Consider the following 118,198-nt stretch of genomic DNA (forward strand, 5'->3'; position numbering starts at 1 on the left):
TCTGATTCTGCCTGTGCAGTGCAACAGAGAAAGGTGGGAAACAGGGATGAGACCACATGGCTGGGGTCAGAAACTTGGCATCTGGAATGAGATGTATAGGGACCTCAAGGAAGCAGGCTACACTGGAACAGGAGACCCTGGCAATGGGTTCTTCATTGTTTTGACCTGCTAGGAAATTGCACAGGCTCTGAATCAGACATACTTGGGATTAAGTAACTTACTGGCTCTGTGGCCTTGGGCAGATCATTTTGTCTTTCTGAGTTTTACTTTACTCATGGAAACAATGGGGATAATAATGAGATTTAAGTGAAAGGGCTTTGAACAGCGTGTGATATGTAGAACATGCTCAATAAATCCTAAATTATCTTTCCTTCCTTCTTTTTCTTCCAGTCCTTCCTTCCCTCTCTCCTTCCCTCCTTCCTTCCTTTTTTTTTCCTTTTCTTCCTTCCTTTCTTCTTTCCTTCCTTTCTCCCTCCCTCTTTTTTTTCCTTTTCTTCCTTCCTTTCTTCTTTCCTTCCTGTACTTCTTATATCTCTTATGTCTGGTCCCATGAAACCCTTTATTTGGAGTTGGGGACCTAATCTCCCCTACTAATCTGCAAGTCCCAAACCCTGAGAATTGGCATTTGATTCCAGATCCAGAAACTGAAATGCAAGATCCAAACTAACCCAATACAATGGGTGTCCACTGAGATCTCACTGAGGCCTTGGGGAAGGAGCACTTTCTGGTTGGCTTTGTGGGAAGTGTGTGAGGATAAGCACAGGCTGGGGGAGGAACTGTGGCTATGGCCCCTACACCTAGAAGGGGAAACGGAGGGTATCAGAAAGTTTGGATAATTTTCTGGGGCTTTAAATCCTGGCACAAAGTAGGCACCCAATAATATTTGTTGAATGAATGAATGGCCCTGTCACTTACTAGTTGTGCAACTTTGGTCAGGTTTCTTAACCATAAAGGCCATGCTTTACTCATGAGCATAACAAGGATTATTGTTAAGAATAAATGATCTAATGTTTGTCCAGGGGATAGCAAGGACTGCTACGCAGTAAATGTTAAACAGTAGCTAACTAAGGAAAGAAGGAGAGGAAAAGGAGAAAGAGAAGGTCAAGTAGGCCCAGAGTCCCAAAGGGAAGCAGACAGGGGTGCCCTCAGGCTTTGTGCTGGCCAGAGACTCTAGGGAAGGCTCAGGAAGCCAAGGCACGTCTTTTGGGGCCAGTCTCTTTTGCTAGGTGTTCAGCTGAGCAAGCTATGAGAGGCCTGGACTCAAGAGCTTTTTTAAAAAAGGCTCCCCATGGTAACCAGGCTAGAAGAGAGAGAGGTAGCTTGCATTTCTCTGTCTCATGTCTCTAAGGTTCTTGGAGGCTTTCTAATTTATCCTGGTAGGGGACATGTGACTTAGAAACTGGCTTAGGACTCTGCCATGAGGCGGGGTCTGGTAAGTAAATCTGGCAGGGGAAGGAGAGACACAGTCCAGCTTTCCCAGATGCAGGTTGCACATGCTGTCTTTTTCTCTGACTATACGTTGGAGGCAGTGAGTCCTGGTGTGTGTAGAAAGCCGCATGTTGGGCACTGTGTGGACAGACAGGCAGGGAGATAGCCTCTTTATTCAGATCACTCAAAACCCAGTGATGAGGTTAAAAAGAGAAAGAAGACTCACAAATAAATGCATGCACAATGCACATGGTAGAAATGAGCGTAAAAGGGCCTGGCTTTAGTACAGAAATAGCTACAGAAAAGCTACGGATGTGTGTGTTGGGGGTTGGGATCAATTGTGGAGCTAGACAAGGGGGATAGCAGGTGTGTGGCTGGGGGTCTGCAGTAACCAAGCAGTTTTTCTGGAGTCTGTGGACACCAAAGAGGCATTTGGAAAGAGGATGATCTGGCTTGGAATTGAGGGCTGGGGATGACATACCTAAGGTGATGTGTCTTGGAGAGTCAGCATGGGTAGTTATGGGGTGAAAGAGTGTACTGTAGGTGTCCAGCTGGAGAAGGGTTCTTGAAACTCATGAACATCTGTCCCAATTCGACAAATAACTCATATCAAGTTTGAATTCTGTGCAAGACACTACAAGAAATGCAACCATGATTAAGGCAGTAGCTGGACTCAGGGATATCCACTCTTGAATGCTCTTGGAAGGAAGAGAGTTGAGACAAGTAGACTAGGTGGGCGAAGGTCAATGTATAAAGACCACACAGTTAGGGAAGAATTCCTCTTGGCTATGGGAATCCGGGAAAGCCTCCCGGAGAAAGTGGTACAGCCACTTTCTTTTTCTTCCAGTCCTTCCTTCCTTCCTTCCTTCCTTCCTTCCTTCCTTCCTTCCTTCCTTCCTTCCTCCCTCCCTCCCTCCTCTCACTAGATAGGGAGTGGGTCTTGAGGATTGGAAAGATTTCAACAGAAGGAGAAAGGGGCTGGGGAAGACATTTCTTTTGGAGGGAGCATGCTGAGTGAAGGCAAGGGAGCGCGGAAGCGTGAGGACGTGATGGGAAGCAGCTAGCAGCCCATCTGGCAGAAATAATGATAGTAATAATAGCGACTAACACTACTGAGCCCTAAGTACCAGGAGGCACTGGGCAGGGATGTGTATGGAGTGTGGTGCCAGGTTGTAGGAGGGCTTGAATGCCAGGAAAGGCTTTTGGGAGGCTAAGTTAACAAGCGCAGAGGGGCTGGATCTGCCTGCCGAGGGACAACTGGGACAAGGAAAGGGGCTGAAGTAAGAAGTCCCACGCTGAATATGTCGGTAGCAACAGATAGTGAGTCCCAAGCTGTGCCTGAGGGGGAAGAGAGTAGAATCTACGGTTTGAAGTTCACCGCCAGCATGGCCGAGCCCTCCTAGGCCACTGTGGGCTCTTGCTTCCAATCAGACATGACTCCACCTCTGGGGCTGCCTCAATTTCTCCTTCTCTGGATTCTTGGGGTTTCTTAGGATTCCGGGAGATGGAATGGGATCAGGGGAAGCCGCTCCTTGGCTTGCAATGGTGGCGCCTCACGCTGCAGAGAGCCTAGTGTTCCTGCGTGGTGGACCTCCCCTTCCTAGGAGCAGCTCCAGATTGCTGGAGGCAGACACGCTGACTCGCTAGCCCAGGAAGCACAATGGCGAGGTCCTTAGCCCCTGACCCCTGACCCCGGAATCTGACCTTCTCTCCAGCTAAAAGTGGAGAGAGAGGCAGGGAGGGCCACTGCCTAAAGCTGGCCCTGAGCTGAGTTTATTAGCTGAGGGAGGGCTGGAGGCGGCTGCATTCCGACTCACAGACTGGAACATTTCTGTGATCCGCTGTAATGCACTGGGGGACACTGGGCACATTGCTGAAGTTTGACTCATAGGGACCGGGAGGGGGAAAGAGGGGGGTTGTGGAGGGAGAGGAATGGGAGGAAGAGAGGAAGAGGAGAGGAGGGAAGGAAATCCCTTGAGAAATTTCTTTAAAAAAAGAAAACTTTCAAAATCTGCACCACCCCCACACCCTTTTTCTTTTAATAGGAACAGGCTGGACCCTTCCGTTCCCTTCAGCAGGCATGGTGTGTGTGTGGGGGTGCCAGTGGGGGAGGGCTGGGCAGTGATTCAAATCAGATCCTGGAACTTTCCTGAGGCAAGTCGTGCTTATGTGTGTGTGTGTGTGTGGTGGGGGGTGTCCGTCTGGGATTCCTTGTATGGGGCATGGGACTCCACGCGTGTCCCACTGTGCCCGCGTGTGGCTGCGTGCTTGTGGTCTGTACGGGTATGTAGTGTGTGCACGGGGGTCCACCCCGAAGCCCCAGTGTGTGCCGTGTAAATGATTCTGCCCCTCGTAAACATGGATGCGTGCTCGTGTACGCTGTGTATGCGAGGGTGCGTGCGCCCAGGTAGCTGGGTTTCCGGGAATTGTGTACTGCTCGGAGCGCCTCGCGGCGGCTGGGGCTCAGAGCCGCGGCCGGCGTTCCGGGTTCGGCGCTGCCTCCCCAGCAGTGCGCCGCGCCCCGCCGCGATCCGGCCGCGCGCGGTGTCTGCGGCCGGCCTGTGCGCCGCGCGGTGCAGTGTCTGCCGGGGTGGTGTGTCCCAGGGCCGCGAGCGCCTGCCCCCTCCCTCCCCTCCCCCTTGGCCCGCTCTCAGACTCAGATAAAGCATTTCCTTCCATTGTCATCCTACCCGGCCGGCCGGGCTGCCAGGGCCCTCCCCCTCCCGGCCCCCTCCCTTCCTCTCGCCGTCTCACAGTCGCTCTGCAGCCTCCGGCGACTGGGGGGGATGTGAGGCCGGCGCCCCAGCCCCCCGCCCCGCCATGAGCCCCCCGCTCTGAGGGCCCCGGCCCCTGGATGCACAGCCCCGGCGCTGGTGAGTACTGGGCGGCCACCCCCCGCCCCGCCCTGCGCGCGGCACCCAGCGCCGCCCGCCCAGGCTCGGCCTCCGGCCCCGGCTCCGGCTCCGGCTCCGGCTTGGGCTCCGGCCGGCCCCGCGGGCCCAGCCCGGCTTGCGCCCCCCCCGACCGCACCCGTCCCGCCCGGCTCCGCGGGGCTCTGGCAGGCTCCGGGTCGGGGCTGGTTCCGGGGGCCGGAGGGCTCGGGCCTCCCGCGGGGCGCCCACATCCGCCCGCCCCGGGGCAGCTACAGGCCCAAGGGAGGGAGTTGGAGGCCCCGGCCGCCGGTGTGCGGGCCCCACGTCCCATCACCCCTGTTCCCGGGGAGGACGAGCCGAGGGACCGGGGAGGGAGGGACGGCCGCGATGGCCCGGCGAGGGGGCGGTGCTCCGGGGCGGAAGGTTTGGAAGCGCGAGGGCAAAGGGCAGGACCCACTGAGTTGGGGCTGGGCTTTGTGGGGCTGGACATCAGCGCCCCCATCCCGTGGAGCCGGGCAGGGCCCTACTCAGATCCTTCGGCGGGGAAAGAGGTCCCTTGGAGGGGTCTCTGGCTGGGAGGTTTCTCTGAGCATTGCCCCCCATCCTTGCTCACCCATCAGGGTGAAGAGACACCTGTGCCCTGGTGAGCTGTGGAGGTCAATGCCGGCAGCGGCGCGGGAAGGGGGACGCCGCAGGCTGTGTGAGGGGTGGGGGACAGGATATGCATCCCCCAGGCCTGGGGTCTGTTGGTGTTGGGGAGTGTGAGAGCAGGCGGCAAATCTGGCGGATGGGCTGGGTCCCCACGACCAGAGTTTCTAGGCCTGTGGGCTAGGAGAGAGCCCTCTGAGGCCCGCAGGCCACCCAGTGCCCCCACCCCCATTGCTTCCCGCTGTGGCTGCCCGTTTGGGTCTGACCTCCCCAGCCACGGCTGCTCCTCACTCCTCCTCCCCGCTGGCTGTCTTGCACACCCAAAGGCCTCCCCCTGCATCTGGACACTGGCTGTCTCGCTGCCAGCGCTCCCTGCCCACTCCCCTAGGCGACATCTGCCTGAGGCCCAGCTCTGCCTGCCGCTTTCTACGGTGAGAATGGGGCATTGGCCCTCAGCGGCCCTGCTGGGAGCTCAAGATCAACTTCTCAGCCTGTTCCCTGGACTTGCATCTGGACCTGTGGGACCTTCCTCAGGACCCCTATTCAGCTATAGGGCTGGAAGGAGACTGTGACTCAGGTCCCTGCCCTCTAATGAGGCGCTTTGGCGGCCCTTTCGCCCTCCCAGGACTCCATAGGCTGCTAGGCTGCCGCTACCCATGAGTTATTAAGTGATTTTCTTCTTCTCTGCAGTCATTTCGGAGGGAAACTAAGGCACAGAGTAGTCCCACTGAGTGGTACCCAGCCCAGTGAACCTAGACTGGAACCAGGTCTTGGACCTATTGGGACTGGTCCTCTGCCTTTAGTCCCCTGATGTCCCTCCTTGCCCAGCAGAGCCAGGCTCAGAGGCAAGCTCAGAGCTGCCTCCTGATGTTGCACCTGGAGTGGTCCTGGTGCAGTGTTCTCCAGAGGCCTCTGTGTCCCTTATTTGGCGGGTGTCTCTGTGGCCACCAGGTCTTACAGTGGGTTCTGGGGCAGGGAAGTTTGCATGTCTAAGCTGTTCACTCCACTTTGACACTGAAGTTCAGTTTCCCCATCAGTAAAATGGGGAGAAAATTCCAAGCACACTTCTCAGAGCAGAGCAGAAGAGGTTGACTATGGAGAGGAGAATGAAGGTACAGTGCTGTTATCCCCCCCCCTCCAGTTTGCTTAGGGATAATGGACCTCAGCTTTAGTCCTTGGTGGCCTCTTGGCATGGAAGCTGGAACTTTCTCAATTCTGATATAAAACACTTGAGCAAGAGAGAAACTCATGTGTGACGGGGTAGGGAGTGGGGACCCTCTGGTAGCTGTGGGCATGCTTGCCCAAGGACTTGGAAGACAGAAGCCTGTGGAACCCCATCTCCTCTTTGCCTTCTTTCTCCTGGCCTTTCATTAAGGGCTGGTAATTTTGAAGTTGGCAGGGGCCTGAGAGAAGGTGAGCTAATGCAAGGCCCAGGGTCACTCAGCCAGGGAATGGCAGGCAGAGGGGGCCAGAACCAGGCCTTCTCACTCTGCCAGTGCCCATTCTGCTGGCCCACCCTCCACAGCTTGGCTCTCCCTGGCCTGCCCTCAGTTAGACTTGGGACTGGGGCCTCCAGTAGGGTGTGGGGTATTGCTGGAAGCAGGGCCCGAATAAAGCCTGGGGCTAGGGGGAGGGCATCTGTCCTCCCGGAGGCTCCCAGGACCGTGCGTTTGTGTGTGTTGGATTTGTTCACTAGATGGGGCACTTCCTCTGGGGCAGGAAGCTTTGATTTCCTGTGGTGATGGTGAGGAGGGGTTGGTAAGGATTAGGAGTGGGGGGCTCAGCTCTGGGCCATCCTCGATGTTGTTGTTTGGGACCACGGAGGGGCAGAGTTTCTGCTTAAGACTGCTTCTCCCAGCTCTGGGGAGGCAGGAAGGAGAGCCTTGGTGAGGAGGCCCAGTCCAAGGCTGGAGAAGGAGGCTGTGAGAGCAGTGAGCTGGGGGTGGGCAACACAGCAGGAAGCCCGGTCAGCAGGTGACCCTGCCGGGTATTGTGTTTCCTTGTAATATTTTCCCCCTGTTTCTGTGGTAACCTTCCCTGGAGGCCCCAGGCCTTAGGGCTACAGGAAGGTGCCCCCAGACAGCCCTTTCCTTAGAGGCCTGAGTATTAGGAGGAGTGTCTAATTAGGAGTCCCTAACCATTTTGGCTCCCTAGGATTAGGGGCCTGGGAATCTAGGCGAGTGGCCTGAGTGAGCATGGACTCGGGAGCTGGGGGAAGGCCCTTTGGCATCTTTTGGGGGGAAGGGAGAGGGAAAGAGGGGAGGTGGACGCCCAGAAGGGCCCAGAGCAGCTTGAGTCGCTGGCCTAGCCTCTCGTCTCCTCCCAACCCATCCCCACTGCCCTCCTCCAGTCTCCCTCCTCCTACAAGGGAGAGGTGGGTAGCATGCTGCCTGGGGCAGGGGGCAGGGGTGGGGGTGGCAGAGGCGGGAGGGATGTTTTCATCAGCAGAGCATAGCTCCTTTGGTCCTGTACCAGTTCCCAGAGGCAAAATAAATTCAGGACAGCGTCCGTTTAGTGTGAGTCTGCATGAGATGTGTGTGAGCACACACGGGGTGTGTGGTGTGGGTATCTGTGTGTGTACCCCTCCCCCCCGACCCTGTGTATGCTGATGTGCTGGTTCCTGGCAATTTGTGATCTATGTGGTGGTTCTGTGTTGGGTGTTTTGGGAATATGCACACATAAAAGACAGATGTGCATCATCCGTATTGTGCACACCTTTGCAGGTTATGGCCCTGTGTGGGGTAAACATGTCCATATGTATGGACATGTTTTTTGGGGGTATATATCTGGGCAGGAGTGGCTTTTTAATAGAAGTCCAGATGTTGGCTTGTAAAACACCATCTCATTTGGGATTCTCAAATGGGGGTTCCTGGACCATTTGCTTCAGAGTCACCTGGGGAACGTGTTAAAGATAAAGATCCTGGGCCGGGCGCGGTGACTTAACGCCTGTAATCCCAGCACTTTGGGAGGCCGAGGCAGGTGGATCACCTGAGGTCAGGAGTTCGAGACCAGCCTGGCCAATGTGGCGAAACCCTGTCTCTACTAAAAATATAAAACATTAGCCAGGTGTGGTGTGCGTGCCTGTAATCCCAGCTACTTGGGAGGCTGAGGCAGGAGAACTGCTTAAATCCAGAAGGCGGAGGTTGCAGTGAGCTAAGATCATGCCATTGCACTCCAGCCTGGGCGACAGCAAGACTCTGTTAAAAAAAAAAAAAATTCCTGGCTGGACGCGGTGGCTTTGGGAAGCTGAAACAGGCAGATCACTTGAAGGCAGGAGTTCGAGACAAGCCTGGCTAACAAGGCAAAACCCCATCTCTACTAAAAATACAAATTTAGCCGGGCATGGTGGCGCAGGCCTGTAGTCCCAGCTATTTGGGAAGCTGAGGCAGAAGAATTGCTTGAGCCCAGGAGGTGGAGGTTGCAGTGAGCTGAGATTGTGCCACCACACTCCAGCCTGGGCAATAGAGTGAGACTGTCACAAAATTAAAAACGTTAAGATCATCAGGCCCATTCCAGATTGACTAGTCAGAATCTGAGGGGTGGGGCCTGGGAATCCGGATTTTAACAGGTGCTTCAGGTGATCCTGGGGCAAGGCTGTGTTTGAGGACCACTGCCCTGGGCCAACCTCTTCATTTTTTCTTTTGAGGAAACACACCCACAGAAGGTATATAGTTTCTCTAAGGTGACAGGGCCATTAAGAGGAAGAACCAAGAGAAAACTCAAGGCTTCTAAGACCTGTCCAGGACTTTGTGCTCACCCATGTACCCCCTGTGTGTGTGTGTGTGCATGTGTGCTCATAACTACACTTTGTGATGACGGGGACCCGCTTGGGCTGGTGCTACTCGGGGCTGATCTTTCCTCTGAGGTCCTGGCTTTCTTGTTTTCTGACCTTGTTCTTCCTGCTACATTCTGCTGCCTCCTTTTTGGAGAAATCCTGGAACTGTTGAGTGTCATCCCTAAAGGTCAGTGTTGGCAACCAGGGAACCATGTTGCCAAGCCAGTCATTCAGCAATTCATCCATTCACTGGATCCTAGCTGAGCCTTGCAATGTTCCAGGCACTGGGTACAGATATGCAGTGAACACACATGCACAACATCTGACCTCAGGGAACTTCCACTGTCGTGGAGAAGACAAACAGAACAAGTAGGCAAGTAAAGGAATGAGTATGTGTGACTAGTTACACACTGTGATAAGCCCTAAGAAGGAAATGAACTGGGCATGGCAATAGAGAATAACAAGGTGGGACTTCCTTTGATAGGGTGGCCAGGGGAGGACTGCCTAAGAAGGTGACATTGATGCCATCTCCCACCTCCCCAGGTGGGAAGTGAGCCATCAGAGCCTCTGGAGCTGTGCTTGGGAACTCCCTGGATCCAGGAGGAGGCCCTGGGCTGAGCAATGGCTAAGGGTTGGAGCTGAATTGCCAGCCTCTCACTTGGCATGGAAGATAGCAGTCTCCTCCCCTTAAGCAGCCCCAAAGGTTGGCAGAGGGGACAGCAGAAGGGGGAGCTGCACAAGGCCAAGACCAAGGCCACTCCCTTGCTTGGGGAGCACCCTTTTTCTTCCATGGGGCTGAGTCCAGGGCCCTGTGGCCATACCGAATGTTGAGAAGGAGGCAGTATCTCCCCAGGAGCTCTCCTGTTTCACCTTCCTCCCACCTCCTTCCCTTCTCCGCCATCTCCTCAGTTGGGGAACTACTGTGCCAAGTCCCTCCCCTCTGGTCTAGCCTGCTGCCTCTGTGGCCACTTTACTTTACTTGGCTCAGGAATCATCAAAGAGAGGGGGTCAAGGCCTAGAGGGGACCTGGGCCCTGGAAGAGAGGACAGAACCAGAAAGGAGGGCTGGGGTTGGGACCAGAGAGGACAGGGCTCAAGGGAGGATGGAGGCTGGGACAGGAGAGGCCCATGGGGAAAACCTGAGCCCAGGTGGCCCTTTGGCTGGGCTCTCCAGAGTCTCTCCTGGGCCCTTGGAATGTGCTGCCCAAACTGGGGGAGACTCTGAGACCAGAGGGCCAGATGGGGCTGATTCAAGCCACCGGCTCTACATCAGCTGGGAGGAAATGGCCCTGTCTGCTCCACCTGCAGCTCTGCGCTTCACTCCTCTCAGGAGGTTAACTTTCACATCAGCAACTTGGGCGTCAGGTTCCGGCTCTAGGCCAGCAGGCCTCAGCCCCTCTCACTTCCAACCTTTTCTCCCAGGAAGGTTTTTCTGGGGACCCAGAGCTTCAGGCTGCAGGAAGGTGTTGCCTGGCCCTTTCCTTAGATTCTTGAGTGTCAAAGGAGCCCTGACGCCAGGTCCGCTTTCCCCCCTGCACACTGCCAAGGCTGCCTTCCACCCTGGGCCTCTCGGGAGGCTGCTCAGTGCTCTTCCCGACTCCCAGGCCTTCCCCGCCCAAGCTCCACAGCCCCCACAGCAGGATGGGGAGGGGACTTCTCCTCCTCAGGTGGGCCCCGGGCTAAGCTCACCATCCCCACCCTGTCTCCGCACCACTTCCTTTTTCCTCCATGTTGCCTGCAGGGATTGTAAACCCTGGTGGTCAGAAGCTTTGGGCCTATAGGGTCAGCCTCTCACCCTGGGGATCCGTAGGGGAAATCCAGTCCCCTTCAGTTCAGCTTCCTCCCTGCAGGGCTCGTTCCAAGGAGCCTGGCTCTGGCTCCTGAGGTGACCCCAGCCCAGAAGTCCCATTCCCCTCTACCCCAACCCCCAGAATGGCAGGAGGAGCAGGGCAGTCTGGGAGTGACAGGTTCGGAAAGAGTCTGGGGTGGGGGAATTCGGCGATTGGGCTGCAACCGTCTTGTTTTGCTTGCCCCACAAACCTGCACGTCCGGGGCGTCCGCTGCGCCCTCCCAAGCGCGTTCAGGTTATAGAACTGCTCTCAGAATGACAGGCTGGTGGCACCCGGCTGGGGCGGGGGGTGGGGAGGTGAAGGGGGGAGCCCCAGGCAAGGGGGAGCTGGAGGGTTAAAAATAGCAGCAGCCTTGTTTCGGTTAGCAAATGTGGAGGCGGGGAGCTGGAGGCGGGGCGGGCGGCGGACGATGTTTGCCCGCAGCGCAGGGCTGTGCTTCCCCCTGGGTCCCGGGAGTGAGTCACGGCGGAGACGCTGAGGAGGTGCTGGCGCAGTACCCCACCCCCACCGGGCGAGGGGCTGAGCGCAGGCCTCGCCCCCCGAATTCCAGCGCTAAAGGAGGTGTGACTCTCCCTTCCAGGCAGCCGGGGCCGCCTTGAGAGTGAGCCAGGGGCATCGTGTGATAATGGGGAAGAAATGCGCCATTCTAACGCCAGAGACCTGGGTTTGAATCTTAGTCGCAAGGTGTGGGATCTTGAGTAAGGATGCTGATGGCTCTGAGACTCGATTTCCTAGTTTCAAGTGGGGCTTTTCTCTGTGCCCCACTTGGTGCTTAAAGCACTCCACAGATGTTAATTATCGCGTTAGACCCTACTGTATATATGGCAAAGCCTGGCAGGAGAGCTTCCTGTAAGGACGCAGAGGGAGGAATGGGATGGCCTTGGCTGAGTCTCGGTTTCTCCTGCAAGTGTGATTATGGGCACATTTTGCTCTGTGCCTCCACTTCTTCATCTGTAATGTGAAAATAATTACAGTTTCAACTTTATGGAGTTGCTATGAAGATTAAAGGAGATAATGTAAATAAAGTTAGCTCCGTGCCTGGTATGAAGTCAGTGCTCACTGAATATTCATCATCATTATTAATGTTATTGTTCATATTTTTTGAAGGTCAGGGATAGGGAATGTTGCAGACACGAAGAACAGAAACTGGGCCTAGCCCCAGTTCACAGAAAAAACCAGGCCAAATCCCTGTTCCAGATTCCTCCACCCATCGGGGCCTGGAACAGCCAGAGCTGTAGCCAGAAGTCATAGGGTGGACCCCTGCTTCTCTTGTTCACTCCTCCCCCAGCCTCTCCCAGTGAGGCAGGGCGAGGAGGGACCCCAGGGCCTTGAAGCCAGCTGGCCCTGGAGAGGGGCTGCCGTGCCAGCCTGGGGAGGGTCTGGGATGGGGCTGCCCCGATGGCCCTGATGTGGAGTACCTTGCCAGCATCTGCTGGGGTGACCTTTATTTTAGCCCTTCCCTTGTTGCTCTTATGAAGAACAGAGGAGGGGTGGGCAGGTCAGTGACGTCAGCAGCGAGTATTCCCAGCACAGCGGCTCTGGAAGAGGCATGAGGCATTTCTTTCAGGAAATGATCAGTATTCAGCCAGAAGGCATTCATTAAGTAAGTCCTGACTTTGTGCCCAGCTCTGTGCTAGGCCCTTGGCGAGATTCAGGAGAGGCAGAGGACGCTAGGTTGTAGATAACACGGAACCTCAGAGGATATATGGTCTAAGAAGACACGGGGGCGGTGAAAGCCCTGTGGACCAATGCTCACGGGAGCTCGAGGTCACACTTTGACTTTGCTACCATGGGCTGTGTCTGTGTACGTATATATGCTGCGTCATTATTACAGAGGCAGTGCATGTGCATTGTGGATACTCAGGACAGACCAGCAAAAAATAAAAAATGAAAAACATCACAGACCCGTCAGTCAGAGATCACTGCACATCTTTCCATGTCCTTGTGTGTCTTTATGTGTTGTAAGTTTTATGAAAATGAGATTACTCTGCATATACTGTTTTTTCAGTCAGTGATTTCCACCTTCCATTACGGTAAATTTTCATCTTACTGAATTCCCAGTGGGCCAGAAATTGTCCTTACAGCTGGTTTGTCCAAATCAGTACCCAGGACCATGCATCTGTCTGTTGAGTGACCTGAAGGCTGTGTAAGCACCCCCCTAGCTGGATTTGTGATCTGGAAAAACCCCTTCAACCAAGTCTCAAGAGCAGCCTGGCTGCAAAAGGGAATCAGGTCACCTGGAGAATCTGCCCACTAGACTTCTGCTGTCTTCCAAAATAATAGGCAAAAGGAGGGGGATTCTAGGGCACCACTGGGATGGGACCTCTAGGGTATTTACTGTCATTAATGTTAATGTGGCATCCCTGTGAGTGTCCGGATTCACAGCTTGTGGCTATTCACATCGGAGATGCCTCAGTTCGGTTTTCCTGGTTCTTACTGAGTGCAGACCAGGGTCTCCAGTGTGGCTTCTGCCTTCCTCTGCCCCAGATCCAGGGATGCTGATAGCCACGCGGCTGTGTTCCTAGTCCCCAGAAAACGGCCCTGGAGGTAGGTGCTCCCTTTTGCACTTGTGGGTGCTTCCAGCACTTCCACCTGCCCAAGGCCTGCCCATGAGTGACAGACAGAGATAGAGATAGAGAGGGAGGGGGAGAGAGAGAGAGAGAGAGACCTTTTCCTCCCAAAGGAATTTACCCCCAGTACCCACTCTGAGGGTGACTTGCTCTGGTTATGCAACCCGCATTTTGTAGAGGGCTTGACAGTTTCCAGAGAGCTCATGCAGCGTTTGATCCTCTGTGGCAGCCCTGGGAGGTTTGCTTGTTTAGTTATACCTTGCTGGAGGCAGCTAACGGGAAACACTGTAAAGTGTTTAAATGGTACGCTTTAAAATGGTAAAATGTACATTTAAAAAGCAAGGGAAATAGAAGATGAAAAAGGAATTGAGGATGGCAGGGGTGGAACACAGCACGCTTTGTGGGAACAGGCTGGCACTGGGAGCATACCCTAGGGCCTCACTGTGTCTTGCATCCCCTTGTCCCCTTGGTGGCCTCACCTCAGCCGCTACTAGGAGGCAGGCAGAGTAAGCAGTCCACGCCAGTGTACCGACGCTAAGCTTAGGTTCTGGAGTCCCAGCAGCTCCACATACCATCTGTGTGACCTCAGCAAGTTTCTGAACCTCTCTTAGCCTCAGTTTCCTCATTTGCAAAATGAGAATAATAACAGTATATAGGCCGGGCCCAGTGGTTCACGCCTGTAATCCCAGCACTTTGGGAGGCCAGGGTGGGTGGATTCAGTGAGTTCAGGAGTTTGAGACCAGCCTGGCCAACACAGTGAAACACCGTCTCTACCAAAATACAAAATTTAGCTGGGCATGGTGGCTCGCACCCGTAATCCCAGCTACTTGGGAGGCTGAGGCAGGAGAATCACTTGAATCCGGGAGGTAGAGGCTGCAGTCAGCTGAGATCATGCCATTGCACTCCAGTCTGGGTGACAGAGTGAAACTCTGTCTCAAAAACAAAACAAAACAAAACAAACAAACACACAAAACAACAGTATCTGCCTTACAGAGTTGTGAGGACCTACTTGCATTAGTACAATTAAAATGCTTAGTGGGGGCCTGGCGTGGTGGCACACGCCTGTAATCCCAGCACTTTGGGAGGCAGAGGTGGGTGGATCACTTGAGGTTGGGAGTTCGAGACCAGACTAATCAACAGGGTGAAACCCCGTCTCTACTAAATATACAAAAATTAGCCAGGCGTGTTGGCGCACGCCTGTAATCCCAGCTACTTAGGAGGCTGAGGCAGGAGAATCACTTGAACCTGGGAGGCAGAGGTTGAAGTGAGCCGAGATCGTGCCACTGTACTCCAGCCTGGGTGACAGTGAGACTCCATCTCAAAATAAATAAATAAATAAATAAAAAATGCTTAGTGGGAGGAGGTTGCCCTCCCCCCGCCAAAAATGCCTAGGATAATAGCCAGCACACAGTAAGCATTAACACGATTGTTGATCATTATTAATATTATTAATTAATTAAAATAATATAACTATTGTTGGTATTGTAACTTAAACATTACCCTGGCAGTCTTGGGAATGGGCTGCGTGGCCTTGTGGGTGGCACAGGTGAGAAGAGTGAGGAAGGCACATCTCGCTCGGCCTGCAGCTGGGAGAGGCAGAACCAGTGGGCAAAGCAGGAGTAGGGTACCCAGAGGGGCAGGGTCTGCCTGAGGAGGGCCCAGGAGCTGGGGTGACAAGGACAGCAAGGGAATGAGTGTGACACCTCAGAGGGGAGAAGGAGCCACACCTAGAGGCAGCCTGGGGCGGTGACTGTGCTTCCTGTTGGGGCAAACACTGGCCCTTGAGAAAGACTGGCTCACACTGGCTGCTAAGAGGGGGCAACTGGTCTAAGTGGGGCACCAGAGGGGTAAAGGAGAAGGGGAGAGATGAAGGCAGAAACTGGCCGACTTATCCCCATGTTACAGATAGGGCCTCAAATCTTGCCTGCTCAGGATGTTTTGCTTATGATAGGAAAGATGGTGGTTAGACATCGTGGTGAACTTCCTATCTCAGGGACTGGAGATACTGGAGCAGAGGAGTGAGGATGAGTGTGGAACTTATGTCTTTGAGGGCCTTTTGGAACTGAGAAATCTTAGGGTAGTGGGACTAGGGGAGCCCACTGGCTCAGGAATTCCCTAAGTGGGCAGAGCAGTGCAGGGGCAGGCCAGGCTATAAGCCGAAGGCCATGGGTAATAGGAAGTAGATGCAGGCCCTCCAGGCCTGCCACCCCAGGAAGTAGCTATGCCCTCCCCTTCACAATGGACTTGCAGGGAAGGCTGAGTGGTGGCCCGAGAGGTCCCGGGAGGTGGACAGGGCTGGGAGGACCCCTGTTTTTCTCTGTCAGAGGACAGCAAGGGTCTCCAGAGAGTGCCAGACCCAGAAACCGACAGCCATACGCAACTCAGAATGGCCCAGCTCCCTGGCCTCAGGTTCTGCCAGGTCTCCATCCTTGAGGAGAGGCCACAGGGTGGAGCTGGGGATCTGGGGTGGGGGACAAAGAACCAGGGAGGATGCTTTCCCACCCCCAGGGAGCTCAAGCCGCTGCTGCCATGGTTACATCTGCTTCCTGTTTGATTCATCTCAAACAGCAGAAGTGGAGGTGGGGTGGGGGGCGATGCTGGCTCCCAGCTCAGGCCACCGCTGCGTGGGGCTGTTTACAACAGCCGCGTGTGGGATTCCCAGAAAGAGACTCCAAACCGGACATCCTGCGGCTGCAAAATACCCAGGTGTCAAGAGCTAAAAATAGCTGCCTCAGGGCCCCAGCTGCCCCGAGGTGGCGGAGAAAGAGGCGTGCTCACTGTTGCCGCCCTTACATCCAGCCTCCTGTTGGTGTGCAGGAGCTTCTCTGTCCTCTTGCCTCGGACTGACGGAGGCCTTCGTCTGGGTAGGCAGCCATCCCGGCTGGCTCACCTGGCAGCTGAGCCTCTGCCCTGATGGGCAGCCGGCTCCTCTGCCTATACAGAGAAATGGTGCCGCTTGCTTTGCAACGCTAATGGGAGAGTCCTAGAGGGACTTGGGAGCTTCTAGAGAAGGGATATGGCAGGGCACTGAGAGCAGGGGAGTTGGAGCTGAGGGTCCTCTAAGACCCCAACCCATTGCCAGCCCCCCGTTTCCAGCACATAGCCCCAAATCATTGCTTGGTTTCTACAAAGTCAACAGTTACTCCAGATGATTCTTTGGGATTGTCTTCATGGGCACCCAAAGATGACATAGCTTCTGCCCTCTCACCTGCGCAGGGCTGGGGATTGCTGCTGGCACGGGTCTCTATGGGGCTCTGTGATTTTGTTTCCATCTTTCTGCATGCCCATCTAGGTCCTGCATGTGTCCTGTGCCGGCTGGCCTGTGGCGAGTGGGAATGCTGGGGAGGAGGGGTGGAGTGTACTGGTTGAGAGCGTGGCGTCTGAAGCCCAATTGCCTGGGCTCAAGTCCCAGCTCAACCTCTGCCACTTGTCTGTGACCTCGGACAAGTTATCTAATACTGCTGGGCCTCAGCGTACTCATTTATCTAATGGGGATAGAACAGTAAATACCTCACGGGTTTGTCATGAGGACTAGATAAGTTAGCAAATGTAGGGTACTTAGAACAACTCCTGGCACATAATAAGGTGTTCGCTTACAAAAGTTCAGGCGGAAGAGAAAGGGAAGAGAGCATAGTTGGGAGAGGCTGCGGATAAGAGATAGGGCAGGGGGCTGGGCACGGTGGCTCACGCCTGTAATCCTAACACTTTGGGAAGCCGAGGCAGGCAAATCACCTGAGGACAGGGGTTCGAGACCAGCCTGGCCAACATGGCAAAACACCGTCTCTACTAAAAATACAAAAATTAGCTGGGCTCGGTGGCTCATGCCTGTAGTCCCAGCTACTTGGGAGGCTGAGGGAGGAGAATCACTTGAACCCAGGAGGCGGAGGTTGCAGTGAGCTGAGATTGTGCCACTGCACTCCAGCCTGGGTGATGGAGCGAGACTCCATCTCAAAGAGAGAGAGAGAGAGAGATGGGGCGGGGCACGCATCCAGGAGAAAATGGTCTGTGGTAGAGGAGGGAGGAGAGTTGGGAGCAGACACTGAAATGCTAATGCCAGGAAGGAGGCTGCAGACAAGCGCAGGAGGCAAACTAACACTCGCTACCACGAGGGAGCACCCACCATGTGCTGGGTGCATCACAGACAGCATTGCTAATCTCAGGTGACCTCTTTGAAGTAGGTATTCTTTTTGTTTGTTTGTTTGTTTGTTTTTGTTTTTGTTTTGGAGACGGAGTCTTGCTCTGTCGCCCAGGCTGGAGTGCAGTGGTGCAATCTCAGCTCACTGCAGCCTCCGCCTCCTGGGTTCAAGCGATTCTTGTGCCTCAGCCTCCCAAGTAGCTGGACTACATGCTCCCCGCCACCATGGCTCACTAATTTTTGTGTTAGAGATGGGATTTCACTATGTCGGCCAAGCTGGTCTTGAACCCCTGACCTCAAGTAATCTGCCTGCCTTGGCCAGGGCAGAACTTCCCCAAAGTTCTGGGATTATAGGCGTGAGCCACCGCGCCCAGCCTGAAGTAGGTATTCTTATCTCTTGATTACAGACGGGGCAGCTTAAGCAGGTTAAATTGTGTTTCTGGCTTGCCTTGCCAGTCACTGAGGGAGTCGAGGCTTAAACCCAGGCCCGTCTGGCCGCAAAGCCAATGTCTTGTGTGCTTCAGACCTTCAATTCCCTCACAGTTTGTGGCCTGCCAGACTTCATGTGGCAGGGGCTTCCAGCCCACTCTCAGCTCCCTGCTGGGTTCTGGATAAATCTGAGCAAGAAGCATTCAGTGCCAACCAATGAGCAGTATAGAGAATTTCTGGAAGGGAGACACAAGAAGCTGTTAGAAAGGGCGGCTTCCAGGGAAGTTCTAGGGAGTCTGGGATGAATGAGAAACTTATCCTAACAACTTTTGGGCTGTCTGAATTTTTTTAGTATCTGCAAGTATTGTACTTGTTCAAATATGTTTAAGGCTGCAGGCTGTATTCTAAACTCCTTGAAAGTGAGAACCAGGTTTCACTCATATTTCCATCTTCTCAACCCCTGGATCAGTGACTTCCCAGGGAAGTAGTACCTGCATTTGGGGTTGACCTTTGGGTTTCCCCTGTACTGGTCTGGCCTGGCCTGGCTGGACCACTGGCTGGCTGGGTGGCTGTGACCTAGCCCCTTCTTTCTCTTTGCTCCTCTGTCAAATGAGAGTGTTGGTCTGAACGATCTCTAAAGCCTAGAAGAGGAGCAGATCCTCTGTGCTCAGCCCCCACTCTGTGTCAGGGAGGCCTGGCAACCACAGTGTTCTTTCTCCTGTTTATTTATTCTTGGATCTTCCTGAAGCCATTTCACCACCAGCCTTCATCTTCTCTGCAAGCCCCATGGAGACTCAAGCTTTTTCCAGCCTATGTCAGGGAAAGAGAACCAGAGACAGCAACCTCGGGTGTGAAGGGAGTCAGCTCTGAACCCAGGACCATGGCCTCCTGCCACTGCCTGCTTTCCTCTTGCTGCTGGGGCCTAGGTCTTCTTGCTGCTGCTTTCTTTTCAGCTAATCAAGAGTCCAGGGAGGTGGGAACAGCCTCAACAAAGACATTGAAGGTGAGCGGGGAGGATCGCTTGAGCCCAGGAGCCCAGCCTGGGCAACAGGGGAAGACTTTGTCTCTACAAAAAAAACAAAAAACCAAACCAAAACAAAAAAAATTTAGCCAGGCATGGTGGTGCATACTTAGTCCCAGCTACTCCGGAGGCTGAGGCAGGAGAATTGCCTGAGCCCAGGAGGTCAACGCTGCAATGAGCCATGTTCACACCGCTGCACTCCAGCCTGGGCATCAGAACAAGACTGTACCTCAAAAAAATAAAATAAAATAAAAAAAGACACTGGAGGCATTGGGACGGGGGCGTTCTAGGTGGCAGTGCTCCTGGGGAAGCCTTATGTCCCACTGAAGACATGAAGCTCCTGGGAGAGCAGGTGGTCAGCAAGGCTCAGGCTTTCATCCACCTTGTGCAGATCTAGGAGGCAAAGTCATACCTGCTGGGCAGGGAGGACCAAGACTGGGGCCTGAGGCAATAAGGCAGGAGCAGTAGGGAGGTCAGTTTGTTCCACGCGCTTAGAGTTGTGTTTGTGTTTACTCTGGAGGTTGCTGAGGGCTGGGGCGCACCTATTGGAACAGGGGCTCCATAGGTTTCTGGGTAAAATCAGGTGTTCTGGTTTAAGAAGGTGACTTGGTAGGCCCACGTGCCCCAGTGCTAAGTAAACTATTTCTTAAGTCTGACTGCAGTTGCCTCCAAAGAAGATAGAAAAGGGGAGTAGCCAGGATTCCAAAAAGAAGAGCTCTCCAACCTGGCAGAGAGCCATGTGCTAGACAGTATTCCTGGTACCTTGGGTCCATTTACTTCTCATTTTCTTTTTCAGGCTGACCCCAAATTAGTAGTAACAGCTCTCGGAGAGAGGCAGTGATGGGAAAAGAGGTCCCCACACTCAAGCCAGAACTGGGATGCAGGATGTTCATGCTCTGGCTTCAGTTCAGCTACTGATGGGGTGCCATTAGATACCTTTCCTCTCTCTACGACACAAAGAGAGCTGTTCCCGGGTCTTAATCTCTGTCGCTCTGTGCTCTTCTGAACTTGATGGCCCTCAGCACGGGGCCAGGGAGCGGGGGGAAAAGCAGAACTTTTTCCAGGAATTGCTATTGGAAGCAGCCCTCGTTGCCAACACGCATGCACACATGGACACAGCTTTTCTGGACAGACTTTATATTATGGATTATCACCACAAAACATCCCTTTGGGGCCTGGTAGCCAACACCACAGAATTCAGGGTCATTAATTTTTCTCCTATCCAGAGAGTGCATGGTGTCCGGAATCTGTGGTTACCAGGGGAGCAAGGCACAGAGAACCTGGCTCTGCTCCCAAGCATGAATGCTGCTGACCAGCCCCTGGGCAGGGACTGGGGAGGTGGGACAGAATTCCCAGGAGGCAGGGGACTCAGCCTGACACAGTCTCTGGGAGTGCACCCTGGAGCCCAGTCCAGAAACCTCTGGGAGGACCAGGTCCTGCAGAAGAAAGAAGAGGTACTAAGAAAGCCTGGGATTGGGGGTTACCATGTCGTGGAGAGGGGAGTTTGCCTCTGAGGCCCACCACCTTGAGAAATATGCACGCCATGTCTCAGGCAGGTTGTCAGGAGAGAGTCATTGTATTTGATTTGTCAGCTACTAACAGAGCCTGCCATGTGCCCTGCGAGGTGTTTGATGCAGATGGGCATGGCTTCCACAGGGCGCCACAGAGATCGTGATAAATGAAGTGTCAAGGTGGTAGACACAGAGCGAGTGCTGTGGAAAAGGAGGAGGGGAGAGGGTCAGGGAGAGCTTCCCAAGGAGAAGGACTTGGGCTGGACCTCAGAGGATGGGCAGAATTTAAATAGGTAGAGCAGCATTTTCTGACCGAACTTTGTCACCCAAAGCGTGGGCTGTTTTGAGGGGCAGTCGGGGGGAGTCTCCCTGTGCCCAGGCTGCCCCCTGCCCCAGCAGCGCCTGCCTGCAGGAAGTTCTCATTTCTCAGCTCTGAAGAGGAACTGTGGCTGCCTCTGAGACACAGACCCAAAGGAGCACCCCGGCAGTTTCTCAAAAAATATCCCTTCTGCCCCAAGTCTGGCCAACAGAGTGCTTCTGTGTCTACCCAGTACCCCCTCCAGGCAGCCTCTGGGTCTCCTGGCCTCCTGTCCCCTTGCCCCTGAACTGGACAGCAAGAGGGAAAGGTGTCTGTCCTGGACAGGTGGCCTCAGGACTCATCTCTGTCTTCTCCAACCCCAGCTGGCCTCCATGTCCCCTGGGGGCTTTCTGCTGCTGACCAGCTTGTGCCCTACTGCAGGTTTTCTTGCTGGGCTTAGGAGCCTGAGAGAGGTAGCCATTTCCAAAAGAAAAGATTTCTGTCTCAGATTATCTGGGAAAGAGGCTGAGTAGGTCCCTTCTCTGAGGAAACAGAGGCAGCAGGACATAGGATGGGGCAGTAGGAGGAAAAGGGTCTGCACTGCGGGGTCCTTGGGCTGTGCACTCCTGACCTTACCACTTCACAGTTCCCACCAGATCTGACTTGACCTCCGGGCCATGACCCAGTCCCTCCCCCACTCTGGAAACCTCTGTGTCCCCTCCTGCTCCTTTTACTCCCACCTGGGAGGCTCTGAGCAGGCCGGGGTCCCTCTCTCCAGGCCTGTTCCTCGCCACCTCCTCCTGTCCCCACAGCCGTCCCTCCAGCCAGGCTCTCCCACCTCTGGCCCCGCCTCACCTCTCGGCCCTCTTCTTTCCGTCGGGCGATGGGAGCCTGGTTTGGCTGCCCAGGGAAGATCGTATCTGACCACAGAAGGGAGGGCTGAGGGCACTGCTGGGTGAGCTGAGGCCTCCTTAGGTTCTTGCTGTAGTCTGAGCTCAAGTCATTTAGAAAGAGTGACTTGAGGAAGAGGGAGCTGAGAGCCCTTTTCACCAGCAGGGGGATTGGAGGAGTCGAATGGGGTGGGGTCTTCAAGTTTTGATGAGCTTCTGGTGGAGGTCCCAGGCCTTGGCGTGCTCAAGCTTGGAGTGGCAGGGAGCAGGCCTGGCTTGACCCTCTTTCCTTCCTGCTCCCTCTCCTCACCCCTCCCTGCAGCTCTTTCACTCCGTCTCTCTTCTCTCTACAGATGGGACCCAGGTGAGCCCGGGTGCCCACTACTGCAGCCCCACTGGCACAGGTAAGAGTCAAACCCGGGGGAGCCCATGGTAGGGAGTGGAAGATGAGGGGTGGAAAGGCTGTAAGAAGGCGAGAAGCTGAGAGATTAGAGAAGCAGGGTCGCTGGCTGATCTGCCAGAGAGCCAGGAGGTGGCGGCTCCAGGGAGGGGCGAGGAGCCGGGGTAAGAGAGGCAGCTCTGGATGCTGGCTGGGCGCAGTGCCAGGAAACACAACAGGAAAAGGAAACACAGGATGCCCTTCTTGTCCTTGCTGGGAGCAGTGAAACAGGAAGGAAAGTAAGAAGCTAATATTTATGCTGAGACCCCTACCCCATGTCAGGCACCAGGCAAGGTGTGTTCTCGTGTGTGGACTCACTCGGTCCTCACACCGGCTCTGCAAGGTGGGCATGGCAGCCCTTGCAGGACTGCTCTGCTGGAGGGGAAGTGTTCTCTCACCGTCTGCGCCTCCTCCCTCTACTGGCCCGAGCCTCCTCTGTTGCTAGGCTGCCCTGGGGAAGGACTGGACTTCCTGCTGCTGCTTTGGTTTAGGACATGCCCATGGGGCCAGGTCTGGACTAGACGCAGCCTGCCCTTACTTCAGTGCAGCCAATATCAACTGAGGGCCTACTGAGTGCAAGATATACAGCCTGATGCCTAATAATTCCATATAGCAGGGAGAAATGGAGCCCAGGTATCCTCCTTGCTTCAGTCCTGGCTGTTGAAAAGCTAACAGGCAGGTTAGGGAGGAAGCACACACAAATACAAAGAGAAAAAAAATAGAATGCAATATTGTGACCAGTGCCCAATGAGAGGACACTGATTCATGAGTTTATCCATTTGTTCAAGAATCATTAATGAGCTCTGTGTCTGTGCCAGGGTACTTTCCTGGACATTTGAGGAGAGACGCTGATTTGTTCATTGATCCTATGTTTGTGGAGTGCCTGTCATGTGCTAGGTACTATTCCAGGTGCTAGGAATGATAAGCAATGCATGAAACCAAGTTCCTTCCTTAACTCAGACACGGTACCTGCCCACAGAGCACTAATCCTGGTGTGGAACCAGCCACATGATTGGAGTCCAAAAGAGGGAGGGATGCTAGGCGCTGGCTGGGTCCAGGGATGAGGGAGGATTCCAGCTGAGCTTTGAGCAAAGAGTAGGATTTGGAAAAGTAGAATGCGGGGATGAGGACAGCACAGGCAGGGGGACATTGTGAGCAAAAGGTCAGAGAACAGAAGAGATGTGGATTTATGACAGGTGGAAGCCGATGGCCAAGGTGGAGCGTTCATGTTCAGATGCAGACCAAGTTGGGAGAAGCCAAGTTAGGACCAGATTGTGGAGCCTCACAAATGCTAAAGCACCTCGAAAAGTATTTCCAGGGCTCCAGGCAGAGCCCATCCTGTATTCCTTTCTGCTGTGGAGGCAGTGGCCATGCAGAGTGTGAGGGGACGGGCCCCTGCTGGGGGCTGCTCACAGTCCGTATGTGGCTGAAGCCGCTGGTCTTGGGTCCACGTGGCTGGCCTTGGTTCCCCCAAGCCCGTCTTGCATAATCAGGGGAGTCACCCCGGGAAGCCAGGACACAGAACGTGGAAGGACTGAAATCTTTCCTGGGGCAGGAGTGTTTTGGTATTCGAAACCCAGACTCAACCCGAATGAGAATCCGGATTTCTTGGGAGGCAATGTGAGCAAGGGGTGGGGCATCAAAGCCGTGCATTTTCTACTGCGGGCGGCATCTGGGTGCACAGCCATCACCGTCCCTCCGGGCCTCTTGATATTCCGGGGACATGGCGGCCACCTCCTTGCTGGGCTCCTGTCTTGTGTCCATGTCACAGTCAGGGAATATTAGAGTGAATGCCCTTTAATGACAGCCTACTGCAAACCCCTCTTTGCTTAGTGAGAAAGCCCCTTGAGGGGAGGTGAATTCCTGAAAGTTGGTGGAAAACTGGAGTACCTGCCTTCATAGGACCAGAATCCATGCTAGCTCTGCCCCTAGCAGGGTGACTTTGGACAGGGCCCTTCACCTCCAAGCCTCAGTTTCCTTATTTAGAATAAGAAGATAGTAATGACTACCCCCCAGGGCCAGTGGGTTGATGAGGTGATAGGGTTTTGTAGATGCTCATGCACAAGTGCTGTAGATGTAAAGATTGTGGTTAGGAGTGGCCGGCTTGGGCCTGGAGGCTATGATTTCTGACTCCTGGTCTGGTACTTTGCCACAGGCCTTTCCAGCCCTCCTCAGCCCCAACCCCTGAGGACAGTCTGTGGCTGCCCCACTGGGAGATGCCCAGCATTGGAATTGCTGAAGGAGGCCTCTCCAGGAAGGCTTCTCCACTTGTGTGCCCTCCCATGGGGCTGGCCTGCTCCTACCCCACCCACCTCCCCTTCTCCAGGATAAGCCCGCTGCAAAGCTCCATCTCCCAGTGTCTCAGCCTCTCTGGCTGCTCAGCCTAGCCTGGTCCAGCTGGCTGTGCTGGCATGGACCCTAGTCTGGTGGCCAGTTGTAAATAGCCCCTGCACCCACAGCCTTGGCAGGGTGCTCCTAGTGTGGGTGCAGAGGACACTTGAGAAGAGGCAGCCGTGCCTGCCATCCTGACCGTGCCAGGCCCAGAGCTGCCATGGAGGCACCCAGGAGCAGGCCCAAGGACACACGGGCCCTGTGAGCTGAGAAACCTGCCCTGGGCACAGGGTTCTGCAGGCCCAACGTGGCCGGTCAAGGCTGGCTGTAGGCTTGAGGCATCACTTAACTCATGACTGGAGATAGAGCATGGGAGGGTGGCGACCCAGAGGGCCTGTGAGGCTTGGGGCTGGAGGCAGAACAAAGTGGGCCTGTTTGCCTGCCTGATTGCTTCCTTTGAGCCCAACTCATTAGAGGGCAGCTGGGCAAATCCTCTGACTCCAGGGAGGGATGAAGGGAGGGAGAAGGCAGGGCCAAGAATGTCCTACCATAGGATCTGCAGCCCATCATAGATCACCGTAGCCCTCAGCCCCCCGCCCAGGGAGAAGCGTGTTTAGTGGAAGAGCACTGTGGTGGAGTCGGAAGGCTCCATTCAAACACCACCGGTGATACAGTGTAACTGTACAGTTCATGCGACTTTTTTCTCACGAGTAAAATGGAATTGATAATACCTACCTTGCAGGACCACGACAGGATTCAGTGAGGAAAAACCCCCCTGAGAGTGTTTTGCCATTGTCAAGTGAGCCTGAGGGAGGCTGAGGGAGGATCAGGCTGTAGTCATGCCCCAGTTTACCCTGCTCCCTCTCTCTGTCCCCAGGCTGCCCCAGGCCCTGTGCAGACACACCAGGCCCTCAGCCGCAGCCCATGGACCTGCGGGTGGGCCAGCGGCCCCCAGTGGAGCCCCAACCAGAGCCCACATTGCTGGCCCTGCAGCGTCCCCAGCGCCTGCACCACCACCTCTTTCTAGCAGGCCTGCAGCAGCAGCGCTCGGTGGAGCCCATGAGGGTAAAGATGGAGCTCCCTGCATGTGGGGCCACCTTGAGCTTGGTCCCCAGCCTCCACGCCTTCAGCCTCCCTAGACAGCAGTCTCCGTCCTCAACTCCTTGTCCCTTTCTGGGCTGCCGGCCCTGCCCACAGCTCTCCATGGACACGCCGATGCCCGAGTTGCAGGTGGGACCCCAGGAACAAGAGCTGCGGCAGCTTCTCCACAAGGACAAGAGCAAGCGAAGTAAGGAGGTGGCCACCCCAGCCCAGCCCAGCCCAGCCCAGCCCCACCAGCCGGGTGCCTGCGGCTGCCTGTGTGGCTTGTGAGGGGTGAGGTGGGAGGGGTACAGCCAGCTGGGCCTGAGCCGAGGCTTTCCCTCTGCTTGCCTGGGCTCTGCCTGTGAATGTGTGGGGGGTGTGGGGGTGGGGGATGTGGGGGATGTGGGAGGGTAGGGCCTCGGGCTTGGCTCTTGCCTGGGGAGTCCCTGGGACGCCTCCTACTGAGGATGGGGACAGGGCAGTGGCCAGGGAGTGCCACGAGGCCGCCTGTCCCCCCACCTCCAGCCCCCTCATGACTCTGCCCCTACAGGTGCTGTAGCCAGCAGCGTGGTCAAGCAGAAGCTGGCGGAGGTGATTCTGAAAAAACAGCAGGCGGCCCTAGAAAGAACGGTCCATCCCAACAGCCCTGGCATTCCCTACAGGTAACACCCTCCTCACCTGCCCTCGTGTCCCCACATGCACCCTCCGCCCCCGCCCCCGTGTTAGCCATGAGCACACACACACTTGCCTCCTTCCTCCCCAGCTGCCACAACCAGTCCTTACCCTTCCTCTAAACATAATGCCCCCAAGCCCCTCTCTCAACTGATACCTGCCCTCTTCTCTCTTTAAATTCTCTCCCCACCCCACCTGAGCCCTTCACACACACACACACACACCCTACTGGCTTTTTTCTTGCACATGAGCCCCTTCTCTCTTTATATTTTCCCTGAGCGCAAAAATGTCCTGGTTCCCAGAGCAGGTTCCTAGTGCAGGTGACAGAGCCCCCAGTGGGCTCTTCACCCACGCACCAAGCACCTGGCTTCTATGCCTAGGTCAGAGCTCTGCACTGTAGCTGCTGGAGTGGACAGGTGGCCCACTGCTGCCACCTGGAGATGGTCCCCATTCCTACCAGCCCCACATTGCCCAGCCCTGCCCGCTGCAGCCTCCCCCACAGGTCCCAGGGCCCGTGCTCAGGGCGGTGCCCGTGCAGTGTCCCCACACCTCTGAAGCAGCCTTGGCACTCACTCTGTAGAACCCTGGAGCCCCTGGAGACGGAAGGAGCCACCCGCTCCATGCTCAGCAGCTTTTTGCCTCCTGTTCCCAGCCTGCCCAGTGACCCCCCAGAGCACTTCCCTCTGCGCAAGACAGGTGAGCTGAACAAACAGGCGGACCTTTCAGGCAAAGGAAGAGGGAAGGGCCTCGGACGTGGGGGAGGAGTGTGCAGGGTGGGCGGGCTGGGCTGGGCCAGGGGATCATCGGTAGGCTAGGATCTTCTTTCTGGTTCTGCCTTCTCTTTCCTTGACCGATAGAGATGACAGGGACTGAGGGATTAAAGGGTGGAAAAAAGAAGGGTGGTGGGGGCCTGAGTGACGCTGGTGCTCCCTGCAGTCTCTGAGCCCAACCTGAAACTGCGCTATAAGCCCAAGAAGTCCCTGGAGCGGAGGAAGAATCCACTGCTCCGAAAGGAGAGTGCGCCCCCCAGCCTCCGGCGGCGGCCCGCAGAGACCCTCGGAGGTGAGGGCCGGCTGAGCCAGTGCGGTTGCCATCCTCAAACCTGGCTGGTCTTGTCCCTTTGGGTCAGGCCCCACCTAGACAGGGGTCCCCTCCTTAGGACTGCCGTGCGTGGTTGTATGGGGGTGTCCCACACACTTGCCGAAGTGGGGGAGTTGGGGCTGAAACACTGTCCCTGCTCTGTTAGCGAAGGTGACATCTCCCAGAAAAGGGGGCATCCTTCAAAAAATTATGCAAAGGTGCTGTAGGCCAAAGGTGGCCTGTCTTCTTCCTGCTCTGATGGGAAGAAAGCAGGAGGCCGGGCGCGGTGGCTCACGCCTATAATCCCAGCACTTTGGGAGGCTGAGGCAGGTCGATCACCTGAGGTTAGGAGTTTGAGACCAGCCTGGCCAATATGGTGAAACCCTGTCTCTACTAAAAATACAAAAATCAGCCAGGCATGGTGGTGCATGCCCGTAGTCCCAGCTACTTGGGAGGCTGAGCCAGGAGAATCGCTTGAACCCAGGAGGTGGAGGTTGCAGTGAGCCGGGATTGTGCCATTGCACTCCAGCCTGGGCAACAGAGCAAGACTCTGTCTCAAAAAAAAAAAAAAAAAGAAAGAAAAAAGAAAGAAAGCAGGAAGCAAAGGTGCCCGTTAAGGAAGGGGATGCTCCTGGGTCTCCTGCACCAGGCGGCCTGGCTGTACCCTCTTGCCCACCCTGGCCTCTGACTGCACTTCCCTTTCTCCCCAACCCTCAGACTCCTCCCCAAGTAGTAGCAGCACGCCCGCGTCAGGGTGCAGCTCCCCCAATGACAGCGAGCACGGCCCCAATCCCATCCTGGGCTCGGAGGTAAGGCCTTGCCGAGACTGGGCTCTCCTGGGGCAGTTCTGAGGCTCAGCCTTCTTCCAGCAAGCGGCCTTACCTGGGCTGGGGCTACAGGGTCTGGGTAGCCCCTACCAGAGCCTCCTGGGTGTTCTGGGGAAGGCGCGCTGGGGTAGAGGTCTGGGACCGGTGACCCTCGCCCTGCTCCCTATGGCAGGCGCTCTTGGGCCAGCGGCTGCGGCTGCAGGAGACTTCTGTGGCCCCGTTCGCCTTGCCGACAGTGTCCTTGCTGCCCGCAATCACGCTGGGGCTGCCCGCCCCTGCCAGGGTGAGTGGCTGGGGTGCCCACCCCCACCCCAAGCGCCCCCAGCTTCTTTCACTCCCTTTTCCTGCTGCCTCACCCCATCACCTTCATTGTTCTCTGCTGGAATCTTCTTCCCCGTGACTTCTCCCGCCTCTCCCCCAGGCTGACGGTGACCGCAGGACCCATCCGACTCTGGGCCCTCGGGGGCCAATCCTGGGGAGCCCCCACACTCCCCTCTTCCTGCCCCATGGCCTGGAGCCCGAGGCTGGGGGCACCTTGCCCTCTCGCCTGCAGCCCATTCTTCTCCTGGACCCCTCAGGCTCTCATGCCCCGCTGCTGACTGGTGAGTCTGCTGCTTCTCCAGGGAAGGGGCTGGGTCCCTGCACCCTGCTAAGGGCCAAGCTTGGGATGGACCCATCCTTCCTCCCCATCTCTGTCTGCCTGTCCTGCGCATTGCCCTGCTGCACCCTGGCCCCCCACCCTATACCCTTGCTTCCTTCCATTGCTCCCTGTGGTTCCCTCCTTATTCCACCCCCCGATTCTTTCCAGTGCCCGGGCTTGGGCCCTTGCCCTTCCACTTTGCCCAGTCCTTAATGACCACCGAGCGGCTCTCTGGGTCAGGCCTCCACTGGCCACTGAGCCGGACTCGCTCAGAGCCCCTGCCCCCCAGTGCCACCGCTCCCCCACCGCCGGGCCCCATGCAGCCCCGCCTGGAGCAGCTCAAAACTCACGTCCAGGTGATCAAGGTGAGAGGAATTGGATCAAGGGTAGTGGAGGTATTGAGGGAGTGCTTAACTGGGGCCTTAGGGGCCAAAAGAAGAGGGGTACTTAGAAAGGGCAGGGACCTGGAGGGCAAAAGAGGGGGATGTGGCTTCTTGGGGCCCAGAGCTGCATGGCAGCTGGAGTCCTAGCAAGATGACTGGCTGCCTGGCCCAGCCACCACCTCCCACCCCATGCCCCTCGCTCCAACATGGCTTCTCAGAAAGGTGTCTCCCCTCCCCAGAGGTCAGCCAAGCCAAGTGAGAAGCCCCGGCTGCGGCAGATACCCTCGGCTGAAGACCTGGAGACAGATGGCGGGGGACCGGGCCAGGTGGTAGACGATGGCCTGGAGCACAGGGAGCTGAGCCATGGGCAGCCTGAGGCCAGGGGCCCTGCTCCTCTCCAGCAGCACCCTCAGGTATGGCAGTCCCCACCTGCCCCTCAGAAAGTGTCCTCAGAAGACTCTGGGGCCTGGCATAAGATGGGCAAGGGAGGGAGATACGACATCAGTGCAAGAGGCAGCTCTAGGACCCATGGTTGCCCTATAAGATCCTGGGTGCTGGATCCGCACTAAGGTGTAGGCACACACACACATGCACACACACAGCCATACACACACATACATACAACAGTTTGCCAGTCTCAGGTGAAGCATGTCCCTTGTCCAGGAGGGAGTCTGTCCTTTCCTGGAGCCACACATACTCCTGCCCTGGTATGTCTCCCCTCTATCCAGAAAGGTGGCTAGGGCCAGAGGTGGGATGGAGCCAGGCTCCAGCACGTCCAGCAGAATGCTCTCACTGTGGGAATCAAGACCCCGTGCATTAGCTTGCCGGAGCTGTTGGGATATAGGCTGGGTGCCTTAAACAGCAGGCATTTACCGTCTCACAGTTCTGGAGGCTGGAAGTCGAAATCAAGGTGTTGGTGGAGTAGGTTCCTTCTGGGGGCTGTGAGTGTGAGGGCAGGGGCTGTTCCAGGTCTCTCTCCTTGCTTGTGGATGGTCATCTTTTTCCTGTGGCTTCACGTGGTTCCCCTCTGTGAATGTCTGTTCAGATTTCCTCTTCCTGTAAGGACAATAGTCACACTGGGTTAAGGCCCACCCTAACGACCTCATTTGAATTTGATTACTTCTGTTTGTAAAGACCCCATCTCTGAATAAGGTCATGTTTAGAGGTACTGGGGGTTGGGACTTCAACATATAAATTTGAGGGTGGGGAACATAATTCACTCCATAACACATGATGACAGGCCACATACATGTTCTTGAACAGTTACACAGTCCAGGACAGGAGGACATCCTGGTCAGTGCAAGATCCAGCGCCCCTCCGCGGGTTCCTGGCTTTGGAGCCCCAAGGGCCCAGGGAGCTGGTGGAATGGGTGGTCAGTCTGGGGTGCAGGCCTGTCAGGGGGCTGCAGGGGACAGGGGGCTTAGAGAGTCAAAGGCCAGAGCCCCACTGGACAGCAGGTCTAGGTTTATCCTGGAATCTGTCTAGGAAAGGGGCCTGCTTGGCAGTATCCAAGACCTCAGGCAGAAGTAGAGGGAGCAGGACCCTGAGAAGCTGGAGACCAAGGCCCCGTCTTTCCCCTAGGTGTTGCTCTGGGAACAGCAGCGACTGGCTGGGCGGCTCCCCCGGGGCAGCACCGGGGACACTGTGCTGCTTCCTCTGGCCCAGGGTGGGCACCGGCCTCTGTCCCGAGCTCAATCTTCCCCAGCCGCACCTGCCTCACTGTCAGCCCCAGAGCCTGCCAGCCAGGCCCGAGTCCTCTCCAGCTCAGAGACCCCTGCCAGGACCCTGCCCTTCACCACCGGTGAGACTGGGAGGAGGGTGGCGGGTGGAGGGAGGGGCTCGGCTGCACGAGTCCATGTGGGTGTCGTGGTGTCACTTGGGACGTTTTTAGAGGCCACAGAGCGCTTAGCCTTGTTAGGCCCACGTAGTACCCATGGAGCACATGGAACAGCTGGTGATTGCATTTGGCCGATGAGGACCAAGGCTCACGAAATCTAAGGTGACAAGTCTGTGGTCAAATAGCAAGTGGGTAGTCAAGCCGGGGTAAGAATTTCCAGCCAATGCACTCAGCCCTTTTATAAAATGATACTTATTACTGTTGCTCTGCTTGTAAAAAGAGCTCAGAAGTATTTTAGACATTTTGAAGAGCACAGAAAAACCTAAGAAGAAAAGAAAAATCACCAACCAGTATCCCACCACCCAGCAGTAACCCCTCTGAAATTCTGCTGTGTTTCAGTCCAGGCTTCGTTCTGGCCATATGTACAGGTGCCATGAACACATGCACTACGTTTTGTATCCTGCTTTACTTAGTTAACATATTATGAATCCTTCTTGGCATAATTAGTCTTTAAAACTGAGAGTCTCATAGTATTTCATTATTGTGTTTCATTTTTACTGAGGGATTCCTTATCAGTTAGACATTTAGATTATAGCTTATTTGAATTTCCTTATGCGTAAATCTTTCCTCATGCTTGGGATTAATTCCCAAGGTTCACTCTAAAGGAGTAGCATTCCCGGGTCACATGGTGTGAGCATTTTGAGAGTCGCTGGTGTCCTACACGCACAGAAATTGGCCCTCCCACCCGCGATGAGCAGGACCCTCCTCTTAAGACTTCCCACGGGTCAGACTGAAATAGTCACTTCTCCAAAGCTGGATTTGTCTATCACATGGTCCGGTGTCATCGTGGGCTTCTTAGCTTCTGGTCTGGGGGTTTCATAGGAATTCTTTTCCCGCCCGCTGCCCCTTGGTAGCCTCTCTGGGTTCATGACACGCGTGGTGAGATGCTGTACGTTAGGCCTGATGCCTTGCTCTGAGCACTTAAGGGCCTGGTGCTGGGCCCTCGAGTGCTGGGCCACCCAGCAGTTGTGTCCGCATGTGGGAAGGCCGTGGCTCTGTGGCAGCCTTGTTGGCTGGAGCTGTGTTGGTGTGTTGGCTGCTGCCACCTGGGGAAGTGTCTGGGCGTGTGTGGACAGGTGTGAGGGGCTGGGGCTGGGGCTGGGGCTGGGGCAGGGGGCAGGATGAAATGCAGGCCTGTGTGTGTGTGTGTGTGTGTGTGTGAGGGGTGTGTGCCCGCCCGGCTCCAGGTGGGTGCCTGCTGTGGCGGTACTGGCGTGTTCTCTGCAGCCAAGGCCGTGGGGCATGAGGACTCCCTGGGTCCCCTCTCTGACCCTTGCTCCCGCAGGGCTGATCTATGACTCGGTCATGCTGAAGCACCAGTGCTCCTGCGGTGACAACAGCAGGCACCCGGAGCACGCCGGCCGCATCCAGAGCATCTGGTCCCGGCTGCAGGAGCGGGGGCTCCGGAGCCAGTGTGAGGTGAGGAGGTGCGGGTGGGGCCCGAGGAATGGGTGGAGGGAGGAGTCATGGGAGGGGAGGGGTGGGGGGCCTTGGGGCCCATGAGAGATGAGGGGCACATTGGGTGGTGGTGATGGGAGGGAAGGGGCGAGCATGGGCTCAGAGCTCTGTGGTCCCCTTTTCAGTGTCTCCGAGGCCGGAAGGCCTCCTTGGAAGAGCTGCAGTCGGTCCACTCTGAGCGGCACGTGCTCCTCTACGGCACCAACCCGCTCAGCCGCCTCAAACTGGACAATGGGAAGCTGGCAGGTAAGGGCCTAGTGGCCCTGTCTCCCCGTGCCCGCTCACCTCACCCAGCTCCCATGCACTCCTGTCTTGGCTCTGCCCGCCCAGCCAGCCTCCTCCTGCACCCTGGACGTCCCTACTCCATCTTGCTGCCGAGCCCCTCCGCAGCCCACCTCCACCTCTCCCTTCCACGTTTCTCTCCCCCAATACTCACCCAGCCCTGCTGTCTGGGCTCCCTGCTCCCTGTTGGGCCGAAGGCTGGGAGTATTCACGCTGACGTGGGCTGGGCCTCTCTCCGCAGGGCTCCTGGCACAGCGGATGTTTGTGATGCTGCCCTGTGGTGGGGTTGGGGTAAGTGTGCCCAGGGGTCGCAGGGGGGCGTTGCCAGGGCTCTCAGCTCTCCTCCCTGTGGTTCTCCCAGGCCCAGGCCCTGCAGAACCTCTGCTTGTTGTGGTTCTGCCAGACAGGGTGGGCCAGGGACTTCCTGAGGTGCCCCCTGCAGCAGGAAGCTCCTTTTGGACAGGCGTGTCTCGGACCCACAGTGTCCCCCGAATGCGGAGCCCAGCCTAAGCCTCGCCCCTAGAAGGTGTCTGGTAGATGTTGAGTGAGGTTTCAGGAGCAGGGCCAAGGCTGGGGCTTAGGATCATCTCTCCCTTCAAAGACCCCCGTGATTGGGCATTGGCCGCCAGGCTGCTCTGTCTGCTCTGAAGTGGCAAGTTGGGGTACCTCTGCCTGGTCCCCAGACCTTGGGCTGCCTGATGTGACATCACGGTGGTGCTTCCAGTGTCCTTGGCGATCCCAGCACTCCCTACTCCGGGACACAGCCCCAAACGCCGCTCGCGAGCTTTGCTTCCTCAGTCCTCACCCCTTTGTGAAGGGAGCTTCCTGCTCCCTCCGGCTCAGCTCTCTTCGCCTAACACTATCCCTGCAGTAGTTTCTCAAGCAAGGTGTGTAGAGGCAGGGGATGGAGGCCTCATTCCGGAGGGAAAGTGGGAGCTGTAGTTGGTGGGGGACTTTGGGAGCCAGTCAGTGCCCTATTCACAACTTCCCATTTCTTGCCACTTTCTGGTTTTTCCAACTGTTGTTGCTTCTGTTTTCTCCTCCCTCCTCTCCCTCTCTGTCTTTCTCTCTCTCTCTCTTTCTCCAGCCTCTTGCGACTCTCTCTGCCTTCCTCGCCTCTCTTGGTCTGCCTCGCCCTCCCCATCTCCCCATCATGCCCCCCGGCCCCTCCCTAGCCTTGAGGCCCAGGGACTGGGTTTGGGGGGCCTCCCAGCCTGGGCTAGGGGCCCTGAGTGGAAGACAGTGGTGCAGACGGCCCCTCCAGCTCCGACCGTCCCGCAGGGCCTGAGCAGAGTCAGCTGGGGCTTAAAACCCCCTCCCGGCCCAAACCCCAAGTCCCGCCCAGGTAACGCCATGCCCCCTCCCCTGACCGGGGAGGCAGGCGTGATGCTGCCAGCAGAGTGCTGGCCAGATAATGGGCTGGTGCTGGGACTTAAGCTGGGAAAAAGTCATGCTGGGATTGGGGGACACAGGAGGCCTTGCCTTTGGGCGGTGGGGCACTGGGGAGGCAGCACTGTCTGCCCAGCTCCCTGCCCCTGGGGTCCTGGCCGTGGGGTGGGGACCACCCCCTTGGGCCCTGGCTCCTGTGTGAAGCCTTGGATGATGCGGGCCCTGACTCTGCTCCTGCAGGTGGACACTGACACCATCTGGAATGAGCTGCATTCCTCCAATGCAGCCCGCTGGGCCGCTGGCAGTGTCACTGACCTCGCCTTCAAAGTGGCTTCTCGTGAGCTAAAGGTAGGAGGTTTGGGTTGAAGGTGGACACACCACAAAGGAGGCAGCAGAGTGGGGTAGTGGGGAATCCAGGCCCAGAACCCCAGGCATCGCATTCCTCTTAGAGATTGCCGCAGGGTTTTGGAGGGGAAATTGAGGGCTCTGGGGACCAGGTTGAGATTTGAACTCTTGGGTTCATGCAGCTGTGGGTCAGAGCTGTCTGTTGATTGACAGGCATTCTTTCTTTTTCCAGAATGGTTTCGCTGTGGTGCGGCCCCCAGGACACCATGCAGATCATTCAACAGCCATGTAAGGCTAGAGGAAGACCTGGGTGGGATGAGGTCGGGGGCAAGCCCCCAGGAACTTCCTTTAGGGACATTCTCTCTTCTTCCCTGAGCTTTCTCAGGCTGGGCCAACCCAGGGGCCTGGGGAGGTGAGGGCATGTGGAGAGAATGGGCTGGCAGGACCTGTCTCTCCTTCCAGGGGCTTCTGCTTCTTCAACTCAGTGGCCATCGCCTGCCGGCAGCTGCAACAGCAGAGCAAGGCCAGCAAGATCCTCATTGTAGACTGGGTAGGTGCCTGTTCGTAGCACCCTCCGATTCGAGAGCCCTGGGGGAAAAGCCCTGATCCTGATGTTAGAGATGTGGCTTCATGTCTTAGTTCTGCAGTAGCCTCTCTGAGCCTCAGTTTCTCCTTGTGTAAAATTTGGGTGAAGATAACACCCACATCACAGTTGGGAGGCCTAGAGGGGATGGCGTGTGGGAACGCATTCAGCCATCGCAAACCCCCGCAATGGGTAGGAGCTGTCATTTGAGTGTTGTCTTTTGACCTCTATTGGCTTCTTTTGGCAGATCTAGTAATTTCTGCATTTCCTGTACAGGTAGTGATGATAATAATAATAATAGCAGATAACATCAGTACACCACTAATCACATCCAGACACTGATGGTTTTACACATGATGGATTTAATCCTGACTATAACCCACTTTACAGATGAAAGTGAACACAGAGATTAAGTAACTCACACACAGTCATTCGTAAGTCGTGAGATGGATTTGAACCCAGGCCGGTTAGCTCTAGAGTGCTTGCGTTTAACTGCTAAGCTATGTCCCTTCTGCACTGGCAGCTGTGAAAGAGACATTTCTAAGCAGAAGTTGAGAGCAGTGGAGGACCTTTGCACACTTGAGTCCCCTCACGGTCCTGTGAGTCGAGTGTAGGGCCCAGCTCTCCCTAAGAGGGATGGGGCTGGGCCTCGTGTACCTGCCCCTCTGTAACCGAGCTTGGTTTCTGATCTCCTCATAACTTCATGACTTTATGCAAGACAGAGTGGTTCCTGATGTGTGTAACCCTGAACCCTTCCCTCTCCTTGCCACTAACCCCATGTCCACAGTTACTCTCTCAGGTGGGCTGGCCTGAGATTGGGACACCTCCTCTCCTTCACGATCTCATGTTACAGCCAGCCCTGTCCAGCACAGAGAGGCTGAGGTTCAGAGCCGGGCAGTGGATTACGTGGGGCCACTCGACCATGTGGCTTTAGGAACCCCAGGTTCCTGATCACAGTCTAGGGTCCTGACCTCAGAATGGCCACTGACCTTGAAATCCTTCTAACCTGTCCTGGCCCCCATCTCTCTGCCTTCCCTAATCACTGCCCATCTCAGCCCCCATCTCTCTGCCTTCCCTAATCACTGCCCATCTCCCTACACAGGACGTGCACCATGGCAACGGCACCCAGCAAACCTTCTACCAAGACCCCAGTGTGCTCTACATCTCCCTGCATCGCCATGACGACGGCAACTTCTTCCCGGGGAGTGGGGCTGTGGATGAGGTAACCGCATGTCAGGGCCACATCCTCCAGTCTCACTGACTCTCCTCCTGGCACTTACTCTGCCTCTGTCATGACGAGCTGTGTGATCCTGGGCAGACTGCTGAGCCTCTCTGATCCTAAACTTCCCCACCTGGAAATGAGGAGGCTGGATGAGCTGGGCTGGCAGGTCTAAGAAGCTGGTGTTCCCCTTCTGGGACTCTGCTGTCCTCATTGTCTCTCTTGCCTCCTGTTTTCCAGGTAGGGGCTGGCAGCGGTGAGGGCTTCAATGTCAATGTGGCCTGGGCTGGAGGTCTGGACCCCCCCATGGGGGATCCTGAGTACCTGGCTGCTTTCAGGTACGTGCTCTGGGGGCCCAGAGGGGCGAGGCCACCCTCTCCTGTCCCTTCTCCCAAGAGCACCAGGGCGGAGGTGCTCAGTTGGGTTGTCAGCCTGTCCCCACCAGTTCCTAGACATTGTAGGTGAACGCCAGTGAGAATAGGACACACAGAGAGAAGAATGCAAAAGTCAAAGGGTGCTTTGCAAAGGCATACATTACCAAGAGCCAATGTCAAATTGATTGCTGGCAGATGGGCGGTGGAGTGAGCAGAGCTGGCACATTTAGTCAGAGAAGGCTGCCTGCAAGAGGTGGGCTTTGAGCAGAAGAGCAGAAATTGAAATTGTGGAGAAAGAGAGAAAGCAGATAATGTCCATACTGGGGGAGTAACTTAAAGCCATTCTGGAAGAGGGGCTTTGGGATTTGTTCAGGAGCCCTTATATATTTCACACTGGGGTCCCTGCACTCCATTTGGGAAAAGAGAATTCTGGAAATGGATCTTCAAACATTTTTCTGGAGTTATCTCCATGACAGCTAATTCTACGAGAGCCCTGGGCTGGAGTTCCTGGAGTCTTCTCAGAGCCCAGGGCTATGAAGAACACCCAGGCAGGCCCCAGAGTTGGATCAGGGATAGAGGAAGGCAGCTGGGGGGGCCTGGAAGAGGGAGAGGATGAGAGAATGTAGCCAGGTGGCGCAGGACCTCAGAGGACCTAGTTGTCCCCTACTCAGCTCTCAAGTAGTGAGTAGCTGGGTGTGGTCAACTCAGTCCAAAGGACCGAGCACTTCTAGTCCCTGAAGCTTCGTGACCAGAGTCCAACTCCGCAAGGCCGTGAGAGTACCCTTTCCCTGTCGCTCCGGCCACTGCACCCCACAGATGCTTGCATGCACACACACACGGTCACACACACTCCTCTTTCATTCCCTCTGGTGCCCCATCCTTGGCTCCTTTCTGCCTCTTGCTAGTTAAGTCCCCTAGGGGGCTGAGTCCTCAGGCTGTGTGTGCCAGGGACATAGGTGGCCAGCCAAGGTCAAGGAGGTCAGAGAAATCTGCCAGTTGTGCTGGGGCATTGGGAGCCTTGGAGTCCTAAGAACAGGGTGCCCCACCGCAAAGTTGGCAGGACCGCCCCTGGCAACCCTGCACAGTACGATGATCGCCACTTCTTGTGACCTCACAGGATAGTCGTGATGCCCATCGCCCGAGAGTTCTCTCCAGACCTAGTCCTGGTGTCTGCTGGATTTGATGCTGCTGAGGGTCACCCGGCCCCACTGGGTGGCTACCATGTTTCTGCCAAATGTAAGGGAGCCTCAGCTGAGGGGGAGGTATAGGGACAGAGAGCCAGGCAGTGCGGGGAGTGGGGAGGCACTCCCAAGTCAGAAAGGGAAGGTGGCAGTGGCCAGCCCAGGGCTTTCAGCCTGAGGACTGGAGGACTATGGCAGCTGGCCCTGAAATTCCCCGGGACCTCCTAGCCGAGCACAGCCCAGGCCTTTTCTCAGGACCAGGCCGGTTCACCACGGAGGGCTTGACTGGGTCATACCCATGGGGACTTAAAGTCCAGTAGGCAGGAAGCTCAGCTGTGGGACTCCCCACCACAGCTGGGTTGATTCCAGGTGGGCTGGCAGCTGCTCCAGAGGAAGGGGAGAGAGGAGCAGCACTCTCAGAATAGAGGGCGCCCACTCAGCCCACTGGGCCACAGGGCCCAGAAACAGAAAGAGGAGAGGGTGCAGCTCAGTGAAAAAGACACAGGCTAGAGTCAATGACCCAAGTTCAAGTCCTACCTTGCTGCCACTTACTAGCTGTGGGGCCTTTCCCAAGGCCCTTAACCTCCCTGAGACTCGAGTGAAGCATACTAGTAGGTTTTGCATGACACTCAATGTGAAAGCACTTTGGAAATAGTGATTGATACATGTGAGTCATTCTTTATTAGGGAGGAAGCAAGCAGGGAAGCCACAGGGGTAGAGAACAGGGTCACCTCTCCACTCCCGCCCCTCCCATTTCTCCCCTCCCAACCTCTAGGTTTTGGGTACATGACGCAGCAACTGATGAACCTGGCAGGAGGCGCAGTGGTGCTGGCCTTGGAGGGTGGCCATGACCTCACAGCCATCTGTGACGCCTCTGAGGCCTGTGTGGCTGCTCTTCTGGGTAACAAGGTGAGCCGTCTCCCTCCCCCATCTGTGCTTCTGTCAGGCAGGTAAGCCCGGCTCTCTCAGGACTATCCAAAGAGCAGGCAGATGGGATGGGACAGGGTGGGAGTGGCCAAGCCTGAAATGAGGTAGGCGAAGCGGAAGCCTCTGTTCCAAGTTAGGTCCAGGCGGCGTTTCCTGGCCTAGGGAGAGTGCTTGTGGCTAGAAGGCCAGGGCCCCTGGGGTGGGACTGAGCTGGGCCTGTGGGTCCCTGAGAGACTGGTGGCTGATGTACTGTTTTCTGTAGGTGGATCCCCTTTCAGAAGAAGGCTGGAAACAGAAACCCAACCTCAATGCCATCCGCTCTCTGGAGGCTGTGATCCGGGTGCACAGTAAGTGTGGAGATGGGACACTTGCTGAGCTCAGACTGAAGGATCTTGGTGGTACCCTGCCCCCCCTCCGTGGCCAGCGTCCTAGGGCTTCCGGTGCCAGCCAGGTGACCTGCTGTTGGTCTAGAGTAAGATTCCTGTGAGTGACCCAGGCAGGAATGGTGAGCACCCCCAGCGAGGGGGTATCCTCTGAGCCCCCCCGATGGAGCCAGCAGGGCCTACCAGACAGTGGCCCCTCAAGGTAGGGACTGGCCTCCATCTCTAGCTATACAGCCCTAGACCAGGGCCAGGTCAACAGCAACACTCAGGCCTTGTTTGCCAAAAGGCCTGGTTCCCACCCCTCCCCTCAGTCCTGGCCACGGGGGTCTCAGGAGCTCTGCTGGCTTGGGGGCAGGGTCTTGGGATAACCCCCACATTTGTAAAGTACTTTAAATTTTCAACTTCAACTCAACATCTATTGAGCATCTTATGTCAAAACCCATAATCTATACTAGGGATAAAAATGAATAAAATAGATTCCCATATCAAGGGCTGGGTAGGGGAGCCGTGATGTCTTTACATAATGGTAAAGACACGGCTGATTCCTCTTACGGTGGGTGCCTTCACACTGAGCCAGGTTCCAGGACATGGTTCCTCACAGCAGCAGGCAAGAGGAGCATTCTCCTGGCCTGGGCACCCATGCAGAGCGGCCGTGGTGATGGTCAGCTCTCCCACGTTGTGTTCGTCCCACCTCCCAGGCCCTCCTTTCCTGAGTGCTGGGCTGAGCCCTGGTGGGGGCTGTGTTTAAGTAGGAGGCCCGAGCGTGGGGCTCCGGGAGGTCACTGTGACACGGACCCTGTCTGCAGGCAAGCAGGCTCTCCTGAGGCTCTCGGGAGCCCCGCACCCGTGGGGAATGAGTCAAAGGTGGCCTTGCAGCCACAGGGGATGAGAGAAAGGCTGGGCACCTGCTAGGAGTCCCTCACAGCCATGTTGAACCCGCTCTGCTTACCCTGTCGGGCTGTGTGGGAGGGGGAGCGAAGTGAGGAGACGGGCAGGTGGGAGAGCTGACCCTAAGTGGAGGACAGGCCCGCTACTCCAGGGCCCTGGGCCTGAGACACCAACCTCAATATCTGGTCCAGGACGCGGTGTGGAGGGGCTTGCTTTCTCCAATCCTTTCTGACCCAGCATCTTACCCCAGGTAAATACTGGGGCTGCATGCAGCGCCTGGCCTCCTGTCCAGACTCCTGGGTGCCTAGAGTGCCAGGGGCTGACAAAGAAGAAGTGGAGGCAGTGACCGCACTGGCATCCCTCTCTGTGGGCATCCTGGCTGAAGATAGGTAATGCCAGACCCCTGGCCCTGGGCCCACAGCCTCTCCACCGCTTCATTCCTCCCTGCTTGAAGACCCCGGGTCCGCTATGCAGCCACCCCAACCCTCCCAGGCTTCCTGACCAGGGTTGAGAGGAAGCTCAGCTAAGGCCCTTGCTGCAGCCCTGGCGCTCCAGCATCCCCCGCTTGTCCCTCCCCACAGGCCCTCGGAGCAGCTGGTGGAGGAGGAAGAACCTATGAATCTCTAAGGCTCTGGAACCATCTGCCCGCCCACCATGCCCTTGGGACCTGGTTCTCTTCTAACCCCTGGCGATAGCCCCCATTCCTGGGTCTTTATAGAGATCCTGTGGGCAGGTAGTTGGAACCAGAGAACAGCCTGCCTGCCTTGACAGTCATCCCAGGGAGCCTGAGAAAATCCCTGGGTCTAGAATGGGGACTGGAGAGGACCCTGAGAGGAGGAGACGGGCTGGGCGGCGACCCCCACAGGGCTCTCGAGAACAGATTCTCCCCTCTGGTGTGGGCCCTGGCTGTGGCCCCCATTCCTCAGGACTGCACAGAGGAGGACTGGCTCCGGCTCCGTCGGGCTCACCCTTAACCACTATTCCTGGCTCTGCAAACCCCAGACTTTGCACACAGCCCCAGGCTCCACACAGAAATGTGAACTTGGCCTCAGACAGGCTGGCCCTTCCTAGGCTCTAGGGGCTGGGGGGGAGTGGGGAGCCAAGAGGTCCTATATTCCTGAGTGCAGGGGGAGTCCCTCTCACCTGCTTCCTCAGATGACTCTGGAAGCTTCCCCCTACCACCGGGCACTGAGACGAAGCTCCCTGACAGCCGAGATTGGCAGCCCTCCATCTGGTCTGTGCCCTCGCCAGAGGCCCCCCTACGTCCACCTCCTGGCGATGCCCTGGTGGAGCAGATGGGTGCTCTGGGAGTCCTGTGCTTCCTGATCCAATGGTGCCAAACCCTTCATCTCCCCCAGAAGCACAGCACACCCCTGGGACCCCTCGGCCACTGCCCACTCGGGGAGCCTTCTCTGTTTCTGGGGCCTCCCCGACCACAGCTCTGATTCCCACCCCACATAGGAATAGCCTGGCTGAGGGGGAAGGGGTGGGAGAGAAGATACAGACATGGAGGAGGGGAGGCTGCTCTGGCAAAGTCTTCAAGGCTTTTGGAGGTCCAGGCCTGGGGTCAAGAAGGAAAATGTGTGTGAGCGTGTGTGAGTGAAGAGTGTATGTGAGCGTGTGAGTGAGGCGTGTGTGTGTGTCTTTCCTAGGACCCACCATACCCTGTGTATGTATGCATGTTTTTGTAAAAAGGAACAAAATGGAAAAAAATCTGAACAATAAATGTTTTATTTGCTTTAAAAGTGCCTCTGAAAGGGCCCCCCCAAAGTGAGCAGTGCGCCGTCAAGCGGGTGTGCAGGGCGCACAGCTGCACGGCACGGTGTGGGTCTGAGTCAGTGCCGGAAGAGGGACCAGGGTGGTCTGGGCTGCAGCCCCTTTAACTCTGCCCTTCCTGCCCTGCAGGAAGAACCCATTCTGAACACACCCTGGCTGTCCCTGGCTGCCCCACTTTGGGGTGACAAAGAGGAGGCAGCCCTGGGCTGAGTCCACAGAGACCAGCCCTGATATGGCAGGAGTGGGGGGGTGGGGGTGGGGGAATGGGAAGACAGGAGCTCAGCCCCGGCTCACCACGGCATCCCCAAAGAGTTGTGACTCAGACACACCTGGGTTTAAGTCCCAGCTGGGAGCTCAGGTAAGTCAAGTCGTCTTCTGGGGCCTCTGTTTATCAGTAGAAGGCTCCAGAAGTATACACTGTTGATGGTTCCTTCCCGCTCTGATGCACCATGCCTGATTAAGCATACACTGAGCCTAGAAGAGAGAAGGGGTGAGGCACAGGCCTGGACAAGCTCACCCAGCCTAAGCAGAGAGGAAGGCGCCAGGCCGGCAGCACCTGCCTTTGTGGTTCTGAGTCTGTCCGGTTTTTCCAGCAGGAAGAGGAGCACCTCATTACCTTAGACCTGGCCCAAGCTCCCAGCAGCCTGGCAGAGTGTGAGGGAAGAGGTGTTAATCCCTTTCCCATCTGGCCTGGCCTCTCGGGTGTGGACACCAAATCCTGCAGGGCTTGCTGTAGCTATGCCCGTGGGCATCCTTGCCCTGGCTGGGGGGTGCTAGAGAGAGGAAAGCTGGAGGAGGAGAGCTGAGCTGGTGGTTCACCCATGCCAGGAGGGCCAAGGCAAGAGGGCCTCCAGCCCCAGAGACACTGACCCTGTCCCCTGTCCTCCAGGGCACAACTGAACTAGGGGAATGGCTTAATCAGATAGCCCGAGAACTGCCACTACCACTCCCTCTCTGCCCACTCCTCCCAAAGTCCACCTGTTCCCACAAGATTCCCACCTCACAAGCAACCACCAGAGGCTGATAGAAATGGCCGCTGTATTTTTGCTAAAGTGACAGTGACACAGATAAGGCAAAGAGCTGAGGGGCAGGACACATCAGGTGGGAAGGGGGAGACCGTGCAAAATGGCAGTCTAACAGAATATCATCCTTGTAACAACAGCCCCTTCCCTCCCGAGTTAGGTGGGCCCTCGGGCCAGTGTATGGGCAGAAAAGCAGATTTGTGTCCTTCAGAAGGGAAATGTAAAAAGGGGAAAGCTCTAGTTGAAGGGCAGTGAGAGGGGCTGGAGTGGGAGAGAAGGTCTCTCCTGGCCGGTGATCTGGGTGCAGTAAGGGCACTCTGAGAAGGCAGAGTGGAAATGCAGGGCTGGAGGGGCACGGGCACCCAGGTTTGGGGGCTCCTTCTAGCCTCTACCATGTTGCCCCCTTCCCCAAAGCCCTTACAGGGGCAGAAGCACATTCCCCGTGACCCTGAGTCTGGCCTCATTTGGGAAGTCTTCTGGGGTGTATGGATGCCTGTGTGTGTGAGTGAGATGGGTGGGGGGCCACAGCTATCTGGCTCTAGCACACTCATGGGAGACCAGCTCTGGGAACGACAGGATGGGGTGCTGGGATGGGGGCTTAAGAGGTCTCTGCTAGATATTCCTGAACTGACCTCCCCAGGTGCCCACCCTGGCCTTGGGAAGAGAGTGCCTAGGGCAGCAGGGATGGAAACCCGTGCCTGCAGCATCGGTCCAGGCCTCACGGCCCTACCCCTTGACCTCTTGACTTTGTTGCCCTGGCCTTATGTACAAAGATTCCTCACTGCGTGCTAAGAAAATAGATCCAGGCCGGGCACAGTGGCTCATGCCTATAATCCCAGCACTTTGGAAGGCTGAGGCGGGTGAATCACCTGAGGTCAGGAGTTTGAGACCAGCCTGGCCAACATGGCAAAACCCTGTCTCGACTAAAAACACAAAAATTTGCCGGGCATGGTGGCAGATGCCTGTAATCCCAGCTACTTGAGAGGCCGAGGCAGGAGAATTGCTTGAACCCGGGAGGTGGAGGTTGCAGTGAGCCGAGATCGTACCACTGCACTCCAGCCTGGGTGACAGAGTAAGACTCCATCTCAAAAAAAAAAAAAAAAAGAAAAAAAAAAGGAAAGAAAGAAAAGAAAACATCCATTTGAAAAGGTCTAAAGCCGCCCTCTGGCCAGGCTGATGAGGAGCAACATGGCAGGATTCCCTCTCTACCACACTCGGGTTTCCTCGAAAGGGGATGGGCAGGACAGCTTCCTGGGAGACCACACTCGTCCTGCTGTGTATTTTCTGCCACAGTTCTGGCGTCCCCAGGGGGTGGAGGTAGCCTCTCCCAACGTCTCAGAGGCTGAGTCCAGGTCCTAAGGCCCACCCAGGGTGCAGAGACCTCACCCCCTGGGTCAGAAATCGCTGAGGATGCTGATGTCAGCAAAGTCAGCCCGGTAGCGGTGGGCATAGAGGCTGAGCAGGAAGGCCCACTTGAAGGAAATGAAGCTCCAGACGCTGGAGAGGTAGTAGCTGGTGGGGTCTGTGAGGCCTGCAGGGAGAGAAGTGCCGACAGTGACTTCAGCAGGCCCTGCCCTCGGCCTCTGCACTGGCCACAAGGCCAGGGCCACTCTCCCCACTCAACATCCCTGCAACGTCCCGGCAGCTGAACCAACCCTTCAGAAAGACATCGTGATGGAGGTTTTAGAGCCATGGTCCCCAACCTTTTTGGCACCAGGGACTGGTTTTGTGGAAGACAATTTTTCCACAAAAAACTTGGGGGGATGGTTTGGGGATGAAGCTGTTCCACCTCAGATCGTCAAACATTAGATCATCAGGGGCACGCAACCCTCGCATGCGCCTCACAACAGGGTTTGCGCTCCTAATGCCCGCCGCTGACCTGACAGGAGGCGGAGCTCAGGCGGTAAGTCTCGCTTGCCCCTCACCTGCTGCGCGGCCTGGTTCCTAACAGGCCACGGGCCACTGCTGTTCCACGGCCTGGAACAGTAGAACGGAGCTGGGGACCGTTTTAGAGTATTCCAGGGTTTTCAGGCAGGAGGCCGTGGGGATTAGGGAAGGGCAGGGCTGGCTAATCACAGGTCTGTATCATCCACTCCGCTTTTGTGACAAGTACCCTAGGCCACTTCCAACCTGCTTTAGTTAGCATCAGACTCCAGGAAGAAGGACCTCTGGTTATTTCCAGCCACAGCCACCAGAGGGCGCTCCCATCCCAGAGCTGGGCAGAGACTAATGGGTCCCAATATCATGAGTGCTTGTATGGGCTATGCACTGCTCAAGACTTCACATCAGTTTCATAGAATCCACCCAACTTGGGAGGGGGGGACTTGTTTTCTCCACTTGAACCATAACAAAACCCGTGCCCAGGGAGGTTAAGTAATTCACCCAGTCTCTTTGGAGGTAACCTGTGGAACCAGGATGGGAATGCTGCTAAAATCCCCGCTGCTGTCCCTCCCATGCCCTCTTTCCCTGGGACCCGCCCTCACTCTGATGCCGGGTGATGGCCAGCACGAGGAAGGTGCAGAAGGCAGCGATGGAGACGGCCGAGAAGAGGATGCCCACGAAGAAAAAGCCGCGCAGCCCCTTGAGCCAGGTCCTCCAATAATCTTGCATGTACATCACGTGTGTCACCAGGACCCACAGTGCCAGCACCCCTGCAGGAGAGACACATCAGGGCCCATCCCCAGGGTGCTCCAGAGCCCTGCAGATCCACTAGGCCAGGCCTATTTGCATAAGAATACCAAGAATATGGTCTTGTCACTCATTCCCTCATTGAATGGAGTTTTCCTTTTGGGGGGCTGTGATATCAGAAGCAGGTAAGAGACTGGGCTGCCTGCTAGTAAGCCCAGCATTAGAGAAACCTGCAGAAATACAAAACCCTACCATCCTCTCTCATTTTATTTTGTTTTGGAAAACACGAATACCTCTCACAAAAATGTTATGTTAATTCATGTTATTTTTAGTATTATTTTAAAATGCTAAAAAATGTTCTGTTTTAACTTCTAATATAGTATGTATCAATAGCTAAAACTCACATACATAAAATTTGCATGGAGTTTCACTACTTTTCAAGAGGATAAAAGGATCCTGAAAACCAGAAAGTCTGTGCCTCAGCAGCCCAGCCTGCTTTCTGGGGACTTGTCACTGTCTACCCTGAGGGCCACAGAACAGGGAAGCCCTGCTCCTGCCCCATGCTCCTCCTCCACCCAGCCCTCAGAGGCCACAGTCTCAAAGTCACAAGGCCTGCAGGGCTCTTCCCAAACTGCTTGAGTTGGTTTTGCAGGATAAGGAGGTCCAGCCATGAAGACTCCAGGACCACCCAACCCCTGAGTGGCCTTATTGTTCTTGGCCAGACCTCATGCCACTCCCTCCATTTTGCGGCAAAGGGCAGGCCATCACCACCTGCACCGCCCCCCACCCCCACTGCCCCCAGCTTTTCCTGGGCCTGGCCTCTGCGCCTGGGTGAACACTTCCTCTAGGATGCCAGCTGCCACCCAGCCAATACAATACAATACAACCCTCTGTGCCAGGCAGTGCCTGCTGGTGCAGCCCAAAGAGTGGAACAAATATCAACTCCATTGGCAAGGGTCCGGGCAGAGCGGTGGATCCCGGCAAGGGACGAATGAGGAAAGAGGCAGAGCCAGCTGCAGGCTCTCAGCTGGTTGGGCTGCAAGGTGTGGGCCACTCAGGCCACTGCATCCTAGGAGTCAGGAGGCCTTTCCAAAAGGCAGCTGCACACACACCACTCAGAGTAGTTACCAAATGTGCACAGGAAGGATAAGCATCTGGTTGGGGAAAGTGGTTATCTCTGGCAATGGAGACAAGGAAGGGAAGTTGATGGGGCGGTGGGGGTGGGGAAGTGCTTTGAATCTATAGGAATCTATGCTATTTTGTTTTTTAGGCTGGGTGGGAAATCTATGCTATTTTATCTATGCTGTTTTCTTAGGCTGGGTGATGAGTATAAGGGTGTTTGTTAAATCATCTATCCTTTTTGGTGTGCCTAAAATATTTCATAATTTGTCTAAGGGGGAAAAAGGCAGGGGGAAGCTAGTCACCGTGGAGCTACCAGCTCAGAGGCTGTCCCAGTTTGGCTGTCCCCAGGCAGTCCAGTGAGGAACAAAAACCCATGAGACTCCAAGCTAAGAAACCGGGAGCCTGGCATTGCTGTGTCCCAAAGCCTTGGTGTTTCCACATCTAAAAATGGGTGGGCCCCGGGGTCCTACCAGTTTAGGTAACCGGCCCAGGGTTCTACCCCAGTGAGGGTGAAGGCCTACCAAGCCTACAGCTTCCCTCAGCCCCTGCCACCGTTTGACCCCCCGAACGCTCTCCCAGCTTTGCCCCTGCCTACCTCCACTCTTCCTCAGGGGGTGGGGGCCTGGAATGTGGGTCCCCCTCCCACTGAGATCAGGGTGGGCCAGGACAAGCATCTGTCCCTCCCCACCTAGTCTGGATGCTGGAGTGGACCAGGGGTGGACAGGACAATCATCCCGCAGCTTCCTCTTACCTCTGACAAGATCTGGATTTTTATACCAGCCACCTTTCCCAGAAGTCCCTCCCACTCCTCACGTGCGTCCCATGTTTTCGTTTGAGGGAGCTGTTTGGTTTATAAAGGGCCCTGGGAACAAGGTGTGTTGTCACTGAGCACACTCAAGGAACGGTCTGATGGGCACCTGCCTGGAACAGGTCCCCTCGCCCTCTGTCTCCTCCTGCCACAGAGGGGTTGGGGAAGTTGAGCTCTAAGATGCTTTCCCACTCAAAGATTCTAGAAGCCAGCTTGGGAGAAAAATAAGGTCAGAACAATTCCTCTGTGACTCAGCAGTTTCTGGGTTAGGAAATGCTGAAACAGGCGCCTGTGAAGATGCCATCTCTTAGTCCACTGATCACGATCCAGTGGTTCCCCAAAACTCCCACCCCCATGTACATGCACATACCAAAGAGGGCTGAGGGCAGGAGGGAGAGGAAGACAGCCAGTTGGGGGCTTTTCGGGCCCTGTTCTTTGTGAATAACAGGCATGGTTTACCCATCTCTCACCTTCCCTCAACCTTGCTCCAGGCCCTGCACAGAGGCCTCCCCTCCAGATAAACACACATCAAGGTTGGAGGCAGGCCTGCTGCCCACGCCCTGGCTCCCACCACCCTCCTGGGAAGGGAGCTCTCCCCCAGCCCTACCCAAGGGGGTCACTGAAGGAGGTGGAGCCCCTCACTGGTCCCCTCCCACACATCAGGCAGGAGGCAATGTATCTCCCTAATACCCTTCCCTAGCACACTTGGGGACTCTAGGAAGCCTGGTTTGTAAAACTCGGGGTGGAACGGACAGGTCCCCAATCCCACCTGGCTGCAAGCCCACACCAGACCACACCGTTGCTCCATCCTACCTGTTCCAAGGAGCAGAGCCCCTGCTTGGCCATGTAAGCTTACTGGCTCACAGCCAATAAGCTGTGGGTAAGGAAGGCATAGGGGAGGGCGGTGAAAGCATCCCCAGTGGCTGGGCTGGAGGTGAGGAGACAGGAGACACGCGGGGGATCCCACAGGGTAAATGCAGACAAGAAGGACACTGGGCCTAAGTCAGGCCCCTCTACTCCTTCCTAGGAGGAAGACAGTCCTGGAACCCCAGGGCTCATGCTCACAGCTCACGTGGGAAAAACATAGAGCTGTTCAGACTCCAGGAGCAACTCTTCTTTTTCTCTTTCCTTGGTCTACTAAACCCAGAGCTAGAGTCAGTGTTTTCCCCCAGTACTCCCACAGCAAAGCTAGACCAGGTAGATCCAACCCACACCTGCCCGCCTCCCCAGGAAAACCAGCCTGGCTTCTGCCACTGCCTTTCTGCAAAGCCACTTCTTCAAAGGTACCCATCAGGATGGGAGAGGGTATCCCCACCTGTGCACACTCTGCCCACCAGACCCAGGGGCTCCATGACTCTGCCCCAGAAACCGGCACACCCAATCAGTCCATGCCTGGCCCAACACAGGAGAAGGAGCATGCTGGGGCTACCCTTGGGTGACTCAGCAGATTCTGAGCTATAAAATACTGAGTCAGAAGTAGGGTGCTCACAAGTTAGTAAATCTGCTGACACTTTACCCCCAAAAGAGGAAGAAGGCTGACTAGCCACAGACCCTCTGAGAACCCACTCATGGTGGGGAAGGTCGGAGGCCCAGGCTTGGCAACCCGTCTCCCTGCCACCATCCACCACCACCACCACCTAGTAGTTTTGGCTCTTCCATAGCCACTGCCAAAGATCAGACCATCAGGGAGATACCAGGACCCTCCTCCAGCTGGCTGCTGCCCTAGCGCCTCTCTCTCAAGGCAGCTCCACAGCTGGCCTGCCTCATAGGCCAAGGGAAGCCTGTGGGGAGGGAGAGAGGGCAGAGTTGGGTCGGAAGAAAACCCCAGGCAACTCCCAAGAGTATAAGAAAGAAGGCCTTTTCCACAGCCCTCTAGCAGGCAGCTGGAGACTCAGGGAGTGGGCAGCACTGCAAGATTTCAGATCCAGAGGGAAGTCAGATGTCTTTCGGGGACATCTCCTCCCCACTCCTAATTGATGAGGAAACTGTGGCCCAGGATGGGGTCAAACGGCCAGGTAGGGCTCACCTCCACTTGTACCAGGCCAGACTCAACACAACCAGCTGAGATCCCAGGCTGGCCCTCCCTCCTCATCCTTCTCTCGCCTTCGGACTTAGCAATGCAATCATAGGGCTCTGACGCCGCCTTCCAGAGGGGAAAGCAACAGGGCCAATAGGAAACAAAAAAGTGGCAGGGAGAAGTGAACCTTGAAAAACATGGAGGGTGGCGGGGTGCAGAGGGGAAAGGAACTAGGGCTCTGTAGATAATGCGCAGAGATGGGCCAGTTGTCCTCAGGATCCCACAGGTGGTGAGGCAGCTGGGCAGGCAGAGAACACCCTAGCCAGGGTGCCCACCCCCCCCTTCTTGGTGACCCAGTGCTTTGCTGACATTGTGTAGGGTGGGGCCGTGTATGCCCCTCTTCTAAGGCATTAACCCCACCTCATGCTGCGACTCTACCCAGGGATGGCACTCAGCACGTCCTGTGGCAGTGAGTAAATTGGTTATTTTTAGTTATTCCATTTAGGGTTCTTTTGGCAGAGGATTTTAGCAATGGAATATGATCATCATATGTAAAAGTATTATCCTTATACGTATTTTCTTCCCAAAGTCCTTTCCCACACATATTATTTCATGTAGCTGTGTAATCCCGGGTAAGCAATTTATTTAACTTCAGGCCTCAGTTTCCTTATCTGTAAAATGGACATAATAGTAAGGCCTACTTCATGAGACTAATGTAAGGATTAAATGAAATAAGGGAAGCAGGTTGCTTAACATAGTACCTGACACATAGAAAGCATTTTTTAAAATGTTAGAAAGTAGAGATAATATTTTTCATCTTCATACCAATTCTATGGCACAGAGAGGTTAAACTGTAAGCCCAAATGTGCACAGCAAGGAGCACTGGTCAGCCCAGAGTCCCCATCAGAAGCACAGAAAAGGGCGGCTGGGCTGCAGGATTTGGCAGACCTTGGCTGAGGAGCCACGGCAGACGGGTGGCAAAAAGGCACCAACATGGGTGGAAAGAGAACGTCCAGTTTCTATGAGATCCCTAACGCGGTCCTCCCTGTGGGTCTCAGCAGAGGGATCTGCGGGGGAGCCCTCTAGAAGGAGGCAGATGGGCTTCCCTAGCCACCCCTAGCCCTCTTCCTTTCCCACTTCTTCCCTCTCTGCCCTCACCCAGCACCCAGGGAAGGGGCGCCCTGGGGGCAGGGGATCCCTCAGAACAAGCGTGTGTGTGTGTGTGTGTGTGTGTGTGTGTGTGTGTGCGCGTGTGTGTTTGGGGATAGGAGGGGACCAGCGCCGCGGGCGCGCGGAGGGGACACTGTCGTGGGGCAACTGGGCGGAGGGCGACAGGCAGTGTGCCGTGACAGATAACCCGAGCGACGCGGCAGGTCTGTGCAGCAGGCAGTGGCGGGCCGTCGGCACCCCCGGGTGGAGCCCGGGCGGGCATCGGGTCCCGGAGGCACCCAGGAATGCCCAGGAGCCCGGGCCCGCGTGGGGCCTGCCGCCGCCAACCGCCGTTTTCGAGTAAACACTCCACCACCCGCTCCGCGGGAAGCGTCCTGGAGCAGCTGACAGCGCCCGCCCCGCAGCCGCGCACCCGCCCCGCGCCGCCCAGCGTCCCGGGGTACCTGCGAGCCCTCCCATGGCCGCGGTCCCCGGCTGTCGATAGACCACCGTCCAGACGAGGAAGATGGAGAAGCCGGCCACGGAGCTGATGCCGGAGTAGGCGGCGCGGAGGCCGAGCTGCAGCCGGGACGGGGCCATGGGGCTGCGGCGCCGGGCGGGCCGAGGGCGAACGCGGCCGAGAGTCACAGGTGCAGGGCCCGAAGCCGCCAGCCGGAGCCGCGGGAGCCGCCAGAGCAGCCGGCGCCCCGCGCTCCGCCCCCGGCCCGCCCCCCGCGCCGCCGGCACAGCGCCCTCCCCGGCCGGAGGCCGCCCGCGCCCGGAACCGCAGACGCCACCGCCGCTTCGCGAAGCCGCCGTGTCGTTTGGGGGATGCCTGTTAAAAAGGCAGATTCCTGGGCCCATCCCCAGACCTGCCGTGTCAGGATAGTTGGACCTTGGAAGGGACCGGAAATATGCCTTTATACGAGCCAGCCGCGGGGATTAAAAATCTTTACCTCTGAATAAGAGGCGTATTTTCGTTTAAAATTAAAATTTAAATTTCTTGTTAAAAATTAATATGTAAAACTTAAGAAATATTAGAGTACGCTGTGAATAGAATTCCTTCCTCCCGTCCTTCTATCAACCAGGTTCCCTCCCACCATATCATAACGGATTTCTCCACACACTGAAGTCTGGGAACCCCTGCGACCATCACCTTCTGACTGCAAACACTCTATCCTCACGCACAGCTCCCCACAAATCCCTACTTTTTTTTTTTTTTTTTTTTTTTAACAGAGTCTCACTCTGTTGCCCAGGCTGGAGTACAGTGGCGCCATCATAGCTCCGCATCCTCCAACACCTGGATTCAAGCAGTGCTCTCACCTCAGCCTTCCAAGCAGCCAGGACTACAGGTGTGTGCCATCACGCCTGGCTAGTATTTTTTGTTATTTATTTTTTGTAGAGATGGGGTCCCGCTATGTTGCCCAGGCTGGTCCCCAACTCCTGGCCTCAAGCTGTCTTCCCACCTCGGCCTCCCAAAGCGCTAGAATTACAGGCTTGAGCCACTGCAACCGACCTCACCTTTCCTTTTAACGGCACAAGCCTCATCCTCCAAAGCCCTCACCCGGACCCTGGGGATCATACCATTGTAAGGAAGAGACTGATCTGTAGCAGCACTGAGCTCCCACGTTGAGCCCAGTTTCCGGCCGGGAGCTGGAGGGAAAATCCCGGCACAATAACAAGGGCTCTGCCACAGCACTGAGGATCTACATGGGGAGGCCCATCATATACCTGCACAAAACATAACCAATACCCCTTGCATTCGTTTTTTTTTTTTTTTTTTTTTTTTTTTTTTTTTTTTTTTTGCTGCTGTAACAAATTACCACGAATTTACTGACTTAAAATAACACAAACTTCTTATTTTACAGTTCTGTAGGTCAGGAGTCCAAATAATGGTCTCACTGGGCTAAAATCAAGGGGACATCAGGGTTGCCTTGTTTCTGGAGGCTCTGGGGGAAAATCAGTTTCCTTGACTTTTTTTTTTTTGAGACGGAGTCTTGCTCTGTCACCCAGGCTAGAGTGCAGTGGCACGATCTCAGCTCACTGCAGTCTCTGCCTCCTGGGTTCAGGTGATTCTCCTGTTTCAGCCTCCTGAGAAGCTGGGATGACACGCTTCCACCACTACACCCAGCTAATTTTTGTATTTTTAGTAAAGATGGGGTTTCACCGTGTTGGCCAGGCTGGTCTCGAACTCCTGACCTCAGGTGATCCGCCCACCTCAGCCTCCCAAAGTGCTGGGATTACAGGCGTGAGCCCACCGTGCCCGGCCACCTTTTCCAGCTTCTAGAGTGAGGCTACCCACATGCCTTAACTCCCTCTTCCTCCTTTTCCCTTCTAAGGACCCCTGTGATTGAGGGGATAGTCCAGGATAATCTCCCCATCACAAGATCCTTAATTTCATCACATCAGCAAAATAAATCCCTTTGCCGTGGAAGGTGACATATTCATAGGTTCTGGGATGAGGACGTGGACATCTTTGGGGGCCATTATTATCCCACCCACCACACCCTCTCTGGAACATAAACTTCATGAGCAGGGACGGTGCCAGTTTTGTTCACATCAGCATCTGAAAGCGTGCCTGGCATATAATGACCCCTTAATAAATGTTTGTTGAATAGGTGAATGTGAGTGAATGAAGGTAAGAATAAAATTAGAAAAGCAATTATACACAAGGAATCTAGACAGGGTGTGCTTAATTGCCAAACAAGGGATGTAAACCAGTGTTAAGCACATTTGCCTCACTCTAGAATAATCTGGGAGCTTCTTTAAAAATAAAAAAATAAACCCAGCCCCACCCCTGCCTATTAAATTTTGAATCTTGGAGTGTGTATTTTAATGAGAAGTGATGCCAAGGCTGTGAGCTCAGCACCAGCCCTCCTTTAGGAGCCGCTGGTGGAGAGTAAGTGCTGGTCCTGTGGAGGAGGGAGCAAGCCCCATGGTCCGGAGTGCATTGCCATGGATGGCTTCAGAGCTGGCCAGGATGGACAGTACTCCAGGCAGTGGGAACCGCCTGTGTGATGGCCCAGAGGAAGGAAATAACACGGCTGCTTTGGGAAACCGTAAGTCGTTTGTGGCTGGAATGTCAAGTTTGAAGGTAGAGTAGCGGGTTTGGAGATTAGAAAGGTTCTGAACATAAAGGGCCTTGAATGCTCTGTTAAGAAGTCTGTCCCCCTCCCCTTGGGGCTGGGGGAGAAAACTTACAATTCTGTGTTTCAGAACTATGGCCAGAGTAATAGAGTGAAGGCGAACTGCCTGTGAAACACTAGAAGCAGAGAGATGAGTTGGGCAAGTTTCACCCCACAGCGCTTTAATTACCAGGTCTTTAAAACGGAGACTGCAGTAACACCTACTTCAAAGTGTTGTGATGAGGAGTGCCTGGAAGAGTGCCTAGCGCATGGCAGATACTCAATAAACGTCAGGAAGTAGAATTAGTAGCAGCAGAAGGGTGCCATGGCAAGAGAGGATGAGGGGCTTCAGAGTTGGTCCAGGCAGAAGCAGTGAGAATGGAAGAGACGAGACTGCTTCAAGAGCTATTTCGGCTATCTGAACCTAAAGGTCAGGGGAAAATTCATTAGCTGAGCAGACAGAAGGAGGAGAGCAAAAATATTATGAGTGGACATATTAGGAGTATGGGAGAGCAGTGAGCAAGCTTGCTGTGCTGGAAAGTGAGATTGTGCAAGAAAAGGAAGAGAAATAATTATGTAACAGTAGTACTAGACCAGGTTGTACAAGGCTAAGGGCAGGCTTAAACGTTTTTTAAATTGCAGAAACAGTAAAGAACTATTGCAGAGCATTAGACTCAGGTGGGGTCAGAGGCCTAGCTTCACCATTTGCTGTGACCATGGGCAAGTGCCCCTAACTCACAGATGTCCAATCCAATTGACTTTCTGCCTGGAAGAAAATATTCCATATCTGCACCCTCCATAGTGGTGGCCACTAATCACATGTGGCTATTGAATACTTGATATGTGACTAGTGTGATTGAAGAACTGAATTTTTAATTGTATTTAATTTAAATTAATTTAAATTTAATGTAGTTAATTTAATTTAGTTTTATTAATTTAAGTAGCTGCACATGACTAGTGGCTACCGTGTTAGCACAGCTAGAACCTCTCAGGACTCCTGTCCCTCCATCTGTACACAGGGAATGATGACGATACATCACAGGCTTATTACAAAGATCGAGATATATTGAGATACTACACTCAAAGTGCTCAACACAGTAATTCAACAAATTATTGCTGCTGCTGTTGAAATTGTTATTGTTTTTATTGAACAGGGATTGCATGACATAAGCCAAGTCTTAGGAAGATTAGTTCAACTATATTATCCAGTTAGATTTGATGGGGGAAAATTGCAGAGGATAAAGCATTCACAAGGTTATTTCAGTGGCAAGGTGTGAGAGAATTAAGATCTTATCCAGTGAAAGACCTTGAGAATGGGAAAGAATGGAATGATTGTTGAGCCATAAAGCACATGGGTGTGCACCACACATACATATCTTCTCATATCAGCTTCCTTCCAAGGTATTCTCAGAGAGCACACTCCCACCCCAGCCCAGGACAGACAGTACTGTGACCCCTACAAGACGCACAGCCATTCTGCCGGCCTGCCCCGGAAACTGCCAGTGCTCCACAACACACACCAACATTGTGTGTCTCTTTCTGGGCACAGGACCTCCCAAATTTGAACTACACTTCCCAGCTTCCTTGCAGTCAAATGCATGCCATGGGATCAGGTTCTGAACAATAGAATGAAGGCAGAAGCAATGTGTGGCATTTCTAGGCTGGGCTCATTTAAAAATCTCCCATACAGCCTGCATTCCCTCTTCTCATTCTGTGATGGTTTTAGAGGCCATATGTACCACATAATGGAAAGAACCTAGGCTTGAATGAATGGATGGAGCAGAGCTACCCCTGTCCCCTAGACCCTCACTGGACTATAGAACATGAGTGAGAAGTGTCAGTGGCTTTGTTACAGCTCAGTTGTTTGTTACAGCTAACCTTATTATCCTAATACATCATCCCTCATTCCACTGAAGTTCATCTAAACAGGTCCTATATAGATTACCCGTCTAAACCATCAATCCCTCTGAAGTCTCTTTTGAACTGGGTCCCACCAACACTAAGACAGATTTCTAACTCCCCATCTGCAGACATCCTGCCTGCTGACATTCCTTTCTCACTCCCCCCAGAAACACACATTCCAGACATATATTCTCCCACAATGCTAGGTCAAGGATACACCTACTGAGCTATCTTCCAGATGATTGAGTTTATTGGACATGTCAGGGCTTCCTCCTCTCTTCTTAATCCCCATGCAGAGAGACCTCTGATGTCCCTGGGGCATGTCCTTGTTTACTGTGGCTCAGACCCAAACCTAGGTGTTATCTCTGAGTCCTCCCTTTCCTCTGCTCCTACATCAAATTCATTACAAAATACAGTTCGATTTGCCCTGTCCTCTCTCTCCATTCCCTCTGCCACCCTAGTCCAGCCACCATCATCACCACCTACCTACCTGCAGCAGCCTCCCAGCTGGTCCTCCTCTGTTCATTCTTCCCCCTCTAATCCTCTCTCCACCCAGCAGCTGGAGCAATCTTTTAAAAATAATAACCATGGCCGGGTGAGGTGGTTCACGGCTGTAATCCCAGCACTTTGGGAGGCTGAGGTGGATGGATCACTTCAGGTCAGGAGTTCGAGGCCAGCCTGGCCAACATGGCAAAACTCATCTCTACTAAAAATACAAAAATTAACCAGGCGTGGTGGCACGTGCCTGTAATACCAGCTACTTGGGAGGCTGAGGCAGGAGAATCACTTGAACCTGGGAGGTGGAGGTTGCAGTGAGCCAAGATCGCACCACTCAACTCCAGCCTGGGCAACAGATTGAGACTCCACCTCAATAAAAAAAAATTTTAAATAAATAAATAAAAATAACAACCAGAACATGGTACTCCCCTGCTTCAATCACTCCAATAGCTTCCATAGCTTTTAGAGTAAATTGATCGGGGTCTTGCCAGCTCCAACCAGCCTTACCCACCCTTGCTTGTTTCACTTCAGACACATTCGCCTTTCTGTTTCTCAAACGTGCCACACTTGTTCCTGTCCCAGGTTTTGTGTGCTTTGTGCCCGGAAGGCTCTTCTCTGAGTGTTTATAAGATTGATCTCTCATCATTCAAGTCTCAGCTCAAATGTGACCTCCTCAGAGGATTCCTTGCTCTGTTTTATTTCCTCCTCCACAGCACTTATCATGACAAAAAGTTGTATTTTTACTTTCCACCCCTACTCCTGCTGTCCCTATTGGAATATAATCTCCAGGAAGGCAGGGTAACTGACTCCTCCTGATTCACTGGGGACTTTTCCAGTTTTACCACAAAAAGTTCCACGTCCCAGAAAACCCCTCAACATAGGGCAAACTATGATAGTTATTCACTTTATGTCTGCCTCGATCACTTCTGTATTCTCAGTGGCTAGTATAACGCCAGGTGCCTAGGTAGGAACTCAATAAATATTCAATACATATGAAAAGAAGGGCTGAATGTCCATAAAGAATACTTTGATCCTGGCCCTAGGGGGCAGCCTTCCCCAACCTTGTGCCTGAACAGACAGCTTTGCAGGTTGGGCTGGTAGCTTGTGTACATAGGTAGTGAGTTCCACAGGATTCTCCCTAGACCTTATGTGGTCCCCTTGCCACCCTCCCACCCCCCCACCCCAGCCCTTGTGGAGTTCACAGCTGAGGACCCTGGCTGTGGCAACCCGAGGCTGTGCCTGACACAGGTAGACTCCTTCACTCTCCCCATTCTATCCCACCCAGGCCCCCCTCCTGCAGCTTCGCCTTCCTCCTGAGGTCAGGCTTGTAGACCACAGAGCAGAAAGGGCTGTCCTAGACAGCAGCAGCAGGTGGCTGGCTGCAGCGGGGAGCTGGTCCCATCACCATGAATTCTAGGAGGTTGCAGGGAGGACTCAAATCTAAGGGTTACCTTGGACCCAGAATGCAGCTCCCCAGGGCTAGGGCTGCCTTCTGCCCCTTTAGAAGGGGTTCTCCTCAATTCTCAGGGCTAGAGTGAGACTGCTCAGAGTCTGGCTTCTCACTGAGACCCCATTTCCTCTGCCTGCCCACTGACAGCCTAGAGGTCTATGCAGAGGGCAGGATGGCAAGTGAGATGTGAGTGGAAACAGCAGGTCTTTGAACTCAGAAGCTAAGAAAGCATCAGAGGCAGGTGGCCTGGGGGGTCAGGGGGAGGAGAGGGGGATTACAGGTGCAGCTGCCTGGGGAGGGCACCATGAAGGAGCTGGGGCCCAGGCCTGCCTCCCTATCTTGGTGTTCTCTAGCGATCTCCATCTCCTGACCTGAACCCCCAATCACAGGTACCTGATCTGATTCTCTTTCACCTTTTACTGAGGGAGCTGTTGCTGGATGGGGAGGGCGGGGTGGATAAAGCCTGCAATTCACCTCCACAGGGACTTGGACTTGGGGGCAAATGGGGCTGACTGACTTCCTTGACTCCTTGGAAGCTGCCAGGGGCTGGAGAAGGGCAGGTTGCAGCACTGTGAGGAGTGAGAGAATAACAAGGCTTGAGGGCAGGAGGGGAGGGCATTAGCTCTTCCCCGAGGGAAAAGCCTGGCAGAGGGGTTCATCAATATTTGCCCTTTAGATCTGAGTTTGAGAACTGGCTTTACTGAATGAGAAAGTCACCATGGAGCCTTCATCAGTGCACGTGGGTCCCCCTCTAGTCCAGCTGCATGGGCACTGGGTGAAGGAAAAGACTAGAAATAAGGCTCTTACCTGTGCTTAGTCCAGAGCAGGGGCCCCAAGAATGGCACCCTAGAGAGACTTGAGTGGCCACATCTCATGATACTTCTTGGAAGAGGAAGGGTTGGACAAGAGATGGAGTAAGACAGTGGGAGGAACGGCAATTGGTCAAGAACTGGGTGGACAGGCCCCAGAAGGGAAAGACAGATCTTGGGAAGCTAAGAGGGAGGTGAGAAAAAGCCATGGCAGGAGGGGGAGAAACTTGGTTACTATTAATGCAGGAAACCTCTCCTGAGGGCCTTCTATGTATACGGCACTGACCACGCAAGGCACACATTTTTGAGTACAGCAGAGCGGCTCTCACCCTCTGGTAGCTAACATTCTCCTGGAGGAGGCAGCATGCAATGCTTGTGCAATGCTTTGATTTCAGTGTGGTGAGTGCCAGGCGTGTGGCAGAGAAATGACGCCCTGCAGGGGGAAGTCTGACACAGGCCAGGCCCTGAGGTGGGTGCAGAGCCAGACTCAGGGGCAGTGACAGGCCAGAAGCTGCCACTTTGCCTGGCCCCCAGGGCCCGCAGGCACCCTCAGCTGAGGCCCCAGGAGGCTGGGCTTGGGGAGAACTGAAGCAGTTGGGGAGATTAAGTCAGGATTCGGTCCAGCCCTGCAGTGTGTTAGGTGGAGCTCACGGACCAGGCTCCCCACTTCCACTAGAGGCAAAGCAGGCAAAGTGGCTAGAGCAGGAGGGGCTGAGGCTGAGGGGTGGGAAGGCAGAGCAGTAGGGCTGCCTCTCTATCCCCCGCAAGGCCTGAGGGGGGCCTGTGCCTTCTCTCAGGCAGAACTGCACTTTCCCTTACTTCTGTTTCCTTCTCTGGACCCCACTTTTCCGTTTCCTTCCCCACTTTTCTGTTTCCTTCTCTGGACCCCACTTTTCTATTTCCCTCTGTGGACCCCACTTTCTGTTTCTCTCTCTGGACCCCACTTTTCTGTTTCTCTCTCTGGATCCCACTTTTCTGTTTCTCTCTCCAGACCCTCATCTTTGTACCCTCCCCTAATTTTTTTTTTTTTGAGACAGAGTCTCGCTCTGTTGCCCAGGCTGGAGTGCAGTGGTGCGATCTTGACTCACTGCAACCTCCGCCTTCTAGGTTCAAGCGATTCTCCTGCCTCAGCCTCCCGAGTAGCTGGGACTACAGGTGCACACCACCATGCCCAGCTAATTTTTGTATCTGTAGTAGAAACGGGGTTTCACCATGTTGGCCAGGATGGTCTTGATCTCTTGACCTCGTGATCCACCCGCCTCGGCCTCCCAAAGTGCTGCGATTACCGGCGTGAGCCACCGCACCTGGTCTAATTTCTTACCAAGTTCTCTCTGAAGGGAGGAAATGGGCAGTAGATCTGATGCCAGGAAAACTTTGGCCTATTCGGTTTCCTCTCTGACCCCAGCACTTCCAGAGTGGGATTTGGGGGTGGGATGGCTCTGCTCTGATGCTGGGAAGGGGACCTTAGCCCTAGCCTGTTTTCCTGGTTACCCACATCCTCCCCCTGCCCCCAGCCAGTGCTCTGGATCCAGCCTGACTGACCAGGCCTGAGAGACAGAACTGGGCATCTCCTAAGCAGGGGCCAGGGCTCTGCTAGGATCCCTCTTTCAGGCTCCTGCAGTCGCCCCTACCAAGACTCTGAAACAAAAGGACAAAGTGGGCACAGGGTTTGAGTCCTGAACAGAGCCGTGGGCCCGGGATGAGTTGGAAGATGGGAGCACTTAAGACAGAGGTTTTGGGAAGGCTGGGAAAGTTGCAAAGAGGGGAGTGGTGGGAGGTAGTAGGTAGTGTGGGTGTTCAGCCTCAGAACAGAATACAGGGGTGAGGAGAAAAGTGACTCTTAGGGAAAGTGGCCATGACTGGAATGGGGCAGCCACTGCAGAACACTGATCACTCAAGGTCAGATGCAGTGTCTCCTGGGACCCACACAAGACACACACACACACACCACACACACACACACACTCTCTCTCTCTCTCACTCTCTCCTTGAGAAGCAGAAGTTGGGGGAGAAAGCAGTTACTCGTTTCTATACATTCCTGTAACAGTAAACTTGCCGGGAGGCAGGCTGCTTCCCTCCCTTCTAGGGGCATCTCCAGCCCTGCCCGTCTTCGCCTGCTCTTCTGGCTTCTCTCACCCTGTCCCCACCCTCCAGCCCAGCATCACCACCTCAGGTCTGTTCAGCGACTGTTTCCTCATCTCCGCCATGCATGGCTAGCTTGAGCACCAGCCAGAGGAATGTGCCTCCAAGAGAGTGTGGGGTTCCTGCTTTCGCCTCTGCAACTTCCTGCAGCTCCCAGCCCTGACTGTGAGCCCCAGCTTGCCCACATCGGCCTCCTAGAGGAGGCAGGAGCCCATCCCTCCTCTCCCTCCCATCACTGTCATAAGTGGCTCATGAGTGACTGGTTGTGACCTGTTAGTCCTAGGAAGGTTTGGCTTGGTGCCCATCAAGGCTCCAGCTCCCTGCCCCTGCCCCCCACCCCAGGAATGGGCAAGGGAGGAGATGGAGGAACTGAACTGGAACCGCCCTTGGGGAATGGAGCGGGGGCAAGAGTCAGAGGGCCTTAAACCATGCAGAGCCAGGAGGTAGAGTCCAGAGGAGGATACCTGGCTCTCTGCTCAATCTCTTCCCACTGTTGACCAACCATAGGCAAGGTCGACTCCTAGGGGTATTGTGGGAGGCTCAGCTGCAGGCCAAGGTCCTGGCACAGCCCTTATATCCCCTACAGCTTTATCTCCCAGCTGGCCTCCAAGCTGGCCATTTCCCGCAATCCCATGGGAGGCCTATTAGTGAAATTTTCTGCCATCCTCCCTCTCTCCATCCCACCAATCACCCTCAAATGTCACGGCTGAGCCTTGTGAACAAAGTTGACAGCACAGGATAGAGGAGAAATGAGTAGGAGACAAGAAGGCAGCAAGGAGGGAGGGAGAGATGGCATGAAAGGCCTTGAAATTGAACTGGGAAACTAGCTCCTCTCCCTTCCTCCCTGCTGAGGCTACGGGCCCATAGCAGGCACCGGCTGACTGCCCACTGTTCCTGTTCATTTCATTTCCACCCGTAATCATTAAGCATCAGCTTCATGCCAGACACTGTGCCGGGGAGGGAGAGCCAATCAGATTAGTGTGTTAGGGAGATCAACGATAATTCCAATAGGCTCTGGGGCCCTGAAGATTTGGGACAGTGTCTGCTGCTCAGTTTGAGCTCTCTAGTTTACAGCAAAGTTCCCCGGCACCTGCAGTAAATGTTGTTGAATGAATTCAAGATTTCTTGAAGATTCTTGTGGCATTGCATAGTAAGGACTGAGCGAGGCAAGGGTGATAGTAGCAATCGGGGCAGGAGGTAGCAGTGCACAATGGTGTTTAGGAATATGGACTCTGCAGTTAGACTGCCTGAGTCTGGCTGTACTACTTATTAACTACATGACCTTGGGAAAGTTACTTCGTCTCCCTGTGACTCAGTTTCCTCACTTGCAAATAGGAATTGTTCTGAGGATAAAAAGATGTATATAAAGTGACTAACATAGTATTCTGCACATAGTAAATACTGGAAGAGACCATTATTGGGCTAGAACAGTTGCAGCGGGCATAACAGAGAGATGCAAGAGATGCTTCACTGGTTGAATCAACCTGACTTGGTGGCTGGCCGGATGTGGGAGAAGGAGGAATGCAGGGTATCAGGCTCCTTGCTTAGGCAGTGGTGGGGTTTGGGAACAGGGAGCTGGGAGAGGCAGAGCAGGAGGAGAGGCCCCCTGGGGCAGGAAGGGAGTATGAGGTTCCCGTGAAGATCCAGGAAACTATGGGCTCAGCTTGTGTAGTGCTCAGCAAAGAGGCAGAGGTGGGGAAAATCAAGCCCAGAGTCCAAGCCTGGTCTGAGAAGCCCCCTTCACCTTCCCACCCTCCTGAGCTATCCATGGGAGCCGCTGCCACCTGCTTGAAGGGAATGGGGGAGGGTTCAAGGAAGTCTGTGCTCTGGCAGGAGCTCACTGTCCGAGTAGAGCGTATTAAGGGGTCCTGCTGTTTAGTTTCCATCATCTGTACCAAGGTGTGGGCAAATGGCTGTGGATATGAGTTTTTCCCCCTTTATAGGAGCTGTCAGTATGTTTCAGAGGCAGGACTGCAGAGTGGTAAAACACACAGGGTAGAAACCACCTGGGCAGAGTCACTCATGGCTCTACCACTTCCTACTGTGGGACCTTGGGCAAGTCATTTAACCTCTTTGTGTCTCAGGTCCCTCATCTGTAAAATGGGATAACAATAATAACAACCTTATCTAATAGGGTTGTTGTGACAATTCAATCAGTGAATATATATAAAGTATTAAGAACAGGGCGTGGTGCATGTTGACTATTGTTATTATTATTTATCTGTCTTAACACACCTGCCAAGCATTTAATGACAGTCACAGGAGTGTGGAGGCGGTATCAGGACATGGCATGATTGTTATCCTCTTGCCTGGATGTGCTCCTCAGACACATTCCCAGTCCTCTGCCCCTTCTAGGCCTCAGCCTTGATGGATATCTGCTGAGCAGTAATTCTACTGGCCGGTCCCCATCCAGGGATCTTGAGAAGGCAAAAACCTGCCCTGTCATCTGCTTTGATGGCGGGCTGGGGGCCTTGCTGTTAGAGATAGGACAAGCTAGAAATGGGACACATAAAGATCTACTCCCTATGATCTCCCCAGGCTAGGAGCCAATAGGTAATCACCCCAGGCCCTCTTCTCAATCTCCCCAGAGAGGGGGAATGAAAAAGAGATGGAAGAAAGAAAGGCAAGAGTAGTGTTGAAGGGGAACATAGGTGGGGGAGTGGGTTTGGGACAGTTTCATTTTCACTGATTTGAGTGACTTTCTTCCAATCCTTGGCTCCCTGAGGTTCCCCGAAACCTCAACACAAACATATTCGATTTCCCCCCTCCTTTTTTTTTTTTTTTTTTTGAGATGGAGTCTCGCTCTGTCGCCCAGGCTGGAGTGCAGTGGCGTGATCTTGGCTCACTGCAACCTTCGCCTCCCGGGTCCAAGGAATTCTCCTGCCTCAGCCTCCTGAGTAGCTGGGATTCCAGGTGCATGCCACCACACCTGGCTAATTTTTGTATTTTTAGTAGAGATGGTTTCACCATGTTGGTCAGGCTGGTCTTGAACTCCTGACCTCATGATCCACCCCCACCTCAGCCTCCCAAGGTGTTGGGATTACAGGCGTGAGCCATCGTGCCTGGCCTCAATTTCCCTTTTTTGAGTAGACTCTCGTAGGCAGTCTAGTCTACATTAGAAGAACAAATAGAATACATACAGAGTATACGCAGTATACCATGGGGAGTACGTGGAGACAGACAACCTGGATTCATGCCCCAGCTCCACCATTTACTACCTGTGTGACTTTGGCAATTTACTTAATATCCCTGAGCCTCAGTTTCCCCATCTGTCATGTGAGGATAACAGAAGTACATACCTCACAGGATCGTGGCAGGGATTAAACACATGGAAAGCACTTGAAAGAGTGCTGGCACATGATTAGCTTTTGTGGTTCTGCTGAAATGTCTACAGGTATACAAGTGTCCTGCCTCACTCCCCAGCATCTTTCCCACCTGCCCAGAGTAAGGGCAGCAAGAATAGGAAATAGGGGACCCCTTTGTGCCAGTCTCAGGAAGCCTTCCTGCAAGAACTTCTAGGCCAGGGCACTGGCCCCAGCAACCCGAAACTCATGACTCCATCCCCCTAACTCTTCCCCATGCATACCTGTGGCTCCCAACTTGTCATCCTTTCCTGCCAGTTTCCAGGTTGCTCTTCCTTCTTCCAAATTACCAGAACTTGGTTGAATGGATTTGGGTCTGAGGTCAGATTCATTCTCAGGCTTTCTTCCTTCCCCGGAGAGGCATTTAAAACTCCACCAGCGTTTCTTAATGTGTGGACACAGCAGATGACCTGGGGTGTTTGTTCAAAATACAGATTTTCCATTTCATGCCAATAGGATTGAATATGAATTGCTGGGGACAGAGCCTGCATTTTAGTAAGCTTCTGGGAAACACTTTTTATATATGTATACATTAAAAATGAGATTTTAATCACAATTAAAATTTCTCTCCCCACTTTCAAGAAAATAATAATTGGTGGAGGATGAGGGCTTGGCATCCCAAAATTGGGTGTATAGGCTTCTTAGAGCTACTTCTTCCCAGTCTTCTCCCCACTTTCAAGAAAATAATCATAGTGGAGGATGGGGGCTTGGCATCCCAAAATTGGGGTATAGGCTTTTTAGAGATACTTCTTCCCAGTCTGGGCTGGCTCAACAGCAAAGGGAAAAGGGAAGAGAAGGGGCAAAAAGTCCTAAAACGCGAGGGGCGGGGCGTTTGCCTCCTTCCAAACCCTCATTATCGTCCTGAGCGATTACGGGGCGCCACGCGAGTCGCTGTCCCCGGCCACTGTCTCTCCACCCTCTCGGGAGTGGGGCGAAGAGGCCCGCGCTGGGCCATTTGCACAGTGGTGGAAACTGAGGCCCAGGGAGGCGTGGGGCCTCGGTAGCAAGCCTGCTTAGCAGGGCGCGCTGGAATTCCCGGTCTCTGCCTCAACCTACCTGGCCACCAGGGAGCGCGCGGTAGGGGGCGTGGTACTCGAACACCTTCTGCTCCCCTGGAAGCTCTGCCACAACCCCAATCTCCTCTTAGGGCCCCTATCCGTTCTGGAGAGCAGTCCTTCCTCTCCAGCCTCAGTTTCCTCAACTGCTCCCGGTGTGTGTGTGCTGGGGCAGGGGGCAGGGGGCAGTGGGGCGTGGGTCGGGGAACGGAACTGTGGGAGGCAAGGCAGCGGGATTCCCCGCGGGAAAGCCGCCTAGTCCCTCCCCCGGGCGGCTGGAGACCCTGAACCGAAACAGGAGGCAGACACCCCCGGCCGGGAAGCGGCCCCAGCCCGGATTTCCCTCCCGGGTGGGGCCGCAATGACTCACCCCCTCCCCCCTTTCCCCGGTTTCCTTGTTTGCATTTCTCCTCCCGGCCACGTGGCGGCCAGTGCAGCCACTCACCGCCGGATCCCCGACACCCCGGCCGTTGCGGCCTACTCCACACACCTCGGGGCCGCTCCTGCCCCCCGGGGATGCTCTGGGCTCAGGCGGATGTCCACTCTAGTACCCCCGGGTGCGGACTCCAAAGCCTGCCGGTGCCCGCCCCCTTCCCCTGCGCTGTCCTCTACCGTAAGGCAGGGCGCCTCCACCCCGCCCCCTCCGCCAGTCCCGGGGAGGGGAAGGGGGCGGGCAGCGCAGGGGGTGTGACAGCTCCCGCCCGGACCGGTGCCAGCGCAGCCTTGCTTCAGCGCCCGGTGCCAGCTGGCTCCTTCATCTGGGACGAAGGCGGAGGCTTGGGTCTCCTTGTCGCCGGTGGCTGGGTGGCGTCCCCCCACCACGCCCCCACCCCTCTACTCACCCAAGAGGAGACTCTCCACCGAGCCCTGCATCCTGCTGCCCTGGCAGCCAGTCCAGCTAGGCACTGGCCCAGTTCGCTATACCTGGACTTACCCACTGGCACCCTCCGGATCCCCTTATCAAAGCTGATGGGGGTCGCCGGGGACCCCCCAGCCTTTTGCTAGAGCCTGCACAGCTGTGCGAGCTTGAAAAGAAACATGAAGGTGGGTAAGGTGGGGTCAGGGTTGAGGAGGAGCAGGAGAGGGCGGGAGAGGAAGCTGACACGGTGGGGAGTTTGGGTGGGAGAGAGAGGGTTAGCCAGGGCTGAGGAGGAGGGGAGAAGGGTTTGAGCCGAAGCTGCATTTCTGGGAGACCTAGTGAATCTATAGCTACATGCTGGGAGGTGGTGGAGATCCCTGCAGGGGCATGGGCATGGGCAGTGAGATGGGACAGAATTCCAAAGAGGACTAAGAAGGGCCTGATCTTTTCCAAGAGCCAGCTGGAGACCCCTAAGTGCGCCAGACCGGCAGGCCCCAGTGAAGGTCTTCCTGTTCCTCCCCCCAGCTCCTGGCAGGGTTGCAGCACCTCCGCCTGACCAGTCCAGAGGACTCTGAGGAAGTAGTTCTGCCTGGGGCAGTTGTACTGTGGTCCAGCCGCCCCAGTCGCGTCCCATGGCTGTCCACTTTCCTCCCCGTGTCACAGGTGGGCTGGCCAGGTGAGAGCTGCTGGCAGGTGGGCCTGGCTGTGGAGGAGAGCCCAGCTCTGGGAGCCCCGCGGGTGGGAGCCCCCCCTGACGTGGTGCCGGAGGGGACACTACTCAACATGGTGTTGAGGAGGATGCACCGGCCCCGAAGCTGCTCCTACCAGCTGCTGCTGGAGCACCAGCGTCCGAGCTGCATCCAGGGGCTGCGCTGGGTGAGTACCTTTCACCTGCCCAGGTGCCAGGGCCAGTACCAGGGCTAGAGGGGGGCCTAGATTGTTGCTTGGCATGGTGCTGGTGGCCCAGCTTGCTCTGGGGGTGTGGAGTGGTACAGCTGCCGTGGACAGTGGGTCAGGAAGCTTGTCTGCAGTGTGCGTGTGTGGCTCACACAGCTGCAACGTGTGTGTGTGTGTGTTCTGCCCAAATGTCCCTGTTCGGGCATGGGGGGAAGAGGAAAGGGATTTGTTGTTTATCTGTCACCTCAGTGAGCCGGCATTGAATTAGGTACTTGTGTGTTCTCTCCAGGTGAAGGTGGGAGGTATGGGGGCCGCCGGGTCAATGGGTTGGAGTGAGGTAAGCTTGGTTACAGTTCTGGGTGTGTCACCGTGGCAACATTCTCCTTTAGTGAGTTACTGAACTGTGCTAATTCTGCGTTTTGGTCTTAGGGTGAGGTGATCATGTGGACACTGCTTGGTACCTGCCTTTGGGGGACTCGGGGAAGAATTCTGAGACATTCGGAGAATCTGAGATGACCAAAGTGCCCTTTGCTAGTGAGAAACATCTCTGGACCTGAAAGAATGAAGGAGAGAGCAGGAAGGGGAAAGAATGGTGGGATTTGGGAGGCAAGATAATGGCTGTACTATCCAAATCAGCAGAGAAGCTATCCCCAACCATCCAGACTAAATAGAGTAGCTTAGCTTGAGATTCAGTTATGTCTCTACTGCATGTGTCCACCCAGGTTTCGCTATGTTGCCTAGGCAGGTCTTGAACTCCTAGGCCCAAGCAATCCGCCTGCCTTGGCCTCCCAAAGTGCTGGTATTACAGGCGTGACCCACTGCACTTGGCCGGGAAAGTTCATTTCTTTTTTCTTTTCTTTTTTTTTTTTTAACCAGAGTCTTCCTCTGTCACCAGGCTGGAGTGCAGTGATGCGATCTTGGCTCACTACAACCTCCACCTCCCAGGTTCAAGCGATTCTCCTGCCTCAGCCTCCTGAGTAGCTGGGGCTACAGTTGTGCGCCACCATGCCCAGCTAATTTTTGTATTTTTAGTAGAGATGGGGTTTCACCATATTGGCCAGGATGGTCTTGATCTCTTGACCTCATCATCTGCCCACCTCGCCCTCCCAAAGCGCTGAGATTACAGGCATGAGCCATCGTGCCTAGCCGAGAGTTCACTTCTTATTGGCAAGTCCTTTTGAGTAGAATAATCACCACCCTCTCCCTCCTTCCCCCTACCTTGCCCAACTGCCATTTACAGTGAGGCTGAGTTGAAAAAACTGAGACCTACCAAGATGAGGGGCTCCTCTTTGCAATCAGAACTGAGAGGAGAGTCCACGTGTCAGTCCTGGTAGAGCTGTTCTCTACTAGGGTCTTCCTCATCATGAGCCGGGGTCCTCCTCCGCTACCCCTCTGGCTCTCCGGCTCTCTGGGTCACTGGCTGTAACTATTGCCTGGAGCCAGTGGGCTGGAACCCTCCCTCCCTCCTTCCCTCTTAGGCTATAATTATTTGTGCATTTCCTGTCCCCTTCCCAGCTTGTGGAAGCAAGGTAGGGGGTAGGGAGAAGGTCAGGTGCCAGGACAATGAGGTCACTGGAGGATCCCCTGGGACCTGAAGTCTGGGAGGGAGTGGAGGAGTCCACCAAGCTGTCTCCTGACTCCCCACAGCCCCCAGAAATGAAGGGCTGGTGTGCATGGGAAGGCCAGAAAGGTGGGGGTGAAGCTTGCTGGAGTGTAAATGGGGTCAAAGGCACCGAAACAAGGCCCTTCCATGCCAGGTGGGCCTTGGTGACTAGAGGGAACTTAGATTTTTAGTGTTTAGAGGCAGGCAGCCACTCCCTCTTCTGATGACCATCTTTGGGGACTGGGGTGGGGAGGTTTCATTCCATCATGCCTATGTTTGAGAGGCTCTGGGTACCTGTGAAGCTGTACTTCTTACCTCTTAATGATGCCTTTAGCCCAGGGAAGGCTTCCATGAGGGAATGAGTGTCAGCTGTGAGCATGCATGCCCATGGTGAAGGGGTGGAGCCCGAGTCCCAGGAAGACAGCACTGCCAGTTATTGAGGCCAGACCTCCCTCTTCGAAAGCCAAGAGGAAAACCCATCAACCTCCCAGAGAAGAAGTCTGAAGACAGCTCTTTCTGTTCCTACCTAGACCAGGACAAGAGAAAATGAAAGCGGGTTACAGTAGGCGGGCTTGCAGTTAGATACAGACTAAGACCTAACAGCTATTGCAAAGGTGACACTGGAATGGGATGGAAGACCATTTTTGGAAAATAAGAGGGGGAGGTGAGATCTTGTCTGATGTCCAGGGGCAGGGGCAAGATCAGAGTGACCTCTGGTGGGTTCTACTAGTTCAGGGAAGTCTGAGATGATTCTCTTTGTGTAACTGTTCTTGGGGAAGTGGCCCTATTTTGTAACTCCGAGAACACACTTTCATTCAACCTATCCAAATAATAGTAGTAGCTAATAGTTATACAGTACTTATGTGCCAGACATTATTGAAAGAGGTTTGCCTTTATCATATCAAATAATTCTCACAACAGCCCTGTGAGATAGGTACTAATGTCATCATCTCCATTTTATAGATGTGAAAACGAAGCCACAGAGAGGTTAAGTGACAGGTTCAGAGTTACGCAGCTGCTAAGTGGTAAAGCTGGGCTTTGGTCCCAGGCAACCTGGCTGCAGAGTCCAAGCTCATAACCACATAACCACCATGCTGCACTTCTCTCTTGCTACAAACAGTAACTGACACCTTAAGGCATCATCCCAGCCCCATGCACCCTTCCCCTGTCCCACCACAAGCAGCCCTAGCTTGACACCTTAGCTATGGCCCAAGGGAACTGGTCTGACAGGTTCCCAGGCTGTCTGGCTCTGTGTCTGTCTCTCCAGCCTGGCTCTGACATTCAGTGACAGGGAGTGAGGGTGGGGCAGGCCACAGTGCTGGTGCCAGGGGAGTTAGCGCCTCCTCTTCCACCCTGAACCCTTTCTGTTCAGGAATGAGAGGGGGGAGTAGGTGAGGACCTTCACCTTGACCCGTATCAGCTGCTTCTTCCCAACTGAGAACCCTGAAACTGACACGGTATAGCATTTTTATTTTTTTTTTTTTATTTTTTTTTTGCACTGTGTCCTGGTAATAGGGCCCATCATGAAATAATAACATCTGATCAAGTCAACTAAATTTACTAAGTAGTTACTATGATCCAGGCACCATTCCAAGTACTTTATATTATTAACTTTTTGATCCTCATAACCTTATGTGATAGGTACTATTCTTATCATCAACCCCAGTTTACAGACGAGGAAACTGAAGCACTGAGAACTTCAGTAATCGGCACGAGCTCACACGACCAGATGGTAACACAAAAGCTAGGATTTGAACCCAAGCATCTGGCTGCAGAGCCCACACACTTGACCACTGCCCTTGAATAGCAGCCCTCTCTCCGCCCCATCCTAGAAAGTTGCCAGGCACACAAACATCCTGGGGGCACAGAGAGGGTAGAATAACAAACCTATCTACCTTTGTCTAACCCAGTGGTTTCCAAACTTACTTGCCCACGGAACTTGCCTGAAGGCAGAATACCTCTACTGTCTGTCTATAGCACAAAGCTGAGGAAACATGGGAACAGGCATAATGGAAGACGGTAGGGCGTAATGCTAAGAGCATGGCCTTTGGAATCAGACAGACATAGGTATGAATCCTGGTGCCCTTATTGACCAACAGTTAGGGCAGGTTGTAGAACCTTGGAGCTTTCTTTTCTCTAGCTGTGAAATAGGAAACAAATACCTACCTCTGGGTTCAGCACCAGTAGCAGCGTTATTCAGTAGAATCTTACCTTTCTAAATAGTTGTGTGATCTCTCTGGGCTTTTGCTTTCCTTGTCAAAATGAGAGGGATTCCTTAAAGTCCCTTCCTCAGTGCTCATGGGCCAGGGCCCATTCTCTGACCTGCATCCTCATCCCCTGGGGGAGGACAGGAAATGACCAGCCTGGCCACGTGACCCAGCCCCTCCCCTCCTAATGTGCCCTCTCCCAGGTCAGAATAATACCAGGAAGGGGGCTGGTGCTGGAGCCTGGGTTGTGGGCTCCAATGGGAGTTGGGGCAGGGACTGGGGCCACCTGGGCATTTTGATATGAACAACAAGTCATTAGCACTCAGGCACTGTTTGTTCCGACACAGGGGGCTGGCTGGGTAGCATTCCTGCCCTTCCTCCCTTCCCTGGCTCCTCCTCCTTCTCATTTCCTGTCGTTAAGTCTCCAGGGCTCTGTGTCTGGCACTGGGCTGGGCCCTATGACCCGGGCAGGGATACCCTTGGGACACCTAGTGACTTCTGCCCAGCCCTGGGCCAGGCGCCTGCGCATGCCAGACCTCAGGCCTCTGCTTGGGCACACCGTGCCAAGATGCCTGTGCCCAGGGCCCTGCCAGCACCAGGCCTGGTTGTACTGCAACTCCCCAGCAGGTCCTTTTCAGGGACCTGCGGCCAGATGGGAAGCTAGGAGAGAGGTGGCTGGTGAGGGGAGAGGAAAGGGGCAGGTGGGGTGGGTGTAGGGAGACTGAGAATGGGAGCACTTCTGGGTGGGAACATGAACTTCTCCACAGCCGTCTGGCTGTCCCAAGTATGCGCCACTGAGTTACACAAGGTACCTCACCCCCAGGCTTTTATTTCCTCGTAAGTGACAGAGGACAGACAATGCCTGCTATGCGTATTTCACATCTGATCCTATTTTACATGAGATCCAATGAAATCAAGGGGGTGGTTGTGCTTTGTAAACTGTAAAGTGCTTTGTAAACTGCAAAGTGAGCCCTTTGAGAGGGCTCGTAGACGGTAGAGCATCCTGTCCAGAGATGTCCGCAAACCCCAGGTTCTCACGTGGCAGGAAGAGAAGGGTCGTGAGGGGCTTTCATGGCCATTATTCCGGGGCATACAGGCCCGGGAGTTCCAAATGGCTTGATTGTTACAGGGCAAGGAATCCTTACTAAGCAGTGTTTCCGTGATAAAGTGCGTCTTCCTGAGCCAGTCCTGTGTACCACCAAGGACTCATTCACTCTCACAGGGCACGGGCTAGCAACATCTCAGAGAAGAAAGACGCTTTCCAGCAAGCAGCCCCACCCTAATGCCTCACAGATGAGTACTGGCTAACATGTGCATACAACTATATGCCAGGCAATGCTTTAAACATTCGATGTGTAGCAACTCATTTAATTCTCCCCAAACCTCATGGGTTGGTATTATTAGTGCTTTATGGATTTTATAGTTAAGGAAACTCAGGTAGGGAGGGAGAGGTTAAATCACTTGTTTCAGGTCACATCTGCGATCATTGGGGGAGCAGAGATTTTAATCCAGGAGCCTGGCTCCAGGGTTTGTGTTTTTAACTACCAGGCTGATCCGAGGCCCAGAGATGGCAAGAGACCTGCTCATGGGCCTGTGGAAGGGCACAGAACCTGGCTGGGGATCAGGCCTGTGACCCCAGCCCAGGAGCGGACGTTCCCAGGCCTCCTGAGCTGCTCACATCCTGGCTCCCATCTCACGGGGCTTCTTATCTCATGTCCTCATGCTCCTTCCAGCTCCCTCACTTCTTTCCCCCAACAGGGGCAGTTCACCTGGGGGTGCGGGCACCCCTGGGCCCTGAGTAAGCAGAATGGGTGTCTTAGGGCTCTCATCTGTAGGGAGGCAGTCCTTGGGTTGGGCTTGGTGATCCAGATGGCAGGGTGGGAAGAGGCAATGCCCGGGCACAGGGTGCTGAGTGAATATTTGTTTATTTGCTGAGTGAGTGCCCACATGGATGCATTTGGGGTTGGGGCCTAGGCAAGAGTGGGAGTGATGGGGGAGGGGAGGTGTCCAAGAGCTGGGCTTGAAGGCCTCACACTGATGTGCACGCTTTCCCTGCTGCCCCCAGACACCACTCACCAACAGTGAGGAGTCCCTGGATTTCAGCGAGAGCCTGGAGCAGGTAGAAGCCTGGGCGGGGTGGAGCTGGGACAGGCAGCACCATGAGGGGTTCAGAGCCTGAACCGCTGTGCCCTTCCTCCCTCCAAGGCCTCCACAGAGCGGGTGCTCAGGGCTGGGAGGCAGCTGCATCGGCATCTGCTTGCCACCTGCCCAAACCTCATCCGAGACCGGAAGTACCACCTTAGGCTCTATCGGTGAGTGGAGGCCCTGCTGCCTCCCTGCCCAGCCTCACTGCTTTCTCTCCATTCCACTTTATTTCAGGCACCTGGGCCTCGCCCTGCTTCTAGCACAGGGACGAACCAGGCTTGGGCCTCGGAGGGTGCTTTTCTAATGCATAGTTCCTCCCTCTCCCTGCCACCCTCCTTCCACTGGCCTGTCCCCTTCTACCTTCCATAGGCAGTGCTGCTCTGGCCGGGAGCTGGTGGATGGGATCTTGGCCCTCGGACTTGGGGTCCATTCCCGGAGCCAAGTTGTGGGAATCTGCCAGGTGCTGCTGGATGAAGGTGCCCTCTGCCATGGTGAGCCCAAGCCCAGGGTGGGGTGCCCCGGGCTGGGCTGGGCAGTGAGGGGGACAGGACAGGGCAGTCCTGGGAAGCAGGCACTACTTGGGGAGTGCTGAGGGGTGGCATTGCAGTGGGGTTTCATACCCACATGGCCTCAATTTCCTCTCCTTCCCCACGCCTGGGCCTCTGCCCCCCAGTGAAACACGACTGGGCCTTCCAGGACCGAGATGCCCAATTCTACCGGTTCCCCGGGCCCGAGCCCGAGCCCGTGGGAGCTCATGAGATGGAGGAGGAGTTGGCCGAAGCTGTGGCCCTGCTCTCCCAGCGGGGGCCTGACGCCCTGCTCACGGTGGCACTTCGAAAGCCGTGAGTCAGAATCCCTGCATCCCGTGACCCCAGGCCTCACACAGCACTCAGATTCCACAGTTTCTCAGATTGATCTCTGGGGGCATCCCTTACCTGTTGTGGAGGGAAGGGAACCTGGCTGGCCCAGAAGCCCCTGGCTCTGACTGCCACGGACTCACTGTGTGACCTGGATCCCTCCACACTCCCAAACCCCCCCAAGTCAGTTTCTTCCTCTGTAAATGACAGTGTTGGGCCAGGGGGACCTCTGAGGACCCTTCCCACTCAGAGACACAGTTGTGGCTGAAAGCAAGTGGGTTTTGGAAACTGCAGTCTGGTGGGTCCAGGTTCAAATTCCAGCTGGACCGGCTACTGGCTGGGTGACCTTGAGCCTCCCCATGCTAGTTCCTGTTCTGTCAAGTGAGGATAATAGAACCGCTCCTTAGGGTTGTCGTGAAACAATGCATGCAAAATGCTCATCACAAGCGCTGCCACATGTGCGCACTCAGTAAAGGTTAGCTGCTGCTGCTGACCATCGCTGCTGAGGCACCGTCTGGCACAGGCTTCGCCTGGGTGGGTGGTGTGGCTCCCTGCACCTGGAGGGCCCACGGTTCACAGTGTGCTCCCATCCCTCCTGTCCCTGCAGCCCGGGTCAGCGCACGGATGAAGAGCTGGACCTCATCTTTGAGGAGCTGCTGCACATCAAGGCTGTGGCCCACCTCTCCAATTCGGTCAGTCCTGCCCCTCCCAGCCCTGCCCCGTATCAGGCATCACCTCTTCCTGTGACTTCCCTGAAACTCCAACTGCTGGGCCAGAGGGCATTTCTCCACTTCCATCTATGGCTGGAAATTTTCAGTCTGATTTCTTGCCCTCGGCGCTGCCCTGTCTGAAAATCCTTCCGCCTCTATCAGCCCATTTTCTCCACTTGCTTTGTCTCTTGCCGAATCCTGGGAACACCTGACCTGGCCACATCTTTGTCCCCCAGCACTTGTGTCTTTGGACCTAACTACCCCTAGCAAAAGCCTGGCTGCTCTGCACATGAACTTGTCGCCACCGACTCTCCTATCTCCACCACACAGGTGAAGCGAGAATTAGCGGCTGTTCTGCAATTTGAACCACACAGCAAGGCGGGGACCGTGTGTAAGTCCAGCAGGGCACAAGAAGCCAGGCACAGGGCCTGGACATGGGCAAAAGGATGTGTGAAGGAATGGTAGGTGCCAGGAGGGCCCGGTCTGAGGTATGCTTCTGTCAGTGTTCAGCCAGGGGGACAAGGGTACTTCGTGGTACATTATCTGGAAGGGATCTGTCAACGTGGTGACCCATGGCAAGGTGAGCCCTCCCTCCTCCCCACCCCAGTGCCCTGGGTCCTAACTGCTCCCTGGTCCGTGTCCTCATGGGCAGTGCCTTTGTTGATCTACTGCTGCTGACCCCGTGTCTCCTGTCTGGGTTGTTCTCCTGCCGTGGGTCTGTCCTGGCAAGGGCTGGGGGCGGCAGGGGTGGGCTGAGACTGAGGCCTGGCTGCAGGGGCTGGTGACCACCCTGCATGAGGGAGATGACTTTGGACAGCTGGCTCTGGTGAATGATGCACCCCGGGCAGCCACCATCATCCTGCGAGAAGACAACTGTCATTTCCTGCGTGTGGACAAGCAGGACTTCAATCGTATCATCAAGGTGCTGCTGCTGGGGTCGGGGAGGGCAGGGGCCATTTGTCCAGAGAAGTGATGTGGAGCGAGGAGTAGGGATGAGAGCAGGGGGCCTGTAAGAAGCAGGGCAGGTAGGAGATGCTGGGCTATGACAGCTGGCAGTGGGACCGTGGCCCTGGGTGTGTGTGAGAAGGTGAAGCCCATAGGGCACAGAAGGGGTTCAGTGAGACCAGTAACCTCAGGCTCAGTGTGGGAGACCAGGGGAAGGATGGGCGTGCAGGGGGCGTGGGACTAGGCTGTGGGGGAGGCAGGATGCATGGAAGGAAGGGAAGGCTGAGGAGGTGGAGCCAAAGTCAGAGGTGGGAGAAGGGCTGTGGGTCCCTGTGGGACCCTCGTGGGGCTCAGGGGCTGGAATGAAGGAGGTAGATGAGAGGGTCTAAAGCTGGAACATTATGTGTTGAGCATGGGATTGTGGCCTGTTCTCCAGGATGTGGAGGCAAAGACCATGCGGCTGGAAGAACATGGCAAAGTGGTGCTGGTGCTGGAGAGAGCCTCTCAGGGCGCCGGCCCTTCCGGACCCCCAACCCCAGGCAGGAACCGGTAACACACCTGCCACGCTCCCTCTGCACACTGTCTCTCCTTTCATTTCCCACTCTTTGCTCCCTTCCCCTGTGTCATATCCTTGCCCTCTGGCCACCCGTGGATGGAGAGGTATTGAGGGACCAGGATGTACCTGCTGAGCCAGTCTCCTCCCTGCCCTAAGGTGGGACAGGGCTGGCTAATTGAGAAAAATGATGTAATTGATTATTGATGTCTGCCCAGATGTGGGAGTGGGGAGTAGTGGCACCAGTCCAAAGATTGGCCGTTTCTGCTAGGTATACAGTGATGTCTGGCACCCCAGAGAAGATCCTAGAGCTTCTGTTGGAGGCCATGGGACCAGATTCCAGTGCTCATGACCCAACAGGTAAGGGCAAGAGACACTCTGCCTGCTTTCTGACTCATTGGGTGGTCCTTGCAGCCTGAGAGAGAGCCAGGTACCCTGCATCTGACCTCACCGAACGCTGGATTGGTCTGTGCAGCAGTTGGCAATAAGTCCTCTTACCTGTGCTCTTGGCTTAGTGGGGAGCACTGTCACAGGGGCTGGACACTGCTGGGACCTTGCAAGTGGTGGGATGTGGGGAAGGGTCCTTCCAGCTGTCCATACACCTGTGCTCGGCAGACTTGGCCTCTGAAGCCACCTCCCATCCCCCCACCCTGTCATACAGAGACATTCCTCAGCGACTTCCTCCTGACCCACAGGGTCTTCATGCCCAGCGCCCAACTCTGCGCTGCCCTTCTGCACCAATATCCTTCCAGCCCCAGGGGGATGGTGCGCATAGGGGATAGGGTGGTGCGTGGGGTTGAGAGAAAAGCTCACCAGCGTGGCTGTGCTGAGCCCTCTAAATGCCAGCCTGCTGTGAGGCCCAGCTTGCCAGGGGCCCTGGGCATCCTGCCCCTCCTTTGCCTCAGGTGGGTGGCCCTGGTTGGATGTTGTGGTTCCCTTGACTGGTGCCCACCTTCCACGCGGAGCCTGCGGGTGGCAGCGAGCAGGAGCGCAGCACCTACGTCTGCAACAAGAGGCAGCAGATCTTGCGGCTGGTCAGCCAGTGGGCGGCCCTGTATGGCTCCATGCTCCACACTGACCCTGTGGCCACCAGCTTCCTCCAGGTACCTGGCAGTGAGGCACAGCGGGGCTGGGCTGCCCAGGGTGGATGCAACTACAGCCATCTCAGTGAATCTTGGCTCTTCTTAGAAACTCTTGGACCTGGTGGGCAGGGACACCCGACTCAGCAACCTGCTGAGGGAGCAGTGGCCAGAGAGGCGGCGATACCACAGGTGATGCTTTGACTCTGTTAATTTGTCATTTCCATAACTGGCAGTGCCACAGCGACCAAGGGCATACGCTCTGGAGTCAAGCACTTAGCTTCAGATCCAGGCTGCACCACTTACTTCAATTCCTTGTTCTTATCAGTCCCCTTGCTGTTCACCCTCACGCCACACGTCCATCCATTCTCATGCATCATGCACTCATTCATTTATTCATTCTCACATCCTGAGTGCACCTGCTGTTCTCACTTCCTCCATTGGGCATGCATTTATTACCAAATACCCTCAGTGCCAGCTTCTGCCAGCCCCACCCGGTACATTTCCTAGACTTTATCTTCACCTTTGCAGATATTCCCACGGGAGCAGCTGAGATTCAGGGGGGTCGGGAGCTCATCTGAAACAGCACTCGATCTGAAACCCTGGGTCTGCATCTGCCTTTAACTTTTTCCTTCCCCTCCTGGCCTTGGAAAATCACAAAGTCCAGGGGCCTGGTTTCAAGACCGTGTTTGCCCCTCTTTATGTGATACTTACCTGGTCGTGCTTACCTCTGAACCACTGGTGAGGGCCGGTGGGGGAATCCAGAGCTCCAAGGGCCTCCCTGCTGCAGCCCCAGGGATACCCGGGCTCACTCACCTCCCTTCTCTCTTGTCTGCAGGTTGGAGAATGGCTGTGGGAATGCATCTCCTCAGATGAAGGTGTCTGCCTGGCCCCAGCTTCTTTCCTCTGCTCCTCCTGGACTGCAGGCCCCTCCTTCACCTCCTGACCCTGAGGGGCTCTGTGTGCGTGGGAAACTCTCCTCCCACAGACACACCCTTGGGTCTGTGATAGGTGTTCACGGGGCCCTTGCTGCATGTGGTGCCCTGGGCCAGGCCATGCCAGGAGGCGCAGAGGCCTAAGGTGGCCTCCCTCCTCCCCCACTCCCTGACTCAATGGGCCTTTTATTCCTTTTGGGAGGTAATTCATGCCCACAGGTAGAGACTGGGAGATGAGGAATGGTGGCTGGAATTGGCCTTTGAGGCCCACGGGGCTCCTGGTGGCCAATGCTGTGAGAGCTCAGAGGAAGGCGAGGCCCATCCCTGGAAAGTCAGAGGTGGCCCCAGGCCATTCTCAGCTGGGGCTTAAAGGGAAGCAAAGAGGGGATGAGAAGATGTGACTGCAGCCAGGATTTGGTTGGGGAATGGTGGGAGAAAGAACTGGAAATGTAGATTGGGTTGGTGGTGGGGAGGGCTGCACTGGGAATAAAATCCAGGGGCCTCACCGGCCAGCAGGCTCCCCATGGTCCCACCCTACTGTGTGTCCCAGCCCCTGCCTGCTGGAGGCTCTTACTGGCTTCTCCTCCGCAGGCGAAGCCTGTTCTCCCCTTAGGGCCTTTGCACTTATCCCTTAGCCTAGAAGGGTCTTTCTCTGGCTCTGCCTGACAGGATCCTTCTCATTCTCCTCTCAGCCAAATGCTGGGTTCCCAGACAGGCCCCCTCCCGTCTCCCTATCCGGAGCACCCTCCGCTTTCTCCCCACCATGCTCTGCCTTGGTGACCTCTGTGATTTTCTTCAAAGCACTCTCGCCATGTGGAGTTGTTTTCTTTGCTACTTGCTTTCTGTCCTTTGGTATCTCTCCCATCCCACTGGAGGGTTGACTTCCCTCCTGCGGGCCCCCACCTCCGCTTCTCCGTGCTCACATGCTGCCTGGCTCTTGGCTGACGCTCAGAAACTGATGTGGGCTCGCCCTCGCGGGCCGGGCACTGCGCTAGGTGCTGACGCTGCACTTCATTCAACCCTGGCCTGCGGGGCTGCAGTCAGGCAAGGGGCAGAGCAGTTAAACAACCTGTGATGTGCAGTGACATGGGACACTTTCCCTGAATGTGCACTGGAGTTGGCTCTTCCGACTGTAGTTGGCTCCTGAAAACGGGAGGAGAAGAGCCAACTCCAGTGCAGATTCAGGGAAAGTGTCCCGTGTAAGCGACTACTGGAGTTGAGAGCTGCAGGGGGCGAGGGTGGAGGAAGAAGAGGATTCCTGGTGGGCAAACCCAGGAGGAAAGGGAACCCAGGAGGAGGATCCCTGGAGGAGCGAGAGTAAGAGCAGGACCCCAGAGCAGGCAGGAAGTGGGCAGGGCCCCCTGGGCCAGGGCCAGGGGTCTGATCTTTGTCCTAAGAGCAGTGCAAACCATTAAAGGGGTTTGCGCCAAGGTTGGCAAAGTCTGATTTGTGTTTTGAATAGGTCAGCTAAAGAGCCTGGGCTTTCTCCAGCAGACAATGGCCGCCATTGAAGCCGAGTGCAGGAGCTTCACAAGGCTCTGGTCAGGCAGATTGGAGGAGGAGGGCTGGAAGCACCTGGCAGGGAGGAGGAGGAGCACAGTTGGGCCATTGGAGTAGATAAGGGGTGAGGCCTCGTGGGCAGGTGGAACTGGAGTTAGCCTGGGCAGGGGAGGAGGGGGCACGGGAGACCCATTTCAAAGAAGAATCCTCAAAGCAAGATGACAAACTATGGGAAGTGTGGAGGACCCTGGAGCCGGGGAGAATGGCTGGGGAACAGAGTGGTCTGGGAGGCAGGAGGCAAGGATCTGATGGGTATATGGAGTGTGAGGTAATGGATCACTCATGTGGAAGGATGCAGGGGGTGTTTGAGACCAGGGTTTGGAAGAGAGTTCAGCACTGCTGGTAGTTTTGGGAATCACCCATGTGCAGGCGACACATGAGGCAGTGAGGAACTCTGCAGGGGTCCCTGAGATTTGGAAATGTAGGGAAGAGCAGTGGATTGAGGTCCGAACCTGGAGGATCGGCCATATGCAGGGAGGAGGGACAGAGTCAGTACCAGAGTCGGAAAAAAGCAGGGTGGCAAGGGGAGCCTGCATCAGGAGCCTTGCCTGGCAGGCGCTGCCCTGCCAGCAGAGGCCTGACAGTGGTTTCCACGCACTGCATCGCTGCTGTGGGCTGGGACAGGGCTGCTGACACAGTCGGAGCACAGAGGGGGAAAGGAGCAGGAGGGATTCCAACTCTGCCAGTTAGCTGCTGTGTGGCTTTGGGCATGTTACTTAACCTCTCTGAGCCTCATTTATTTCATCCATAAAATGGAAATAAAAGTAATACTTTTGTATTTTGTCAAAGGCGCATTGTGAATATTTAGATCCTCAGAATGATGCCTGGCTTGTAGCCAATGGTAGCTGGAGGGAAAGGAAGAGAAAACCAAAGTCAACAGCTGAAGGATTTTCATATTAGAACTGCTCTGGACCTATGTGGCAGAGGCAGAAGCACACACACACACGGAGGGGCATGGATTTGCCCTGCCCTTAGACATGCTGTGTCTTCTCCTGGAGCCTTGGTCCCAGGTGCCTTACCTGAGCTCAGGTGAATGTGGCAAGCAGAGCCCTCTGGTGGTGTGAATGCTGTGTGGTGCCCATGCTCCTGGTGACACAGGGCCCTCACAATCCCTCCCTCTACGCTCTCCTCTCATGTCCTCCCAGCCTTATTTTCTCGTTCCTCTTCCTCCCAGGCCCGGAACTTGCCTGTTTGGCTCCCTAACCAGGACGAGCCCCTTCCTGGCAGCAGCTGTGCCATCCGAGTTGGAGATAAAGGTTGGTGGTCTGAGCCAGCTGGGCACAGCCCGACATCTGCACCCTGCTGTCTCTGCCTCTCTTGTCCTGCTGTCATCACTCTTGACCTCGGTGTGCCTGGGCCAAGGTGGCATGCTGTACTCCTCAGGGTCTGTGTTCCAGGCTGCTGGCCAGAGCTGCCTCCTGCATGCCTCTTTTTTGCTCAGGGCCTCCCCACCTGCAGCTCAGCCTCTTGGGGATCCCTCCCACCATTACTGTAATAGCTGCCCTCTCCCTCCTGGGGTGGAGATCAGGCAGCCCTTCCCACAGCTCAGTCTGGTCTCCTCTTCAGTCCCCTATGACATCTGCCGGCCAGACCACTCAGTGTTGACCCTGCAGCTGCCTGTGACAGCCTCCGTGAGAGAAGTGATGGCGGCGTTGGCCCAGGAGGATGGCTGGACCAAGGGGCAGGTGCTGGTAAAGGTCAATTCTGCAGGTGGTGAGTTATGCCCCTGGATAGACCCCAAGGGAGGGTGGCCCCTCGGATCTGCACCCAGGTCCCCCAGTCAAGATCATTGTCATCATTGTCATCTTTCTGGTCTTCCTCAGTGTGAATAATGGCTAGCATTAATGGGAGGGGGAGTGCGTCGGTTCGAAGTGCATTTCATGCAGTGTGTAAGAGCATGAGCTCTGGGGCCTCCTGCTTGCATCTGGCACCAGCCCTTTAGCTCACCATCTGTGTGTCCTCTGGCAGGGTACTTCATCCCTCTGTGCTCAGTTTTATCATCCATAAAATGGGAATAGTAGGAGTACTTGCCTCCTGGAGGAATTATGAGGATCAATTGAGTTCATCTATGAAAGCATTTAGAATGGTGCCCGGCACATAGTGATACATAAGTATTAGCTGCTATTATTATCATCATTTGTGTTTAGTCATTTAATATGAAATAACAACAATCTCATGAGATACAGGTACTTTTATCCTATTTTCAGACAAGAACACTGAAGCTCAAAGGGCGTGAGCTATTCCTCAAGCTCACACAGTGAGAGTAGCTGGTCTTGGAACTTCAGTAGTCTTCATTTGTTTAGTCACTCAGCAAACATTTTTGAGGATCAGCTATGAGCCAGCAATATGTTAGGAGCTGGAGATACCACAGCAGGTAAAACAGGTCGGCTTGATGGCTAAGAGCATAGACTGTGGACTCCTAGCCCTGTGAAGGCATCTTAGACTCACCATTTACTAGCTGTGTGATGCTGGGCAAGTTGCTTAACCTCTCTGAGCCTGCATTTCCTCACCTGTCAGATGAGGACTGTAATTGTATCTACCCACAGGGTTGCAATGGCTACTAAGTGAGCTAATGTGCGTAAAGCACCTCGCACAGGGCCTGCCACACGGTCCGTGCTGAGAACATGGCGGGCTCAGGAGTAATAAGATGGGCCTCCAGAGAACCTGGAACATTCAAAACCACTGTTCTCTGCGGAGGGCACGGGCCTGACAGCTGGAACCCAGGGCAGGCAAGAATTAGGGGCGTTCAAGAAGTGGGGATGAGAAAAGAAAAGCCTTCTCCCTTCAGGAAGTGGGGAGAGTTGAAGGTCACCTGTGTGCCCTGCCCTGGGAAGCACTGCCCTCTGCTGGCCACCTGGTGAGTTGCAGTTGCCCAAAGGTCATGTTTATTGAGACCCTACCACGTGCCAGGCACTGTTGAGAGCACTGATCTCCAAAGCACTTGGATCGACACCCATGTCAATAACCAACATTTAATTAAAACCCACACCCCACTGTGTGAATATTTGTTTGTAAGTAATACACATATATTACTACATTAATGTCATAATAAAGATAGATAAAATAGAAATTGATGGAGTAGACATGCAAAGCAGGTAGAAAAAATAAACATAAGTAGAAGAGCTCATATTTTCCCCAGGCACATGGATGATCTGATGCACCTTACTTTGGAAGTCACTGCTCTAGGGACTGGGGACTCAAGCACAGTCCTAGTCCACGAAGAGCTGATGAAAATCAACATCAAGGCTTATGTAAGACATTTCCGAATTTTCAAAGGGCTTTTATACATAGCATGTACTTATAGCTACTATTTATCTACATTATTTTATTTGACTTATGAAATAGTTGGGGCAAGTCTTATTGTCTCCATTTTACCAGGGAGGAAAGTGAGGCTGAGGGAGGCTCAGACCCTGCCCAGGTTCTTCCTGACTCACTGAGAATCTTTTCTCATCCTCTTGGATGTCCTTCCCTGGGCTGCGTGGCTGCGTGGGCACATGCACCTGTGTATTCTGAGCACCCACCCAGGACTTCAACCCCGCTACTAGGAGAAACAACCTCTCAGCCTCCCAAACAGCACCTCCACCCTGGCCTCCAGCTGCTCCCTGGCCTCCCTCCCTTCACCCACCCAGGCTGCCTCTGCTGTCTTTGCAGATGCCATTGGCCTGCAGCCAGATGCCCGTGGTGTGGCCACATCTCTGGGGCTCAATGAGCGGCTCTTTGTTGTCAACCCACAGGAAGTGCATGAGCTGGTAGGGACCAGGCAGGGTGCCAGGGCCTAGGGAGGAGATCTATTTTGAGTGTGGCAGGGGTGGATTCTGGGGAGGGTCCCAGGAAGAAGAGGGAGGAGGGGCCTGGCTCTGGCTGCTGCTGGGTCCTCAGCACACAAAGGAGTGGGCCTCAGCTGATGGGGGAATTCCCAAGATTGTGCAGGGCAGGGGCTGGTAGCACTGGTTGGGAGCTCCCAAGGAGAAAGAGGAGGACCTGCCCTAGTTAGGGGTTCCCCAGGAGACAGGAGCCCAAAAGGAGGGGTCTCAGCACTGGGGAGCTCTATCCTCCAGCTGCTGTAGCCCCCTAGAGACCCTCTACTCCCCGCTCCTGCCCTCCTAACCCTCCTCCTAACACGAGCATAGAGTCCTTGCCCCAACCCTCTCCCCCTGCCCTGTGCCTTTCCCTGGATTCCTCAGGCAGCCCCCTGAGCACTCTCCCACCCGCAGACCCCACACCCTGACCAGCTGGGGCCCACTGTGGGCTCTGCTGAGGGGCTGGACCTGGTGAGTGCCAAGGACCTGGCAGGCCAGCTGACGGACCGCGACTGGAGCCTCTTCAACAGTATCCACCAGGTGTGGGAGGCAGAGCTGGGGGAGGAGAGCAGGCGGCGGGGCGCCCGGCTTGGCTCAGCACTCACTGACCTCTCCTGCTGCCCCGCCCAGGTGGAGCTGATCCACTATGTGCTGGGTCCCCAGCATCTGCGTGATGTCACCACCGCCAACCTGGAGCGCTTCATGCGCCGCTTCAACGAGCTGCAGTACTGGGTGGCCACCGAGCTGTGTCTCTGCCCTGTGCCCGGGCCCCGGGCCCAGCTGCTCAGGAAGTTCATTAAGCTGGCGGCCCAGTGAGTCCCTGTCCAGTGGGTGGGGCGTGGCCAGAGTCCCCGGGCTACCTTTTCCTAAGCCCCCCTCTTTGCTTAGTATGTTGCCAAATCTGCCACCCTATTTGTTCCCTGGGTCCCCTGGAGCCTCTGCCTTCCCACCCCATCCAGCTTGGGTCTCTGCAGAGGCTGGCCTGGCTGTTGTCTGGGGGCACTGTAGGGGTGGCTGCTTCCCTTACCCTGAGGGTCTCTGGGTCTTCTGCTCACAGCCTCAAGGAGCAGAAGAATCTCAATTCCTTCTTTGCCGTCATGTTTGGCCTCAGCAACTCGGCCATCAGCCGCCTAGCCCACACCTGGGAGGTAAGTGTGGTCTGGAGGGCCCCCTCCTGAGGTCAGGCCTCAGGCCCTCCTGGGAGTGCTGGATGGGGCCGGGCTTCCCCCAGAGCAGCCGCTCATCTGCCTCCTTTTCACAGCGGCTGCCTCACAAAGTCCGGAAGCTGTACTCCGCCCTGGAGAGGCTGCTGGTGAGTGCTCAGCCCTGCCCGGCCTGGCTCTGCTAGGATCAGCTGGGCTCGGCCCTGCCCTCCAGACACCCTCACTCTTGGCTTCCCCGCAGCCCCTCTATCCGTCCTTTGTCACTTTCAGGGTTCCCAACCTTGGCCCAGGGCCTAGCTCCGGCCCGTGAGTTTGGGGAGCTGGCTGAGGAAGGGGTGTTCAGCACTAGGATAGGGGTTGCACGGTGCACTCTGGCCCTCAGTGTGTGCAGGGGGGCAGGAGATCCTGTGTGAAGACTGGGCTGGAGCACGTGGGTGTCCGGTCTTGGGGTCTGAGGTGCCAGGGCAGTGTCAGGGGCTCCAGAGCCCAAGGGCCTGGCATGGAGCATCCCTGGTGCACCAGGGCCTGTCTGCCCCTCAGGAACTCCGAGGGGCTTGTGGGCTAGACCAGTAGAAGAGGCGAGGATAGAGCTGGGGGTGGAACCTCCCACCTCCAGGAACTTTTGAGGATTTTGAGGGTTTTGACTGTTCTGGAGAGAAGCAGAGAAGAGGTACTTCCTCATCATAGCCTGGGAGGTCTTGAGAGAAAATCCACCTCGTGGGGCTAAAGGGATTCAAAGGAGTTTACTCTCCAGAGAGAGAGAGGGAGAGAGAGGGAGGGACACAGAAAGAGACAGGGATAGAAAGGGACAGAGAGGTGACAGCGACAGACTTTTCCAAGAAACCTGGGGCCCCTGTGACTAACTGCTGTGAATTTTCTCAGTGCTAATGGGAGGTTGGAAGCCCTGTGTTTGCCTGTGACAGAGCCTGGGTGAGACCTGGGGCTGAGGAGAGGCTGAGCTGGGGCCTCTGCACCTGCTGTGGGATAGGCATGTGGCCCCTCCTTGGTTGGGTGGGGTCTGTGGTGGCTTAAGGGGTGTGCAACCCCCTCAGTGTGGCTTCTTCCCCTAGGATCCCTCATGGAACCACCGGGTGTACCGACTGGCCCTCGCCAAGCTCTCCCCTCCTGTCATCCCCTTCATGCCCCTTCTTCTCAAAGGTAACAGGGCTTCCTGCCTCCATCCCTCCATTCCCCCCTTCCTGCCTCCATCCCCCATTCCCCCCTTTCTGCCTCCATCCCCCATTCCCCCTTCCTGCCTCCATCCCCCATTCCCCCCTTTCTAACTCCATCCCCCATTCCCCCCTTCCTGCCTCCATCCCCCATTTCTCCCCTTACTGTCTCCATCCCCCATTCCCCACTTCCTGCCTCCATCCCCAACTTCCTGCCTCCATCCCCCATTCCCCCCTTCCTGCCTCCATCCCCCATTTCTCCCCTTCCTGTCTCCATCCCCCATTCCCCCCTTCCTGCCTGCATCCCCCATTTCTCCCCTTCCTGTCTCCATCCCCCATCCCATGCCTATCTGTGTGTGTACCCACACTGCTGGAGAGATTATACCCCAAGTGCTGATGCCTCGGGGAGTGCAGAGATGAATTAGGAGTTCTTAGGCTGGAAGAATGAAGACATCCAGACAAATAAGGGCTGCCTTAAGGGCCTGAGAGATACAAGGAAATGCTGCTGGGGCTTGGAGGGGGCAGAGGCAGGGGCTATATGGAGTGAGGTAGGCCCAAGGGAGCCGTTATGCCCTTCACCTTTTCTGGGCTACAGGAGGGCAGAAGTTTGGGGACCTATGAACAAAACCCATCTCTTTGCAGACATGACCTTCATTCATGAGGGAAACCACACACTAGTGGAGAATCTTATCAACTTTGAGAAGATGGTGAGTCCAGGGAGAGCAGGCGCTCACTACTAACATAGGTTGGAGGACATAACGGTGGCCTGGGAAGGGGCAGGGCTTGGAGGCGGCTTAAACTTGTTATGAATGATATGAGGATGAATATTTACTGTGTAATAGCCCCTGCCTTATTCCACTGCAACTGGGTCTGCCAGGGTGCCAGCCTCAGACATCTCACCATTCAATGAGAGCCCTTCCAGCCCTCTTCTCTCTAAGCCTTTCTCTCCTGGCCTCTGCCTTCTGTCCTCTGCGTGGTCCCCACTGGGCCTCTGGGTGTGCTGGGGTGAAGTACACGTGACGCCCCATAACCAAGGATCTTACAGCCCCTGATCCTTGGTTCAGAGGGAGCTTGGCCTCCCTGCTGCTGCACAGGGCAGGACAGGGTTTCTCCCTCAGGCAAGAGCTCATGCCCCGGTGTTGTCCACAGAGAATGATGGCCAGAGCCGCGCGGATGCTGCACCACTGCCGAAGCCACAACCCTGGTGAGAGGGCGGGTCCCCAGGGGGGGAGGTCCCCCACCCTACATCCTCTGTGAGGCTCCAGGGTGGCCCTGACTCCGTGACCCTCCCCACCCCCCGCAGTGCCTCTCTCACCACTTAGAAGCCGAGTTTCCCACCTCCACGAGGACAGCCAGGTGGTGAGGATTTCCACATGTAAGTGGTGGGCGATGGTGGGTGGGCAGGGAGGGGGTGCTCATGGTAGTTACCCATGGCTGGCACATCCTAGGCACTTGCCATGTGCCAGGCATGGAGCCCGGCCCTTCCATACTTGATGTTGATAATGTTCAGACTCTGTGCTCTGAGCCACGGGGCTCTTCGGTCCCCTCACCCGTGGGGTGAGCAGGGACAGCCGTCTTTAGGAATTGGTGATGGGAAGTGGTTGGTGGGTCGTGGAGGGCAAGAAGGCAGATGTGATATGGCTCCTTGGAGGGGAAAGGTTGGGTTCCACAAAGGGGCGTCAGTGCCTCCCTGACCACTGTCCTCCACCAGGCTCGGAGCAGTCCCTGAGCACCCGGAGTCCAGCCAGCACCTGGGCTTCTGTCCAGCAGCTGAAGGTCATCGACAACCAGCGGGAACTCTCCCGCCTCTCCCGAGAGCTGGAGCCATGAGGAGGGGCTGGGACTGGAGCTGGAGCAGGCACTTGTGGCCGGGAAAGTCAGGGTGTGCCGGGCCAAGATCCCCACAGGCTGGCCACAGCTGGGCAAGGCTCTCTGTGGAGTGGACTCGAGTCCCTGGAACAGGCAGCGTGGAGGCGGCCATCCCCTGTGATGACTGGCGGCTAAGGAGGACCTCGGAGTGGACCCGAGCCAGGAATAACGAATGACCCAAGGCCAAGGAAGGGAGGACAGAGAGGCCCCAGGAGTGGGTGGAGAGTGGAGTGTGCTGGGACGTTGTGTGCAACAGAGAGCTCTCCACACCAGGTGTTTTCCAGATTCTGTGCCTCTGGCTTTGTTGTCCAGCCAGGCCTGCAGCTTATTTTCACAGTGGACACAGAGAGAGAGAGGCTGCATGTGTGTACTGTGTGTGGCAAGGGCAGGGCCTTGGCCTAGGGCAGGGGCCCCCTGCTTTCTTTCCACAGCATCTGAGATAAACAGCGGGCAGTGGGGCTGCGGGCCTGTGTGGTGGTCCCTGAGGAGCTTTATTGTTACTGTCAACATAGTCTGTTCCAGGCCAGCCAGGAGGGGGTGTGGCAGGGAGGCTGAGGCCCCGCCCTCTGGGAAGGAGCTGTGGAGGAGAAGCAGCCCCATGCTGGGCACGGGCCAGGCTGGGTCCAAGATCCTGATGCCACCCAGATGTGCCTCCAGGACTCTCACCAAAGGGCGGGCTGGAGCCTGGAGCCCCTGTCAGCAGCCAGCCAGGGTGACCATCGGCTCCCCATGGTGGTCCAATAGGACTTTACAGTCCAGATGCAACTGGCAGCTTCCTCCCAACTGCAATCCCCGCTCTTCCACACTTGCGCTCGTCCTGGCCTGTTGGGCCAGGCTTCTGGGGTCTTCTGGGGGTGGCTCATGATAGAAACAATGCTGAAGCTTCCACGGAGAGCCCATCGCTTGTTGAGGCCTAACAGACTTCCAGGAAATAGGGCTTATCATCAGTGTTGAGAATGGTCCCAGCAAGCTCTGGTCACACGAAGTCCTCTCTTCTCTGCCCCTTCAGCACTTCCCCTAGGAACCAGCTACTGCCAGGACACCTCCTGTGAGGCAGAGCTCACCCAGGAAGCTCCAGGGACTCCACCCTCTTGCCTCGCTATTGCCGAGTCCTGGCAGCAAGAGGCACTTGTCTGGCCAGAGAGAGACCTCAACGGCCCCTGGCATGACCCCTGAGTAGGTATTGAGGCTGCAGGGCCTTGGGCGTCCGGAGGCAGCTGGTATGGCCCCTCTGCACTTCAGCCCCATGGACGTGGATACACAGGCCTGCTGCTTCCAGAAAGGGTCAGAGCCTTTAGCAGGGAGGCAGCACAGCCGGGCTTAGACCTCAGGTCACTAAGGGAATCTCAGCAAGTCAGTGAACAGTTCTCTGCCTTCATTTCTCCACCTGTAAGCCAGGTATGATAAACGCCATCCAGCGCTTAGTGACAGACACGTAAAACTGTAGCTCCTGCCTCTGTAGCAGAGGTGACAGCCAAGGGCAGTCCTGTGCTATCCAGGCCTGGTAGGGGGGCAGCCTCGCCTCAGGTGAGGGCTGAGGGAGAGACTGAGGTGGAGCAGATGACAGTGGTAACCAAACCAGTTCCCTTGCCGTGGGTGGGGACAGAGGAGAAGCACGGAAGCATCCGGAACTGAGCAATCAGGACAGGAAGCTCAAGCCTGGGTGAGTCAGGAGTCCAGGGGCTTTCTTATCCTCCAACCCATTGTCTGCTGGTGTCTCGGCAAAAGCCAGCCAGCCAGCCGCGGCCCTTCGCTGTCCTTCAGACTCCAGGGTGAGCCCAGCCCGGCGACACAACAGAAACCAAGTGCCACGGGGTTCGGTGTCCTCCACCGGCATTTCTCCTCTGGTCACATCTACGTCCTGATGGGACTTCTCCCTCCTCCTTGGACCGTCAGCTTTACAGTCCAGACCACCCTGCAGCCACCCTGTGGCCTCCCAGCTGCCCCAGTCTCTTGGGCAGGACGCCTTTTGAGCCGGTCGGGAGAGACCTTGCCAGGAGAATGGTGCCCAGGGCAGGCAAGAGGACACAGACTTTGGGAGCTGGCAGAGCTGCGGCCCAGGGGGCCGGGCCACTCCCAGAGGACAGGACGCCCAAAAGCAGGGAAAGGCTCCATGTTACGGTGGCCCCATGCTGGGAGGTTGTGCTGGCTTCTGTCTCCCTGACTGCCCAGGCGTGGGGTGGTGTGGGGCAGGAGGCATCCTCTGGTGTTCCCTAGCAGCCCGGGCTGTGTGCAGGGGCTCCCATTTTGTGTCTCAGCTGCAAGAAGGCCACAAAGGGAGGAGGGGCTCATGGGACTGCTGAGAAGAAGGTGTGAGGCAAGGGAGTGTGGCCCTAGATCAGTCCTTTAAAAAGCCTCTGTTACCTGAAAGGAGGTCAAGCAGAGAGGAATGGCTGCGTGTGTGTCCTACGGGGCAGGACAGGACAGAGGGAGGTCATTGTTACACACGCATCTCCCCTCCTTTCCTCCTTCCCCTCCACTTCCCTGTGAAGGCCTGAGGCAGGCTGTGGCCAGGCTCAGGCCCTGACTGTGGGGTACACACCAGGGAGGGCCATGCCTCCCCACAGAAGGGGTGGAGCGGTCAGTGGGGCCAGCACCCTCTGCTGCTTCAACATCTCCGCCTGGAGCCAGCTGTCCCCTCTCTCTCAGGCTCCATCCGAACAAAAGGAAGGCACAGCCTGAGATCCGGCACCCCATCCCCCTCCACTCAGCACTGAGTTAGAGCTGGGTGGGGGCATGTCTGCCTTCACACGCTGCCTTATGGCTTTTGTGTCTCCAACAGCCCTCAGCCTCTGGCTGCTCTCCTTCCCAATAGTCACAAGATTTACCATGATAATAATAGGTTAAGACTTGAATAGTGTTTTCATCTTCTTTCATCTTCACCCTGTCTCACGTTATGTTATTTTTATCCTGATGACAGAATAGGTACTACAGGTATTTTTACCCTGGTTTTACAGTCAAAGAAACTGAGGCACAGGCAGGTTTGCCCAAGGTCACATAACTGCTTAATAGCAGGGTAGACAGGTGAAGTAACCGGATGTGTATCAGCCATGCCCTTTCTCCATGCCCCCGGCACTCCCCATGACAGCTCCGTGAATCCCAACATTTTATTCTTTTGTAGGATTAGACCCAAGCATATAAATTCCTTTTTCCCTCTCTCCATTCCCACATTCTTTTATTTTCACGTACTTACTATAGGCCTTGTAGGGGCTCTGTGAACAAGACAAAGGCCAGGCGCTGTGGCTGGTGTCTGTAACCCCAATGCTTTGGGAGGCTAGGCGTTTGAGACCAGCCTGGGCAACAAAGCAAGACCCGGTCTCTATAAAAAATAAAAATTACCCGGGTATGGTGGTGTGCACCTGCAGTCCTAGCTACTTGGGAGGTTGAAGTGGGGGGATCACTCGAGCCCAGGAGTTCGAGGTTACAGTGAGCTATAACTGCACTTGTCCTTTCTTTGGTTGACAGAGAAAGACTCTTGTCTCTAAAAAAGAAAAAACCAAGACTGGTAGTTCTGGCCCTCATGGGGTCAATCATCCAGCTAGGCAGCCAAGTCTATCAGTAACAGAAGATGCCGAGGGATAAAGTCCAGAGCAGCAGAATCCCAGGGCTGCAGCGTCTCAGTGCTCACCCCAAGCATTGAGGCCCAGAGCTGCTCCCGTCAGAGCATAGGTTCATAGCCCCAGCTCCCCTGAGTCCCGCACACCTCTGTCCCCTGAGATGGGGATGCTCTCCACTCACCACTGGCACAAGCCACCGGAGTAGCAGGCAGGTATGGTGGCTGGTGGCTGCAGCAAATTCTGACCTGGCCGTTGTCCTCAACCCCTTTCTGTCTTCCACAGACCCGTAGGCCAGAAAGTACATGTCTTTCCAAAATGTGTCCTAGTACCGCAACCCACACTCAGTATTGAGCTCCTCCTACATCTGTCAGGCCATGGATCTATACTAAGTGTCCACCCAGGCCTGTCCAGTTGCTGCAGCCAATTCAGGCACCCTCCTCGCAGATTCTGGACCCTTCAAGACCTGAGCTGTAGCCTTCCTGCAGCACACAGTCTGCTGGCATCTGAGGGTGAAGGGGCTTGCAGGCCAGGGCACGGGTGACTGCTGTCCCTCCCAGTGATGATAAAATCTGGATCATCCTGAGAAGCCGAGTCTGACTCAGCTGCACTTAGAAAGAGTCTTCTCTCCCATGCCTGGGGGCCTTCCTGGAGCAGGTGCCTCGATGGGGTCAGGGGAGGATGCTGCTGGTGGTAGCTGGTAGAACACGGAGGAGCCTGGTGACTCCCAGAAGAAGACAGAAGGTTAAGCTCACAGCTTGGACCCACTTTTTGTGCTAGGAGGTGTGGGATTCTGGTTGTGCGTGTGTGTGTAGACTCTGACCAGTGTGCACCCTGGACCAGGGAGCTGGATGCTTCAGGCTTCACCCTGACTCTGCCTGCCTTGCTCTTGGCCCTTGGAGAGCACCTGGGTCTTGGTTTTCTCACTGGAGTGAGTTGCAGGCAGCTAGAGCTGTTTTGGACTGCTGAATGGAGGGCTGTACTGGCTTTCCTGGCACTTAGGCGATCCTAGCTGGCAGAGGAGTAGAGACAGGGTGCCTTTTTAGGGGGCCATGACAACAGGATATTTTAAGCTTACTTGACCACCCAGAAAAGTGCCCTGTCCACCAGAGTATAAGGCAGCATAGGGGGATCCCATAGGTGGGCAGTGTGCTGGGGCAGGGGGGCCTCCATCTCTCAGCAGCCCTGGGCAAGGCAAGCGCCTTCCTCTCCCTGGGCCTCACTTTCCCCATTTAGAAACAGGAATTTGGATGAGAAGTGTTTGAGGATCTATGAATTTGGCAACTCAGGGTGTCAAAAGGGGAAGGGGTGTAGGCCCCTTTAAGCGTCTTCCCCATGGTGGCTTCCAGCCATAACTGCTCGTGGGAGGGATAGTGAGCTGCAAGCACTGTCTTATTGGAAGGGTTCTCAGAGCTCCCTACCCGAGTGTTGCTCCCTGCTACCCGCCTGAGTGCATGACTGCTGGCCTTCTACTCTTTGAGTTCTAGCTGTCAGTAGAAGGCCCCTGTTATGTAGATACATAAGTTGGGAAGATTCTAATGGCCCAACTGTAGATTCTAATTAATATTTCTAATGGTCACTTTTAAAAGAATAGAAAAAGAAGAGCCTCGAGGCAATGGCATTAGGGGAATTTTAATGGCATGATCAGGTGGCAAAGTCCAGAGATGATTACTTAGGGTGGGAGAATGTTACAGGGGTCCTGGGAAACAGGGCATCCAGGGTGGGAATCAGAGGGAGAGGTAGGTGGCCAGTTTCACCCTCTCAGCGTTGCTGGGGCTGAGCCCTGCAGGAGCAACCTGTGTGCTGGAGGGAGAAACTGCACATGCAGGCTGGACTCTGGTGGCCCACGGAGAAGGTCAGCAATCTCTGTTTCTCTTCTCTGGTTCTTGACTTTGCACCAGGCAGCTGTGGATAATCTCATCAAATAGAGCACAAGGCTCAGGAGGCTGAGCCATGGAGTTGCTGCTCTTAGCTTAGCCCCATTGCAGCTTTTAGCTTCCCCCAGAGCAAAGCACTGTTCCTAAGGCTGCAGGCCACTGCCCCAGAAAACAGGTGGTTCCTTTTGGCACCAAACCAGGTGAGTTAGACAGTGTGACTCATCAAAGGGCCATCCCCAAGACACATTTTTTAAATGAAAATATATCTTTGGAATTATAAAATAAATATTACATTATAGAGACTGTAGATGAGAGAAGCTGCCACCTTCTCACTATTGTCATTTTCAGAACTTTTTTTTTTTTTTTTTTTGAGACGGAGTCTCGCTCTGTCGCCCAGGCTGGAGTGCAGTGGCACAATCTCGGCTCACTGAAAGCTCCACTTCCTGGCTTCATGCCATTCTCCTGCCTCAGCCTCCCGAGTAGCTGGGACTACAGGCGCCTGCCACTACGCCCGGCTAGTTTTTTGTATTTTTAGTAGATGGGGTTTCACCATGTTAGCCAGGATGGTCTCGATCTCCTGACCTCGTGATCTGCCTGCCTTGGCCTCCCAAAGTGCTGGGATTACAGGCATGAGCCACTGCGCTGGGCCCAGAACATTTTTATTTTTATTTTTATTTCTTTGAGACGGAGTCCTGTTCTGTTGCCCAGGCTGGAGTGCCGTGGTGAGATCTTGGCTCACTGCAACCTCTACCTCCCTGGTTCCAGCGATTCTCCTGTCTAAGCCTCCCAAGTAGCTGGGATTACAGATGTGCATCACCATGCCCGGCTACTTTTTGTATTTTTAGTAGAGACCGGTTTTCACCATGTTGGCCAGGCGGATCTCGAACTCCTGACCTCAGGTGATCTGCCTGCCTCGGCCTCCCAAAGTGCTGGGATTACAGGCGTGAGCCACCACGCCCAGCCACAGAACATTGTTAACATTCATTTTTCAGGCCTTTCCTAACCATCCTATCTAAATTACGCCCTTTGTGGCCCTTTTTTTTTTTTTTTTAACAACAAACATCTGGCCTTATTTATTAGGCACTGTTCTAAAACCTTTGCAAGTATTAACTTGTTCGATCCTCACCATAGCCCTCTAAGGTACTCTTACTTGTTCTATTTTAGATCTACGGGGGAAATTGAGGCACAGAGGGGTCAGGGAACTTGCCCAGGGTGGTACAGCTGGTGAGTGGCAGAGCTGGGATTCAAACCCAGGCAGCTTGGCCTTAGAATCAATAGTGTGAGCCTCATGTCCTGCTGCCCAGATCTGGCTGTAGACACTCTTTATTTATGTCTTTCTTTCTCTCCAGCTGCTGAGCTGCTCACCCTTTATCCACTTTGCTTATCACAGCGTCTGGCACACAGTGGCACTCAAGTGCTATTTGTCAGGTGAATGAAGGAATGAATGAGAAAGGGAGAATTTCCCATAACCCAACTACCTTAGCACAATAATTATGATAATTTTGACAGATTGTAGATTTCAAATCATGGGTCAGGAACCGCTCCTGCCAGTCCTGTTGTCCCGTCATTGTCTTTGAGGCCAGAACAGCCCAGCTGTGCCAACATACCTGGGGCGAGAGGCAGCCCATGTTCCTCATGCCAGCAGCCAGCTGCGGGTTGGCCTTGGGCCTGTCTCTCTCTTGATCTTGCCCTTACTCACTCCCTCGCTGTCTCTCTGAGCCTTCTTATCGCTGTCTGCCTGTCTTGTCCACTTCTCTTTGTTCTCATTGTGCCTCTAGACCCTCTTTAAAGCCAGTGGAGTTTGAGGACATGCAATAGTAATTTTATAATCATTACTGGGCAGTGTAAAACAAACATTAGCACAGCTGGCAAAGAGTTTAGGCAGGTGGTTCCTTTGGGATCCTAAAAAAGCAGGATACAGCTGAGATCTCTGTGACATTGTGGATTCAGAAACTGCTGGAACTGTCCAATCCCTGTGGTGGCTGCCCCTTGTAGGGGTGGTGCCAAGGGTGGCTTGGGGGTTTAGGTCCTCCTAAATTTCCATTAGGCCCCAACAAATATACAATATAGCTTAAAAAAAAAAGAAACCCAGCGTATTTGTTATGAAAACGCAACTTTGAGATGAGTCTCTAGACCCCGCATCCCCCCTTTGGATAAACTCTGGAGCTTCACAGCTGCCGGAGACCCATTTGCTGTCCTCTGCTTTGCTAACCATCTTCACTGAGTCTTTAATAACAAGTGGGGCTGGAAGACTGACTAGTGCCCTGATTCATTTACGTATTGATTCATTGCAGGTCCCAGGCACAGGTTGATAATTATCTGTTAGATTCTAACACACATTGGATGGCAATACAAAGGGCCCATGAGGCAGGGTCCCCTTCTCAAAGAACTTCAGAGGAAAAGTTAAATGGCGGCGCAGGGGTTAACTGACACCATGTTGGCAGCAACAGATAGTCAGAGATGACTGTGCTGTGTCAAAGGCACACAGGACAAATATGGACAACCAAGTTCATAGGCAGGAGAGATCCTGTGGGCTGGAGAGAGGTTAGGCTTTGTGGAAGAGTGAATTTGCCCTGGGGCTGGAGGATGAGTAGGAGCTGGACAGCTGAGCAGGGAGGGTGGAGGAGGGTGTTCCAGGCTGAGGACCAGCATGGGGTGTGGCTGGCAGAACTAGAAGTGCAGCATGGGACTATGTGATGAGTGGGCCTAGTTGGGAGGTCTGATGGATATGCTCAGCCCAGGCAGTGAGTGTGATGCTGATGGCAGGGCTGCCCACAAACTTAAACAAAAGCCTGGGAACACAAACGTGGTATACACCATACTAACCAATGTGGGAAAGAAATCACACATGGAGCCGCTTCTAAGACACATTCAATAAGAGCAGACGTGGGTGACCATCCTGCGCTTCTATCCTGTGGGCCAGGGCAGCACTCCCAGGAGAACCAGCATCTTCATGTGCCAGGGTCCCCTTGGGAGGTGAGTCTGTGCCTCTCCCGTGATGGGCCAGCTGCAGGGTCCTTCTGCACTCAGGTCCTCTGCTGAAATGACGTGGCCTTGGTTTTGCAGGAGAACGAGGATGGTAGAATAGACTGGCCTGGGCAGGTATCCCTTTTAGTAGTCCTCTGGGTCAGTCTCTCTCATGGCCTGTTGATCCTGACAGATCCCAGACCACCTGTGGTAGCCCAGAGATGAATGAGGCCTACTTCAAACAATGGCCTAATGCTGAGGCTTATCTGGCCTCTGTCCCACCAGAAACCAATCAGTTCCAGGAAGGGTTTTCCAGCCTGGCCTGAACCCTGCCAGTCTGATAACAGCATAGCCCCTGACATGCAGTGAGCACTCGATAAACATTTGGCTGATGGAATTCCCACCCTCTCCGTCTCTCCCAGCTGAGTGCCTCCCAAATCCTTGCCCAAGCAGCCTCACCCTCTTCCCCACTCTCCAAACCTCCACAGAGGCCACAACTGCACCATCTCTGTTGCTATTCTCATCACTGAGACACCATCCCCCATGCATCTCCCTCCACTCTCTCCCTACCCCAGGTCTCCAGGACCCAGCCTAACGTGATTCCCAACTTGCTGGCTGGTCTCACTGTGGCTTCTTGGGAAGTTTGCAAGGATGGAAGTTTGCAAGGTACATGTGAGTAGCTAATGGCAGGGGGTACTCAGAAAGAGGAGCAGCAGAGTTCTTGGTCCACAACAGGCTAGCAGGGAAGAGAAAGCTGCCTGAAATCTATCTTAATGTATCTCTCTCTCTCTCTCTCTGTGTGTGTGTGTGTGTGTGTGTGTGTGTGTGTGTGTACACACACATATATGGACATCTAAGTTTATGAGGCATCTTTGCATGAATATATATTGATATATTTTCATTTATTGGCTTAATGGATTTTTTCTGCGTTTGTCAGCATGTCTTCGGTTATAAAATCTAGGGTTTGGGAATCCGATCTGCGAAGAGGGCGTATGAGCAGCCGTGGGAGGGCATATCCCAATTCCCCACCCCTCAACCCTCAGCACCAGAGGCATTGAAGGAGAGGCAGGACAAGCACTTAGGGTTGTTTAGGGAGTTGCGACATCCTGTGAGAAGTGGAACTAGATGGCAGTTGAGGTCCCTTTAATCCCAGTGAATTTAAATCTAGACTGCTTTGTATAGTAACCAGACATGATTAAGTGGTGGTTCAAAGTGTGATGTTGTGGGGCAATGGAGCAACAGTGCTTATGAGAATGACCCCTGGTCAGGTGGATCTGGGTTGAGGCACAGCTGCATAACTTAATGATTGTGTGCTCTGGGCATGTCTCCTAATCTTTCTGTGCCTCAGTTTCTTCATCTGTAAAATGAGGACAGCAATAGTACCTATTAAAGTTGTAGTGAGAATCAATGAGATAAAACATATGATAAGATAACACGCGCGGTAAGTGCTCAGTCAATGTTGCTGGTGGTTGTTAAGGCTGTTACTCTTGTTGAAGGATGTAGTTTTAAACACTTGGGTCCTCAGATGAACCATCTGGCTCTATGGAGTCATCCTTAACTGTCTTCCCCAGCTCCCATCCTTGCTCCCGACCTAAAATTCCACTAATGGGGTGAGAGCTCCTGCCCTCAAAACGCCATCCCATGGCCAGTTCAGCTGGACACTAGGAGAATCTAGCTAGGCTGTACTCCACTCTGACAGCTTTGGCTTCAGCTAGGGTCTACCCAGCTGGACACTTGGAAGGGACAGACCATTCAGTCCCAAATTCTGAGGCATCATTGCTTCCCAGGCCAGCCAGTGACACCGTCCTTTGTCCCGTAAACAACAGGAGTCAGAGATATGTTTATGTGGTGCCAACCCAGGGAGGATGAGGATTCTGAGGGGCAGTGACTCTTCAGCCTGCTTTTGGGTTGTGTAAATGAAACCTATGCAAATGAAGCAGCCATTTCTGCTCTTACTCCTTCTAACCAGCTTCCTTCTGGGAGAGAAGGGCTAGGCTCACTCTTCAGTTGTGCTTCCGGGCTGGATGCAGTGGCTCATACCTGTAATTCTAGCACTTTGGGAGGCCAAGGTGGGCGGATCACCTGAGGTCAAGAGTTTGAGATCAGGCTGGCCAACATGGTCTCTGCTAAAAATACAAAAATTAGCCGGGTGTGGTGGTACATGCCTATAATCCCAGCTACTCGGGAGGCTGAGGCATGAGAATTGCTTGAGCCCGGGAGATAGAGGTTGCAGTGAGCTGAGATCACACTGCTGCACTCCAGCCTGGGCGACAGAGAGAGAGATTCCATCTCAAAAAATATATATATATTACACTTCCGGTGTGAGCCCCTTGTAAAGGTTGCTTGCCCTAGGCTTGTCCTTCTGTCTACCCCTGAGTCCCTATGTTTGGAATCCTCTCTACACAGCAACAGGTTGGGGGATTCTCTTTAACCCACCAGCAACTGTTCAACCTGGCACATGGGCAGGAAAACTCGAGATTAAAGTCTGAGAACCTGGAAGGGATTGTCAGATCCAACCCCATCATTTCAGATGAGAAAGCTGAAGACCAGCGAGAGGAAGAAACTTCTCCTGCTAAAGCACACTGGAAGAAGACGTGCTCCACTCCCAACCTCCAGAAAAAAATCACTGATAGAGTGGCCTCCACTGTTCACCAATTTTGCCTTTTTATATTATAGTTTTCTTGCCTGAGAGGGATGAGAATCCCCATGCAGTGCTCTTTCTGGCAAGAGCATCATACTTAGCAGATTTTACCTTTATTATCGGGGAAAACTGGACAGTCACAGGGAGCTACTCCTCTTCTTTTGGACTTGGAAACAAAAGAACCTCACTGGGGAGGAGTTCCTGAGGAGAGGAGTGTAAGTGGGGGTGAAGGGAGTGAAACCCTGGGCTCCCAGGGGAAGAAGAGTGGGCCTTCAGTTGCCTTTAAGAGGCCTCTTGCCCCTCCCCTGCCTCATAAGGAATCTGAAACATTTAAACCCCAGAGGCTAACTCAATAAGAGTCATTTGCATAATATTTTAGGGTGATTTAGCCATGCGCAGCTACATGTGGCTGATTTAGCTATGCTGGGCTTGGTGGTAACAAGAATAGCCCTGGTTCTGACCGACACATCCTGTATCTCTCTGTCCAATGACCCCAACCCTTGCTTGGGCACTTACTGTTTGTCAAACTTGGACCAGTCACCTTACTGTGTGCCAGTGTCATGCTAAGCTCCAGGAATTTGAAGATGAATCCAACCTGTGGCCCCTTGGAAAGTCAGGTCTGAGACTTGGAAGTAGGTGTCTGGCGGGGATCACCCAAAGATCAGCCCATGGGTATCCCTAATTTGGACAAAGAACCCTCCAAACTGGACCCATCTTGGTGTGCCTGCCTGCATGACCTATTTTTTAAGCTGCAAACAGCTAGCATTACCTGTTCTCAACATCTGGCATTACCTACCTGCTTAGTCACCTTCCCTCAGGCTTCAAACAGCTGTAGGGCCCCACCTCCTAACCATCTAGGGTCCCTCCCTCCCCTTTTTCTTCCTGAAAGGATCTGGAGACACCAGCTCCACAAGTCCTGGTGTCTTTAAAAGGATCAGCTTGAGGAATAAGGCTCATTTGAGAGCTGTGACATTCATCCGACGCTAGTGAAAGTCCAACAGCCACTCCCTTTTTGGCCTCCAACTGGGCACCATGAGGGCCTGCATCTCCCTGGTAGTGGCCATGCTGTGCGGCCTGGCCTGGGCTGGTAAGTCACTATCTGGCAGGCATGGGATTGCTGGTGGGGCGGGATCTTGCCTAAAGAAGCAGAGAGTTGGAGAACTTGGTAGAGGGTAGGGCCGTGGGACAAGGGAGGGTGAGCTCTGTCCTAAGCCCGCAGAAGATTTTTGGGTTGTCCTTGTCTGAGGGTGCAGGTGTTGTTCCCGGAATGGACTGGACTATGTGGAGAGAGTTGCAGGGCTGATGGTCTGATTTCATGGAAGTCCCTTCTTGACACCTTGGAGGATCAGCCCCAAACATCCCTTAGTCCAGCCTGAGTTTTGATCTCCCCAAGATTTTGTTGTCCGGGGCCACTGTAAGGTATAAAGCTAGGGCTGGGGTCCACGGGGTCTGAGTGGCCTGGCTGCCCTTGGTCACTCCTTCCACTGCCTGGTGACAGGTGAGGTTGTCTAGGGTGTGATCTTACTTTGGGTAGAGCCTTAGGAGGTGGGCAGGCTTAGGAGGAAACTGAAAGGGCCCCTGACCAGGAGGTGGGCCACGTCCTATCTGGGGCTGTACAGGGGTCAGAGGAATGGATCTCTGTTGCAGTGTTAGGAGAATTAAAGAATACAGAAGGGACCTGGCCCACAGTTATGAGAGGTCCAGGGGATGGGACTGGCAGAGGAACAGGACCATGTTCCTGTTTAGTAACTGTGCAAAATGCTGGTGCTGATGTGTTAATTGGTAGCTAGTGGGTAGGTGGGAAGGAGTGCCAAGGGAGGGGCTGAGCTGAGGAGTGTGGTGAGAATCCTCCTCTGCCCACAGGACAATCCTTCCACTGGGTTGCTCCTGTGTAGGACTGTGGAAAGGATTAAATGAAATAATATATGAGAAGCACCTGGTGCAAAGTGAGATCTCAGTGAATTGGAAATTCGCTATGATTATGACTATAAATATTCTTGGGAGAAACTTCCACTTGGGGCCATTTCAAATTGGGTTGTGGAAAGGAGACCCTTATGGGATTTCTAAATGGAAAACCCCTGGAAGAGGAAGCTGTGCCTCCCAACCATGGATGAGATAGTGCGCCTTACCAGAAACCAGCTCTGCCTGGGCCCTAGTGGGTGGACAGGCAGTGGGAGAGCATGAGTGTGGGCCTGGGAGCTACCAGCCTCAGCCCTGTTGGTGGGGAGGAAGGTGGAACCTGGGGGCTTAATGTGTAGGGGTGGCCAGCGGGCTTGGCATATTCCAGCCTTAGGGAAGGAGAGCAACTCTGGATATTTGGTCCCTGGGGGGACATCCCTGAGGGCAGAGGTAGCAGTGGCTTTAGAAGTGCAGGTGGAGCTCTTGCTGCTGGGTCAGAGGGCAGTATCTGCTTTGGCTGTGGGATTGATGGGGAAGTGAGGTCAAGTGTGTGAGGCTTCCTAAGGTGGCAGGGAAGAGGCTCTGCACTTGTCGATACTATCCCAACATCTCAGAACTGAGAGGCAAGAATAGGAATCACATGGGGAATCATTGACAGCCTCAGGTCCTCCTTTATGAGTTGGATGTCTGTGGAGAACCTTGGTTGATTTTTTTGGTTGTGAATGGAGGCAGGAAGCTAGTCCAAGGGGTGAGGCTTCTTAGTTGACTAGGACTCCATGGAAACAGCATCTGGGGCCTTCTGAGAGGTACAGACGTGTAGGATGTCCCAGTCATCAGAGGGGCTGAGCGCCAGTGTACAGGGACACTGTGTCCACCCAGGCTTGGGACCAAGCTTTCTTGATAGCCAGTATGGATAGGGAGTGGCTGTTCTGGCATATTGAAGTCTTAGCAAGTGCAGAGAAATCGAGCATTTCATGGGGGAATGGAGGGAGAATCTGAACCTGAGAGAGGAAAGGCTCAGATGAAGAAAGGCAGAGAGTCAGAGAGGTGAGGCAGAGGAACAAGAGGCACAGGTTACTAGAGCAGTGATTCAGGCACCCGGCTTGGGGAGCAAGGCTTATTCAGAGTGTTGGTGTTAATGGTGCAGTGTGGGGATGCTGGAGTGAGTTGTTAGGGTGACTAGTCACTCATCAGAGTGTCCCCAGAATGTCACAGCAAAGTGCCTTTGAGGAAAAGTTCCTCCCACCCCTGCCCTCCACTGTCAAATCCCAAGGTCACCTTGAAGCAGACTAAGTGCACAGAGAAATGTGAGCAAGTGCTGGCGTGGGGCTCTTGCTGGAGACAAAGCTCTTGAGTGGAGATGAAAGAGCCCACTCAGCTTGGGCCGGCGGGGGTGCTCTCTTGCACGTCCAGCTGACTGCTCGCTTGCAACCCTTCTCAACTGGTGCCAGCTGCTAGAATGAAGTGAATTCTTTCCCTGGACTCTGCTGATTTGGCCCATTAAAAACATTGCCCTGATTTGCCTGAATTCTCTCCCTTTGGATTCTGGGTGTACTGCCAGGCTGACTGAGCAGGGAGCTGATGGGCTGAAAATTTCTCCTTAAGATCTTTGCATTCAGGCTCCAAGGGAGCATCATTTAACATTCAAGAGGAGTTCCTGCGGGCTTGAAGGAACAAGTGGCCTTGGGCCTGGTCTCTTTTAGGGACTGGAAACCTGCCTTCCTGGCCACCTTGGAGGCCTGACAATGCGAAGTTGTCTGAGGACCCGGGTTAACCTTGACCCGATGCCTCTCTGATGTAAAGAATACAGAGCTGTAGTGATGAAGTCAGCCAGGAAACCAGCAACACAGATGTGCTGACAACCCAGCCTAAGGGATGGCCCTGTTGAAACCCTGGGACAGTGTCAGCTAGATTAAGTGTGTCGACAGGGCCACCACACAGGGAAGACTGCTCCAGCCAGTCTGAACACTTGTCACTTGGAAGATGGGCATGAAATATTGCCACCGTTTATTCACCTAACAAATACTTCTATGGTACTACTATGTGTCACTTGCTGTCCTAAGTGCTTTACACATATTAACTCATTTAATTCTTATATTCTATGAGATAGGCTCCATTATCATCCCACTTTTACACATAAGAAAACCAAGGTACAGAAGTTCAAACAACTTGCTCAAGATCACATAGCTAGAAAGCAGCAGAACCAGAATTCCAGCCTCAAGCAGTTTGGCGCCAGAGTCTAGGTTCTTAACTTCTCTGCTATCCTGTCCCTCATTAGACACAGTATCAACCCTAATCCCAGAATCCAATACTAGGGACTGGTAACTAAACCCAACCTCTAATATTTAAGCTCTAACCCACTCCAGGCTTAAATTAAGATACTATGCCTGTATTGAATCATAACCAGAACCAAGCCCCCAAACAAAACAGGGATTATTCATCTTTTTCTCATCCTGACACATTCCTCAACCCTGAATGTCATCTTAAGTCTATTCCTATTCCTTACCCAAATATCAATACAAAATAGTTAATTTATCAACGAATCTAATTCAAGCCCAAATCCTAACTGTAGTTCTTAACCTAACTAACCCCAACCCTGGTCCAAATTAGGCTTCAGTTTCCTCACTGATACAAATTCTGATGCTGATGGTAACTCTGACTCTGATCTTGACATTCTCTGTAACCCACAGTATGACCTCTGAACCCAGCGTTCGTGAAATCCAAACCTCAGGAACCTCAAATCGAACAAAGACTCTGTTATCACCCTTAAATCCCAGAGTGGATAGTGGGTTTCCACTGTTCCTTCAAAATGTCTTGTCTTATGTCCCTTGCGACCAAAAGCTTGTTTCTGCAAACCATTTGGCTGCAGTAGGGGATGTGGTCTGTGGTTACATAATAGAATGCTATACCAGAGCCCAATTCTCACCCGCACCCGCCTCATTCCCCACCCTGAGCATAAATTCATCTGAATGTACTCCAAAGACAGGAAAGAACAGAAAGATGTGACACAGGGGGAAAGAGGGTGCAGAGAAGAGCAGAAGGGGAGAGAAGAGCAAAGAAGCAAAGAACATAACGGGGATGGGATAAGAGCCAGGGGAGGGTCAGGGGCAGGGGACATCCCTGGGGCAGCATGACATGACAGGTGAAGGGGGCCTGTGGGCTACACCCAGTTCACAGACCTCTTTCTTTGGCGTGCTTAAAGTGTTACAAGGTTGGAAAATTTCACATAAAAATGAAGATTTATCTTGAAAAAAAAAAGGGGAGGCTCTGGCAACACTGAGCCCACATCCCAACATGGCAACAATCGGCTAGAGCTGAGCATCAGCTGCGAATTTCAGATGGAGCATTGCTCTCAAGTTTGTCACGGTCTCCATTTCTTCCTACTGCCTCATACCCTGCTTCTTTACTTGTTTATGTTATGGGCCTAACCCAAATAGGCATTTGGGTTTGTGACCCTCGTCTCTTTGATGAGCCTTGAAATATTTGGTGGGTGTTGGATGGTGGGGAGCAGGCTTATGTTGTGCACGGGAGGCTGTGGATGTACTTCTCCCTTGCAGAGATTAATGCCCTTCCCTGCCAGGTACACTCCTGCCCTGGTCTGTGAACCCTCCTGCAGGAGGCACCTTGGGGAGGAGAACAGGGTCTCCATAGAGCTGAGTTTGTGACCTTTACTGCCCATAGGAAAAATGGAATCCTGTGCATCTCGATGTAATGAGAAATTTAACCGGGACACTGCCTGCCAGTGTGACCGCTGGTGTCTCCGGCATGGGAACTGCTGTGAAGACTATGAACACCTGTGTACTGGTGAGCCTCCTTGTGAGACGAACGCACGTCCAGCCTGTCTAAGGGGCCACTGGCCTGGGTGTCCAGCAGGCCACAGCAGCGTTCAGGACTGACAGGGGCTCTAAGGGTCTGGACAGAAAGCACTGAGGGACAGAGGCAGGGTCAGGAATTTGGCCACCACTTTTCTCAGGTTTTCTAGGATGCCCCCAACTTAAAATACAGTAGATGTCATTTACCTAGAATTTCTGTCTGAACTATGAGTATTAACAATATCTTGAAAGTTTAAGTACCAAATTCTAAAAATGGGTAAAATGATAAAAATAATATATTAGTATGTATGACATTACTAATTGTTATTCAACACTTTAAATCGCAAAAATGTAAAAATGGTAGCAAACTCTCACAACTTGTGTACCGCCAGGAAGACTGCATGGTGTCACAGTGACGGACACGATTCATACCGCTCTTCCTCTAGTGAAGGGACCACGTGGCACAACATCCCCATACCATCATTTCCAGCCTACAAATTAGAACAGGACATGCACCACCTTTAACTGCATAGTTTTAAATGAATACTTGAAAAAAATCTTGTATGAATAATCAACTTGTTTAGGTGCTTCCAATGTTGTCAACTCCCAGATTAATGATCTTCTGCTTTGTGACACAAAGCCTTGCTGTCAAGCCATGCACTCTGACTCCCAGTTTTGAAAACACGGTCACTGAAGGCACGTTAGGTAATGGCCATCAATTTCACTGCATAATCGTTGCACAGGTTGTGCATTGCACAAGGGAACCTGGTTAAGCAGCAAGCTGGACCAAAATCCAGTCTGTATCCTTCTCATCAGGTTTTGTGCCCTGGTGAAGAGTTGTGTCTGCTGAGAGAAAGGAGTGCGTTTTCTGAATTTGCCCAAAGGTGGTAGCCAGTCAAGCGCCCAAAGAGCTGCTTCCATTCATATGGAAGCTTTTTTTCAATTTATACAAAAATACCATATGTATTAGTCCATTTTCATACTGCTCTGAAGAAATACCTGAGACTGGGTAATTTATAAAGAAAAAGAGGTTTAATAGACTCACAGTTCCACATGGCTGGGGAGGCCGCACAATCATGGCAGAAGGCAAAGGAGGCGCAAAGACACATCTTACATGGTGGCAGGCAAAGTGCGGGGGAAGTGCCCTTGATAAAACCATACAATATCGTGAGAATTATTCACTATCACGAGAACAGCACAGGAAAAACCTGCCCCCACGATTCAATTACCTCTCACTGGGTCCCTCCCATAACACGTGGGAATTATGGGAGCTACCATTCAAGATGAGATTTGAGGGGGGACACAGCCAAACCATATCACCATATAAGCATATGTATTATACATTTGCACCACATATATATTAGCACACACACATATACCTCCTTCCCCAGGCAGGGAGACCCAGGCCCAGGGATCAGCCGGAATCAGGGCCTATGCCTTTTCTGCTGCCCTTGTGTCCCCACTTTTTCTTACCATTCAGAAAACACAGGAAGGCTTGTTCACCTTGGACCATCAGGCTGGCATTCAAGATAAAGGCAATACCCAGCGTAGTAGCCATTTCATCTTCAAGTTTCTGATTTGCAACTCAGAACCCCTTTCCAACAGAAAAACATATTGGAAATGATGGTTAGGATTCCAGCTCAGCACACAAAATTCTGTTTAGCATAAAATGTGGCTGAATTCAGAACTCTATGGATTGCCAGCACTTAGAACACAGCCTGACACATAGTAAGTGATCAGAAGATGTTTGTTGACTGAAGAATAACCTGACTGGTAGTTCTGATGGTAATAACTTCCCAGCAAACTCACTAGTAGATTCTGAATCACTTTGTAACAGTATTGTTTGTTGGGTATGTGGAGGGGGGGCTGGGGGGATTATTCCACGGTGTGATGAGAGAGGAACTCAGAGTCCCCAGGAACATTTCTCCCCCTGCATCACCCCCAACCTCAAATCCACCCTTCTCCACCCAGAGCTGAGCTACAGTCACTCAGCTTGCAGGTGAAGGGAAAGGGGCAGCAATAGGAATGTGCTTTCCTGAACATGTCCTTTCACTAGACGCAGTCTTTGTGGCCATTTCCAAGTGGGGCAAAGAAAGAAGGGAAGTTGGAATCTCAGGAAACAGTGCTTATTCCTTGAGGCCCTGAGAATTTACCCTGAACTCTGATGAGAAGTTTTCCTAGGTACAGGACGTTCCTAAGTGAGGGCCTTGTCATTAGGACAGCATCAAGGCTCTATCCATCTGTCAACTTTTGTTAAATCAGGGTTTTCATCACCAAAATCAGAGTTTTCAATCCAGATGTGTCACCTGGGGAAATTATTTTCCTTTTTTATAAGTTTTCTATAATGTGTCTTCCATTGGAAACATCTTCCATTTTCTGTTTTCATCCTCATTATTTGGTGCCTGTCCATTGGACCCCAGCCCCTGTTCAGAATTTGCTTCCAGTGCTCTTGCTTGTCCCCTGAGGCTGGGGAAGCAGAGAACCAGAAAGCAAGCAGCAGGGGAATTCTCAGGTTGTTGGTGACTTTCTTTTTCTATCTACCTGCAGAGGACCACAAAGAGTCAGAGCCAATGCCACAGCCGGAGGAAGAGACAGAAGAGGCCCTCGCCAGCAGTGAGCCTGCCTCCCCAAAGAGGGGCCCTCAAGATAAAGCAGGAGGGACATGAGGGTGACAAAGAGGGGTGGCCATGGCCGTGGCACCAGGCCCAGGCCTCAGCCAGATGACAGAGGCTTGTTGGACTCTGGGAACCTGGGCAGGAAGAAGCCTGGGGGGCTCAGCCAGCCTGGGGGGCCATGGGAGGAGGGTAGCTAGGAAAGAGAGCCGGAGGCCTGGAGAGGGAAGTGGAAGAGATTTTATTTTTAGAATGAGAAGATTAGAAAAACAGCAGGCCAGAAAGTAAAGTTCGGCATCAGAAAGGACTTCCTGACTGTGAAGGGTGTGCACGAATTAGGTTTGTTTGTTTTTCTTCCCTGGAGATCTTGACTGGGCAGAGTGAAGAGAGCCAGGCTAGGGAGGGACAGCCTGTGGGGCGTTCAGAGTGACCTCTAGAGGTGAGCCCGGGACACACCACCCCTCTCTTCTCAGACTTGTACTGGGCACCCACCTCCTGCCGGGGCCGCTGCTACGAAGCCTTTGACAAGCACCACCAATGTCACTGCAATGCCCGCTGCCAAGAGTTTGGGAACTGCTGCAAGGATTTTGAGAGCCTGTGTAGTGACCACGGTTAGTCTTCTGCTCCCTTAGCTAAGCTGCAGAGACAGAAGGATTTTAGAGCAGGTTCTCAACGTGTGGTCCCTGGACCAGCAGCATCAGCAATGTCTGAGAACTTGTTAGAAACGCAAACTCTGGGGCTTCACTCCGGGCCTACTTAATTAGAAACTCTAGGGGTGGGACTCACTGTCCTGTTCTACCAGGGCCTTCAGGTGATTCTGATGCATGCTCAAGCGTGAGACCCCTTCTAGGGGGAAGGGGTGGGGGGACATTCTGTGCGCAATGCGGTGTGGTGATTTTACAGGTCCTTTAGGCTCTGGGCCCCTGTCCACCACTAGGGTGTCCAACTGTGGCCCCCCTCTCTCCATGCTGGCTTCTTGAAGGTGCCCAGGAGGGGATGCACACAGATAATTTCCTGCCCGCCCCCCTTTCCCTCTGGCTCTGAGGCCATCCCCCTCCCAATTCCTCCCAGAGGGCTTCTCCCACAGCAGTGATGCCATAACCAAAGAGGAGATTCAGAGCATCTCTGAGAAGATCTACAGGGCAGACACCAACAAAGCCCAGAAGGAAGACATCATTCTCAATAGCCAAAACTGCATCTCCCCGTCAGAGACCAGAGACCAAGTGGATCGCTGCCCAAAGCCGTAAGTTCCCGCAATTCCTCTTTCTACCCCCCAGATCTCGCCCCTATCCTTGCTTCTTTGGATGCCTCAGCTCTTTTATCCTCAAGTCAGGCAGGATCAAAGGGACAGCAGAAGAAAATAGGTCTCCAGAGACAAAGCCATCTTAGGGCCTGTGGATATCCAGTTGGGAGGGTTTCTGTGATTGGCCAGGCTGAGGATAGAACAGCTCTTCCAAAACGTGAGGTGGAAGAAAAGTGACCTGACGTGTGGCTTTCAAGAGTACCTGAAGTGCCCCCTCGGCTCCTGAAACCAGCCCTCGCCTGTCTGCCCCTGGCCTGTCTAGAAGTCTCTGGAGGGGTCGCTGCCCCGTGTTTGGGGCTCTCAGTGGGGTTCCCCTCTGCCTCCCCCAGACTCTTCACTTATGTCAATGAGAAGCTGTTCTCCAAGCCCACCTATGCAGCCTTCATCAACCTCCTCAACAACTACCAGCGGGCGACAGGCCATAGGGAGCACTTCAGTGCCCAGGAGCTGGCCGAGCAGGATGCCTTCCTCAGAGAGATCATGAAGACAGCAGTCATGAAGGAGCTCTACAGCTTCCTCCATCACCAGAGTGAGTGAGCACCCCCAGGTCCCAAGGCGCATGAGTCTGTCTGAGGGAAGCCAGGTGGGTGGGGGCAGGGAAGGTTAGGAGGGCAGGTGAGGAGGCAGTGGGGACTCTGTGGAGGTTAGTGTACATCTAGGAGGGATGAGGGATGAGGCCAGGGGGAAGCCAAGGAGAGGTTAGGAACCCAACCAGGAGCTGGCACATCCTCTGGCTGGTTGGCTTGGAAATCACCCCACCTTTGACTTCATATTAACTGCCTCATGCACGCCCACCCTCTGCTACAGTCTCAGGGTTCTCTGCCGGGTGTGAGCCTCCCCTCACATCCCACCCCCACCCAGGGCACGTCTCAGCCACCTCCGCGATCCCGGAGTCAGCACCATGTTTCAGACAGATAGAGTCGCTGACTCTACTTCCTCCTCCTGCACCAAAGTCCAGGAATCGGGTTGGCTAAGTCCACCTTTTGGCTGGGGAAACAACATCAGAAAATCAACAAAGGTTCAGAGAGGGAAGTCCTATCGGGAAGAGTTGTGGTTGGAAAGCCTCCAGATAGAGACGCATTTGAGTCAGACCAAAAAAGATTTTGGCCGCAGGACTTCTTGGCATGGAGTTGTGTTTGTTACTGTCCTGCAGATTCCTTTCCCAAACTCCAGGCAGCTGGGCTTTGTCTCAGGGGTGGCTGTGTCCGGGTATTCCCTCGTTGTCCCTGAGAGTGCCTTGGCTCAGAGCTGCTGCCTCCCTTAAGAGTTGGTGACACTGTTTTTAGGTAAAGTGACAGTGACACAGGAGTGACTCTATGAAGAAGTTGCAATCCTGTGCTGCCCCCTGGCGTTCTCTTTGTAGTAAATACACAAGAGAATCTTGGAGGCCTAGACTGAGCAAGGGCTTTTCAAATGAGAGAAACGGAGGCCAGACAGGCTAGACTTAGAATCTGAGGCCACAAATGAGTTGGAAGCGGAGCTGCGGCTGGAACTCAGGGTTCTGATGCCAAGGCCAGGCTGTCCCGTTACTCACTCTCTCCTCACCTCTCTCCTTGTCCAAATCCCACTTATCCTTAAACTTCTATGATAGTTCATATCCCACCGCATTTGTGAAGGCTGCACCTGCCCCAGCTCCCTCTGGCTTTCGGCACCTCTGCAGAGTTTGGAGTGTGGTCCACAATGGCCTTGGGCCAGAGAGACTTGGTTTAAATCTTGGCTCTGCCACTTGCTAGTGACTTGACCCTGGGCAATTTATTTGACCTCTTTGGGACTTCCCTTTGAAATGGGGTTTTTGAGGATGACTGCTTATAAAGCACCCAGTAGAAAGCCTGGCACTCAGTCCTTGCTCAGTAAGGGTAGCTATGCAGTGTGTGAAACCATTCTCTGTTATTTCATGTATATTTAGTCTTGTTTTCCAAATGTGTTTTAAGTCCTTGAAAGGAAGGAATATGTCTGGTATCTCTTTTGTATTCACCATATAAAATTGTGGGCAGTAAACAGTCAATCTTTGATGGTTCCCTCATTGAAATCTCAGCCCTGAACTTTCCCAAGGGTCTTTTCAACATCTCCACTTAGCTATCTAACCAATATTCACACAGAACTTAGTGTATAAAGAATTTTTGGTTCCCATCAAAAATACCTGCTCCTCTCTGGGTCTTCCCCATTTCATAAATGGCAACATAACCCATCCGGTTGCTCAGGCCAAAAGCCTAGTAGTTAGATTTAATTGTTCTCTTTACCTCAAAGTTCCCTACCCCCATCTCCTCCATCAGTAATGTAATGTCCATCACTCCCACTTCAAAATATGTCCTGGGCCTACTGCTTCTCTCTCCTCCTCTGGAGTTAACACCACCATCTAATCCCCATCAACTTCTTACATGGACAAAGCATGAGCCTCAAAACTGGTCTCTCTGCTTCCACTCACACCACCCCATTGCCTTTTTAACATACACAGTCAGGGTGATCTTTTAAAAGCTCCCATCATACAATTCCCCTGCTTAAAATCCTTCAGTGGCTCTGCACTACCAAGAAGCTATAGAGTTGTTAAAGAGATTGGTCTCTGGACCTAGACTGAGTGGACTCAAGTGCTGTCTCTGCCTTTCATTAACTGTGATCTTGCATGAGTTTTATACTTTGTCTGTCTCAGTTTCTTCATTTCTAAGTTGGGGATAATTAGTACCAAGCTTATGTGAAGATTCAACGTGAGGATTCAGTGTTACATTGAAAGCACTTAAAATGGCAGGCACTAGGTGGACAGAAAGCGATTAGTAAATCTAAAACATTTTTGTTTTATTTCTATTCGCCTGAGATCTGACCTTCTTGCCATGGCTTGAAGGATCTGACCCTTGGCTGCTTCTCAAACCTCCTCTCCTACCACTCTCCCCTCCTGCTCCAGCCTCACTGACTTCTTTTAGTTCTTTGAATAGCAAACTCAAGTCTGCCTGGAGCCTTTGCTCTTGCAGTTCCCTCTACACGGAAGAATCTTCCCTACAGATCTTTGTGTAGCCAGTTCCTTATCCCTCAGCTCTCTGATCAGTGCTACCTTCTCACAGAGGCCTTTCTGATCTTCCTTTCTAGAAGACCCCCCAACTCATGTGCCAGACCTTTCCCATCATTACAGGCTACTCTGCGTCATAGCACTGATCTGAAATCATATTTCTTATTGTTTATTTATTATTTGACTCCTCCATTGGAATATAATATAGATAGAGACCGTGTCCTTGCTATTCCCAGCTGAATCCTCAGCCTTTAGATCTGGATCTGGCACAAAATAGGCATCCCATAGATAATCATTAAATAAACAGCCGAACACATTTGTTGATTGAACCCATGTGTTTCTTGACGTGTGGGAGCAAGTAGCTCTTCAGGTCTCTGTTTAGTGCTCCCAGGACCTGGCCCTGCCTCCCATCTCCAAAACCCTTTGTGTTCCTCTCTGCAGATCGCTATGGCTCAGAACAAGAGTTCGTCGATGACTTGAAGAACATGTGGTTTGGGCTCTATTCAAGAGGCAATGAAGAGGGGGACTCGAGTGGCTTTGAACATGTCTTCTCAGGTGGGAGCACTTCTCTTGGAAAGAAAGAGTTGGAGGGATGAAGAGGAATGGCTTTGCTCAGGAGCAGGGCAGCCCTGGGTGTGGATTAATCAGCAGTCCAGCCAGCTAGCAGGGAGGGACCCATGCACTCTCCCCTGCCCATATGGCCGGGGGGAGGGTGGGGTGTCTGAGGAGCCATTCTGAGAAACAGTCTTTTCTGGAGTACCTAAGGGGGAAAGATGACCAGATGCTGGGGCTCCCAAGGGGGTACATCTAAGACAAGACATGTGTCTGGGAGCAAGTTTGCCTACCTCTGAACAGTCCTTTGCTTCCAGGGCCTGGCCAGCTGCTTCCCAAGAGGGCCATGGTCTGTTCCCCACTGTTCTACCCCATAAAACTCCCACCAAGCCTGGCTTGCTGCTGGAGTAATGGCTGAGAGAGGTCATCAGGATTACCAGAAGGAAGGATTCTCCCAAGGGCTTGAGCCAGAACGGGGGCCTTCCTGAGGTGAGAGATAGGACTGTGAGAGACTCTGGGGACTCACAGCAAGGGGCCAAGCAGCTAGAAGTCAGAGACTAGAGAAGGGGGAAGCCTTGGCATGGGGTGGAGAAAGGGGATTGGAGGAGAGGGTGGGGAAGGAGCCCAGATTATCCATCTTGGACTCTTTATTATAGGTGAGGTCAAAAAAGGCAAGGTTACCGGCTTCCATAACTGGATCCGCTTCTACCTGGAGGAGAAGGAGGGTCTGGTTGACTATTACAGTCACATCTACGATGGGCCTGTGAGTACACGGGCTGGAAAAGCCTTGTCAGTGCCCAGATGTCCTGCTCTCACTCTGCATTCCAAACCTTTGACTTGTCTCTCAGCCTGACTCTCGGGGGCAGCCCCAGGTGATTGTGACTATCACGTCCTCACCTGCTGGACAGCCACTTTAGCCAGCCAGGACACTGGAATTCCCTTCCAAACAGTGAAGGCTCTAGAACTGCAGGGGACAGGAGGCAGGAGGCACCATATCGGGGTGGGAGTCTGGGGCCTGGGGAGGATTCTCAGAGGGAAGAACAAGATATGCAATTACTCCCTGCCTTAGTTTCCTTAGAATGTGGCTGAAAGTTTCAGCCTGGCTAGTCTGAGCTAAACTTCATACACTTTACAAGACAGAAACCTTTGCTGCCCGGTACCAGGAAATAATTTGGGGGCAGTAAACGGTCCTTCTCTTCCATGTGTGAGGGCCACTGGGAACAGTGATGTCCTTGACATCCAGAGATGGATCCTATGGATAGTGATTTGGCCCTTTCTGGTAGATGTGCACTGGCAGCTCCAGGCAGAGGGTCCGGGTGGGCTCAGACACCTTAGCAAGGCAGACGGCCTCCTCTATTTAAAGAATCCAGTCTCCCTGGAAGGTTCACACAGGCCCCTAATGGACCCTCAACGAATACCATCTGACTGTTGCCATTGGGCACCTGTTCTACTCCACTCTGTGGCACTCACCAGACCCCCTTTTCTGCCCTTCCCTCCGCAGTGGGATTCTTACCCCGATGTGCTGGCAATGCAGTTCAACTGGGACGGCTACTATAAGGAAGTGGGCTCCGCTTTCATCGGCAGCAGCCCTGAGTTTGAGTTTGCACTCTACTCCCTGTGCTTCATCGCCAGGCCAGGCAAAGTGTAAGGATGGGGCCAGCCAGGCCTGGGGGGCAGACTGGGGCTGCAGGCTGTCTTCAGCCATCACAGAGTCAAGAGACCTGGACTCTGCCACAAAGAGGCTGAGAGGGCTTGGACAAATCTGTGCTTTGGGCCTCAGCTCTCTTGCTTGAACAATTAAGTTTTTGGATTGGTTTGGTGGCTGCCAAACTTCATCTTAGCAGCAAAACTATCTCCCCTCATTCCCCCAAAGTGAAATCTTACATAGGACCTTAATATATGAAATAGAAATGGAGTTGTCCTAGAGCTCTCAGCCTCTTTATTTGTCCCCTGAGGCTACTTAGGGGAACCTAGAGCCCCAGAAAGTACCATTAGGAACCACTGGGCCTCAAGTTCTCTAACATTCGGACACGTTGAGTTCTCCCACTTCTGAAACCCTAAGCAAACATTTAATTTCTGAGGATTTCACCTCCAGAATCTGGGATTTTGGAATATTGCTCTGGGAAAGATGAGGAACAGCATTCTTTAAGAACATAAGAAATAAGGCAAAGATTTTGAAATGGCTCCTTGCACATGGGGAGCTGCAGGCAGCTGCTGAAGAAAGCAGTGCCAGCTCTGTCTTTAAGGCTGTTTAAGCAGAATGGAGCCCTTCTGCTTCTGTTGGGCTTGATCCTTCCAGCCCAGGGAGAGGCAGGGTGAAGTGGGGAGCCCCTCTGATTTCAGGCTCTTTCCCCACAGCTGCCAGTTAAGCCTGGGAGGATATCCCTTAGCCGTCCGGACATATACCTGGGACAAGTCTACCTATGGGAATGGCAAGAAGTACATCGCCACAGCCTACATAGTGTCTTCCACCTAATAGAACTTCGAGCCAGAAAGGGGCATGAGGGCTCTTGCAAGACTGAAGTGCTATCTTCTCTGGACTAGAGAGAAGAGGGAGAGGACCGGAAGGGATCACCAAATCTCAAAGCAATTGAGAAGCATTCCTAAATCCCAAAGTGCCCACAAAGGAAACAGATAAAATGCACAAATTAGAAAAATGTGGATAGACAGTCAAACCTTTATCCTCTAGAATTTTGGCAATGTTGACTAAGAAACAGAGTCCAGGCAGAGAAGGTAGGAGCCCTCCATAGCTCTCTGCCCTGACGTGTGGGGGAACTAGGAAGAAGTCCTTTGACCTTACCAGGCCTCATGCTTCCCTTTAATGTAAAGGGAAGGGGTTTGCCCACTTTCCTCTTTTTGGGGTTGGTGAGAGGGCAAACCCTGATATTTTTACTGTGAAGGTGTTTTCAATTGTTCTTAGGAAGAACAGCTGATAGAAATTCAAGATTACTATAATGGCTGTTATTATACACAGCTCTGTAAACTACAACTCAGCCCTGTGTTGGGGTCCTCAAAGAAGTAAGGCCACAGTAATCAAGCAAGGGCCTTTGTTTTTTTCCAGAGTTAGATCCTCTCAAAACAGAGTCTGGGAGAACTCCAATGCTGAATGGAGAAGGGTAATAGGTTGGTGCAGTGAATGGGCTGGGGGTGGGGTGGCCTTCTCCAGGCCTGAGTGTTTTTGTGTCCAGCTCAGTATCTGCATCAAGAAGTTTCCCACTTGTGGATGTTTAGTGCAGCCACAGACTTGTATTTTGATCCCCAATTTTTTTTTTAAAGAGTTCTCCTCATAGGAGGACGATTCAGCATCAGAGGAAGAAGGAACCCATAGCTTGGTGTCATTAACATAATTATTTTAAGGCTTATCCAGCAGCCATAATTTGAATAACTCTAGAAGACCAGAGAGACTGTAGTTCCCTATTTTAACCTCAATTATGCATTTGTCCCCCAACCCCACTGAGAACTAAATGCCGTACCACAGAGCCGGGTGTGAACTATGGTTTAGAAGGTTCAAGTTTCCAATTAAAGTCATTGAAGAAAACTTGAAATGAGCGTGTTCTTTGTATATGGCCTCCCTCCACTGTTTGTCTCCCTGCCTTTTCCCTGGAACAGGGCTGGCAGTGATACTTTTGCTCTAGAGTCTTTTCAGAATGGCTTGAAGAATGTGGTATCTGGGTGAAGTCTCTGTTGACTCACTAAGTCTCTCTAGCCAAGAGGGGAAGAGAATTCTGTAATATGAAGAGTGGAAGGAGCATTGCATACAGATAGTGAGGCAGCGGGCGGGGGGGCGGTAAATGGAGATTGGTGGTCCCCATCCCCAATAACCAGTCCCCTTGATCACATACACAGGAGTATACGGACATTTCTGGATGTATGGATGTAGCTTCTGTGGTTGCAGAGGATGACCACACTGGGGCAAGAGGAGATGCTAAAGAGATACAGAAAAAGACTTCTTATCTGTAAACAGATTACTCAAGCCACAATGCTAGAAAACGGTCAGGTATGAAGAGATACCTCGGGCAAGTTCATAGACTGCAGATAGATGAAACAGGGCCTTGTCCTGCCCTTTCCCAGAGATGTTCACAGTCAATAGGCAAGACAGTGAGTCAGTAGAGCACAGGGGTAACAGGTACAGACTCTGAAGTCATGTTGCCCAGGTACCTAGCCAGGCTCTGTTGCTTACTGGCCATATGAGCAAATTTCTTAATTATTCAGATTGTTTCCTCACCAGTCAAATGGGGATAATATTACCATTGTTGTGAGATAAGGAATGTGAAATAACATGCTAGTCTTTTCTTAGAGTAATTATTGTCTCACTTATTATACAGATTTAATTTTATACTGGGAGAGGCAATTTACTATCCCTGCTATCAGCCTTAACCTTCACCTACTGGTGCTCAGTACTTGTGTTCTTCATAGGCCTCTTCAGAGGTCTTCCAGGTAGTCCAGTAGGAGACAGAAAGACAGAAATGCAGGAGAGAGTACTGTATTCCAGGGTCTGGGCCTTAGCTTTGCAGGAGAGAAAGGTAAGAACTAACATTTGTTAAGCTGTTACCATGTCCCAAGCTGTGCTAAGTAGCCCCTTTATATTCATTTTCTCACTCTGGTGGGTATTTTTATTATCACTTTAATTTTACCTAGACAACTGAGGCTCAGATTAAGCCACATTCTTAGTCAGTAGCAGAATCAGGATTGCAAAATTCAACCCTTTTCCTCATGTTGTAGTGAGCCTGGATTTCTAGTAGTATCTACTCACTTATTCATTCATTATTTTTTGAAGAATATTTATTAAGACCCCTGACAGAGGCTGCTGGTTACCTCTCAGTATCTGCTCTCCTCTTCTTCCTTATTCACTGAACTCTCAGTTTTTAGGTATACAAATGACTGTCAAGAGCACAGACTCTTGACCTCCCTTGCAACCAGAAGTAGGCGTGTGTCTCTGTCCTCACCAATGGCATGCAAAAGGAAGTATTCTTAACGGGCAGGGGGTACCGTTATTCCCACTCTTGCCCTTTTCTGCTGACTGGATTTCAGACAAGATCGTGGGAGCTTGAGCAGCCAGCTTGAACCATGAATGAAAGCCATGTGCTGAAGATCACAGAGCAGCCAGGAAGGAGCCTGGGTCTCACACTGAAACTGCCACACTAATCCTGGATTGCTTATATTCAGTCTTATATGAAAGAAAAATAATCTTTCATGTTTAAGCCACTCTTATTTTGGGCTTTCTGTCACATGCAACCAAACTTAACATAGTATCTCTATAACAGGAAGTCCCAAGGTTCATTTTCTTCCTAAAGTTACTTAGCTAATACTTCCTTTCTTAAGATTTACATTAACTGTCAGACTCTTTAACTATTTGAAAGATCCCAATAATTGTTTTGGATATTAAAATTAATAGCATTTACAATCATTAATTGCAGCATTTTATTGTCACAATCATAAACACTCCTGTTTATTTCCACTGACCATTACAATTTCAACACATAAAACACATAAAGAGGTCTGTCTCTTTGAAAATAACTCCTCAGGTATTAATGATAAGTTCAATTGAGATGACTGGAGTAAATGAATAACAGAGACATAAAAGAAAGGCATTATTTACACATTTTGTTGAAATCCATTTGAAGATAACTGCCAATAGACGTGGGGAGGTCTGCATGGAATCTAGGAAAGAACTTAAGGTGGCCTAGGTCTGAGCTCACAGGAGAGAAGGCTGCCATTGCAGGCATGGGTTTTGTGGGACAGCAGGAGCCTCAGAATTAGGTGATGATGACCATCAAAACCATTTGATTAACTTTTCTCACTTTGACTCTATATTCACTAAGCTACTTCTGATTATTATGTGGTTTGAGAGAGAAAAAGAGAGAGAGAAAAGAGGGGTCACCTAAGGGTCTATGAGGTTTTACTAGAGCAGCCAGCTAGCCCCCGTATCTCTCTTCTCAATCAACTCTGCCAGAATTAATAAAACAAATGTGGTTGCTTTTGTTAAAAACACCAATAAATCAATATTTGCTTTTAAATACTTAATAAAAAATTCTTAAAAGTCAGTTCTCTATCTCCCTAATACAACCAAAGAATCATTTCATTAGTAAATATTTTGACGTACACTGAATGATTTGACTACTACGATTTTAAAATATAAAGATACCAATAATTAAACAATGGGAAGGATGTGCTAACGATATGACCTTGTAAGACAGCACCCCAGCCTAGTTCTTCATTGATCAGCACCTGGGTTAGTGGCTTCCAGCTTCAAACGCACAGCTGTATCCTATGCTTTAAAAAATTCTGATTGGCTTCACTCAAGACTAGTTACATCAGAATCTCTGGGATAGGACACAGAAATCAGTATATATATATATATATACTGTATATATATACATATACTGTGTATATATATACTACATATATACACATATACTGTGTGTATATATACTGTATATATATACTGTGTATATACATACTGTATATATATACTGTATATACACTGTATATATATTGTATATACACAGTATATATAGTGTATATACAGTATATATATAGTGTATATACAGTATATATACTGTATATACACTGTATATATACTGTATATACACTATATATACTGTATATACAGTATATATACTGTATATACACTGTATATATATACTGTATATATATACACATATACACACACACACAGACACAAACACACACACACACACGTGTATATGTATACACTCCCTAAGTGATTCCAAAGTTCAGTCAAGACTGAGAACCACCGATCTGGATTTTGAGGATAATATTTGAGGTTACAGTCCTGTTTTAAACGGAAAGTTTCATTTGTTTGTGTTTGCTTTTGTGGACTTCTGCAATTATTTTTGTTTTGCTTTCGTTTAAGAGTTGTCATTGCAACGAAGACTCCCTCGCACGGGAAGCAGAAGCAAAAAGTGTTAAAAGTTTCGTTCTTTTTTCTCTGCAAG

General features: G+C 53.7%; 4 protein-coding genes across 17 annotated transcripts; 3 read left to right on the forward strand and 1 right to left on the reverse strand.

The window, feature by feature from the left end:
- The first annotated feature begins 4,086 nt into the window (after positions 1 to 4,086).
- On the forward strand, positions 4,087 to 41,553 carry HDAC7 (histone deacetylase 7). 6 transcript variants are annotated; one of them, XM_030816678.1, is made up of 26 exons: positions 4,087 to 4,301; positions 21,781 to 21,831; positions 25,075 to 25,262; positions 25,395 to 25,485; positions 25,831 to 25,942; positions 26,533 to 26,648; positions 26,889 to 27,014; positions 27,750 to 27,841; positions 28,032 to 28,142; positions 28,281 to 28,461; positions 28,668 to 28,864; positions 29,122 to 29,295; positions 30,464 to 30,683; positions 32,065 to 32,198; positions 32,363 to 32,483; positions 32,761 to 32,810; positions 34,149 to 34,256; positions 34,486 to 34,541; positions 34,716 to 34,803; positions 35,939 to 36,058; positions 36,296 to 36,393; positions 37,547 to 37,665; positions 38,386 to 38,519; positions 38,800 to 38,884; positions 40,059 to 40,197; positions 40,390 to 41,553. In XM_030816678.1, the coding sequence occupies exons 1-26, from the start codon at positions 4,283 to 4,285 to the stop codon at positions 40,433 to 40,435; spliced, it is 2,976 nt and encodes a 991-aa protein (XP_030672538.1). In that variant the 5' UTR covers positions 4,087 to 4,282; the 3' UTR covers positions 40,436 to 41,553. The 6 variants fall into 6 exon arrangements, 5 of the variants coding, with proteins under 5 accessions (XP_030672538.1, XP_030672540.1, XP_030672539.1 ...); XM_030816680.1 differs by having other exon boundaries at positions 30,548 to 30,683; XM_030816679.1 differs by having other exon boundaries at positions 26,605 to 26,648.
- SLC48A1 (solute carrier family 48 member 1) lies at positions 41,522 to 70,412 on the reverse strand. Of its 2 annotated transcripts, XM_030816692.1 has the most exons (5): positions 70,244 to 70,412; positions 68,348 to 68,558; positions 63,843 to 64,028; positions 45,090 to 45,257; positions 42,604 to 44,137 (listed from the first exon to the last, which is right to left on the reverse strand). In XM_030816692.1, the coding sequence occupies exons 2-5, from the start codon at positions 68,409 to 68,411 to the stop codon at positions 44,001 to 44,003; spliced, it is 555 nt and encodes a 184-aa protein (XP_030672552.1). In that variant the 5' UTR covers positions 68,412 to 68,558; positions 70,244 to 70,412; the 3' UTR covers positions 42,604 to 44,000. The 2 variants fall into 2 exon arrangements, with proteins under 2 accessions (XP_003252283.1, XP_030672552.1); XM_003252235.4 differs by lacking the exons at positions 63,843 to 64,028; positions 68,348 to 68,558; positions 70,244 to 70,412 and adding an exon at positions 50,795 to 51,067 and having other exon boundaries at positions 41,522 to 44,137.
- On the forward strand, positions 65,162 to 96,089 carry RAPGEF3 (Rap guanine nucleotide exchange factor 3). 4 transcript variants are annotated; one of them, XR_004031263.1, is made up of 29 exons: positions 65,384 to 65,717; positions 66,058 to 66,408; positions 72,305 to 72,358; positions 72,445 to 72,551; positions 72,754 to 72,875; positions 73,058 to 73,226; positions 73,849 to 73,933; positions 74,282 to 74,342; positions 74,455 to 74,531; positions 74,727 to 74,873; positions 75,333 to 75,445; positions 75,721 to 75,809; positions 76,111 to 76,189; positions 76,402 to 76,552; positions 76,638 to 76,720; positions 77,367 to 77,406; positions 80,198 to 80,279; positions 80,590 to 80,736; positions 82,675 to 82,772; positions 83,238 to 83,363; positions 83,454 to 83,635; positions 83,881 to 83,971; positions 84,085 to 84,135; positions 85,057 to 85,144; positions 85,798 to 85,862; positions 86,305 to 86,359; positions 86,459 to 86,530; positions 86,867 to 88,200; positions 95,998 to 96,089. XR_004031263.1 is itself a non-coding variant. In XM_030816685.1 (28 exons), exons 1-28 carry the CDS (start codon positions 65,712 to 65,714, stop codon positions 86,983 to 86,985), a joined length of 2,772 nt encoding a protein of 923 aa, XP_030672545.1. In that variant the 5' UTR covers positions 65,162 to 65,711; the 3' UTR covers positions 86,986 to 89,879. The 4 variants fall into 4 exon arrangements, 3 of the variants coding, with proteins under 3 accessions (XP_030672545.1, XP_030672544.1, XP_030672546.1); XM_030816685.1 differs by lacking the exon at positions 95,998 to 96,089 and having other exon boundaries at positions 65,162 to 65,717; positions 66,196 to 66,408; positions 86,867 to 89,879; XM_030816684.1 differs by lacking the exon at positions 95,998 to 96,089 and having other exon boundaries at positions 86,867 to 89,879.
- Positions 96,009 to 114,784, forward strand: ENDOU (endonuclease, poly(U) specific). Of its 5 annotated transcripts, XM_003252245.3 has the most exons (11): positions 96,037 to 96,088; positions 97,953 to 99,150; positions 103,644 to 103,766; positions 106,322 to 106,387; positions 106,860 to 106,997; positions 107,458 to 107,629; positions 108,019 to 108,218; positions 111,129 to 111,242; positions 111,896 to 112,002; positions 112,741 to 112,883; positions 113,598 to 114,784. In XM_003252245.3, the coding sequence occupies exons 2-11, from the start codon at positions 99,096 to 99,098 to the stop codon at positions 113,713 to 113,715; spliced, it is 1,236 nt and encodes a 411-aa protein (XP_003252293.1). In that variant the 5' UTR covers positions 96,037 to 96,088; positions 97,953 to 99,095; the 3' UTR covers positions 113,716 to 114,784. The 5 variants fall into 5 exon arrangements, with proteins under 5 accessions (XP_030672548.1, XP_030672551.1, XP_003252293.1 ...); XM_030816688.1 differs by lacking the exon at positions 97,953 to 99,150 and having other exon boundaries at positions 96,009 to 96,088; XM_030816687.1 differs by having other exon boundaries at positions 97,953 to 103,766.
- Positions 114,785 to 118,198: the final 3,414 nt, after the last annotated feature.

Source organism: Nomascus leucogenys, chromosome 8 (assembly GCF_006542625.1).
Source record: "Nomascus leucogenys isolate Asia chromosome 8, Asia_NLE_v1, whole genome shotgun sequence".
Lineage (NCBI taxonomy): Eukaryota > Metazoa > Chordata > Mammalia > Primates > Hylobatidae > Nomascus > Nomascus leucogenys.

Excerpts from the sequence above, each read along its gene's own strand:
- HDAC7 (XM_030816678.1), top strand. Across the intron at positions 25,943-26,532 it reads AGCCCTGGCATTCCCTACAG|AACCCTGGAGCCCCTGGAGA; the intron begins GTAACACCCTCC and ends CTCACTCTGTAG. Across the intron at positions 34,542-34,715 it reads GCAGATCATTCAACAGCCAT|GGGCTTCTGCTTCTTCAACT; the intron begins GTAAGGCTAGAG and ends CTCTCCTTCCAG.
- RAPGEF3 (XM_030816684.1), top strand. Across the intron at positions 72,552-72,753 it reads TACCACCTTAGGCTCTATCG|GCAGTGCTGCTCTGGCCGGG; the intron begins GTGAGTGGAGGC and ends TACCTTCCATAG. Across the intron at positions 80,280-80,589 it reads CATCCGAGTTGGAGATAAAG|TCCCCTATGACATCTGCCGG; the intron begins GTTGGTGGTCTG and ends TCTCCTCTTCAG.
- SLC48A1 (XM_030816692.1), bottom strand. The coding sequence starts at position 68,411 with ATGCTCACAGCTGACACTCATTCCCTCATGGAAGCCTTCCCTGGGCTA. Across the intron at positions 45,258-63,842 it reads TGACAAGTTGGGAGCCACAG|GGGTGCTGGCACTGTGGGTC; the intron begins GTATGCATGGGG and ends TCTCTCCTGCAG. Across the intron at positions 44,138-45,089 it reads GGCCATCACCCGGCATCAGA|GCCTCACAGACCCCACCAGC; the intron begins GTGAGGGCGGGT and ends CTCTCCCTGCAG.
- ENDOU (XM_003252245.3), top strand. The coding sequence starts at position 99,096 with ATGAGGGCCTGCATCTCCCTGGTAGTGGCCATGCTGTGCGGCCTGGCC. Across the intron at positions 106,388-106,859 it reads AGAAGAGGCCCTCGCCAGCA|ACTTGTACTGGGCACCCACC; the intron begins GTGAGCCTGCCT and ends CTCTCTTCTCAG. Across the intron at positions 111,243-111,895 it reads CTTTGAACATGTCTTCTCAG|GTGAGGTCAAAAAAGGCAAG; the intron begins GTGGGAGCACTT and ends TCTTTATTATAG.